General features: G+C 33.6%; 10 protein-coding genes, 2 long non-coding RNA genes and 2 pseudogenes across 12 annotated transcripts; 5 read left to right on the forward strand and 9 right to left on the reverse strand.

Annotated features, from left to right (window-relative positions):
• Positions 1 to 1,116: 1,116 nt before the first annotated feature.
• LOC122608854 (homoserine kinase-like) lies at positions 1,117 to 2,583 on the reverse strand. The gene has a single exon (XM_043781933.1). The coding sequence runs from the start codon at positions 2,517 to 2,519 to the stop codon at positions 1,383 to 1,385; it is 1,137 nt and encodes a 378-aa protein (XP_043637868.1). The 5' UTR covers positions 2,520 to 2,583; the 3' UTR covers positions 1,117 to 1,382.
• A 3,473-nt stretch (positions 2,584 to 6,056) lies between these two features.
• LOC122600025 lies at positions 6,057 to 6,861 on the reverse strand. The gene is made up of 2 exons (XR_006323987.1): positions 6,759 to 6,861; positions 6,057 to 6,409 (listed from the first exon to the last, which is right to left on the reverse strand). It is a non-coding gene; the product is annotated as an uncharacterized LOC122600025 (long non-coding RNA).
• An 8,881-nt stretch (positions 6,862 to 15,742) lies between these two features.
• On the reverse strand, positions 15,743 to 17,397 carry LOC122585862 (F-box/LRR-repeat/kelch-repeat protein At1g09650-like). Its single transcript, XM_043757977.1, is given in 2 exon segments — positions 15,743 to 16,733; positions 16,736 to 17,397. Coding segments are annotated over 2 exon segments (1,233 nt in total). The 5' UTR covers positions 17,165 to 17,397; the 3' UTR covers positions 15,743 to 15,929.
• A 1,123-nt stretch (positions 17,398 to 18,520) lies between these two features.
• On the forward strand, positions 18,521 to 20,196 carry LOC122600805. Its single transcript, XM_043773606.1, has 7 exons — positions 18,521 to 18,640; positions 18,736 to 19,009; positions 19,110 to 19,203; positions 19,514 to 19,641; positions 19,722 to 19,806; positions 19,907 to 20,039; positions 20,110 to 20,196. The coding sequence occupies exons 1-7, from the start codon at positions 18,521 to 18,523 to the stop codon at positions 20,194 to 20,196; spliced, it is 921 nt and encodes a 306-aa protein (XP_043629541.1).
• A 4,663-nt stretch (positions 20,197 to 24,859) lies between these two features.
• Positions 24,860 to 30,162, forward strand: LOC122600899 (annotated as a pseudogene).
• A 9,963-nt stretch (positions 30,163 to 40,125) lies between these two features.
• LOC122601163 lies at positions 40,126 to 42,875 on the reverse strand (annotated as a pseudogene).
• Positions 42,876 to 48,122: 5,247 nt separating this feature from the next.
• On the forward strand, positions 48,123 to 49,802 carry LOC122601226. Its single transcript, XM_043774010.1, has 7 exons — positions 48,123 to 48,239; positions 48,371 to 48,635; positions 48,731 to 48,827; positions 48,931 to 49,058; positions 49,177 to 49,255; positions 49,341 to 49,485; positions 49,575 to 49,802. The coding sequence occupies exons 1-7, from the start codon at positions 48,123 to 48,125 to the stop codon at positions 49,800 to 49,802; spliced, it is 1,059 nt and encodes a 352-aa protein (XP_043629945.1).
• A 396-nt stretch (positions 49,803 to 50,198) lies between these two features.
• Positions 50,199 to 50,530, forward strand: LOC122600417. The gene is made up of 3 exons (XR_006324047.1): positions 50,199 to 50,266; positions 50,348 to 50,416; positions 50,509 to 50,530. It is a non-coding gene; the product is annotated as an uncharacterized LOC122600417 (long non-coding RNA).
• Positions 50,531 to 54,822: 4,292 nt separating this feature from the next.
• LOC122601283 (ATP-dependent DNA helicase PIF1-like) lies at positions 54,823 to 57,111 on the forward strand. Its single transcript, XM_043774067.1, has 3 exons — positions 54,823 to 55,195; positions 55,451 to 55,759; positions 55,808 to 57,111. The coding sequence occupies exons 1-3, from the start codon at positions 54,823 to 54,825 to the stop codon at positions 57,109 to 57,111; spliced, it is 1,986 nt and encodes a 661-aa protein (XP_043630002.1).
• An 11,250-nt stretch (positions 57,112 to 68,361) lies between these two features.
• LOC122609804 (cytochrome P450 CYP736A12-like) lies at positions 68,362 to 79,666 on the reverse strand. The gene is made up of 2 exons (XM_043782747.1): positions 78,949 to 79,666; positions 68,362 to 69,348 (listed from the first exon to the last, which is right to left on the reverse strand). The coding sequence occupies exons 1-2, from the start codon at positions 79,621 to 79,623 to the stop codon at positions 68,536 to 68,538; spliced, it is 1,488 nt and encodes a 495-aa protein (XP_043638682.1). The 5' UTR covers positions 79,624 to 79,666; the 3' UTR covers positions 68,362 to 68,535.
• Positions 79,667 to 88,209: 8,543 nt separating this feature from the next.
• On the reverse strand, positions 88,210 to 92,053 carry LOC122584076 (glutamate receptor 3.1-like). Its single transcript, XM_043756403.1, has 6 exons — positions 91,711 to 92,053; positions 90,184 to 91,529; positions 89,682 to 89,959; positions 89,570 to 89,601; positions 89,084 to 89,478; positions 88,210 to 88,791 (listed from the first exon to the last, which is right to left on the reverse strand). Exons 1-6 carry the CDS (start codon positions 91,985 to 91,987, stop codon positions 88,405 to 88,407), a joined length of 2,715 nt encoding a protein of 904 aa, XP_043612338.1. The 5' UTR covers positions 91,988 to 92,053; the 3' UTR covers positions 88,210 to 88,404.
• A 1,922-nt stretch (positions 92,054 to 93,975) lies between these two features.
• On the reverse strand, positions 93,976 to 101,204 carry LOC122605443 (protein NUCLEOLAR COMPLEX ASSOCIATED 4). Its single transcript, XM_043778397.1, has 16 exons — positions 101,065 to 101,204; positions 99,834 to 100,249; positions 99,615 to 99,707; positions 98,980 to 99,050; positions 98,812 to 98,873; positions 98,640 to 98,691; positions 97,786 to 97,886; positions 97,427 to 97,509; positions 97,165 to 97,266; positions 96,958 to 97,016; positions 96,699 to 96,873; positions 96,317 to 96,490; positions 95,427 to 95,526; positions 94,727 to 94,784; positions 94,541 to 94,646; positions 93,976 to 94,462 (listed from the first exon to the last, which is right to left on the reverse strand). Exons 2-16 carry the CDS (start codon positions 100,221 to 100,223, stop codon positions 94,358 to 94,360), a joined length of 1,731 nt encoding a protein of 576 aa, XP_043634332.1. The 5' UTR covers positions 100,224 to 100,249; positions 101,065 to 101,204; the 3' UTR covers positions 93,976 to 94,357.
• A 23,929-nt stretch (positions 101,205 to 125,133) lies between these two features.
• LOC122601561 lies at positions 125,134 to 127,319 on the reverse strand. The gene is made up of 3 exons (XM_043774342.1): positions 127,200 to 127,319; positions 125,972 to 127,148; positions 125,134 to 125,921 (listed from the first exon to the last, which is right to left on the reverse strand). Exons 1-3 carry the CDS (start codon positions 127,317 to 127,319, stop codon positions 125,134 to 125,136), a joined length of 2,085 nt encoding a protein of 694 aa, XP_043630277.1.
• A 12,498-nt stretch (positions 127,320 to 139,817) lies between these two features.
• Positions 139,818 to 141,225, reverse strand: LOC122609011 (protein EXORDIUM-like 5). The gene has a single exon (XM_043782074.1). The coding sequence runs from the start codon at positions 141,181 to 141,183 to the stop codon at positions 140,137 to 140,139; it is 1,047 nt and encodes a 348-aa protein (XP_043638009.1). The 5' UTR covers positions 141,184 to 141,225; the 3' UTR covers positions 139,818 to 140,136.
• Between the last annotated feature and the right edge of the window lie 2,954 nt (positions 141,226 to 144,179).

Consider the following 144,179-nt stretch of genomic DNA (forward strand, 5'->3'; position numbering starts at 1 on the left):
GACTTAAAAAGTACCAATTTACTCAATAGATCAACTAAAGATGTAAACTGATCTGAGCATAGATATGAAAGTAAAAAGGGACTGAAGAATGGTAAGTGGTAAGTTGAGTATTGGTGATTAGCTTCTATTAACACTCCGAAAAATGAGCATAAATGTATGCGAGGAAATAAAAACCACCTAAAAGTATAGCCAACTACTGAACAACTAATGTGAATGCCATCATCTATTTGCTAAACAAAGATGAATAGAATCATGAGCCATTTAAAAGACTACACATTTCCCTACTAAATAATCAAAAACGAACAAACATAGCAACATCAACTAGGTCTGCTACGAATAGAGTTTTGCATCTGGATTTGTACTCAAGTAACTGCTTAATCTCAAGTTAATATTTCCAAAAGATGAAGTAACTTTGTACCAATTTAACCAATATTGTTGTGCATATTATCCTATACGCAATGCATTATAAATGGAGTAAAAATGCTAAACAAAGTACCTCGATTCTACCTTTTCATGCATAAGTTCTTACCATTCATCAGACATTGATCTCTGTTCATGCATAAGTTCTTATCATTAAAAATGGATGAATCACTGTCTGCGGTTCATCTTTCAGTCTAGGAGATTAACAATAATACGCAATAGACGGGTTTTATATATAAGGCAGCAAGATTTCATCAAAGTAAAGTAATATAATAGGAACCTAAAAGCCCTTGGCATTGTATATAGACGAAATCATTTACCCAGTTAGCAACATCCTGAATTCCTGATGACATGTATATCTCTTTTTCACTCAAAAATAGAAACAATATCACCAACATATAACGGACACTGAACATACTTTCTTAAGTATTTATACCCCAAAAACTTGTTTTAATGCAAGTAAAATCATCAAATCAACAGTGGACTTGACAAGTGTTATATAGCCCAGGAGTATGACAATTAGACCTTGTAGATGATTCAGACCTAGTTCATGGTTTGCAATGGAAGTAACGCGTTTCACTCCAAGTTATTTAATATTTTTGGGTAAATGTACTGAGAGAACCAGAGTTTCTACCCATGGTCTTCTAAACAGAGATTATAAAATAAGTGAAAAAATATATACTACATAAAAGTGGATAACAGGAAGAACCAGATGAATATTTATTAGCCATCATGACAATCATCCAAGAAATCAAATTCTTAAGTATAAAAATGTAACTTAAACATTCGTTTCGTTTCTCACCAATTCATTCATAATATTGTTTTTCACTCTACCACTCTAAACAAGAAACCATAGACCAAAAATCATTAAAAAAAATGGTCAAATATTATTCCACCAAAAACCAAATACAAAAGCTTACCCCCATCATCTCGACAATTTCTTAAAGATGCAATAGATACTCCTATGTGGATATACTGCTAACAAGCCTAGCACCAACTCTATCCAACTTCTGAACCATAGCCGAAGCTTTCAAATTCCCGTGTTTCATAAAAGCTTCAGCCATCCTTTCCCCGATCTCTCTCCCCTTTTCCTCATCATCCGTAACTGCCACAGCAGTTGGTCCAGCTCCACTTATTGTACACCCAAATGCCCCCGCCTCTAATGCAGCCTTTTTCACGCCATCCATACCAGGAATTAAAGGCGCCCTTCTCGGCTCCACTATCTTATCAGACGACAACGCCTTTCCTAATCCAACCAAATCCCCTTGCAACACAGCCGCCACCAACGCCCCGGCTTGACTACTATTCCATATATGATCCTTCATCGTTATCTCACCCGGCAATGCAGCTCTCATCTTTTTAGTAGGTGCTTCAAACTCAGGATTCACCAACACAAAACACAAATTCTTGTCACTCGGAAACTTCAACCTAACGAATTCTAACGGGTCATAACTCCTAACTAAAACAAACCCACCCATTATGGCAGGCGCAATATTATCCGCGTGATACCCAGAAACTTTTGCTTCCGATTCAAGTCCAGCCAGGACTAAATCCGAAAAACCCAACTTCCCACCGAAAAGCTCGTTTACAGCAACGGCCGCGGCTGCAGCGCTCGCAGCGCTGGAGCCGAGGCCGCTGCCAAGAGGGAGACCCTTTTCGAGTGACAACGACAGACCCACAGACTTAACATTAAGCATTTTCATAACAGAAATAGCAGCTATACCAGCACAATTCCATAAAGGGTTTTTACTTAACTTTTTAGAAGAGTTACCTGAGCCTGAAATATCGGAGATAGAGATATCACCAGGGTTGACATTTGGGTCAACTTTGAGAGTGACGTAGTCTCCGATTCCGTCAACGGCACAGCCAAGAAAGTCAAAGCCCGGACCCAGATTGGCTACTGTGGCAGGGGCGAAAGATTTGACTGATGTGTAAATGGGTTCGGGCTCATGATTTGAAGATAATGAAAGATTTATTCGAAATGAAGAGGGGAAATGAAGGTGGGAAAGATTGGTAGTTTTTGGAGATGAAAAACAAGAAGATGATGATGAAGAAGAAGAAGGGATTGTGAGGAATGAATGTTGATGGGAAATCGCCATTGGAAGAGAGTGTGAATGGCGGCGGTGATTATGGATGAAGTAGCAGTGGTTGGATTGCTGGTGTGGTGCAGCAAAGGGACTAAAAAGAAAAGGTAGGTAAATTTTTTTTTTTTTGTAAGTCTCGGTTTAGAATACGAAGGGTCAAAGGGAGTATTTTTTTATTTTATTTTTTATTTAGTAGTCCATCACAAAATCAAAATTAGCCGTTAAATTTGTTGCTATACTAAATACGAGTGTTATTTTTATACCATTAAGCATAGGGCTATAAACGAACCGAACGAACACAAACGGGACTTTGTTTATGTTCGTTGAACGGTTCACGAACACAATCGAACGGACACTAAAAATGAACAAAATATTTATAAATTAAGTATTTTTATTTAAACTTTTTTCTTAAATAACTATGTATTAATAATATATATTATATAAAAGAAATATTTAAATTTAAACTATTTTTTATAGTACAGTTGATTGTGTATGTATATATATATATATATGTAAACGATCATAACGAACTATTCTTCACGAACAAACTATCGAACGCTCATAAACGTAAATAAACGAACGAGAGCTTTTGTTCGTTTATTTAACTAAACGAATGAACACGAACAAACTTTCCGCTCAACAGTTCATGAACTGTTATGTGAATTATTCGGTTTATTTAAAGCCCTAAATAAAGGGTCAAAAGGATAGAATTTGGGCCATTGGGCTAAACTTTTAATTTTATTTTAGGTGTAAGCAAAAAGCTATACTAACCTGTTTGCATTATAAGATTCTTCTATTTGTAGCCTTATAAATTTATTAATTAATAACATATATATATAAGAATTTTCAACTGTTATGTATATCACTTTTCCACGCCTAATCTATAATTTTAAGGGAGCTATGAAGAGCAAGCTTATGTATAGACTAAATTACATCCCGTATAATCCAAAGTGCAGCTTTATGAGACTATTCGAAACCAGTTAATTTCTGAACCATCTCTTATCCCCATATGATTTGTTTATTTTTTTCATAACCATTTCTCCGCAAAAGTATACGCATAAACCATTCTTACATATGTAAAATAGTGTAATATCCTAAATCTTTTTTGATTTACCATTAGTCTTCGTTAATTGTTGTGTATCTAATATATGATTATACATATTTAATGTGCTTAGGCCCCGTTTTTTTTTTTACTTAATAGACTTAATAATTAAGAACATAATGCATCCAGTCAAATTTCATGTTCTTTTTTTGACTTAATAAACAAAAATAACCATCAATTACCTATTTTTTACTTAATATATTCAGACATTATTTATACATTCAGTTACTTAATATAATATATTCAGCACTTAATAACAAAAAAAAAAAAAAACGGCCCCTTAATGTGAAACGTGTTTTATGATAGATACGATGGTTAAAGTGACTAATAAGATGACTAATAATGATGATATGTGTTTCAGTTATAGTTTAAGTAAAGATAAGTGTTTTCGTAAGTGTTAGATAGGCAATAAGTGCAAGATAGATAGTTCAAAGGCCTAGATATCAAGTTTTGAAAGTGAGTCCAAACGTAGGGCTATATTACGGGACTTATATCCGCCATAATAAAATTTTATTCATTATAAACTCTCCTCTCAAAAACCTTTCCTCCTTCATATCTATTAGTTTTTAATCCTACAATTGTTAATATACTTGATATTCAATTCTTTGATCAATGGATGGGAAGCTTATATGAATTTGTCTAGTCAATTCAGGCCATAAACGCTGGGATTGAGTGATGAGGCTTTATGATTGATTAATAAGGTTTTCGGTATAAAAATCGGTGAAGTATTTGATTTATTTGCTTTCCGGATCAATTGGTGGCATGAATGGCATCAAGTCAATGCTTTTTATGGCACAACTATATGAGAATTTTTTATTCAGCTACAAGTTCTTTTTATAAATGTAATCCATTTTTATCTTTAAATTTTCTGTCTTTGAAATACCACAAATACTTTTCTTCTTCGTTCACTAATAAAACATCTGCATCTAATATACCTATAATACCCTTAATTAAATAATTTACAGTATAGATTTTCAACACTTAAAATAACTATAATACCACCTTTAACATAGACTACTTTTATATTCACCACCATCGTCGCCCCCATCACCGTCACGACTGCCATCCCCACTGCTGCCTCCACCACCGTCACCACCACCACCTCCGCCACATTGCGCGGGCCAAAATCTAATACTAATAAATGAGGGTTGAACATGTATATAGTATGAACTATATAGTGATATCAACAAAAGATTAGATGTATACAATTTATACAAATGCGATCCCGATCCAAGCAATTCCGAATCCAAAAACCTTGTTTCCGATCTCAGATGTGTGTGTTTTTAGTGTGTATTTCCGAGTGTGTGTATGTGTGTGCTCGGTGTGTGTTTTTCAGTTGACATTTTGTTTTTCAAAATCTGGGTTTGTATTTGAGTTTGGAAGTAGATAAGAACTGATCATGGTAAAATGACAAATCTGCCCCCACTTAACGAACCTAATAGACGGCTGTTAGTCACAGAGTGAAAAGTGAAAAGATTGACCAACTTCAGGGTTTTTTTGTAACTAATTCAGTTAAGGGTAATAAATGAAAATCCTGCCAACTTAAGGGACCAAATATGTAATTTTCTCATAATAGTATATTTGATTATACTAGCTTGGTGCCCGCGCGTTGCGGCGGCTTAGAAGACAAGGACAATATAAAACATGAGCGATATGAGATGATGACGATAATAGTAAACCATGCACTTGTAGTAATCCGTAAAAATTACCATGATATATCGACAACAAACAAAAGAAACATGAAAGTTGATTAGAATAGTAGTTTCAAAACGAAGTAAATAATCACATAAGACAGATGTAACTATCAACATTGTGCTGTTAATAAAAAGAAACTGTTATTATAACGTAAACACATGACAAAAGAAAAATAAAAATAAAGAGAAACTGTTATTATATTTTATTTCCAAGATTGTGGTGGAATGGATCTTAGCAACACTGTGATACGTATACAATTGTTTAGGCAACAAATGGTGTATACAATTGTTTAGACAACAATTACTAATTATTATTGCTTCTTAAGGATACGCGTTAAATAGTCAAATGGTGTATACACTTATCATTTAGAAAAAATAGTCAAAGCTTCAAAGTTGCTAAAACTACCAATGGTTATTTATAGTTTTTATAATCAATAAACTAAATCCTAACACCATATTTTGGGAAACAAAGTTAGGTAGAAAATTAAAACAACCCGACTCGATTTAAAGGAAATAAGAAAAAAAAATTTCTCACTGCGGGAGGTTTCATGTCCCACTGCGCCGCAGTCACAGCCGAGACAAAAACAAGATTTTCGAAATTTCTCACTGAGCCGCAGTGGGAGTGCACAAGCCCCACTGAGGCGCAGTGAGAGGTCAGATCAGATTTTTTTCAAAACTACATCTTGACACTTAAAATCAACTTGCAACTTCCCAACTCAAAACCAAACTTCATAATACAACATTTCTAAGTTCAAACAAGTGTTAGACACGGAAATATGCATAACAAAAGTATCCGCTTGATCAAGCATTCATTTTACAACCAAATGGGTCGTTTACCCATATTACCCAAGTTGTCAAAGCTCCCATTTGACAGGATGTCCACTACAAACTTACAAATTCAGGATTACAAGACTTAAAATGACGACATTACAACACTTTCATACAAAAGACACAAAATGTACCAAGAGCCATGTGAGGTGGGATGACTAAGTATCTATACCAAAAATTCCATTCTTTAATGAATGGACGAGTACCTTCCAAAATTCCTAAATTAACTTCTTATCAACACTTCAAATCAACAAGGACTTAGTTCCTTCTTCCGGAACTACCTATCAAAAGGGTAAACAACTAAAACATAAGCGAATGCTTAGTGAATAAACTTGCATACAAATATATATACGAAGGAGGGCAAAAACACAAAAGACTATCGCATGTAGGCAATGGTACCGTCATACCATCATTTGCATACTCACTTTTGCGCTAACAAACACATACATGGATCCATATACGCTAACAATAATCAAAGAGGTTCTTAGGCCTCATCTCAATACAACTATGGGGTTCTTAGGCCCCGGCCTCAAAATTAGGCCCTAACGCCGAATTGATTACTACACACGGAATCCACCATCGTAAGGGAATCGACCCAATGCACATATAAGAGTATGCAAATTTACTCACCTCCTCCGCGACTAACAACAATCAAGATTGTCACAACAAATGCAAAGCTTTCAACCTAACAAATCAACACAATACGCATATAAGGCTTTATTCACAATCTTGGCTAACTCACTTAGCCAAACTATCGATTCACTAACATTCCTAACTATACCCAACTCATTCTCTTTGAGTTGACTCATTTCAAAATCTCATTTGACAACACTTTCTATCTTTCATAATCATCATTTTAGTAAAAATCTTTTTTATCACCATCATATGGTCATTTTATCTCATTGTTCAAAATTATCAAATTCTCATTTTGACCATAAGGGTCACTAACAACTCAATTCAGCCCATTCAAGTATCACTATAATCTCATATCAAAAATACAAATAGAATTTGGAGAATTTAATAGCCAAAATATCATTCAACCCAAAACCCCCCAAATTAAAAGTTGCATCAACCCTAATTCTTGAAACTAAAATAAAAAATAGGTTAAATGAGTTCTTACCTTAGAGAAGTAATCTACTATAATAAAATTGAACAGCTAGAACCAAGATCCTTTCTCCCTTCTTTCTTGGTGTGGTTCGACAACCACACACACACCCATACTCAATTCTCCAATTCACTAGTTAACTATTTGTAGTGATTACTATTATTATCATTAAGGATTTAATTAATTAAGATACACACACTTGAAGATAAATGAAATCGCACTCCTAGTCTCCTCCATTTTTCCCTCTTGAAATCGGCCCACACACACCACCACACATTTTCAATTTCAATCTTTCAATTTAGAAGAATAATGGAAGATTTATTTTTATTGTTACTGTTGAATGGTTCTAGAATTGAATTGAATTGAGTTTGATTTAAAGTGGATTTAAAAGAAGAAGAAAAAATGAGAGAATGGAAGGATGACTCACAAAAGTGAGGTTGGATGACACTTGCTTTTTGTGCCACGCCCCAACTCATATTTTGAGGGTAATTTTACCCGCTATCCGCTAAAGTTTCCACTAAATTAACCCCGTATCCAAAAATAAAATACTAGGAAATTATTTTAATGTCAAAACTATAAAAAGGGGTTACTTTATTTATTTTAAAAGTCTTGGGATGTTACAAAAATGGAGGTCAAAGGTTTAATATAATTTTTATTTATAAAACATTAGTCAATGTTATAAAATTGCTAAAATTACTAAGAGAAAAGTGAGTATGGGGTTGTTATGCATTCAACTTGGGTGAAAAACCCTTCGCATACTAATATTTTAATATTTTGATTAAATGTTTGGCCCCCCATGATTTTTATGTTTTAAAAAAAGGTATCTGAGGAGTTTTTCACCCAACTTAGGTGCCAAACAGCCTCATATTCCCTTCCCCCAATTACTAAAAGTTATTTATAGTTTTTATAATCAATTAATAAGTGAAGAATAACCATTTAGGAAAGAATTCATCCATTTGAACAATTGTGTCTAAAGTTTGATTTTAAAAATAGTCAAAAATCACAATTAAATAATTTCATGATTTATAAAAGGATAAATATTGTATCTTAATTTATACTGTCAATTTTAGTAAATAGTCAAAGATCACAATTAACTAATTTCATCCATTTATGAAAAGGATAATTATTGTATTGTAATTGCGTGATGTATTTATATGGCAAATAAACTTTGCATAATAAACTTTGTAACAAATCATAACCAAATCAACCAACTGTTATTTAGTATATACAAAAATATTAATGGGGGTCGAATGTTTTCAGCACTTTGTATCTATCTAAACATCTTGATGTTAAAAGATTAAGAAGATGCACAATTTTCATAGAATCTCCACCAATTTTGAGTTTTGGGTTGTTCCAGGAAACAATACAATATTTTATATTGTACCACTTTTACATTAGATTTTACTCGAGTAACGTTTTAGGCTTTTAGCAATAAGCCAATAATCACTCTTTGATTGCTAGTTAAGTATAATACTAAAACACAATGCTGGACAGCAATTGGCATGGTGAAGGTGGTGGACATAATACTAAAGCAAACAATCGACAACAACAGACATGTTGAAGGTGGTGGACACAATACTAAAGCAAACACTCGACACAATACTAAAACACAATGTTGGACAAAATTCAATTTATTTTTGCCATTATTGATTTGTGAGATTCCGGCGACAGTGGTTGGTGATTCAGGCGGCGGTGGTTAGGGGATATGGCACAGGTGCTTGGGGGGATTTGTGAGATTCCGACGATACAAACTGCGGGGGAGATTGAGATGGTGGTGATGGTGATGGTGGATTTGGTGGTGGTGAAATGGGAAAAGATTGGGGTTGCTGGGACAGTGAGAATGTGAGATTGAAGATCGGGTAATTTGTGGGTTTAATTTTTTTGTAAGGGTAATTTTTCTAGTTAGGAATGAGATATCTAAGATATAATGTAAAAGTGGAGGGTATTATGGAAATGAAAAAGATGCTTAAACTTAATTTTAATTCCCTTTATAAGGGTTAATAGATAGGACGAACGTGTATTTGTTCCAAGTTTAAACCAGTATATCATGCATTATGAGTTGGTTTTAGTCCTCAAACTTACACACATAACACCCACTAATATGTAGGGAATATTTGCAAAGAAAATGGAAAAGTAAATACATACTAATAATGAAAATGGGTATAGAAAAGATAAGAAAATGGAAAAGTAACTACATACTAATAATGAAAATGGATACAGAAAAGATGAGATTGTTTACATCATATTCTCTCTCACACCCAGCTTTTATCCATTTGGGTTCCGTTGTTGTTGTTGGTACAACGAAGGTACAAACAACTACTCATATTTATAACAAAATAAACATCACCGTCAAGAATTTATGAAGGAATGGGCAAACACCTAAACCCATATTCAACTACATTTATGGTTAGCCAAGGCTAAGTTTTCTGCTTGTCTGAGTGTGTTGGGGAGTTTCAAGTTACAACGTTAAGAAATCAATAACCGGATATCTATTTATATCATGATATCACTTTCCGAAAACAACAATTCAATAACCGGGGAGTTTCAAGTTACAAGGTTACACGAATTTTGTTTTGGGATAATACAAAGAGTAATGTTCAAGATTTTGGCAGAAATCAAAAAGCCGTTCGCTAAAGAGTATTTCGTGTTTTGTATATATTTTCTCACGTATCAATTCTCTATAAGAGACACCCAAAAGAGTTGCAGCCATGAGAACTTAAAATCACGTATATGATATATATGATTTGTTACTCTTCTGCATGTATGCATGGAAATATATATAGAGGTGGCTATGATAAGGTTAGGTGGCATATATTTAGAACATGATTTTTACATGTGAGTGAAGACATATTTTGTCAAAACAAAAACAGAGTTGTTCTCTATTTAGTCATAGACACATTCCATGTTTCATGCAAATTTAACTTCTTCATTTCCAAAGTTACTGCTCATAGCCACATATCAAATTTCCTTTTCAAACTTGTGTACAAGTAAATGTAATGCTTTTCAATAACTCACATTGTCAAAAGTAACGTTTTACGTGATCAAATATTATACATCTTTTTGGGTCCGGGATGTCATTCACTTAATGGGCGTACACTCCGTACCTCCAAACCCATTTCCAAGTGTCATAACCATATCCCTTAATTACACTAAATTAATAACAATCCTCCCCAATTTAATGCAATTCTGATACATGAGAAAATAGTCAAAACAAAACTTATGCATAAATGAAAATGTCTTGAATATTGAATTTCCATCTTAGTATATTACACATTCCATATATTCGAGATCGGGGTGTTCTAAGAATTGAACCCTTCAACCCATTTGAATACCTGAAAATAATATACACACAAGCTTTCAAATACTTTAAAGCTATCCTGACGCTATACAAGCCATGCGTCCATATCCATTCATGAATGTATCCAAAGCTAAAAGTCCAAAGCTTTCTTGAAGCGGCAAAACTTCACATTCATATAGGTAGTTCTACTTTATTCATGCACCTACTATTGCACTTTTTCAAATGAACTATTAAGAAGCTATACTTCAACCTAACCATCTGAAGGTCTGAGCACATACCTTGGGATGATATGTAAAAACATGTGCTCCAATTTTTAAGTGTAAGCTTTTCACATTGAATTCAGCTTCTGATTAATATCAAAAGGGAATTGGATATCTCACAATTAGAAATTTAGGTGGACTTTAAACACATCCCTTCAACAGACTTATTAACCAAGTCTCTAGCTAATCCCTTCGTCAAGTGATCAGCTAAAATTTGTTGAGATCTTACAAACTCTATAGAAATCACCCCATTCGTGATAAGTTTACGAATCATGCTATGTCTAACACCTAAGTGTCTAGACTTTCCATTATACATCTGGCTATAAGCCTTTGCCAATGTAGCGACATTATCACAATGGATAGAAATGGGTGCTATAGGTTTAGGCCACAATGGAATCTCATAAATCAAGTTTCTTAGCCATTCTGCTTCTTTACCAGCAACAGCTAATGCAACAAACTCAGCTTCCATTGTTGAGTTGGTAATACAAGTTTGCTTCTTGGAAGCCCATGAGATAGCACCTCCCCGAAGCAAAAATACCCAACCAGATGTTGAAGAATGATCTTCAACATTGGTTATCCAACTCGCATTAGTATACCCTTCTAAAACCGAAGGAAACCCAATGTAAGATAAACTATAATCCATTGTTTTCTTCAAATACTTCAGTACCCACCTAATTGCTTGCCAGTGATGAGTACCATGATTACTAGTATACCTACTCAATTTTCCCATAGCAAATGCAATGTCAGGCCTTGTATAAGTCATAGCATACATCAAGCAGCCAATCACCTTAGAATACTCAAGTTGTGATACAGCTTCACCTTTGTTAGGCATCAGCTTCATACTTGGATCCATAGGTGTACTCATCGGAGTACAGTCAAAACAATTGAATTTCTTTAGCACCTTCTCAATGTAGTGAGATTGAGAAATTGAAATTCCTTTGTTTTCACGTTTGATCTTTATACCAAGGATAACGTCAGCATCCCCCATATCTTTCATGGAGAACTTTGATGACACAAATTATTTTGTTAAGTCAACCTGATTCTGGTCAGTTCCAAATATCAACATGTCATCAACATATAGACAAATGATGACTCCTTTACCGCAATCATCAAATTTGTTATATACACATGTGTCAGCTTGGTTTAAATGATAACAATTTGACAAAACAACTTCGTCAAACTTTTGATGCCATTGTTTAGGTGCTTGTTTTAATCCATATAAGGATTTAACAAGTCTGCAAACCGTGTTTTCATTTCCTGGCATGACGAAGCCTTGAGGTTGGTTCATATAAACCTCCTCATCTAGGTCACCATTGAAGAATGTTGTCTTCACATCAATCTGGTGAATGACCAGATTGTGAATTGCTGACAAAGCAATCAACAGTCTAATGGTAGATATACGAGCCACTGGAGCGTAAGTATCAAAATAGTCAATTCCAGACTTTTGTCTAAAGCCTTGAATGACCAACCTTGCCTTGAACTTTTCAATAGTTCCATCTACCTTCATCTTCTTTTTGAAAATCCATTTGTAGCCCAATGGTTTTCAACCAGGAGGTAGATCAGCCAACACCCAAGTGTTATTGCCCATGATGGATTCCATCTCATCATCAATTGCTTCTTTCCAGAAGGCAACATCCTAAGACTTCATTGCTTCATCAAATGTTTTTGGATCATCCTCAACATTGAAGCAATATGAATATTGGGTAAAAGCATCATCTCTGGAACCAAGTTTTTACGAATTTGTGGTACATGCAAAACATTAAATAAAGAAACAACTTTTCCAGAACTAAAACTCAAATCCACACTTCCACGTCCAAATATTAGGGCTGTTGACTCATTTCCCATATGAAGAACTGATCCGTCAGTCGCTGACTCGTAAGTCTTGAACCAACATCTATCCTTGTACACATTGGTATTAGCGCCCAAGTCAACCCACCACGCAACATCATCATCCTGCACAAAATAAGTCTCAGTTATATATGAAACATAATAATTCTCAAATGAATCATTATATATATACTGACCTTTCGAATTGTGGTTGTTAAAACCATTTCCCGAACTGCTTGTGCCAGATCCATTGGTATTTTTATTACCAATATTAACTCTGCAATCCCGTTTCAAGTGTCCGGATTTGCCACACTTCCAACAAGCCAAGCTAGACTTCTTGTTGGGACCAGCTTTGTTAGCTTCTTGATGTTTACGTTTCCCCTTCTTGTCATTATATCCGGTGGATTTTTTATGTTCCACCATATTGACCGAAGACGTGCTAGCAACATTGTTGCCTTTTGGTTTGTTAATATCATGCGCCCTGAGAGATTCCTCAATACGCAAATGACTACCCAACTCAAAAAGAGTTAACTCCTTCTTATGTTTCAAAGAATGCTTAAATTCTTTTCAAGATGGAGGGAGTTTATCAATGACACTAGAGACTTGAATAGCCTCATCCATGTGCATTTTGTGTTGTGTGAATTGACCAAGTATGCGAATGAGCTCATTGTATTGTTCCATAACCGGGCTAGAATCGACCATCTTGTAATTATTAAAATTACTCACTAAGAACTTTTTACTTGGGGCATCCTCAGACATATACTTGGTCTCCAGAGAGTCCCATAGTTCTTTAGCAGATTCATGGTTTTGGTAAATATCAAAAAGGGAATCAGACATACCATTGAGGATTAATCCTCGAGCAATGTAATCGTCGTTCTCCCATTTGAACCTTCTTCGGATCTTTTTGACAGTTGCATCATCACCATCGTCAGAACAGGGAGTGCTCAGCACATAAACCACACTCATGCTAGTGAGGAAGAAGTGCATCTTCTTCTGCCATCTACGAAAATCCATTCCTTCAAACTTATCGAGCTTGGAGAAATTAGCCATCATATGCTTTATCGTAGTCGCCATTGATTTCACCAAAATTGTTGTTTTCGATTGTTGGGGAATTTCAAGTTACAAGGGTAAGAAATCAATAACTGGATATCTCTTTATATCGTGATATCACTTTCCGAAAACAACAATTTGACCCTATCTGCCTGGGTTACACGAATTTTGTTTTGGGATAATACAAAGAGTAATGTTCAAGATTTTGGCAAAAATCAAGAAGCCGTTTGCTAAAGAGTATTTCGTGTTTTGTATATATTTTCTCACGTATCAATTCTCTATAAGAGACACCCAAAAAAGTTTGCAGCCAAGAGAACTTAAAATCACGTATATGATATATATGATTTGTTACTCTTCTGTATGTATGCATGGAAATATATATAGAGGTGGCTATGATAAGGTTAGGTGGCATATATTTAGAACATGATTTTTACATGTGAGTGAAGACATATTTTGTCAAAACAAAAACAGAGTTGTTTTCTATTTAGTCATAGACACATTCCATGTTTCATGCAAATTTAACTTCTTCATTTTCAAAGTTACTGCTCATAGCCACATATCAAATTTCCTTTTCAAACTTGTGTACATGTAAATGTAATGCTTTTCAATAACTCACGTTGTCAAATTTAACGTTTTACGTGATCAAATATTATACACCTTTTGGGTCCGGGATGTCATTCACTTAATGGGTGTACACTCCGTACCTCCAAACCCATTTCCAAGTGTCATAACCATATCCCTTAATTACACTAAATTAATAATAGTGTACCCATGACACATGATCCACAACCCGTTGACCCTCTAAACAAACCCAATTAACCCAACAATCACCAACATAACTGTGGTTTGTTTACATATTCATCCATTCCAGCGATCTTGTCTCCTTAAACCATCTCAACTTTTCCTGGAGAGCCGGACCATCACCTCGGTCATGTCCAAAGTTCTGAACTTGACATGTCGTGGACACTCGGCCTCCAACTCGCTCACATCGTGATTTCACTACCATGTCAAGATCTTCCTTGATAATCACCCGTGTATCAACCACCAAATAGACACCAGCTACCTCCTTCGACTTCAAGTCACTAAACGAATATCTCAGCCCGCTCTGTTGCTTCGTTTATACCGTGCCACACCTTGGTTTTTCTGCCTTAAAGAATTCAGGGCTTCCTTGCGATTCATCTCCTATGCGAAAAGAGCATCAGAAAAATGAAAGACAGGATCTAATCTCCTCTTCTTTCTTTTATTTTGATAGTTTCAAAGTTGGAACGGAAACTGCTTTAAGTGCAGCAGCAACATCCTGTTACTACTTGAATCAGCAGAAAAAGGACCGCATTTGAACACCTCTAACAGCCACAACACTGATGTTTAACACCTGTCACCGCTGTCTTCCCAAACTGTATTTCCATCAATACAACGATTGGCCCGAAACATGTTACCATCTCCGTTTCCTGCTGTTTTACAGCCCCTGCTGTCCCGAATCTTCTTCCTGGCTAATCACGGCTGTAACTAAAACCCTTTGATTACTCCCATATTATTTCGAGCATAGCTTCCCATTATGTGTGTGCTGCAACAACCCCTGGTTGTGACCAGTATCAATAGCCAAACGAGCTGTCACCGTCGACCCACAATGTTGCCAAAAACCAGTAGACCTGCTCTTCTGCTGCTTTCCCATCCCCTCACCCAAAGGCTACTCTTTCCTTCGAAAGTCGTCTCTCAAGACAGCCCTCTTTCTTAAATGTGCGCTGATACCACATGTTGGTTTTAGACTTTTAGGTCTCATATTAACACACACTAATATGTATGTAATATAAGCAGAGAAGAGAATGGAAAAGTTCCTGTAATGAACAAGGGTACAGCGAAAGAAAAAACAACTACTCCTATTTATAACAAAATAAACATAAAGGCGGCTAAAAAATAGTAGGTGAACACCTAAACACGTTCAACTTCATTTCGGGTCAGCCAAGAAAGTTTTCTGCTGATCCAAGTATACCCAATGACATGATCCACAACCCATTGAGCTGCTCCCCTTGACCCGTTAAACAAACCCAATTATTTAAATGGATTAATTGTGATTTTCAAGTTTTTATTGACAACTAATGAAATTTAGGTACTCATACACATACTTAATGTTGCAACAATCCAATCAGTAACATAACAAAACATGAATGTTATCAACCTAAATATATGTAATAAAAAGTTATTGCAATCTTCATGTAAAGGATAATGCAACAGCAGCTTAATAGTTAATACTATGAATGCACCTAAATCTCCACGCCTTGCCTTCCTGCTCCGAAAGTCAGTAATGTGTCCGTAACTGTATGCTTTGAAAGTTTGCCATTATCTCGATGATCTAGCAATAGTAGTGTCTCGGAGTAGGAACTCACAGAGTCTAAACATCCTTTTTCAGGAATCGGAATATCGTAGAAGCGTTGTGAGCAGGGGTCATAAACAGAATTTACGAACCGGTCATTAATGGGCCCATACATAAGGATCCTCTCAACTATGGGTTCACCACTGTTCCAAAATCCAAAAACCCTTTTTATTGATGCATCTGGTGCCTTAATAGTGAATAGCTTTGTAAATGAATTTGGAACACCATGATCCATTATCCATACGACATGTTCAAGTTTCTCCACCTGGTCATTGGTTTCAAGAACAACAAGAGACTCCCTTAGCTTAGATATGTTCAAACAATCATAGTAGAAGCGTGCTAAATAATCCGGTAAGAATATTTCTGTAAATTCCTCACTTCTCATATCAAATGAAATAATCATACTAAGCACCCGTTTATCGATAATATCACACCAATCGATGCCAATCCAATAAATAAACTCATCTATAACTACATGATGCCATGAAAGGTCAATAGATTTCCGAGGCAGGTTAGTACGCAAACTTCTCCATACCCCTGTGCTTAATGTAAAAACCTCAACATGCCAGGGGATGCAACTCATAAAAAGGGAAATCGACATATCAATATTATTATTATTAATCTTGACAAGCATAGGGTCATTGGTGTGAGGAGAGACCCCAAAACCAATATTAGTTTTATATCTAAAATCATACGGAAAAACATTAGGCACAACGATAGAACCGATTTTCTTATGGCAGGATTCCATAAAAGCACATTCTTTGTTCCGGAATCACTTTGGTTTTCATGAGTATTGTAACAGCAGACCAACCCTTGAGATGTAGTCATACTTATGTCGTGTCTTGGTAACAGTGATTTAACAAACATTGGAACAGTAACAGGAATCTTGTGTTGTGGGAAAACATCATCGTCCACAATCAATTCATATTTTCTGGAGAAACCAACGCACCTTACAAGCAGACGATGATTACGATGACGAGTCTGGTAATCTGCGATAAACTCGGGGCTGTCGATGAGAGACTTCCATAGTTTGGAAACGGATCTGAATTGAATCAATGTTTTCACATCGGGAATCCTTTTGATGATTTCCACTTGGATTTCGAAAGGTGGTATGTTATCGGACATATTAGTTTTGATTTTAACTTTTGAAAGGGATACTTTTTGGGTTTGAAATTTGGTGATTTTCGAGAGGTGGGCGAATTGGGTTTTTGCTGCTATCGAAATTCGAAAGTATTGTTTTGATAAAAATAAAAAATATTGTCCGCCTTTTTGCTTTTGCTATTGTTTATCGAGGAACACAATAGGAAAAATAAGGTGGAAGACTTTAATTGCATATTGTCACATTTATAAATTTTCTTTGTAACCGCCTAAATACTATTATGGTAACAAAATACTTATATTAGTTTTGGGAAGTATATTTTTAGGCTTTTAGCCTTATCTATCATCATGATTGGAATCGACGCGTGCACTTAAAAATGACACGTGTAATTGATAGATTTAGATAATAATTAAAACTAATTTTTTTATTCGAGTGTTATCCCCAGAAATATCTACCAATATACTATAACAAGATTATGTATTTTTTCGATTATACTTGACGCATTCGTTACACGACATGTGTCATTTTTTTTTTGTTGAAAAGTGAAGTATATATTAACAACTCAAGTTATTTACAATGTAGACTTCAAATTGGTAAATGGACATACCCAAATACCACATAAGGAGTCAAAAAATTTACATATTACATTTTATCATTCTCTACAAGATCATATACATTCAGGCAATCTTGCATACTAAAATCCCTCTTTACATACTAAAGGAGGGTTGCTCCGGTATACGCAAAAGCTGAGTTGTCAAGCAAGGAGCTTCACCACATTGGATGTATGACACAATTGCTGATGATTTTGCTGTGTTTTTGACGGTGTATAAGTGTGTGTATATGTATATATATAACTTAAGTGTCTGTATATATGTATATGTATGTATGTATATAACTGGGCGGGAGGCGGGTTGCAGAGTTTGCAGGGGGTGGGTACATGCAGGCCACTAACTAATGTAGGCGCCAAATTTGAATTTTATGTGAGTGTGTCATTTGTTTGTGTTTGAATCAAATATATAAAGTTAATTTAGTTAATTAATTAAAAATTAAAAAGAAATTGGATGGAGGTACGGTTTTCTGATTATGGTGGTTGTCTCTCAAGCATTAAATGTATCTATATATGCTTACATCTTCATATCTTCATATAGACACACATGTATATGTAATGTATATGTATATATATATATACGAAAAGGACATACAGAGCACATACAAAGCATTGTTAATCAAGGAGGAATTTGACACCACTTTTCATAATCTTGAGATCTACAATTGACCTAATCAAGAAAGAGAAAACCATAAACTTGACCACCAAAGCAATTTCCATACACAAAAACATAATCCATATATATTTTTCTCTCTGGTTTTAAATATCACTGTCGATGGCCACCAACAAAATAACTCTTGTGGAGCAACTAGATGCATCAAAGGATTTCATAAACATGAAAGTTAAGATAATCCGCCGATGGATTAATCAAATTCAAAGGCTTGAGATGGTGTTGGTTGATGAAAAGATAAGTTATATTTTTTATGTTTTTTGTTAGGGTGCAAAGATTTACATGTATATCTAAGTCGTATTTTGTTGCTCTTTGGTTAGGGTGCAAAGATTCAATGTACTATCAAGAAGGACTTGGTTCCTATGTTTGATGAATTGATCAAGGAAGATGCTGCTGTGATTATCAAGAGATTTGGTGTTGGAAAAAACGATGACCCCTTCAATGTCGTCCAACATAAGCTAAAGTGTAACTTTTACAAAACTACTGAAGTGCAACATGGTGTGCCTTTTACATACAGTGGCTATGGTTTCTCATTCTTGCCTTTCAATGAGACTACTGTGACTAAGGCTAGAGATAAAGATGTCCTCAACATTGGTTAGTAACCATAATTTGTTAATATATATTTATAACTGAAAGCATACAAATATAGTAGTGTGAACAATTTACTGAAACTTTTTTTATTCGATTTCCATAGATGTCATTGGTTGTGTAAGTTGGTGTGGAAATCTTGAGGTGTTCAAGTCAGCAACTCAAACAAGCAAGAGGTTCAACATGGAGTTGAAAGATTTGTAATAAGTTTAGTTCAATCTGGAGGGATTCTCTACCTTATAGTAGAATTCTTTTTATGGAACTGTTTATGTTAGATTTGGAGTTATTTGCCAGCTGATAAAGTTCAGTACAAGATTAGTACTACATGTGTTTTAGATGCATATACATCTGTTATTCAATGTGTCAGTTGTTATAAATGATGAAAAAATCATAACTTTATTATAATGCAACATAGGGTGTTAGTGAATGTCCCTGTACCTGTCATATACATTTATATACTATCATTGATAATATTTAATGAATTAGTTAATTTAGTTAATATTTTTACAGTGGTAGAACCCAGCATTGCACTTTGTGGAATGATTATGCAGTTCAGTTTAATGCGTTTCTGGAGCAGAACAAATCTGAAGAGCATGTCATTGCCATCATGCAACATGCTCTTATTAATGAATGGAAGGGTAAGCTAAAATTATCTAAGTATACTTTTTCTAATTACATGAATGGAAAGTCATTAATTTTGATGGTGTTGGTCATTCAGAAAACTTGACAGTTCAAACTGATAAATTTGGTACAAGAATTTTTATAAGTGAAGATATCCAAGAGGCTAATGACTTTAGGAGGAGGTATGACAATGTTCCTGCATAAATATTCATATAGATGTTTAAGGAAGGAGTTAAAATACATTTGATAATTTTGTTATTTTTTTTCTTCAAACATGCATAGGTTGATACTTAAGGAAGGAGTTAATGAAGTTTCCCATACAACTTTAGCTTCAGAGACTGTTTACCCAAATCGCTTAGAGTTTATCCTAAATACCGATAAGAAACAGTTGGATGAAGTGAGAGATTCTGAAGAGGTAAGAAACAGTTAGTAATTACATATAACCATATTCCATATTATTGTATAGATAATACTTTACTTCACAGATTGGAGACTTTGTGGTGGTGGCCACAATCGCTATGCTTGAGCAAGAGTTTGGATGGTTTTTTATTGGTTGCCGCAAAGATGGTTAAAAAGTGATTACCAAGATGGAGTACTTGGAAGTTGCAGATGAAAATGAACTCACTGATGAGCTGATTAGTGCTCCAGCTGACAGTCTATGGTGTCGAAAAGCAAAAGCAATTGCAACAGAAGTTCTACCCAAGTAATACTGCTCAAACACTGAGATTGTCATAATTTTATCAAATATTTATTAACAATCTGACATGGAGTTTATATGTGAATTATACCTATTTTAGGTTCAGAGTTACCATGAGAGTCCAAGACAGCACCGGCAGTGCATCCTTTGTTATGTGGGATAGAGATGTCCAAAAGTTGCTTGGGTTAAGTGCAAATGATATTCGTCAAAGGCAATTGAACAACAATGATGATGACTCTTACCCTTATGAACTTGAAGGCCTCTTAAATGTGAAAGTGGCATGTAAGATCAAGATTGACAAATACAATCTGAAACACAAGGGCAGTGCTTATACTGTTATCAAGATGTGTGATGATCCTGATATCATTGCTGAATTAGAAGAACCAGCAGAACCAGAAAACAACAGTGAGGTACTCAAGTTCTAATATCGTAATACAAGTCACATATATAGACCTAAATTTCATTAGTATCATCTTATTAGTATCAGGATATACTAACATACCTTTTTCATGTTTAGGTCCAGGGAGAGCCTTCAATGCCTCAAGTAGCAATTGTTAAGCTTGGTGAGGAGTCACAAGGTGCACCGGATTCAAAGGTAATTTGATATATAGTTCATTTGGTTGGTTGGTTTGTTTCCATATTTTGAATATAATAGGCTAATATGTGGATAGTTCTTATGTGGTGTGTTTGCAGGATGCATTCTCGGTTACTGGCGATTCTTTGGCCACCGAGATTGAGAAAGATAGTGAGACCAGTCCGTTGCAGAAAAGAGCTAATGAAACTCCCGGTGTTGAATCAACAAACAAGGTTGGGAAAAGGATGCGCAGACCCAAAATTTACTAGGAACAAAGAAGAATGATTTGGATATCCGGTAATTGTCTTTTGAACAAACAAGATTGTAAGTCTTTTGAAAGTGTGAATGTAGTTAATTGTCTTTTGAAAAAAGAATCTACTACTATATCAATTTGTTGGTTTTTTTATTCCAAATGTCGGATTGTGAAGTTGTGTTGGTTAAATTATGTAATGTGTTAAACTTATGTCATGTGTTAAACTTATGTTATGTCAAGTCATGATTTGTCTTATGTTGTTTTGCACTTAACTTCAACCATGTATCTGTTTAACCTTTAACAAAAAGGTTAAGTGTTAAATCTAAAAGAACATAAACATTTGTGTTTGGTTGTTGTTTGGCAGTGTTAAATCTATAAGTGTTAAATCCAAATTAAAATTTAGTTTTTTCTTCTCTATATTTGTGTTCACCAAAACATGTATATGTTAAAAGTTTATCAAAAAGATATACTTATAAAATACCTCATCCAAATGATTTTCTGGACTACCATTTGAATTACTTATTAACTGAAAAGAAAAAAACTAAATTCTAATTTGACATGTTGGATCATTATCTACACATACCAAGTACTACATATACAAGTATTTAACTTAGTCGATTCATCACATACCATTCATAACATGAACATACAACCTAATTAAACTGTTGCAGACTATGAAATACCATTCCCTGGTGTACACATGCTATATATATTTATTATACAGTACCAAAATCAGCATGGATTCATACGAAGTTTAGTAGTAACCAAAAGAAAGTCCCCCCTAGGACATTAACGACTTGGATGATACATAAACTGCCTTATCGACGGCTTCAACAAACATGGAATTCCACACTGGGCCCATCAGGTTCATGCACCACATTTAATTCAAATCGGAGTTCATTACCCCCCCACATACCCAGTTTTCTTGGAAACCTTCGACTAGTCTGTGATTAGAACAACATGACTTTGATCTCCATCCTTGCGACAATCATACATGATATCCAACCTAGCTTTGAACTTCAAGCTTCCCACATAAACAGTTGTCTTTGTATAGCTATCCAGTTGATGTCGACGAACAAAATGATTAGGCACCGTCTACAAACCACATTGTATATCTTAATGAGACACACATATATATACCAACAAAGTTTGGGACTTATATATAATATCAATAAATGAAAATATTATATTTTACCAGCAGGTTAGTAGTAAAAGAGTGCTCAGTCAGATTCTTGAAGAAGCATGGCCTGTCCTCCCTGTGTTGGTGCCCAACAATCTGGCAGTGGTGACGTTTACTTTTGACATCTTCGCCGTCGCTCTCAGTCATATAATCTGCTGACAAAGTTGGTTGAACACTCTGTGGTGCGACCCTGGCTGTGTTAATCAAAATCTCTAAACATGTAAAACTTAAACTTTAATAAGTACCAAAAGACAATAAGTAATGTACACTTCATATTACTTACATATTGTAGTAGCTGCAGCTGATCCAACGCCAAGCTCATTAAAGTAATCAAACAAATATCTCCCTGAACCTAGATTGGTTAACATGATGTGACCATCCATGCTAACGTCATGCTCATAGCAAAGATTCATCCACTTCGAACCAGTAAATCCTACCACACGCCAAGTTCTTTGCTCTACTACATCTTCTTCAAGCTTCACATTAGGATCAATATCAACAGGGATACCATTCATGGTATGAATAATTTCATCTTCATATATGACCTCCACGTCTTCAATTTGGTTTGATCCAAAGATAGTAGCAGTCTTGTCAGTATCCCGATGAAAGCGGACATTCAGGTCATCAAGAAAAAACAATGGTGGATACTGGACAGATCACAATTTGCAAGTCATAAACATATAAATAAATCCTATTGATACAAAAATCACAAATGAGTTAAGGAATTACAAAATTAAATTTGCTTACTTCTGTATGTGTAGTTTCACCGGAGACTTCAATGATACATCTATTCACATATTTATCTCCATTGCCATCCCTTAATATCTCCTTTCCAGCAGCATCAAATACAATGACATCAAAAGTATGGTTATTCCTTAATCTCAAACAAACTTTGTCAGTGTCTGGTTGGATACAGGTATGATTGAAATCACGCCAAGCACCACCAGTCAACATTATTTTGTTATTTGCAAACACAACGAGACGCACTATGTATGAACGGTTGTTGCAATCCACCAGTCTAATTGACTTGCATCCAGGTGGCAGTTTGTTCTTAACAACTTTTGGGAGGACCTAAGTTAACAATTAACGCTTTTATACATGTACTTATATATAACTGATGATCGAAATTGAATGTGAAAAAAAAGTATTGTTTAATATGTAAAAAGTGCACTATATTTTTTAATAAAACTTACCAACAATTCTGACAAGGTATCCTTATTGGAAACATCAACTAGAACTTGGAAAAATATCTATCGACAAAGAGTTTGGTTGGGTTCCCACATTCAATAAACCAAAAATATGTTAGTTCAGTATTGTGGGAAGTCTCACTTTCAATAAACAAAAAACAGATTAGTTCATATATTTTATTCCAACCCCAATTGTGGTCCTAAACCTAAAAATTATGTAGCTATCAACACATAACAAACAATATACTCATCTCGAAACTGAAATCAATAAAAACTACCCTACAAGAAACTTAAATTTAACTTAATGCATGTGCAGTATATATATACATATAAATAACCTAACAAAAGACCTCACCGGATCTAATTTAATGTAAACAAAATCATAAACCCTAACTGATTAACTAATTTATAGTATACATATATATATACCTATATATATTTCTATATATATATACATCTTCTGTAACATGCATAAACAGAAATCTTCTCTAAAAACAAATCAAGACAAAGATGTAACATATAGTGTAGTCTATATTACCCACAAAAATAAATGTACACAAACTGAATGAAAGTAAAATAAATCTTTGATTGAGTATATGTATTAGATCTTACTTGATTCGCCATGTTTGACAGTTGTAGAAGACGTTACAAATTAGATAAGAAAATGAGAGGTGAATGTTTGTATAAGTGGTTGTGGTAAATAATTTAGTGGGTGTAGATATTTTTACATTAACTGATTTATATATAATTTAATTTTTTAATTCCTCTAACTAAATAGTAACCATACTTATACATGCAGGAACTAAATAGTGATTCAGTTTCTTCATAGGGACATGCAATTAACTTGACATCCACTTGCATCTTTAGTCAAATATTAAAACAAAAGAAGTACATAAGTACACAAGTAGAAAACATACCTACTCACAAACCAAATTAAAGCTGCGGCAATTTTAAAAATTGTCAAAATTTCAAACACTTTTTATATAACTAAATTTTCCAAACTAAAATAACAACATCAACATTTTGGAAAATTGGAAATTAGAGATGTATGAATCTCAAGCTTCAATAAATCGGAAGAAACGGAAGAATTTATTGGATGATCGTAAAAACAATGTTGTTAATCGTTCTTCTCCTACACAAAACCATCCACTTACAACAACTCCTTTATCCAATATAACCAATAGTATGTTTGAATTCTACACATTCTATTAAAATGTGTTACACCTTTTAGCATTTGAATTTTTTGAATGTCTTTTTAACCCCACTTTTTTTTTGGGAATCTAAGCAGTTCAAAGCAGGTGTATTGCATCTACCAGGAATAAGTACTTAATCTTCAAAAATACAATGAAAGCTCTCGACAATGGTAAGCTATTTTGTTGCAAATTAAATGTCCATTGAAAATGTCATGCATCAGTATTTGAATTTTAATTGTAACTATTTTATAGGTTCAGGAATCACTTCAACTTTTGACATTGGTAGTTCCAGCCATAGCAACGTAACAAGTCGTTCCATCAAACCCATATCATTAAGTAAAAATGGATTATCAATGTGTTATTCCAGAAGTAATTTGCAATCCACAATTGATCCTCTAGGTAAAGTTAATATAGGAACATTACCTCATTATGTGTACACATGAATTGCTATTTGTGATTTACTTGACATTTTTTATTATATATTTGACATGAAAGGAACTTCAACATCAAAAAGAACAAAATCTGCTGTACCTAAATCATGTAATTACACCGGAAAGCAGAATTGTCACGAATCATATAAACGACCCCAGGGAGTTGTAAGAAAAGTAGACAACAGTCATAAACATAAAGCTCAAATTTTGAATAATATTCAGATTCCAAGAATAGATTTGGAGATTAATGATGATATGGTGGATGATTCATATGTCAAAAGGAAAGGTCTTTTATTAGGTAAGTATCATTGTAGTATATCAATCAAATTAATTTTTTCATTCCAATTAATTTCCCTCTAAATAATATCGGAATTTGTCAATATTTATTTCAGCTTACAAAGATCATGGAGATCAAATATATGAATGCTCAAAGTGTCATGCACTGCTTTGGGAAGCAGAAATGTTAAGGGGTAATCCGAAGGGCAAGAATACTGTGTATACTTTCTGTTGCAAAGGTGGTGATGTGGAGCTACCACCAGTTGTCAAACGTCCTCTTGTGTTGTACAATTTGTTTACGAGCAAAAATCCTATTGCCAATAATTTCATGAAACATATACGAGCATATAACATGATGTTTTCATTCACATCTATGGGAGGTAAAGTAAATCAAGGTTCTTTAAACGGAAAAGGACCTTATGTCTTTAGATTACAAGGTCAAAATTTTCACCGAATGGGTAGTCTGCTACCTGCGCAAGGTGATCAACCCAAGTTCTCACAACTTTATATATTTGACTCTGAAAATGAAGAGGCTAATAGAGAAAGAGCTGTCAGGTAAAAACACGTCTACCATTCTTATGCCTTTAACTTATAAATTATTGCACATTAAGTTTGTTAAAATAAATATTCATTTATTTACAGTTCTGGTACTAAAAGTTCAAGACCTGCCAAAAATGAACTGAAACGTGATACAATCAACATACTAAAGATAATGTTAGATGGTTGCAACCCTCTTGTGTTAAAGACAATGAATGGCAAGATGTAAGTCTAAAACTTATTGCCAACAGAAATAAAGATGGTCGAATTTACAACTTGCCAACAACTTCTGAAGTAGCTGGATTAATAATTGGAGACATAGATTCAGTACTTGATTCACGGGACATTATATTGAGAAAGCAGTCTGGTGGTCTTCAAAGGATAAGTGAATTACATCCTTCTTATCTGGCTCTTCAATATCCACTGATCTTTCCATTTGGAGAAGATGGTTATCGGCTAGGAATCAAGCACAGAGGTATTGCACAAGATTCAAAGAAACCAAGAACAAAACTTACTATGAGGGAATTCTTTTGTTACACAATACAAGACAGACCTGGGGGGTATTCACTTTTACTTCATGCACAAAAACTTTTTCATCAGTTTGTTGTTGACGGTTACACAATGGTAGAGGCTGATCGATTGTCATACGTTAAAGGTAACCAGAAAAAGCTCAGAACTGATACTTTCCAGAATTTGACGACAAATGTCGAGAATGGAACCACAGATGCCTCATCAACTGGTAAACGTATATCACTTCCTTCATCTTTTACCGGTGGGAGCGGGTATATGATGCAAAAGTACTTGGATGCAATGGCTATATGCAAGTCAGTGGGCTATCCAGATTTGTTCATTACTGTTACTTGTAATCCCAATTGGCCAGAGATTTACTGTTGTTTGGTTGATAAAAATCTCACTTCCGAAGACAGGCCGGATATAATTGCTAGAATGTTCAAGATAAAATTGGATGAAATCATAAACGATTTTGTGAAGGAGAAATTCTTTGACGAAGTACAAGCAGGTATTAATATAGATATATAACTGTTTGGTATTCTAAATTTAAAGTTAATTTTTTCCAATTACCTATATAAAAGTTTATATTTAATAATGGATTTATCAAAATTTGCAGTTCTTTACACAGTGGAATTTCAAAAAAGGGGTCTTCCTCATGCTCATATTTGTTTGTTCTTAGCTGCTGCAAACAAGTTTCCACGTGCAACCGATGTAGATAAATACATTAGTGCTGAAATACCAAACGAAAAAGAAGACCCAGAATTGTATGCACTTGTCAAACAATTCATGATGCATGGACCTTGCGGAGATGATAATCCCAACTGTCCATGTATGGTTAGAGGAAAATGTACAAAGAATTTCCCAAAGAAATGGAAGGATGAAACTGATGTGGATTCCGAAGGGTATCCTGTATATAGACGTCGAAATACTGGGAATACCATTGAAAAAAATGGGGTCCTTCTTGATAATGACATGGTTGTCCCTTATAATGCTACACTTCTGCGAAGATACCAGTGCCACATTAATGTCGAATGGTGCAACCAATCAGGATCAATTAAGTATTTGTTCAAATATATAAACAATGGTCCTAATCGAGTTACAGCAACTGTGTATCAAACCAATACAGATGAAAGAACAACTGATAACAACAAACCCAAAGATGAGGTTAAGAATTACTTGGATTGCAGGTAATTCTCATCATTTTTATTATGTTTGGCTAACTAAATTGCCTAACCAAATTCTACATAACTGACATTAGTTTCACATAATGTAAATTAAGGTACGTTTCTGCTTCTGAAGCATGTTGGCGAATATTCGCCTTTGATATTCATTATAGACATCCTCCAGTGGAAATCTTGCCATTTCACAAAGAAAATGAACAAAGCATAGTTTATGATGATCAAGCACAATTATGTGATGTGGTTTTGAATCCAACAGTGAAACGTTCAATATTCCTGGAATGGATGAAATTAAATGCAGAGGATAGCTTTGCCAGAACATTGAAATATGTGCAAATACCTGAGTTTTATGTTTGGATACGTAAGACTAGGAAATGGCAACGAAGAACTGTGGAAGGACATGGTACTATAGGGAGGATATCATATGTCCCTCCGTCCCTTGGTGATGTATATTATTTGAGAATCTTGCTGAATCATGTTGTTGGCCCCAAATCTTTTGAGCAACTACTTACAGTGAATGAACGTAAAAATGTAAAAGTTACAAAGAAGCATGTTTCGAGATGGGCCTTTTAGATGATGATAAAGAATATGTTGATGCAATTTTGGAAGCATCTCATTGGGCAACTGCATCGTATCTTAGAACTTTCTTTGTCCAATTACTACTTTCAACCTCTGTAGCCCGGCCCGATGATTTATGGAACAAAACATGCAAAGTTCTAAGTGAAGATATTTTACACATGCAAAGGAGAATCTTAAACTGCCCAGGTAATTACATTAACTCTTTACATACGTGTTTCAAAATATGCATTTCCATTTAATTAAACATAAATAAATGTATTTCTAATACGCATTTCAAAATAAAAGGTTTGGAGCTTCCAGAAGAAGTTATTCTAAATCTGTGCCTTTCATGTATAGAACAATTGTTAACTAACAATGGCAGTTCACTCAGAAACTTCCCAGATATGCCTTTCCCGAATACTAATTATATTTCATCACTCAATAACCGTTTAATTGCCAATGAGATGCTGTATGATAAAAGGGCTCTGACTATTGAACATCAGCAGTTATTATCATGCTTAACTGTTGAACAAAAAGTCCTTTATGATACGGTTATTAATGCGGTTAGTAAAAATGAAGGAGGAGTTTACTTTGTTCATGGATATGGAGGTACGGGCAAAACTTATCTTTGGAAGACTTTGACAGCTGCCTTACGGTCAAAAGGTCAAATTGTGTTGAATGTTGCTTCAAGTGGAATAGCATCACTATTACTAACTGGTGGACGAACGCACACTCAAGGTTTGTTATTCCAATTAACATCACTGAAAGCTCAATTTGTTCCATAGATCCAAGCAGTGAGTTGGCAGCATTAATCAAGATCACTAAACTGATAATTTGGGATGAAGCTCCTATGATACATAAACATTGTTTTGAAGCCCTTGATCGAACAATGAGGGATATTCTAAGATCAACCCAACCCAATAGCGAAGATCAAGTTTTTGGAGGCAAAGTAGTAGTTTTTGGCGGTGACTTTCGACAAATCTTGCCAGTTATACCAAAAGGAACCAGAAGTATGATTGTCAATGCAAGTCTAAATTCCTCATATATATGGCACCACTGTCAAGTTCTTAAATTGACAGTGAATATGGGTTAAAACTTGGAACACAAAAACCGACTTACAAGAGGTTCAAGAATTTGCTGAATGGATTTGAAAAGTCGGAGATGGGGTTCTTGGTGCTGACAATGATGGCGAAGCAGAAATTGAAATACCTAAGGATTTGTTAATCACTGATTCAAATGATCCCCTTCAGTCACTGATTAATTTTACATATCCAAATATGCTTAACAGTTTGCAGGATCCCATGTTTTTTCAACAACGGGCTATTCTTGCACCAACTCATGATGTTGTTGGAACCATAAATGAAAAGCTATTTGATTTGATGCCAGGTGAGGAGATGACATACTTAAGTTCTGATAGCCTATGTGAATCTGAAGATGCTAATGCAATTGATGCCGCTTTGTTCTCACCAGAAGTCATAAACCAACTTAGATTAGCCGGATTACCAAATCATAAGTTGGTGCTGAAAATTGGAGTCCCAATTATGTTACTGCGGAACCTCGATCAACAGAATGGTTTGTGTAATGGCACACATCTACAAGTGGTCAGATTGGGAAAACATGTAATTGAAGCCAAAATCATAACTGGAACAAACATAGGTACTCACACTTTAATCTCAAGGTTAAAGATGACACCATCTGATAAAAGGATTCCAGTTAAGATTTGTCGAAAACAATTTCCTATTTCAGTGTGTTTTGCTATGACAATAAACAAGAGCTAAGGACAATCACTCGATCGTGTTGGTTTATATCTGCCCCGACCAGTTTTTAGTCATGGTCAATTGTATGTTGCAGTATCAAGAGTGAAAAGCAAAAACGGATTGAAAATTCTAATACAAGATGAAGATTTAAAAGTGAAGAACACAACAACAAATGTTGTGTACAAAGAAGTCCTTCAATGTTTGTGAAGATCAAAATTTAGATATGAAATATTGTAGGTTGTTAATTGATGTAAACATGTCATTGCAGAGTTGTGCATGACACCATTTGGCAACATAAATGTAGATTTGGTTGTATAACTTGGTAATGGTAATGGTAAGTGATTTCTTATGTGAATTCCTATTCAATCACTGTTACTATTGATAGTTGTTATTGTGATTTCAAAGACAATGAGAAGGACAATTTAGTTTTGTAAAGAAATGATTATCAAATTCACATGAACTCGAAAATACATAATTAGAGTACTCAAAATACAAAGATCAAATAATTACAGAATACTAACAAAAGCTTAAACAATTCATCATCCTAGACTTAATAAACACTTGAAAGTTAAGAAAACATCATTCTACAATACATGTTTAACAAACATCAAGAACTATAACTTCTCCAGATACACATTTGTCAACATTGACTGCAAACCTCATCAACTCACATGACTTTAACTTGGTTCTTTCTATAAAAGAACGCCAATCCATCACCACAAACAGGTAGCTTTCATCACCATAGAGCTGCCTATCAATACACAATTCCAACAACGCACTGAACACCATTTCACGATAATGCAGAATAACCTGTGGATAAGTGAACAACTTGTGTGTCCTAACAAAGTTTTTGGGTACAGCCTGCAAAAAGAAACCTTAATAATTTAATCCACCACCACCAAAATTTGAAATGAGACAATCACAACTATGCAAACAGGAGTCACTTTAATTATCAAAAAATGAGGGAGAAGCATATAGTGTTTGTATCCAGATGGGTATTTGCACACCATGATATTGAAGCTTTTGGAAAAAATAAGGCTTACAGTCTTCATGATTCAAATGATAAGCCCTACAATGATGGTTACTTATTTCCTTAATTAAGTGATCTTTAGACACCAAAGACAGGTGATCATCTACACCCTCTTCAGTACCTCCATTAAGAAATCAAGTAAAATAACATAACTCATAAGTCGGTTTATGATAAGGGTAAGAAATGATAAAGAAAATGGAAAACTTACTTAAAACAAGCGCATCTACACCAATCCCATCATTATTGAATACATCAACCTTGAAACTCAGATTTTTTAACTTTGTCAACCTCATAAAGTAACCAACTTTAACATTGTTTTTACAACAAAAGTTTGTCCAAGAAAGACCTTCAAAACCACCTGCGACTCTTTCTTCTTCACCCACACCATGAAAAAAATATTTTTACATTATCTTCAAACCTTTTGCCAATAACCTTGGTAAAGGTTTCATCATAATTTGAAACACTTGCATTTAAATCCCACAACAACAATGGATAAAATGCCTAGATGGAAAAAGAGATTGTTAACTAAATACACCATACAATCACATAAAAACACAGACATAAACATAGACTTAATTTCAATATACTTGCTTTAAATATGTAGAATCAGTAACTTCAATAATACAACTCCAAATCCTAGAAGAATCAGGAATTTCCCGGTATTCCCGACCTTCTGGACCGAAAGTATCAACATGAAATGTTTGCTTATGTATCCAAGTGAAACATAAGCGACAGAAATCTTGGTATGGTCGGGATTCCAAAAGAAAGCCCACTAACCACCATGAATCTTTACACACTCATCTTCAACGTATTCAACTGAAACATAGTACCTACGCTTAAGGTAATCGACCAATTTCAATTTCTTGCAGTTTGACGATATGAACCTTGTGAACTCTTTAGGTAAAATCTATATTAAATAATTAAAGACAACAAAAACTATAAACACATAAAGAATCATACAGTATTCTTAATATTAAAATCAATCATAATCACAATATCTACTTACCAAACCTTCAACAAACTTCTTATAATCACCCAACCAAATTAGAAATTGGAAATCCAAATGCTGGTATTTAAATACAGAATCATTAGGAAGACAAACTATTTATCATCAAAGCAAACTAATACGTAAATCCATATGAACTTGAATCTAGAAAGTAACTAAAATTAGGGTTACAGATTTTCCTCCTCCAATTGATATCAATTAGTGCAAATACAAATACTAACAAAAGAAGAATAAAATAGTACATTCTTACCTCAATTGACATCTTCAATCACAAACTAATTAGGCGAAATGTGAATGGATAGGAGTTTGAGGGGGATTGGGGGAGAGCGTCGGCTTTTTTTCTTTTTAAAAATAAACAGTAGTTTTAGTGTATGTAAAGAATAGGAGTTTTAGGGGTGTTTGTGGAATGAAAAAGGGTGGAAATGATATTAGTACCAAACACCCCCATGTGTAGTTAGTGTAGTTAAAGGATTGATGAAGGGGAAATGATATTAGTACCATCTAATTTCACAGTACAATAACTTAATCAAAATCCATGGTACGAATATCAATTCTCTTTATGGAGGAGTGGTAGTATATTTAATAAAAATCATTTTTGCTTATCTAAATAAATATATAAGAGCTATTTAATAATACAAAAGTTAAAATACATTTGTATTATTCGTATGGCTTATTAATTGGTTTTTATTTAATATATTTAACTTCTAAACTAATTATTTTGTTTTCTCAATTATATTTTGGTATCAATTTACTAAAATCGATTTTTAAAAACATACCCGTGTTTTCCGCGGGATAAAACTCTAGTCCTTCACTATTACAACCCTCTCAACTTTGTCTACTAAAACCACATACTCATACCTCATTCCCATTTAATTTTTGATAACCCCAAATCAAATCCACAAAGTTTGGGTTTTATGCCCCATCTTTTGTATTCCTCAACCACTTGATGTGTTGTACACATTTTTAACCCCATAAGTCTTAGCTTGATGCTATTTCTAATGATCTCAATAATTGCAGTCTCATTCCTTTTCTCATAAGCAAATAGCCTCCTACATCTCTCTTGCCAAATATAATACACGGTTGCCCCTAAGAAAAGTCTGCACACCACATTGGCAATAGCATTATTAGTGTAATTAGAAGACATTGTATTAATTATGTCTCTCCAGTTGCCATGGATGTGATGCAAAGTACTCTTCTTGATCATTTCCTGGCAAACATAATTAGAAAACTGACATTGAAAGAAAAGATGTTCATGAGAATCTTTACAAGTGTTGCATAGAGAGCACTTCATAGTAGGGATGTGCAAATGGCCCGACCCGTGAAAACCCGGCCCGGCCCGCGACCCGCAAATACAAGAAAATCGGAACCGTGACCCGGCCCGTGATGGTTCGGGTTGGGTTCGGGCGGGTCATGGGTTTCCTTCACCTTTTTTTGGTTTTTGGCTTGACGCGGCCCGGCCCGACCCGCGCAACCCGTGACCCGAAAATGAAACAAAAGCTTGACCCGTGACCCAGCCCGTTAGCCCTTCGGGCGGGTCGGTTCGGGTCGGTTTTGGGTCGGGTCACGGGTTTCGGTTTTTTTTCTCATTCTTACTTCATAGCATCATCCTTATTCCAGATTTTGATTCTATCCTGTGCTTGCAACCTTATGTGCACAACTAGCCACATTATAAACATGTGACTTGGTATACCTTGAGAGAACCACACAACCTTGTTCCAGTTAACAACCCTTTCATTCCCTCTAAAGTCTTCCCATACCCTATGCACAGCAAAATCACTTTCTGTACCATCATTCATTTTCCAAACAATTTTATCACTTTTGTCACTTTGCGCGGGAACTGGAATTTCTTGCAGGAATGGGTACTCTTCCACCCATACATTAGGCCATCTCCACCTCTGGCTCTCAATCATATCATACACAATCATTAGAGGAGAGAGTCCAGCTTCATAACATTTTCTTCTGCTTATTTAACTACTCAACCACTCATTAGTGCACCACCGGTCATATCTCAAAGATGTATTCCTTCCATTTTCTACTATATGCCAAATATGATACTTTATTTTATCTCTCTAAGTCCAACAAGTTTTTCCACATCCACGAGTCAGAATAATCATGTTCAAGTTCCCAAAAGCTCCTATCCTTACCGTATGTACCCACTTTACCCATAAACTGTCTTTTCTGTTAACAATATTCCAGATGTGTTTAACTAGTAACGCTTCATTCCAAACTCCCAAAATTTTCAATCCTAAACCACCTTGATCTTTAGTTCTACAGAAAACTTTCCAAGGTATTTTGGCTTTCCCTCTAGTAAGTTCCCCTTGACACCAAAGAAATTCCTTGAAAATTCTTTCAATGTCCTTCACAATATGTTTTGGGATGAGGAAAACAGATGCCCAATAGACTTGCAAAGAAGATAGAACAAAAGCAATCAACTGCAATCTTCCGGCAAACGACAAAAACTTATTTTTCCAATTTCCAATTCTAGTCTTAACTTTGTCAACTAGTTGTTTACATTCACTAAGGCTTAATCTTTTAGTAATAAGTGGAACCCCCAAGTATTTGACTGGCAACCTTCCAACTTGGAAGGGTAGAACTTCCAAGATCCTGATTTGTTCTCCACTATCGATATTACCAAAAAATATAGTGCTCTTACTCATATTTGGCAGTAGTCCAGACACTTGACTAAACTCAAACAAAGATTTCTTTATAATCTCAACCGATTCTACATTTCCATAACATAAAACCAGAAGTTCATCAACAAAGCAAATGTGTGTAATCTTAAGCTCGGAGCATCTAACATGATACTTAAACCCACTAGAGTTATGCACATTATTAGCCATAATAAGTGTAAAGACTTCCATAACTAAGGTGAATAAGTATGGTGAAAGAGGGTCACCTTGTCTTAGTCCTCTGCCCCCTTTGAAGTATCCATGGACTCCCCCATTAACGCAAATAGAGAATGCAGAAGTGGTCACACATGTGATAATCAAGTTCACCATCTTCTCATGGAACCCAAACTTAACCAAAATTATCTTGAGAAACTCCCAACTTATTGTATCATAAGCTTTAGCTATGTCAATTTTAACGAACATCTCTTAGGCACCCCTTTCTATTATAACCTTTCAAGAGTTCTTGTGCCACTAAGATATTATCTTGAATCTATCTCCCTTTTATAAAGGCACTTTGATTTATGTTTACCAATTTATCAAGTCCCTTTTTGATCCTGTTTGTCAACACCTTGCTAATGCATTTGTACACGACGTTACAACAAGCAATTGGTCTGTAGTCAGTTACACATTGAGTATTCTGCATTTTCGGTACAAGAGCTATGACTGTTGCATTAATGTCCTTCAACAATTTCCCATTTTGGAAGAATTCCTTGACTGCTCTACACACTTCATTACCTACAATTGCCCAAGCCTTTTTAAAAAACCCCGAGGTGTAGCCATTAGGGTCGGGTGCCTTATTTTCATCTATATCAAACATGGCAGCCTTAATCTCATCATTAGTGACCTCTCCAACCATACTCTCAGCTTCATCATTTGTTAAAGTTCTAGTGAAAACTTCATCCAACCGGTCTATACCCTGGATTGGTTTTGCTTCTCCTAAAAAATCTTTAAAATGTTTCACAAATTCATGAGGTATGAGCTCCCCTTCCATAACTGTTCCATCGGCTTTAGTAATGCTTAAAACTCTATTTCTCTGCCTTTTGCTCTTCACCACTTTATGGAAGTAAGCACTATTTCTATCACCGTCTCTAAGCCAATCAATCTTGGCCTTTTGAAACAAAAATTTTTCTTCATCATCAACTGCTTCATTATATTGTTCCAGCAATGTTGCAGCCACTTCTTTGATTTCATTATTATGGGGATTAGTACTAACATGAGTTTGTACCATAGCAAGTTCTTCTTTGAGTTTCAAAACTCTTTTGAAAACATCTCCATTCTTCCAGCTTAGCCCATTTAGATGCCTTTTCAACTTCTTAAGATTTTTGACCACTCTAAACATCCCACAACCAACAATATTCTCATTCCAAGCCTGTTTGACAATCAGGAGAAACTCTTTCTTATCTGCAACAAAATTAACAAATCTGAAAGACTTGATTGTGTTTGCTATTTCCTTGGGCATAGTTAAAACTATTGGGCTGTGATCTAACACCATAAATGGATGAAACTTAACCGAAGCATAGGGAAATCGGATAGTAAATTCTTCATTTGATAGAACTCTGTCCAGCTTCTTAAGAATACTGGTATGGGGTTTAGATGGTGACTTTATCCAGGTAAAATGTAACCCAGTGTAGCTCACGTCCTCAAGTTCTGCCTTATTGACACAATCAACAAAATCATGCATATCTTGTGTAATGTATGATCCCCCAATTGAATGTTCTTCGGGTTTCATGGTAACATTAAAGTCCCCCATGATCACCCATGGCTTACTAGAGGTAAACTTGCTATATATCTCTAAATCTTTCCTTAAGTCCTTCCTCCCTCTTCCAGAATTATCAGCATAAATGAAGCCACAATATAACTTGTCATTTGTACATCTATTCTCTATCAGACATAACACGACATATGTCACTTTTGATATAATTAAAAATAGATTCCTGATTCATAATTACCTAAATGTAATCAAATACTATTCTTTCTTTAGATTTAATATAAAAAAGATTTTTGATTGAAATTTGGCACATTCCTTGCGTGACATGTGTCACTTGGTGTAACTAAAAAAAGATTTCTAATTCATAACTACCTAATTACCTAATTGTAATCAAATACTAATCTTTAGATATAATATAAGGAAAACGATTAATCAACGTAACTTATGTGCCCAAAAATCAACCTAATACCTTAAGAATTTGACATGTGGATTCCACTGATTTTCTTTCCTAATCTTGCCCCCTGATTTTTCCACTTGTCATCATTCTATAATTAGGTTGATTTTTATGCATACCAATTACGTTGATTTATCATTATCTATAATATAAAAATATATCTAATTATATATTAAGTTTCCATGATTTATAAAAAAAAAATTAATAATGTTAACATCATATATGGAATACAACTATCTTAAAAGTTAAGATGTATGCTAAGTTTTAAACATCTAATTAAACAAATATATTATCCAATTCATATGGGTTTCGTATAATATGTGAAAGTACGGTATCAAAACTTAGATATCTAACAACCACGTATTCACTGTATCATCAAATATTATATAATCCGTACACCGTACGAGTATTAAGAATAGTAGGATATATAAAAGTTACAACTCATGGTTATATAGGTGAAATATTAAAATATAGTTATATAAAATTTACAACTCATGGTAAAATAGGTGAAACATTAAAATATAGTTTTCTTTGTTCTTTTGATTCTTTATTTTTTGATTTTTAACTTTTTGGACTTTTTGTTGGGGAAAAGTCGACATATGAATAGCTTATTATGTTTCACTAAGTTGTGTTTATTAGATTATAGCATGTACTTGTTATGAATAGATTTGCGCGTGGAGAAAGAAGATAGTTGAGTCAAAAGAAAGAAGAATAAATCATCAATAGATGGATTGGTATATGGTAGAGCTTGAGACTGAGAGGATTTGGGTTCAATTTTTGGTGTGAGCAAAATGCTCACAGAAATTGAGACCGGGTTTTTCTCATAATATGTTTCCTCTGGAATTGGACTTGGGTATATAAAAAGGCATGTTGTTGAGCTCAAATTTGCCGTTAAAAAAAAGAAAAAATAATAGTTATGTGACAAAAAACCAACGTACCATAAAAATATACTATTTTTAGAAACTAAAGAAGAGCAAATAAGTCTGTGACAAAAAATACTAAAAGTTGTGTGACAAAAATTGAAAATCCCAAAAATCTTATGTAACAATCATAACATAAGTTTGTGTCAAAAATAAAAATGAAAAAACTTTGTGACGAACGTACGGAAACGTTAAAGTTTCCATAAACTAAAGAATAGAAAGTAAGTTCATGTCAAAAATGAAAACATATAAGATTTGTACCAAAATTTGCAAAACTCAAAAACCTATATAAAATAAGTTTGTAGCAAAATAAAAAATAAAAAAATTGATTTCCTATTATTTTTCAAGCTTGAGCTAGTTCAAATAACTCTATGAATTTTTGAGCTCAGTTTAACTCGATAATCAATATTAATATTTATATAATATAAATCAAAATTATAATGACACAATAACTCTAAGCTTGACTTGATTTGACATTTTGTGGACCGATTTGATCTGGCACGTTTTGATAATACTATATTTCTATTCAAATATTAGTGTTTATGTGGGTTTTCTATTATATTTTAAATTTTCAACTAGTTAAGGTTTAAAATATAAATTTGTAAAGAGTAAACGGCCGAAATCGTCCTTGTGGTTTACCCTAATAATTAAGTTCCGTCCTTAACTATCTCAAATGACACAGGCAGTTCTTTTGGGAAGGATAATGATCACATCCGATCCTTTATACAAACGGACGTTTTCTCTCACCCGTTAACTCCGTCACGTGTTTTACATGTGAGGGTATTTCTGACTTTTGCCACTCCCTTTTTTGTCTGTTTCTTTTCTATATCTATATGTATACATATTTAAAAGAACCCTAATTAAAAAACCCTAACTTCACATGCTAAATCTATACACATATATAAGATTGCAGACATAATTATGACAAGTCATTAACCAATAGCATGAACCTCAGATTCTAGTATCCTTCAATCCAATTGGAATCAAACCCACCATCATCATTTGTCTTTAACATTTCAGATCTAACATCAAGATTTAAGAAACTTAAAGATCCATAATTTATATACATATATATGCATACATTCATTGGGAAAAAACAAAGTAGCCTATCAGACTCAAGAAGTTGCGTGACTACCAGTGGTTGGTAACTCCTTTTAGTCGCATGCATCTTATAAATGTCACTGCGGTGGTGGTTAACAAAGCATGCCAGATCGATCTACACAAACACCTTCTCCACCACCACTGTTAATAAATCCGGTCAATATCACCGGTGGTGGTGGTCAACAAAACAAGATTCATGGTGGTAGCAAGTGATTCCGACAAGATTCCAGTGATGGAGAAATACGTCGGCGGTGGACGACGTTGGTTGTTGACAGAGGTAGTGCCATCACCGCCGCGGCTGCTCCTCTTCCACCACCACCATCATCATCATCATCGATTTCATCTTCTTATTTGTTGGTAACCACTGTTGGCGGTAACAAAATTGGTATGAATAGATGAACAGAAAAAAGGTTTTATGAAACCAAAATTTGAGGTGCTTTGCATTTGTCTCCCAAGTCCCAATGTTACTGTTGTCGTGCTGCTCATCCCCACGTATAAGAAAGAAATGATAGTAAGGATTAGAACTTTTAGGTTTGTAATTGACTGTTTAATTAGTTCCTAGCTAATCCTCTAGCAAACAATTAGGAAATGAAATCCTAAATATTACCAACCAAAAGTAGTGATAGCTATTTGCTTAGATCTATGTTGTGGTTAATTATTCTTTTTCTTCTTCTTTGTTGTTTGGTTTCATAGATCTATATATATATTTGGATTTTAATTGAAAATTCTTGAATTATAAAATATAAATTTTAATTTGATAGAGTTATAAATATACAGATGGCAGATGTTCATAAATATACATAAAGAAATGAAAAAATAAAGGAACAAAACAAAGAGTGTCAAAAGTCAAAAATACCCTCATGTGTAAAACACGTGACGGAGTTAACGGGTGAGAGAAGACGTCCGTTTGTATAAAGGATCGGATGTGATCCTTATCCTTCCCAAAAGGACTGCCAGTGTCATTTCAGATAGTTAAGGACGGAACTTGATTATTAGGGTAAACCACAAGGACGATTTCGGCCGTTCACTCATTTGTAAATTTCTGAAACTATATATTAGAGGAGTAATTGATGACGAATAATTTCTGAAACTATATATTAGAGGAGTAATTGATGACGAATAAAACAGTCATGAATATATGATGTTTACCATATTGTAGTTGATACACAAAGCAAATGCAAATAGACATACAATATCGATAGAGGAATACCAGATTCTAGATTCTAAATTTAAACACATGAGGCAATACATACCACATGAAGCCTATATTTATTTGTGGATATCAAAAAAGAAAAAAAAATAAAAATGGAAGGAACTCTTCCCAATTATCGGACCACACTTTTGGATCACGTCCAAATGCCCAAAAATTTATCAGAACTCTTGTATTCTTTGGTATATTGTAACCGCTAATCACAATATCCTCGACTGATTGATGAGGAAGCAACAATGGAGCAACTGGATAAAGCCGAAAAGTTTCCGTAACTACCATATGTAAGTAAGTTAGTTTTGTCAAATCTGTTTCTTCAACCAACGGCTTATCTCCAACCACGGTCTTTTAACTCTTTTTGGAGCTTGTTCATTACCCTAAGGTATTTGATAAGAAGATATAAGATCCATTCAATAGATGTTTTGGAAGTATCAATTGCACCAACTACCATATCAAGTAAAATGGCTTTCATGGTTGACCTATCAAGTGTGTAAGATAGGTCACCATTGTGTTTTAATTTGTGACAAGATTATGTCAATGAAATCAATTTCATCAGGCTTTTGAGGCCCAACAAGATGCCAGTTTTCATGCTCCATTATAAGTATATCAAACATATCATCAATTTCCTTGCTTAACGAATTATTGTGTTTGCTGAAGCCCTGCACATTTTACTCATAATCATGGATGTATAATTTATCCTAGAGTAAAATCTGGTAGTTCACAATTTAAAGGTTTATTGAAAATCTGGTAGTTCATTATTTAAAGGGTTATTGAAAATCTGGTAGTTCATTATTTAAAGGGTTTATTACTAGGAAATGTAACTAATTATGATCAATGTCTAATTTATGTCTCATAAAATGTTTATTCCATGTATGTTTTTAAATCCAATAATCCGGATTTGAAAGTTCATTACATAACTAGACATTTTAATATTTTTTTACATAGCACAGACATTTGGTTATAGTTATCATTACATGAACAAAAACGGATACAGTGTGAGCAACTGTACCACCCTATTTTGGTACAATCTAAATTTTTTACCCCTAAAAAAATGATGAGTTGATTGCAAGATTGGTCCCTGTGGTTTACACACTTTTGTAACGGGGGTCCCTTTTCAAGTATTGTTGTAATGGGGGTCCCTATTTTGAGAATTTTTTACAAGATTGGTCCCTTTTTAACAGAATGATTAACGAGTATCGTTAAGTCTGCACATGACGGTCACGTGCAAGGACAAGATCATCTTTTCACACAATTCAAATACCATTCTTGAAACTTTTATATATATCTATCTTGATATTTTTATTTTGTTTCTTCATCTACCTTAAAATAAAAAATCATAATCTACCATTAATCTTTATTTTGTGTGTCTTTTTCAACCTGGGACAATGTATATCCATCTATCTCTCATTCACCACACAAAAAAATAAGTGTTTATTTCTTGTCCTTCATCTTCATTATTATTGTGAATATAAATACTGGGTTTGGTGTAGCAAGAACAAAAAATCTCCTCCTAGTAAATGATAGTATATTATTGTTCTGGGTGGATACCATTTTGGAGATTTAAAGAATATTAAAAGAGATGGGGGTGTTGTAATATTGAGCAACAACTACAAAGCTGTCATTTCTTTTTCTTTGACAGAAAGATATAGATATATAAATAGAGAAAGAGAGACAAGAAGATAGTGGGGTAAACATATACTCCTCCTCTTGAAGATTCCGGCCGGCAACCACTACAGCCACCGCTGGACAGCCGACGTTCCTGTCATGTTGCAACATATTAAATTAAAAAGAAGATAGAAACAAATAAAAGTTGTAAGAGTGGTCCTTGTTCTGTGTGAAAAGAAGATCTTGTCCATGCACATGATCACCACATGCAGACTTAACGATACTCGTTAATGAATCACCAATTTTGCAAAATATTCTTAAAATAAGGACGCTTATTGCAACGATAATTGAAAAGGGACCCTCATTGCAAAAGTGTATAAACCACAGGGACCAATCTTGCAATTAACTCAAATATGATAAAAATATAGTGAATGCATGCAAAACATTAGACTAAACATTCTCGCTTCGTCTCTATGTATTACCAACTTAAACATGTACGTCTAGCTAGCTATTTAGGATTTAACTTGAAGTAAGTAACCTGAAGATCAAATGGAGCTAATATGGGCACATAATCGGAGACATTAAACGTTCCTGTTAATTCCATGAATTTATCAACTATAGTCTTGAACGCAAACCTCTCATCATTAAATTTCTTCCCAAAAATCATCCTACACGGCATGCCTTCAATCAAAACCCCAATTGTTTCTCTCAAATTCACCACCTTACCCGTCCTTGATGCAACTTAATTTCAAGTCATCCACCATCAAAGAGATCTCCTCTTTTCTCATCCCAACAAAACCATTAACCTTTTTAGCACTTAGCAACTCCATTGTACAAAACTTCCTTACACTCCGCCAATATGGTCCATATTCTGTAAAAGCCATTCCCTTGTAGCCATAAGATAGGTCCTTTTCAGCTTCCGTTTGTGGACGAGAAGCGAAGATAGCATCATGGGTGGTCCCAAGGAAGAGCTTGGTGGCATTGGGTGAGGACAGTATTACAAATTGGACAGAACAAAGATGGATGGACATGATAGGACCGTACATTTGGGATAGTTTGTGGAGGGCTCGATGGGGAAGGGCTCCTAATAAGTGTAGGCTTCCGATGATTGGCAAAGGCGCCGGGCCAGGTGGTAGGTTTGAATGAGCACCTGAAAACCATCGCCTAAACAAGATAATTGCAATGAGAGGTATGAGTATTGAAAGTGTAATAGAATACATGTTACTAGTTTACCTGTCATTATATATAATGTGAAATTAAGTCACTTGGTTTTCATTGCAAATGATAGAAAAAGAGGCTTGCCATGAAATTACTTAGATAATGACTTTCATACTAAATGAATTGTACATGGGATAGGACCACTTTCCTACTCAACTTATACCATGTTTGGCTTTGTCAAACATATCATTTCCTAAATAATAAAACTTACTATGTTTGGCTTTGTCAAACATATCATTTCCTAAGTAATAAAACTTACTGCCACTATATATATAACACATTGATATATAATTACTAAACTCATTTTAATTAACCTGTTAAGGACATGACATGATAAAATACTTAGACACGTTATAACTTACATACTAGAATTAGACGTACTCTAATTAAAACATAACCATAAAAGACCTATTAATGTCAAGATTATCCAACATGCCGAACTTTTTTCAAATAAGGCATAAACGTACAATTGATGTTGCGGCCTTTTAAAAATATATATATATACCAATCTTTCTGGTACTGTTTTGTTATTTGGCTCCTAAATCGCCATCAGCGTCATTATCTTAAGATTGTAACATATTTAGTAGTATTGAATAGTGATTTTCTTGTTGAATTGAAAAGGAAATATGCAAAATAAACAAAATATATTATTCCACCGATGCACGTCGTTAATACAATGATAGCTACATCTGTACATATATGATTAGTGGTTGATGCACGTTGTTTGTACGATGATAGCTATACATGTATCTGTTGGATTAGGTGTCTAAGCTGTAACTATAATTGATAGAAGTACAGGCATTTTGAGTTGCCCTCGAGACTCAAAATTAGTAGAAGTGATAAAAGAGAAGAAAAATTTCTTTTGAAAAATTTGTCCCACATCGGTGGGATAGGATAACCAAGGAGGCTATCCAAAGCTATGAATAAAGTCTTAGGGATTCATTCTTTTTTGGGAAAATGATTTATGATGTTAACATCATCTTTGTTGGATGATGTTGCTCTCACAAGCTCACTTAAATCAATTTCTACATGTCAAAAAGCCCCCATGATTTTAATGGTTTGTGAGAGCAACATTATCCAACCAAAATAATGTTAACATCATCCAAGTTATCCCCTTCTTTTTTAGCACATTCTTGGGTTGATTATTCGCCTCCTTCTTTCTCCCTCTTGGAAGAACTCTTCTATAGTTCATTCACATTTAGTTAATTTTTTGAGTCGTCGGGTGTGATTCCATTAGTGACACGACATTTGTAGTGCTTGCTTCCAAGAGATCCAGAGGGATAATTTTAGCTGTTTACTATAACAACTAAAAGGTATGTAATCTTATTTATTTATTTTCTTTAGTAAGTTTTGATTATTTACTAGCGTATTATGGCTCTTATTTTATATTCATAGTTATAGGTTCAATTGTGAAAACATAGATCATGTTTTAGGTTGCATGCTGCCTTAAAAGTTTAAGTTAGTTTGTAATATCTAAAAAACATCGGTGTCTATATGATTAGTGGTTGTTGCATGTTTTTCATACAATCATGTTCATATTTATACAACATACAAAACTAAAATGTTCTTAAAGATATTGATCAACATTGCTAAAAGTATGTGAAATTTCGAAAACCCGACTAACTGTCTTTGGATCATTGAGCCTGAATCTTTGAGCCTGTAGAGTCGTACACAATAGAACATCTATAATGTTTAATCATAATGTTACAGAATAATAAATGTGATTATTTACTCTCTTTATGTGTGTCGAACTCATTAAAAGAAAAACACCGAAACCCTAAAACTGTTTTAGGTTAAACCTAAATAGTTTTTGCAAAAGGTTTCTTGTCTTTTGTGTTTTTTAAGTGTTTCGAATACCCTCTTTTAGAAGGGTTTTGAATTCGACTAACCACTTCAAAGGAAGTCGAATTTGACTAGGGTGTTTCTAAAGGGTTTCGGTTGGTTGTGGTCGTAAGCTTAAAAGTGTTTAGCAGATCCTTGGTTGAAACATTGTTCGTGTATTCACCCTTGGAGGATTTCTACACTTGGGATCTTGTTTCTGAATATTCTATCTTAACGAGGAATCTTCACTACCGTAACGAGGTTAGTTTGTATTTATTTAAGTTACTTATATTGCATACATGTGTATCTTGGCAAGGGGTATTAAATTCTAGAAATAATAGTTTATTAACGCACTCTGTTTAAATGGTTATTAATAAAATACAATATTATTAATTTTGTCACTAAAATCGGGTTATTTGACAACTCATTTATGTTATTCCGTAATAAAATCCCAACAAGCATATGTTCACACTTAGTAGATATAATCATTTATACAAAAGTGCAAATCCATAATTGAGCATTTTCACATTTATACTCATTTTTAACAAAAACTAACATGTTCTTAGAGTATAAGGGACATATATTCACTATGATTAGGGTCTGCCCAACTATTGAGTAGAGTCAAGCACATGCTTTGGGCCTACAAAACCGAAAGACCCCAAAATTTTGTAGCAGGTGCCTTTTATATATATCAAAAATATTAAGCGGCTAAAAAAAACTCACCTAAATAAAAAGGGTACGCAGCAGCCTCTGTCTCGAAGTCTTCATGTAACACCCCACTTTTGAACCCAAAAATGAAGTGTCACAATCAAATCTAATTACAAATACAAGAGTGAAAATGAGAGTTTTCTAGTAATGATTATAAATTTAAAGCGATCTTGAACCTTGATCTTCAATAAAATCTTTGCGCGAAAGCCACCAATGAATCTTCTTTATAATTCTTAATAGTGTACTTGCCGCATGGAAAGAAAATGCGGCTGAGCCTAATGCCTAGTATGCAGATAGAACAAAGGCAAATGCGAATATATATAGTATATGTGAACAATAAGGTATAAGATGTGAATCAAATAAGTATTACAATGACATATGAACGAAATGAGAGCGGAACTGAACTAAAAAGTCAAAGGGGTACGAAAGTCGGGTCCAAAATTCCGACGCTTGCATATCAAGTATGTTAGATATGATAAACACCGGCCGAAATTCCAACACTTGCATACGACAAGTATTGGCCGAAAGGTGCACATAGGACTGCAGATCCATATTTACCAAAGGTGAATAAGGAGTTGGCACACACCCCAAACACAATCCAAAACACAAACACAAACTAGGGTCACCCATACGCCCCATAAAACCATTATACGGCCAATGAAGAGGAGACGCCGTAACCGATCACAAACTGCTACGGAAGTGTCGCGCCATTAGTGCCACAATGACGTGCCTATGGTACCCCCATAGGTGGTTAATTGCCCGCATACCTAGAGTAGATAATCAAAGAAGGTCATAACAAAGGAACCAATAATTCATGTTTTCATAATATCAAAGGCACATATAACATGACAACAAATGAGCAAATATAGTGTTATTCTAAGGATACAACAACAAAGAGCACTAACAAAGATGCCATATCAGATAGATCATATCAATGAAGCAAATAATGGATAGAATCAAATAAGGCCATACAAGAAATACTTGTAGGCATAAGATATGACAAGAATCAAAGGGAAACCTTAAAAATAAGGTCAGATACGTACAATTATAGAACGCACAAGGAATTCAAATCAAATTTTGATATTTAAGTAAAATTATAATCCGTACAATTATATAACAAATAAAGTTTTGACATTTTAGTAAAATCAGAATCCGTACAGTTTTATAAGAAATAAAGTTTAAAACAGGAATCCGTACTATTATATAATAAATAAAGTTTAAAACCAGAATCCGTACCTCAATGATCTAAAACTTTAATTTTTTTTTAATGTTTTATTAATGATTAAGTTGTTAGTTAAAAAAAAATATATGATTTTATTATAAAATTCATATTTATGTTATTGCTTCTATATACACTAATGATATATAAAAAATATAGTGAGTTATTTTATATTATTTTACTTATTTCAGAAACGTGTCCCTACTAATTAAAGTATGTATAACGAATAAAAGATTCAAATTTGAAAAGTTATAAATTTTAAAAAATAATTACTCTAAAATTATAATATCACTCTGTTTATTTTAATTTGGTTGGATTTAAAAATATTAAAGTAAATATAGTCATATATTATTATGAGAAATGATAAATCCTTATAAAATAATATCTAAAAATCCTCATAACTATTGAATGAAGACATACAAAAAAAATCAGGGGTTGAGATTAGAAAAGATAATTAATGGAATCCACATGTCACAATTTTATAGTTTTAGTAGGATTAATTATTAAGCTAATTTTTTAAAAGATATACCATTTTTCTTTTTATATATGTTAATCATTGCTTTTAACCAATATTACTTAAACTATAATTATAATCAATTTAATTATATTGTTTTAGCCGTGCGGACATAATCTAGTCATCCTTCCTATTAAAGGAGGAAGGCTTTTTTTCCAATTACTTACGTGGCAACTAATTAGACTACTCTCACAATTGATTTTACCCTTTAATTGTAATTAAGTCCTTGGTTTTTAATTCCTGATTGCATTTTGCTCCTTATCAAAAACATATTCCAATCGTTTTTCCCCCTTTCCTCAAATTAATATTAATATTAACCTTAAATTGCAATCCTCCCCAGCTATCCCCTCATTCTCAATGTAAACCCCCTATCCCCTGCTTAATCTAGGATGTAAGTAAACAAAAATCGACGTCTACTTCGAGGTTATCTACTATGAGGTTAGTTTGATCTGCTTACTTTTGTTAAATATATAGTCCATGTTATGGGTGTGATCTGTATAGTGTTGTTTGTTACAATCTAGATCTTTATAGTGTTGTTTGTTACGATCTACATACATACGAAATATCTAATAATTATCCATATGATACCTAACAATCAGGAATAAAATATTATCGTATTATACCTAACAATCAGGAATTCAATTATTATCGGTTTGTTACGGATCAAATCAAGTATTATGCTATAATGTGTTTCTTAAAGTTCAAATCATGTCACAAGTTTTTATCCTATCATCTTTTTTAAAATTCAAATCCCGTTTTTTTAGATTACATACACTCACCAGATGGAATCATATTATCTTTTTGTTAAATTTTAAATTCAAATCCTGTTTTTTCTGGATTACATAGGCTCACCAGACAGACTATATATATATTCCCTTTCAACTTCTTGAAATTCACAAAGAATTCATCATTTTTTACTGATACCATTCCAACTTTCTGCATCCTATCTAATGGAGAGGGGTTACTCTTTGTTGTCCGATATCAACGATGCTAAAGATACTTGGCGTATCAAAGTTCGTGTCATTCGCATATATATGGACACAACCAGCATGGAATAATGAAAAAGAAGTCGGCAGTCTTGAGATGATACTTATAGATGAGCAGGCAAGCTTATTAAAGCTTCCTAAATTCCTAATATATGATTTGATTATGTCTTTCATTTTTCATTACTCCTAATGATATATGTGTTTTATTGTTTGATATATGTGTTTTATTGTTTGAAATGTAATTCATAGGGAAAAAAGATTCATGCTACCATTAAGAAAGCGATACCTAAATTCAAGAATATGTTGCAAGAGTTTCAATATTATCTGATAACGAATTTCAATGTTGGTGATGCAACATCAAAGTTCATGATGGTGGATAATGAATCCAACATCAACTTCTATCGCAACACAAGTATACGGAGCTGCACCAACCCTGTTGATTATGGGAACGGATTGACCTTCACACCTTTCTCTGACATTGCTAACTTTAAAGTTGTTACAAAGTTCCCTATTGGTATGTATATATTTTAAATTTTCAACAGCAAATAAATGTATAATTTCCATAATAGGATCCTGTAATAATGAATTGTTCACATATTTTTATGCAAGATATCATTGCGGAGATTGCTGCACGTGGAAAAATTGACAACTACACCAAAGATAATAAGGAAACAGTCCGCCTCCAGTTACACCTAACTGATTTAGAGTATGTATACGTTGCAAGGGTTAAATTTTTTTAATCAAATAATCAAAATACATCTTACTCTTCATATAATGCATTTGTACAATATTTTGTTTGCATAATACAGTGGCATTCTTTTGAATTGTACTCTATGGGGTGACTTTGCTACTCAAGTTGATAACTTTCTCAGTGATCCAAAGACTGTCGGTCGTGTTGTCATTATAATCCAACTTGCAAAGTTGCGTATCTGGAATGGTATGTTTATTTTTTATCGTAGCATAGCATTATTTAAAATTGTAGAAATGCTTTATACTTTCATATAATATATAGTATGTGTGTACTCACTCACTCATGGTTGAAAATTTTGCAACAGCTGAACCTCAGTTGGGTTATTGTTTGTATGGTACCCGTATTTTGCTAAACTCTGCAGAAACTGAAGACTTCAAAAATAGGTATTTATCAAAGTTTTACCGATAACCGTCTAGAATAGACCATAGAGAACACTTATTGTTAATTTTATATTTAATTTGTTTGAAGGTTGATTGCAAAGGATGGTGTTCGACCCTGTGACGTTACTTACAAAGTACCTTTCATACTTCAGGAGGAAGCTGTATCCGCACCTGCTGATTGGACTAAGCATATGGATAGGACTGATATTAATGAGCTTCAGGATATTAAGAATGTCAGTTGGATTTGTATTATTATAACTATAACTATTATTTAAACTTAGTTTTTGTGTGATAAAGCATGTCTATTTTGATGTTCTATCAGGATACCGTGTGTTTGGTGTACGCAACAATAAGAGCTTTGCAATCCGAACATAATTGGTATTATCTAGCACACAGGAAATGCAACAGAATTGCTCAAACTGTTGAAGAAGTTGATTTAACAAATGTTGATTACTTTAACACTGAAAACCATCCTTACCATTGTGAGAACTGTAAGGAATTTGTGTCTGATGTTCTGGCCAGATATTACCTGATAATTCATGTTATATGATGAGGTTTTACTTTGTTTCTTTGTACTACTAAAGTTGCATGCTAACTAACCCATATTTAAACTACGGTTAAAGGTTTCGTGTCCAGGTAAGGGTGCAGGACAATACTGGTACTTCATCTTTTCTCCTGTTTGACAGAGATGTCAAAAGCATAATACACACATCTGCCGATGAACTTTTGAGTAAAATGCAGAAGGTAAATTCCAAACTCTAATCAGTAATTCAATGTTTAATTGCTTCCTCTACTTTTAAAGGAACTTACACTTTTTCATAACTATTCATCTAGACCGACGATGTTGACCTCTTCCCTCAAGAATTGGATGCACTACTTAACAAGCATTGCCTCTTCAGGATCGAGATTAGTGACTATAACTTTAGGTATAAGTCCAAAATCTACGTTGTTCGTAAGTTGACAGATGACGATGAGGTTATTTCTTCTTTTCTGAAACGAGTTGAACTGGAGCAGGTACACCTTTCCATCAAGTTCAATTGCATTTTTAAGATTATATAACATATCTAAATATATTGCTCATCCCCTACCTACCAGGTTAGTATGTCTTTTGGAAATGTTACTGGGCGCGATGATGGTATACCTGCACATAATGTCTCAAACAAGGTGACATGCTTTGTAGTCTTTCATGTATACAACCATAGGATTGTGAAACTTTTAAAGTTGAATCTTATAACCTATGGTCTGACATTTTGTAGGATGTTGTGTCAATAACTGGGGAAAATGCTGGTGATTTGGAGAAGAGCACTGCTGATAGCCCCCCTAAGAAACATCCTGTTGAAGTAGTCGATGTTGATGCTCCTGGTGAGTGTTCCACCAGCAAGAAAAAGGCCAAGATCGACAATACTGATTGACTGATGTTCATTCCATCAGCTTTTTTCCAGTTTTAGACAGAATAAATGTTCTTCGTGCTTTGTTGAACACGTTTCCCATTTGTTTGTTTGATCTCGGTTGTGGCATTTTGGCCACTTTATATTTTTGTTTTTGGACAAATTATGTTTTTGTTATTTTACACTTTGTCCTTCAGGGTTTTTAGTTAAGCTGGATTTTATTTGGATGCTTTCAATAATGCAATAATCATTTGCTTCTATGTATTATGGTTTTCAGTTGTTCTTTTGTTTTCAAATGTAAACCATGTATTTTGGTAAACATTTTACTTGATTTTGTTTCTTTAAGACAAATACTTCAAATGTAGATGATGGATTTCTTAAATTTTTTTTTCATTAGCTGAACTGTGATGATTACCTAAATAAAAATTGTCCAGTTTTTTTTTTCATAAATCTAATTGACATTAATATCGATGGTTGCTCATTTATTAAAATAATAAACCCAGTCCAGCACAAAATCACCATGTGCTGTTGAAGTAGTCAGCAGCCCGTTTACCACTTCAGGTACATTGATTTCTAACGAATTAAAAATAATTCAACAATTTTCAAACCTATTTAACAAATTTAGCTATAATTTAGCCTGCTTCACATCTATAGCCTTTACATAGTACTAACAAAGTACATACATGTCATTTTATATAGCTAGACGCTCCATTTGAATGACTTCCATGATCAACAACCATGTGCAGTAGAGTAAACAACACCCAAAATAAAAAACCACTTCATCGGTGTGATAATGTTCATTCAAGGCCATCTTCTATTTCAGATAACCATGGGGAGTTCAACAATCAAAACTACCTGACTGATTTTCAATCTTCCAATCCAAATGCCGCACTTGCAAGAAAGAAGCGTAAACAAATTCTTCAAAAGAAGAGACAAACCAAGAAGATGCGTGTTACAAATCAAGTTATTGGCAGGACTTCAACACCTTCTCTACTCAATGACAATAACGCTATAAAGACATTAACCGATGTATCAAACGGTAAACTACTAATTTTATATCATAAGTAATATGTGTCGCTAATATATATTGTGTCATTACATATTTAATTTTATACACACTTCTTTCTATGTTGGTACTTTTATACATGCATAGTACTTCATGATGAACAACATACAAATTTGCATGACGTGCAAATTGGAATTTCCTTCACATACCCGGCTGCAACGAACGTTCATATCGAACACAATCGCCATTTAACATCTGGTATTTCTGTAAAAATGCTTGCTTTATTGCTTATTATTAACTACGTACAAACATATTATTCCTCACATAGATCATTCATGATCTTATTATGTAGATTTTTGCTCCAACATGGTTGAACCATTATATGAAGTACCAATTCGTCAAGTTACATCATTTATTATGAATCCTACCAACATATCAGGTAATTCACCAGGTAGTTTCATTATTATATTATAATATTCCTTTATTCATAAGATACAAGTTTTTGGCTTGCAGATTATTCCATTAATGCTTCGGTCTCTTCTACCTCGCATCATTCAGCTGTGTCAACTTCAGAAAATTTGGCTCAACAGATACATGCCACAACAGGTAAATTTATATTCTTATGTTAATGTATATATTTTAGAGAATGGTTGTCATTTTAAGTATATATTGCTAACCTATGATTATTGACGTTTTTAGTTTTAAGTACACCATTAAAGATCACATATATCAGCTCAACCAGCAACCCATCAAAAAAAGGAAAACATAAACAAAGATTCAATACCTTCCTTAGAAAATCAAGGACTCCCACAATTCCTAGATTGTCCTTTGATGACGATGAAAGCAATGAACAAGACATTATGTATCCATCATACATTTCTGATGGTATATTAATAAATAACTCATACCATTTATATTTATAAACCATCATTTATATTCCTACAATTTTCAAAATAGATGGAACTTAATTATCTTTAATTTCCATGACACAGAAAACTTTGATATTGGTGACCCTATATATACATGTAAAGCGTGTGGTGCGAAATTGTGGTATGCTGAAAAGATAAGAGGGAAGAGTGAATCCAAAACCGGAGGTTCTTATTCTCTTTGTTGCGGCTATGGGTAGGTCTTGCTACCAAAACCTCCGCAACCACCACAATATCTCCTAGATCTTTATAGCAATAAAGATGCCACAGGCAAATTTTTCCTTGAAAACATACGTCACTTCAATAACATGTTTTGTTTTACATCAATGGGCGGAAAGATTGATCACTCTGTTAATAATGGGCGAGGTCCATATTGCTTTCGCTTAAATGGCCAAAACTGCCATAGCATCAGTAGCTTGCTTCCTTTAGATGGTGCTACACCAAAATTTTCACAACTCTACATTCATGATACAGAGAATGAGCTTGCACACAGATAAGCTGCCAACAGGTCATTAGATACACAATTTATTATGTATTTTTACATGTTATAACTTACAAATCCAACTTTTTAGACTATTGGTTTTTTTTTTCACTTCAGACATCGTCAGAAAAAACCCAACTCACGCGAGGAGAGAATGGAATACGAGATTTGTAGCCAGATTAAGGATATGTTGGATGGTTGTAACCCACTTGTGAAATGGTATAGAATGGTTAGGGATCAAAAGAACACGTTAGAAGAAGAAGACGTAAGACTTAGACTAATTGGAAATAGAACTACTGATGGTCGAACGTATAACCTTCCCACTACTGGTGAGATAGCTGGTCTTATTATTGGTGATATCGATGAAATGCTTGACAACAGGGATATCATAGTTGAAAGACAGAATGGAAGGTTGAAGCGTATAAGTGAGTTACACCCTTCTTACTTAGCATTGCAATATCCGTTGCTATTTCCTCTTGGAGAAGATGGTTTCAGACTTGGAATTCCTCATCGAGACGTCACAGATATAAGCGAAAAGCCCAGATCCACCGTTACCATGAGAGAATTCTTTGCTTATATGATACAACAAAGAGATAACGAATGCTCATTGTATCTTTATGCACGGAAGCTTTTTCAACAGTTTTTGGTTGATGCGTATACGATGACAGAGTCCCAAAGATTGTTTTTCGTACGCAAACATCAAAAAAAATTTAGAATTGCTCCAGCTAAAAAAATAAGTAAAGCAATGAATGAAGGCCAGAAAGATGCTGCTTCAACTGGTAATCGTGTTGTGCTTCCATCTACTTTTACTGGTGGTTCTAGATACATGATGCAAAACTACCTAGATGCAATGACTATATGCAAGTTTCTCGGTTATCCTCATCTATTTATTACTTTTACTGCCAATCCAAAGTGGCCAGAGATTGATAGGTTCTTGGCACTATTCAACCTAAAGCCAGAAGACCGACATGATACAATGGCTAGAGTTTTCAAGATAAAGCTTGATCAGCTTATTCATGATCTGAAGAATAATCGTTTTTTTGGAGAAGTCAAAGCAGGTTTTCAACATATATGTTCATTTTTTTTTATACTGCTACTCACATATTCTAACAACAGTTTTTTTTTATAGTCATATATACTGTGGAGTTTCAGAAGCGTGGTCTCCCGCATGCACATATTTGTTTATTTCTCAAGGCTGATGTACAAATTCCAACCGTTGATCATATCGATTCAATAATATCTGCTGAAATTCCAGATATTAAATAAGATCCCAAGTTGTATCAATATGTGACTGAGTTCATGATGCATGGTCCGTGTGGGAAAGATGCTCCAGATTCACCGTGTATGAAATCCAAAAAATGTTCCAAATTTTCCCCCAAGAAATTTGCTGACCGTACTTCCATTGATGATGACGGATTTCCTGTCTACAGAAGGCGTCATAATGGCATCACAATGCAAAAAGGAAAGCACACACTGGACAATCGACATGAGGTTCCTTACAATAAGTGTCTTTTAAAACGATATAGGGCTCATCTTAATGTTGAATGGTGTAACCAGATGGGATCCATAAAGTATTTGTTCAAGTACATAAACAAGGGTCCAGATAGAATTACTGTCGAGTTATCTACAAACTCAGAAGATAGTAACGACACACATGAGGCGGTTGACGACGACGAAGTCCAAAAATATTATGACTGTAGATACGTCTCTGCATGTGAATCAGCATGGAGAATTTTCAGTTTTGATATACTTTTCGAAATCCTGCGGTTATGAGGTTACATTTGCATTTAGAAGATGAGGAACCTATCATATACGAAGGTGAGGATACTCTGCTTGATGTTATGCACAAACCCTCAATTGGCAGATCAATGTTTTTGGCTTGGTTTAAAGCTAACAAACGTTATAAAAATGCAAGAGATCTATTGTATGTCGAATTTCCCCAAGAGTTTGTGTATAACAGGAAAGACCTTATATGGACTCCAAGAGTAAGACCTAAAGTATTTGGCAGAATTCATTACGTCCCTCCATCAGCCGGTGACGTTTACTATCTACGGATTATGCTAAACAAAGTTCGAGGCCCAACTTCTTATAAAAAATTAAAAACGGTTAACGGTACTATCTATCCTACTTTAAACCTGCCAGGTATTAATCTATTATATGTACTGAAATTCCTCATTTTTTTGACAAAATGCATAACCAAAACATGTTTTTACCAACTAATCAGTCACAAAATTCACATATTTTTCTACCTATATTACGTTGTATCTAATAACCAGTATCATATATTTTTGCATTTTTTACTTTAAAAACCAACTACGTCTAAAATACATTATTAGAGATACATCTGATCATATGGCAATGATATATTTTAACTAATTTACATATCTACAATTTCAGGTTTAACACTACAACCAGAAGATGCCAAAAACATTGTTTTGTCGTATATCGAAGATTTGATGGTACGCGGTGGTTCAACTCTTAAAAGGATACCAAACATGCCTTATCCAAACTATGAACGAGCAAATGAATCTACCAATATGCTTATCCATGACGAGCTCAACTATGAAAGAAAATCTTTGAAAGAAGAACATGACCGCCTATTCACGTTACTAACCGATGAACAAAGAAATGTCTATCAAACCATAATGACATCAGTGAATGATGAAGCAGGTGGAGTTTTCTTTGTTTACGGTTATGGAGGAACTGGTAAGACGTTTATATGGAAGACATTAGCTGCCTCATAGCGATCAACAGGTGACATAGTTATAAACGTTGCATCCAGCGGCATTGCATCATTGTTACTAACTGGCAGAAGAACTGCTTATTCAAGGTTTGGCATTCCTATCAATTTAACTGAGGACTCATTTTGTAACATTAGTCCTGATAGTGACATGGCTGCATTATTAAGAAAAACTAAGTTGATCATCTGGGACGAGGCACCAATGATGCACCGACATTGTTTTGAAGCTTTGGATAGGACAATGAGAGACATAATCCCATCAACCCACTCAAAAGATGCTGAAAAACCATTTGGAGGGAAAGTAGTCGTTTTTGGTGGTGATTTTCGGCAGGTTCTTCCCGTCATTCCAGGAGCAAGTAGAAATGAGGTGGTTAATGCATCTTTAAATTCTTCTTACATATGGGATAGTTGTCAAGTCTTAAGGCTTACTACTAACATGCGGTTGAAAGTTGGATCAAACATAGTGGACAAGAAAGAGATAGAAGTATTTGGAAAATGGATTTTGGACATTGGAGAGGGAAAATTGAGTGGACATAATGATGGAGAAGCACTGATTGAAATTCCACGAGACATTCTACTTGACGACAAAGGTGATGCTATTGCTTCTATATCCTCATGTATTTATCCTTCTCTTTCTGAACATCTAGATGATCCAGAGTACTTCCAAGATAGAGCAATTTTGGTCCCAACAAATGAGGAAGTTGATTCAATAAACTATCACTTATTGTCACTAATTGATGGGGAGGAAAAGATATACTACAGTCCAGATAGCATATGTCCAACCGATGATTGTGATGCTTTTGAAAAGTCATTGTACACTTCGGATATTCTAAATGCAGTCAAATTATCAGGTGTTCCAAATCACATCCTAACTCTTAAGGTAGGAGTCCCAGTCATGTTACTTCGAAACATCGACCAAGCAAATGGGTTGTGCAACGGAACAAGAATGCAAATTAGGAAACTTGGTGAGCATGTTATTGAAGCTAAAGTAATAACGGGAAGTCATAGCGGTGATATTGTCCACATTCCTAGAATGAAGTTGGTACCTTCAGATCGTAAAATTCCATTTAGACTTCAAAGAAGACAATTTCCTGTTGTTGTCTGCTTTGCAATGACTATAAACAAGAGTCAAGGTCAATCACTTTCCCAGGTAGGCTTATTTTTAAAGAAATCAGTTTTTAGTCATGGACAACTATATGTTGCTGTTTCACGTGTGAAAAGCAAAAAAGGATTAAAGGTTTTAGTTTGTGATGAAGACAACAACCCAACCAACATGACTAAAAATGTTGTCTACAAAGAAGTATTACAAAAGATTTAGTTTTTCATTGTTTTAAACGATATGTACTCATTTGGTTGTTGCTCATTTTTGATTGGATGTTATGCTTCTCCTGCTATTTTGATATTTAAATTCTAAACGACTAACATTTTCATTACGGGAATTAACTAACCCATTGCCAATTACATTAAATAGTGTAAATTTCCCTTCAAATACTCAGATCATTGCCTACTATTGAAATAAAAAACTTTTTAAATCCCGTGTGATAACACGGGTCATAATCTAGTATTTAATAAAGTAGCTAGCTTAAATCACATATGCATCCTTTATTTTAAAATTGACTATATCAGATTAATCCAACAATTAGTCATGACATGATATCTTCTGTGTTAATATATATGATTAAGAACACATTTGATTTATAATTTTGAAATCAATTAATCTTTTTCTGTTCTTCTATTTATAGATATATTAAAAACTCTTTTTAAGTTTATCTATAAAATTTAATTAACCACCAAATAATTTTTACTACCATAGTCCCACGTAATTCTTATTTTTATTTTTTTTTTTCTATATCACAATTAACAATGATTATTAATATTAAAATTTGAGGTATTATACTTCATCTTCTATTTTTCTTGAAAATTGAAAACCCCTCTCCCTGTATTATGATGGCAATGTTCGAGATGTAATTATGGTAAAATCAAAGGGCCTGCAACTGTTATTATAATTAAATTTTCGGGTATAAAATTGGGTAACTTTATTCCTCAATGTTTCTATTCTCCAAAAATCATATACTGATGTTCTCACTTCATATGCACAAAACTTTTGTTTTGGTGTAGGCTACAAATGCAAACTAGCGATTAAAAAGAAAGGATTTAATATTCACTAATTCCTGTAAATTATTTCTGTAAATCTGAATCATTGACACTCGATGGCACGACAGTAAACCACCATCAACAAAGGCACATGCACACTCGCACCACCATCCAGTTCGCTGTTACATTGTGTTTTTTTATTAATTTTTATTTTTATTTATGTTAATTAATTTGTGAACCTGAACTTTCTGATTTATTTTCTATTTAACGTCATCTGTGAATCTGTCTTTTTTGTGAATTAGTGACTTTTGACTTTCTAAGTTTCCTTATTGATTGTCAATGTCAAAATGATATCGTAAATATGAATGTGGTAATTCAAAAAGGATTAAAAAGTTAAAAAGAGAAGCTTTTATGAAATTTCAAAAAGGAGTGTTACTAATAAAACTTGATAATCAATATGCTTCTTTTGATGAAAATGATAATAATGTTATTTTTGATGAGAATGCTAATGTTGATGCTAATCTAGATGAAAATGACGTTGAGGCTAATTTTGATGGGAACGCTAATGTTGATGTTAATCTAGATGAAAATGATGTTGAAGCTAAAATTGATGAGAATGCTAATGTTGATGCTAATCTAGATGAAATTGATGTTGAGGGTAATCTTGATGAGAATGTTAATGTTGATGCTAATATATAAGAAAATGATGTTGAGGCTAATATTGATCGATGAGAATGTTGATGTTGATACCAATCTCGATGAAAGTGATATAGAGGTTAATGGTGATGAGAATGTTAATGTTGATACTAATCTTGATGAAAAGGATGTTGAGCCTAATCTTAATGAAAATGCTAATGTTAACGCTAATCTTTATCAAAATGCTACTATATAAGAACCAAGTAATTGGAATAACATAAATAATAATTTAAGAGATTTATTAGTTCAAAAAGATCCTAATATGTTTAAAAGTATTCAAAGTCCAAAGGATGAACACTTAAGATTCTTTAGTTCTAATTATTATGTGCTAGATTTATGTAACACCCCAAAGATTTTAAGGTAAAAGAAATTAACCATTTTCATAGTTTTGACATTAAATTAATTTCCTAGTATTTTATTTTTAGAAATGGGGTTAATTTAGTTGAAACTTTAGCGGATAGCGGATAAAATACCCACAAAATATGGGGTGGGTCGTGGCAGCTCCAAAGAGTGCCAGCCTTCCACCTTGTTGATGAATCACTCTTCCACTACTATTTTCTTTCTTCTTCACCTTCCTTTCATGCATCCCATCTCATTCTTTCAAAAACAAAGATAAATCCTCTCAAGTTCAAGGAAGAATTTATAGTATTAATCATCACCAACATATAATCTTCACCCAAGAATTCAAAAGTTAGGGTTTGTGGGTCTTGGTGGTGGTGGCCGAAAATTGAGAGGAAAAAGGGGAAGGAATTGTGAATTGAAAACCCTAATCTATTGTCTTCCATTGTTGAGGTATTGATTTCCCCTACTTTAGTTCTATCCTTCTTGTGAAATTTAGGGTTCATGGAGTGGACCAATTTGGGGGTTTTGCTAGAAAATGATTTATGATTAATTTTCCCCAATTCCTTAGTTAACCTACTTGTCATTGAGTTATGTGATGTATTTGACTATGAAATAGATGAGTTTAATGTGATAAATTGAGTTTGTAAGAAAAGATGAACTTTGCTAATTATTGAAATGTGGATGAAATGGTAGGATGAACTACCTAATGATGTTGATAAATATGAAAGTAACTCAATGACAAATGGGTTGGGTTTTGGGTTTAGAAAAGGCTAGTGATTTAATATGACTAGGTTGGGCTAGTCAAGTTGTGAATGTAAGCTTATGCATTTTATGATATGATCATAGGTTGAGCTTGTTGAGCATTATCGTTTTAGCATTATTGTCTTTGTTGCGGAGGAGGTGAGTATATTTGCATACATTTATATTTATGTTGGATCAATTGACCACATCATGTTAAAGCCTTTTGCCCATGGTGGTTTTGACCATTTCATGTTGAAGTTTGTAAATCCATGTGTGGTAATTAATGTGGCATAAGCCCATGTGGGGCATTGTGATTATGAGGCCTAAGAACCTCCGGGGCCTAAAAATCCCGATAGTTGATATGATATGAGGCCTAAGAACCTCCAGGGCCTAAGAATCCCGATAGATATGATTGTTTAACTTATATGGATCCATATATGTGTTATTAGTGTGCAAGGTGAATATGTAAATGTGACATGACGATGTCATAGGTTACATGTAAAAGTCCTTGTACTTTGTCCTTCTTCGTATCCGTAAATGTATGCAAGTATATATTCATTAAGCCTTTGCTTATATTTTAGTTGTTTACCCTTTTATAGGTAGTTCCGGAAGAAGGAACTAGTATTGACAGTTGGAATGTGTTGATCTAGAGCTTGAAGTGAAGTTTTTGCAAAACTTGAGGTATTTAGGTCATTTGTGGACGAATGACGACCTTTTGGTTAGAGGCTTAGTTGTCCCTCTTCTCTTGGCTCTTGGTACATAATGTTTTGATATCTTACTACTACTACATTTCTGTAAATGGTCAAGTGCAAGTTATTTTAGAAAGTTGTATATTTGAGTTTGGGCGAAAATTTGTGTCAAAGTGGGTAAATGACTCATTTGATGGTGTTCATGGTTTTTGAAATTAGACGATGTTGTAAACCTGTTTAAAATGTGTCTATGTTGTTCTTAGGCAACTTTTAGAATGTGTTTTATGAAGTTTTTTGTGAAATGTAAAGATTTTAAGTTGATTCAAGTGTCAAAATAGTTTTTGGTTTGCTGATCAGGTGCCCCACTGCGGCGCAGTGGGGGTGGTTTTGCCCACTGCGGCGCAGTGGACTGCCACGGAAATAAAACTGGTTCCTTCCACTGCGACGCAGTGGGTATGTAAAAAAAAAAATTGTATTCTCGGTTTATCGAGTCTGGTTCTTTCAATTTACCTAATGGAGAAAAATATGAAAGAAAGTGGTTGGCTTATTCTAAAGTGTTAGATAGAGCATTTTGTTTTTGTTGTAAGTTATTTGATATTAATCAATGTACAAGTAAACTTGCAAGTGAGGGTTAGAGTAAAATGTTCATTTGCAAACTAACGTTTCTGTGAAAACTAAAAAACAGACTAAAACACACTGTGATCTAAATCTAACACAATGTGTTTTAATTGTGTTTTTTAAAAACACATTGTGTTTTTATTGTGTAATCTAAAAACACAATGTGTTAAGTTTTGAACCACATTGTGTTTTTGATAGTGCATGAAAATCAGAAAATTGTTCAAACACACTGTGATATGAACTTAACACAATGTGTTTACTAAAAAGAAATTAAAAACACATTGTGTTAAATTCAGATCACAGTGTGTTTGGACCAGTTTTTTAGTTTTCACGAAAATTTTAGTTTTCAAATGATCACAACCCGAGGATTATAATGATTGGAAAAACATTAATGTTGATTTAAAAAGACATGAAAAGAGTAGAGCACACATTATAAATATGAAAAAATGGAAATATTTAGAGATAAAATTGATGAAAAATAAAACAATCGATAAACAAATTCAAGATCGTATAAATAAAGAAAAAGAACATTGGAGAGGTGTATTAAAAAGATTATTCGCCCTTGTAAAGAATCTAAGAAGGAATAATTAAGCATTTTGTGGAAAAAAATGAAAAACTATATGAAGAAGGTAATGACATTTTTTTTTTTTTGCTTTATTAAGATGTTTGCTAATTTTGATCAAGTAATTGAAGAACATGTTAGACGTATAAAGAACGAAGAAATTCATAATCATTACCTTACACAAAACAAATTAATTAGCTTACTAGAAAGTTAAATTAAAAATAAAATTGATCAAAAAGTGAAAGAAGCTAGATATTTTTCTATTATACTTGATAAATTAATTGTACTCCAGAGGTAAGCCATAAAGAACAAATGTCAATTATTATTCAAATTTAGATATTTCCTCAACTTTAATAGAAGTAAAAGAATAGTTATTAGATTTTTTAGTAGTATGTGATACAACTGGTAAAGGTCTTTTTGACACTATTATTTTTGAAATTAATAGATTACGATTTGATATAAATAATATTAAAGGGAATGATATTAGATCAAGGATATGATAATAGATCTAATATGAAAGGGAAACATCAAGGATTCCAAAAACATTTGTTAGATATTCCTCCTATAGCCTTTTATACTCCTTGTGGGTGTCATAGTTTAAATCTAGTTCTTTGTGATATTGTTAAGTCGTGTAGAAAAGCACGTGAATTTTTTGGAGGTATACAACGTATATATAATATATTTACTTTTTCAACCCAAAGGTAAAATGTACTACTTGAACATATACCAAAATTGACTCTTAAATCCTTATCACAAACACATTGGGAAAGTCGGGTAGAAAGTGTTCAGGCAATTATATCTCATGCACCACAAACCAAATAAGCGTTGTTGGCAATATGTGATGATTGTGCTCGGAAACGAATTTGGCAATAGTAATGCTAAAGGCTTAGTAGATAACGAATTTGAAGAGTTTGAATGTTTTTAGGATTGATTATTTGGTATAACGTTTTGTTTGCTATTAATTCAGTTAGTAAACTCTTACAAGCATAAAAACATGTGTATTGATGATACTATAAAAGAATTGGTTATGCTTTTGTGTTATTTTAAAGATTATAGAAAAAATGGATTTGAAAAGACTATGGTTGAAGAAAAAATAATTAAGTTTAGATTTGGATGTAGAATCTACGTTTTGTGAGAAACGTACCTCTCGTATAAATAAACGCTTTAATGAAAATGTTGCTAACGATACAATAAAAAGTCCTATCGAATTATTCAAAACTGATTATTTTTTGTACATTGTAGATCAAGCTCTTTTTTCGACTAGAAGTAAATTTGTTCAATTTAAAGAGTATGCAAATACTTTTGGTGTTTTATTTACTATTAAAAAGTTAAGTTCTCTTGACGATATAAGTTTAAAAGAGCATTGTCTTAATCTTGATAAAGTGTTAAAATTTTGTGATATTTTAGATATTGATGGTGTAGATTGATTTCAAGAACTAAATATTTTAAAATATATTATCGGTTTAGAAAGTAACACACCTATTAATATTTTAAATTATATTTAAAAGTTTAATACCTTTCCAAATGAGTATATTGCTAATAGAATTATGTTAACTATTCATGTCACCGTTGCTACTACTGAAAGAAGCTTTTCTATACTAAAATTTATAAAAATTTGTTTAAAGTCTACAATATCACAAGAAAGATTAAATTGGTTAACTATGTTGCCAATTGAAAAAGATTTAACTTATGAACTTGAACTAAAAATTTGATCAAATATGTATAATTATTTGTTATATAATTTTTTTTTAACTCCATCATTTGTAAGTTTTTAAATTTATATTTGCTTGTCCGAAGCCCGGATTAAGGAGGAAGGTATTTATTAATTGTCCAAAATGATATGGACTTGACTTGTAACCTGTTTGATCCATAAGGTACATCTATCCATGTCCTTTTAGTTAATTTTAATTTGTTCCTCTTGATATAAAAACCAATTTGGTTCATTTATGACTCATTTGGTGCAAATTCCTATGCAACCAGCAAGAGTGTAGGAGGTAGCAACAACCCAAAAACAAGCAGACCAGCAACATCAACAACCCAGCACCACTATACTTAATGGTATAAGGATGATTAATTAAATAAGTTATCTATTAGAAAAGACCTACATTGATGTATATTATATGTATTTCAGGTTTAAGCTAAAACAAAAAGATGGCTAAAAATGATGATCGAGTGAAGTAACTTTGTTCAAGTATAGTTTGTGAAAGATCAATAGAAGAATACAGAATGTGTTCTTGACGTTGATCGTACAAAATCTCGTTGTGCACTTGTACTTGTGCAAATGGAAAGCAGGAAGAAGCAAAATTCATATTACAATTTGAAGACTTTAGTAATTGTAATTGTGTTGGTAGATTTAATTGGGCCCTGCATTACACTCACCAGCCCACCACTCTTATTCTTTTATTTTGGGCGAACGAGCTAGACACAAAAAAGAAAGCCCATCTCAATTTGATTTGTGTTGTCGGCTAGACACCGCATATTACTTTGGAGATATTATTCGGTAGAAACCCACTCGACAATACCACATATTATTTGTCGACATTTAATATCTTAAGTCGAAGAAAACAACTAAGGATAGAAGGTCAAGCTGATAGGTTGAAAACAACTTGGTTTTTAAACAGGGCCGGTTCTGAGATTTTTGATGCTCAGGTCGAGACAGTTTAAAATTACCCATATAAAATTTTTTTAAAAAAGCACACACTGTAAATAAAGGTTTGAAAGTTAAGCTATACGAGTCGATTTCTCATTATATAAATAAACTTTACCAACTTTAGCAGATTGATATAAATCATGTGATGTATTCTTTATAGAGAAGCGATATGCAAACCACTAAATTTCTTTAATGATTTTAAAATAGATTATCTATGATCTTATCATAACATTTGCCAATCTAAACTAAAAATGTTTAATCCATTACATTGATTTAGAAATTAGAAGTCTTCTGTAGATTTGGAAGCTATGTTCGAAGATATCTAATATTCTGATAGTATTCTATGATGATTATTAGTCGCGATTCAAATCTACATACTAGTAAAAGTTATTAAATATATAAATCATTCTGATTGATGTTTTGTATCGTTTGTCATAACAATTAACTAGTCAATAATGTCTTATTAACTTAATAAATTTAATAAAAAAGTTCTAATACTTAAATTTATTTTTAGTGTTAGTATATTTATACGTTTATAACTATAGAATACAAAGTTACTTCCAAGCTCAACAATTCTTTTACCTATAAAAAGAGATAATTTGTTAACCATATATCTAAGTAATTTAACTTTATACGTATATTTATTGTCAAATGTAATATTTTAGTTATAAATAAAATCATTATTTAACTATAATTTGGAGTAATTTAATAATAATGTAAGTATATTTAAGTCAAATTCATTATTTACTACTCAAATAATAACAAGGGTAATTCAATAAACTCAAAAAGGGGTCATTTTAGAAGTCTTTATGTAAACAAGGGACTTATTCAAAAATTCATATTAACATGTGATCAAAAACTTTTCATAAAAAAGCTATTGTACTATAAATGATTACTATTTATCTTCTTCCCCATGTAGCCATAACTCTAAACTACATCTAATATCTCTGTTCCGCCATGTCCATTTACACACAGAGCCATAGTCGCTTCTTTTTTTTTTTTTTTTTTACATATCCAACCAATTTCAATAAGATTTCACATTACTTAGCTTAAAAATATGATTAAATGAACATACTCTAATAAAGTATGGACTATAAATTGTATGCCCAACCAAAAAGTGTTGCTCCGGTACGTCGCTCTGCCCACCCGTATGCAGGGTCGGCCCTGTTCTTAAAGAGAGCATGGAATAACTTGGAAGATCAAGATATTACAAGTGCTTTCATGCTTCGACAACAACTCTAGATAACTATCACTGGCAATGGAAGGAATCAAATGGTACGAGGTACACTCATGTGCCATTGTTTGCGGTTGAATTGTTTCAAATTTTATGAGGTGTCCTTTTTTTTATTGGCTGCATAAGAGAACATGGAAGCATCTAGGAGACAAGAAGTACAATGTCACTTTTAGTCATCTATGCAGAACCATTAGATCAAGAACACGTAGAAGTGAATGGACGACACTAAGGCATGGTTTATGATGGTTTATGGCTATATAAACCTGCCTTAGTGTATCATAGAGTGTGTGCATCTTTATCATCTAACTCTCACCACGATTAGAGCTATTTAGCTTGGATCCGTGTTGTGTTCTTATAATCAGCTTAGGATAGCGGAGTTAGATAAAACAAAGTTGTAACTTGTTTCAACCAACTACTTAGGCGCATCTATTCCACAACTGCTTGTAATTAATTCATTTATACTTCAACAAAATGATTAGTTGAAAAAGGTTCAAAAATTTGTTGTTACCAACACTAAACATGCTAAACACCGCAGCGAAGCGCATGTAATTCTTCTAGTTTATTTTATTTAATAAAAAAATAAAATAAACCTATAATAAAAACAATAATATATTTTCAAAAAGGTAGTTTATAAATATATATGATAGTTTAGGGTTAAAAACAAAAATTTAGTTTAAAACATTTCACTTTAATGAGAATAAAAGTAAAAGATAAAAACAAAGAGGTGGGGCTTGGGACTCATCGTCTTCAATACAACAACATATCTAAACGTATATATAGGTGTCCACGCGTGGGTGATTGGATTTGGGTGGAAGTTCCACTCCCGTCGAAGGTATATATATATATATATATATAAGGTATATATATACATTTATATATATTAGTGTTCAGTCCCGTCCATTGGACGGGTAGTCTCAGGATATATAAATCTTATAATAATTGTGAAACAAAAAGTGTATAACAAATACCACAACTTAATGAATACGAAAGTTAAATAAGAAACATATGAAAATTAACTCCATATAAATACTGATTCCAGTTTACCCATTTTTATAGCTTTAGTTAAATTAAAAGAGAAACAAAAAAGTGTATGACCAATATCACAACTTAATTAATACGAAAGATAAAGAAGAAACATATGAAAATTAAATCCATATAAATATTGATTCCAGATTACCTTTTTTTTTCATTTTTAGTTAAATAAAAAGAAAAATAAAAAGTGTATGGCATATAATTTGAAAAATATATAACAATTCATCAACAAAGACCATCTCGAACGTTTTGATTTTCTTCGAGTTGTTCACAACACGGAGTCGTAGATGATAATTAACATGTGTTGGTTTATAAGATTTTTTTTATTAAAGGTCGACCATTTTTTATTAAATAAATATTTAAAAAATAGAGGATTAATAAGGAGAGGGTATTAGGCTAAAGGAGGGGAATTAGAGGTGCCAAATGTACCCTAACCCTCTCTTTTAGTTATATTATGGTATCTGAAGTGTAGTAAAAAAATATTAATAAATTTTTATAAAATTATAATTTATTACTAAATAATAGTCACTAACAATATTAATTTTTATTAAATAATACTAATTGATAAAATATAGTTTTATAAACTAACATATTAATAATAAAGGTAAATTACAAAAATGGTACCTGAAGTATAATGAAAATTACAGATTTCATACATGTACATGGGGGCACTTAACAGCACAACTAACGGACGTTAGGTCCAGGTATGGTCCAAGTGGAAAATGGTAAGTTTGGGTATGACGGGCGTAATTAATAAAGCCTAGGTATGATTTGTGCAATATGGTGGATAGTTGAGGTACCATTTTTGTAAGTAACCCTAGATATGGAAAAGTGAGGGTGGTGCTATCATACACTTAAGTTTGGTGAAATAACCTCACATCTTAGTTTAATGTTTAATTAATAATGAAAATTACCCACTTTTTAGTTAAACTCTAACTCTAGGCTTATAAATACAAAATACATTATAACCTTATTTGATTGATCATTCTTATTAATAAAATTGTTTCTTTTACTTTCTCAATTCTTCAACCCTTGTTACTTATATTACATATAATAAGTTATAAACATGAAGACTTCAAACTTTTGAGTTTACGATCCAAAATCACAAGGATATTTGCCGTCATCCATTATGCTTATAAGTTTTGATTTTGATGGTACATCCAAAACTTTTATAAACATATATTATATTTATCATTATCGTTTATTATAACTTAGTTTCGTTCATCGGTTTACTTTAACCAGAATTTATTTTATTCACACAAATCATGTATGAGGCATATTCGAATTTCTTTATGATACAATTAATATAGCTATTGTACATCGTATGTGTATTAGGAGTAGTATATATATATGCCATCTATATCTATAAATATACATGTTTACATATTAAAAAAAATCCATCCATAAACCTAGACCCCAATAACCTTCGTGACCAAAGCATCACGACAATAGCCAACGGTCACCCACCACTCACCTAATCAAGTGCGGGGTTCTACCACGCAACGCTTCCCCACACCGTAAATTTGAGGGTCGGCGGCGGTGTTGAGTTGTGCCAACACACTCACAACAACTAACGCATGGATAATCCATGCGATGTCATCCCCCTAATGCTACTCATATATACATAAATAATCCCTACGAACCATCATAAATCTATATTACCTAAATAAAGGCTTTTAAATGTAGTACTCCCTGTATGCTTGTCACATCAAAATCGATAGAAGTCACTTTCACCAGACATTAGTTAAACACTCATATTCAAAGAGTATAGATTGATATGAGGCGTATGATATTTTTGTCATTTTATAGTAAAAACTCTAATACAAACATATACCGCAATACGACTTTGTTTTAAGTGTGTATGTCGAATTGGTGGGTGTGTCAATGGATACACCCTTACCATAATGGACTTCAGACAACTACAAATACATATACAACTCATATACAATATATATATCAAATTACAAATTTAGACACATGATGCAGGCAATACATACTATTCTTTTCAAACCTATATAAACAGGCCAATCATTATTTATAAATATCAAGTATCAATGTATCATTAACATTGCCAACGTTTAAGCTCAAATGTGACATGCTGGAATGGCTAATAAGGGCTCATCCCTCGGCATTGATAATCCAAATTTTTCTTTCATACCGAGGTCACTTGGTGACATGTCATTTGGTAACATCCAATCGAAGCAATGTACTATGTTCGAAACCACCAAGTTAACGCTTAGCAATCCCAAATTCATTCCAGGACACCCTCTTCTCCCGACGCCAAATGGTATAAGCTGAAACTCAGATCCACGGTAATCTATATCTTGATTAAGAAACCTCTCTGGAAGGAACTCCTCCCAATTATCCGACCACACTTTTGGATCACGTCCAAATGCCCAAAAATTTACAAGAACTCTTGTATCCTTGGGTATATTGTAACCGCTAATCATAGTATCCTCGACTGATTGATGAGGAACCAAAAGTGGAGCTACTGGATAAAGCCGAAAAGTTTCCTTAACTACCATATGTAAGTAAGTTAGTTTTGTCAAATCTGTTTCTTCAACCAGCGGCTTATTTCCAATCACGGTCTTTAGCTCTTTTTGGAGCTTGTTCATTACTCTAGGGTATTTGATAAGAGCACATAAAGTCCATTCAATTGCTGTCTTTGAAGTATCAATTGAACCAACTATCATATCAAGTAAAATGGCTTTCATGGTTGACCTATCAAGTGTGTAAGATAGGTCACCATTGTGTTTTTGTGACAACAGTATGTCAATGAAATCAACTTCATCTGGCTTTTTAGACCCATCAAGACTTCGGTCTTCATGCTCCTTCATAAGTATTTCAAGCATATGATCGACGTCCTTGCTTAAGGACTTGATGCGTTTTGTCAAGCCCTGCACATTTTATTCGTTATCATAAATGACATAATATACATAATAATCAAGTCTGGTCTCCCGTATCACCTAACCTAACTAACCAGATATTTAAACCAATCGATAAATTATATCCAACATCGATGGTCCGAGATAAAGAAGTGTTATCACTAACACAAGCTCGGAATGACTCAATGACCCTTTCGAAAGAACTACTTAGCTCAAATTCGTTTTGGTCTCCATTTAATTTAGACATCGATCAACAAGAAGCAACTTTATTTTTTGAACATTGAATTAGTAATATATTTTTTTTAACAGTGAATTAGTAATTAGTAGTTAGTAGTAATTAAGCATTTGAAACACCTTAGTGACATCCAATTGGACAGTATGCAGATCTCAAACAACACATGCCTAAGATGAAACCCCAAACTCAGGAAACCCCCCTAATAATCCACTCCACAAATATAGGAAGTGGATTATTACTACACATTGGAGTCACGTTCAAAGAAAATGAAACCATTCATTTGAATATACTTCCAGTTCCTCGACACCAACTTCTTAAAATAATGTCGAAGAACTACTCAAATACTCATGTTCATTCGTTAACTCATATTTCCTAAGAAGTAATAATTGTACCATAAATTTTGATTTATTTATCACATATATCTTTCATTGACTTGCATAGTATATTTTAAAAATTCAGCTGTGTGGTAAAAATGTCAATATTTGTAAAACGAATATTGCTTCTCTTTCTTTATGATTATTCTTGTAGGAAAAAAAAAAGAGAAAATTTATGATGTAATGTCTTGTATTAACTTCTTTTTTCTAAAAAAAGGTATGGGTTACTCGAAGCGGAGGGTAACATACGTTGACTTAATCGGGACCGCGCTATAGAGACCTCTTACATCCAATATTTAGTAGAAGGAGAAACCCCCAGCCAAGCCAAACTGCCTGAAAGCACGACATTTAACTGGGATAAGACCATGTCCACTCTGCAGGACTCAAATCAGTTTGACTGGAGTACTTTATTTGTAAAATTCCTTGAAATGTCTTTCTCGTGTCTCGAGCTCGAGACCTCCGGTGACCTCCGGTATTTAACTGGGGCTCACCCACCGAGCTATAATGATTATTACTTTTATATTAACTAACACCTTTTTTTATTATTAATTGTTATTAGTAAAATGCATTTATTGAAAATAATGTAGTGTTTTTTATTAGAACGAATTGCATTTTTGGTCCCTGTGGTATCACACATTTTGCAAGTTTGATACAAACATGTGCAAAGTCGTGAAACACATCCCTCTCATATCACACCTGTTACACCTTTGGTCCAAAACTAGCTGACCGTTTATTTTCTCAGTTTATGAGGCCATGTGCTACACATGTGATGGACAAGATTGTCTTTTCAATACAAAAAGGACCATTTTTGCAAATCCACTTTTGTTTTATTTATTCTTTTGTCTCTATATTGCTTCTCTCTCCACTCAACCTACCAACCATTTATTCTTTTATCTATGCAGATCTTCAAAAACATCAACCATATCTTCAGAAAAATAGATTTATATACCTACTTCCATACACACACACACACACACACACACACATATATATATGTTAAGAAAGAAAGAAGGGGGAAAAGAGTGACGATGAGTGAGAGCAACGGTGTGGTGGTGGTGTTTTCTAGTGGTCTCCACCGGTGTGGCGGCGGCAATGGCAGTTGGTAATTTTCAAGATGGTTCATTTATCGAAGAAAAGGACGAGATTATTCAGTCTGAAGGAGTTATCCTCAACAAATCGGTGCTTAAATGCATCTTTATGGTGTGTTGTCTTTGGGTGGTTAACCTTGAATTGGCTCATCAGAGATTTTATTACGTCCATTTATATCTTTTGATTTTTTGAACATTACTAATTATGATGTTATTAGTATTATTCAGAATCTGAGATACTGTTTCAACAAAAAAAGAAAAAAGAAATCAGGTAATATACAACCTGTATGATGATGATGGATTGGTGTAAAGGGAATATATTTTATACTGCTGGTAATTTTTATTTTAGTAGTATCTAATAAATCTGTGTTCAAGATTTTCCAGGTATATGATTGACATAGATATGTGTGATGTAATATATATATATATATATATAATATATGTGTGTGTGTTTGATGATGATGAGGATGATGAGATATGTATTTTGGTTAGTTGCAGAAATAGTCCTAATTTTGTATTTAACCTAATTAGATGTTACTCTGGTGTCTCAAAATGTTTTAACTTTGACTAAATGGGAACATAAACAAAGCGACATCATTGTGACGGTGACGACAGCAACCGGTAATGCTGACGGCGACGGTGACGGATGATGACGACGACGAGTAGTGATGACGACGACGACGAGGAGTAGTGATGACGACGACGAGTAGTGATGACGACGACGACGACCGATGGAATTATTGGATTTAAAAAAATGTAGCAACATATCAGCAACTGAACTGAATTGAGTTACCGGGTCACCTGGTTAAGCACATACTATTTAATTATCATTTCCTTTTCTACCTAAGTCCGGGCCATGATTAGTGGCCATCAGCAGTGGCGGATCCAGGATTTCAAGTCATAGGGGTCCTTGAAATTGTCACATATATCTTTCATTGACTTACATAGTATATTTTAAAAATTCAGCTGTGTGGTAAAAATGTCAATATTTGTAGAACGAATATTGCTTCTCTTTCTTTATGATTATTCTTGTAGGAAAAAAAAATTGAGAAAATTTATGATATAATGTCTTGTATTAACTTCTTTTTTAAAAAAAAAAGGTATGGGTTACTCGAAGCGGAGGGTAACATACGTTGACTTAATCGGGACCGCGCTATAGAGACCTCTTACATCCAATATTTAGTAGAAGGAGAAACCCCCAGCCAAGCCAAACTGCCTGAAAGCACGACATTTAACTGGGATAAGACCATGTCCACTCTGCAGGACTCAAATCAGTTTGACTGGAGTACTTTATTTGTAAAATTCCTTGAAATGTCTTTCTCGTGTCTCGAGCTCGAGACCTCCGGTATTTAACTGGGGCTCACCCATCGAGCTATAATGAGAATTACTTTTATATTAACTAACACTTTTTTTTAATTAATTGTTATTAGTAAAATGTATTTATTGAAAATAATGTAGTGTTTTTTATTAGAACGAATTGCATTTTTGGTCCCTGTGGTATCACACATTTTGCAAGTTTGATACAAACATGTGCAAAGTCGTGAAACGCATCCCTGTCATATCACACCTGTTGCATCCTTGGTCCAAAACTAGCTGACCGTTTATTTTCTCAATTTTTGAGGCCATGTGCTACACATGTTATTGACAAGATTGTCTTTCAATACAAAAAGGACCATTTTTGCAAATCCACTTTTGTTTTATTTATTCTTTTGTCTCTATATTGCTTCTCTCTCCACTCAACCTACCAACCATTTATTCTTTTATCTATGCAGATCTTCAAAAACATCAACCATATCTTCAGAAAAATAGATTTATAAATCCATTCATACCTACTTCCATACATACACACACACGTATATATATATATATATAATATATATATATATATATAAAGAAAGAAAGAAGGGGGAAAAGAGTGACGCCGAGTGAGAGCAACGGTGTGGTGGTGGTGTTTTCCGACGGTCTCCACCGGTGTGGCGGCGGCAATGGCAGTTGGTAATTTTCAAGATGGTTCATTTATCGAAGAAAAGGCCGAGATTATTCAGTATGAAGGAGTTATCCTCAACAAATCGGTGCTTAAATGCATCTTTATGGTGTGTTGTCTTTGGGTGGTTAACCGAATTGGCTCATCTGAGATTTTATTACGTCCATTTATGTCTTTTGATTTTTTGAACATTACTAATTATTATGTTATTAGTATTATTCAGAATTTGAGATACTGTTTCAACAAAAAAAGAAAAAGAAGAAATAAAAAATCAGGTAATATATAGGTTGTATGACGATGATGGATTGGTGTAAAGGGAATATATTTTATACTGCTGGTAATTTTTATTTTAGTAGTATCTAATAAATCTGTGCTCAAGATTTTCCACGTATATGATTGATATAGATATGCGTGATGTAATATATATATATATATATATAATATCTGTATGTGTGTTTGATGATGAGGATGATGAGATATGTATTTTGGTTAGTTGCAGAAATAGTCTTAATTTTGTATTTAATCTAATTAGATGTTACTCTGGTGTCTCAAAATGTTTTAACTTTGACTAAATTGGAACATAAACAAAGCGACATCGTTGTGACGGTGACGACAGCAACCGGTAATGCTGACGTCGACGGTGACGATGATGACGACGACGAGTAGTGATGACAACGGTTATGACCGATGGAATTAGTGGATTAAAAAAAATGTAGCAACATATCAACAACTGAATTTAGTTACCGGGTCACCTGGTTAAGCACATACTATTTAATTATCATTTCCTTTTCTACCTAAGTCCGGGCCATGATTAGTGGCCATCAACAGTGGCGGATCCAGGATTTCAAGTCATAGGGGTCAAGTCATAGGGGTCCTTGAAATTGTCACAATAACTTAGTTGAGGTGGAAAAAAAAACTATAATGGGTCGGGTCGACGGGTCAGGTCATAAATGAAAGCTTAGAAACATAGAACAACTTTACTAGTAAAGAGTAATAACTTTTACAATATTACTCTGTAACATCCGTCAAATTTTCACTTTATTAATTTAACCTAATTATATGCAATTAGGGTTCGATTATATTAATTAGGGCATTTTTAGGTTGAGATGGGGCATGATTTAGTGTATGAGTATGTGATAAGCTTTCTTATTTGGTTGTGTGATCAATCGAACTACTAATGAACTACCTTAACAAGTTTAAAAACCTTGATGATGATCAACTAGAAAATAAAAAGTTCAAATCTCAAGAAAATTCGTAAAACGCCTATTTTTCGCATAAGCTTTTCTCGTATGAACTTAAGACTTGGGGAAACATAATTTCTAGTATTTCTACACTCGATTATGATTTTTAATTCATAAAATAACACACTCGAAAAATCGAAAAATTTAAATAATTATAGTGAATAGTAAGGAGGTTTAAAAACTAGTTACTTACTAGATATTTGTTTTACCATAGCTTTTGAACACATCACTCTTTTTCTTTTACCACCACCACTTTTCTACCACATCACCACCCTAGTAAAAAGTTGATGAATCACCTCCCCTAGCCCCCCAAACCCACGGCCAAAACCACCACCATTTTACCTTTCATTTGCAAATTCTTTTACTATAAATAGTATGCTTCATCCTTCATTCCAATTTGCTAATTCACAACATCAAACTTCTTCTTCTTAAATCCCTATCATTCCAAGATCCATACTTGTTCAAGTTCAAGCATATCTCTCACAACCTTTCATCATCCCAAGCTTTCGATTCAACCAAAGTTGTCTTGATTTCGTTGGTTTCGAAGTTGTAAACACGAAGTTGTTATCGAAAATTCTTACAAGATCATCAAAAAGTCTAGTTATAATGGTCAATTGGAGTTAGGATTTATTCATATTCTTCAAGTAAACAAGTCCAAGCTATATTCAATTTTCTCAAGATCTTCTTCGGAGCTCATTCCTATATGAATTTTTAATTCTTCGAACTTGTAAGTGTTTTTACAAAACCTTACTATACTTTTCTCTTTGATTTTAGAACTATATGTTATCTATTAAAATGCTTGTCAACTTATTTATACTCATTTTAATACATACTTGCATTTAAATACGTTGAATATGTCTTTTATACGCATAATAAATTGTTGGTACTTTTATAGAATTGAAGTACATGATATTTACACTTATATAAATCTCCTTATGTACTTCCAATGAAGTATAAATGAATATTCATATAATCGCTATTCACCATCTGTGAATTGTTTTCGTTTTCTCAAATTGTCGGATTTATGGATAGAATATATCCTTGATAGCCTTTTAACCATATTATATTTCTAAACGTGATTGCCATTGACCTTGGCATCTTTGGGGTATACCAACGGAGCGGATTGTATTTCGCAAACGGTTTGCTTTCGCATTCTAAACGCAACTTGGTTCACCGTCAAGATACTACATGACCCACGTCAACCCTAACACAACTTGAAATATAATATTGGTTTTTCTTGCCATTTAAGGTATCTTTTCATCTTATGATTAATACATTTTGTATTAATTATAGTCCTACTATTTAAAGTATCTCTTCGTTATATGTATATAAATATATACACACTCGTATTCGTTTTCGAATATATTTCATATCAATTCAAAGAAATACTTTCAAATGTATTCTTATTCTCATTCATATCTTAAGCTAATTGATAGCTTATAAATTGTATTTTTAACAAAAACTTATGAAAGATTTTTATAAAGATAAAATGAGAAATCATTTATAAATATTTCAAAAATAAATTATAATTAAGTTTAAACCAAGACTATAAATCAAATCATAATTCCATTAGGATAAATTGTTCGTTCATCATCATCGTCATCCTCAACATTTTTACGTTACTAATCAATCACCGATCTAAGGTGAGTTTCATGGATCCCTATTTACTATTTTTGGGACTGAAAATACACAACTGTTTTGTTTTTATGGTCACAATTGCTTAAAATGATCCATGCTTATATTTTTATTATTACAATGTTCTGGCTCGAAATCCCCTATATGAAACTTGGACCGATTAAAATTTACAACACGAATATTATAAATAGTACTATTGGGTTGACACCCCTATCCAGGTTAGTCGCACTAACACTTGCAATGGATAATTAATATTTGAAATATATCGTGATTGTGTTGAGCATTTTAGCATCACAAGAGGGGTATTATTATTATTAGATATACGTGAATCGTATGATGTTAAGGTATTCGGTTTCCAGAGTATAAGCATATGATAAATATTATTGGTTTGAATAACCATGTTATCTTGATATTCGTAATGCATGTGATATCTTATATAAATCTTGTGATCCAAAGGTAAATTCTTATTATAAAAACTATGAACTCACCAACTTTATGTTGACGTAATTTAAATGTGTATTCTCAGGTACTTGAGTTATTTGCTGCATATACGTAATGCATGCTTTTGGAGTCACAACATATATTAGGAGAAAACATTTCGAGATGTCTTTAGCTTGTTAATATTCTCATGTTTTTAAAGAATCTCATTTGTACTTGTCATATGCTCATTTCCATCTTTTGTAAGAACAAATGGTTATTATTAATGAAAGTTTCTAAAACGTCTCATTATAGAGGTCGTTTATTATAATTTGTATTGTGATTTCCTTTATTGTTCGCTCCTTCCGTTTATTAAACTTTGAAATTTCGTCATAAGGTTCTCTTTACTAATACCATCTAATATATCTCTCTCAATGTAAGACACTAAACAATCATTCATAAACTGATCAGTCATTCTGTTGGGCAAATTAGTCTTATACACAAATACAATATACACAAATAATTATTTATCCACATTTTAATTCTAAAATAAATATAGTACAGAATATAACTATATAAGTATAAAGTATATAAATGAGCATGACTCTCTGCCTGACTAGTCACAATACATTCAATAGAGTGCAATATTAAATTAAAGTTGTTGGAGTTTTTGGTCTTTGTTTACCCGTTGTCACTTTCTCCCAATCCCACATTTCGACTAGCAATTAAATATGTCATTATTTGTGTATTTCCAAATCCATGGGTATTACTTTACTTCAGATTTCACACAACCACAAAAAACCCCAAATTCTTATCTACTATTCTCTCTATGTCTCTCGTACTAACACACTCTTAATAAGAAAGGAAAAAGACAACTATGGTTTGTGTGTAGTTTCATTTTTCACTATCAATATTCATTGCTTATCACTCTAATCAATAGATTATCCAAATTAATATAAAAAATAACCTTAAATCATGAAACTCTTACCAATTTGTCAAGGATCAAAGGGGAAAGTTAGAAACGGAGCAACTCAAACAACTAGAGAATTGATGTCGTTGGTGCTGGCCGCTTGGCAGTCACAAGTTTGACAAAATGGTAGATGCGGTTCAATCATTGAGGGTAATGATCATCTTCAACAGAAGTTGGTTAAGGGTTTGTGTTTGGTCCATTTGGAATTGTTATTGAATAGATAGAAATTGTAAGTTTTTTTTTAGTTAAATCTTTGGGCTTATTTTTTCTTAAATATATTGGGCTTTTTTTTATGTAAGGGGGTTCACCCAAAGTTTCTAAGGGATTTTTATATGGGCTTTGTAAGAATTTTTTTTTTTTTTTAAGGAGGGTCCATTGAACCCCATACCACCTATATGGAACCGCCACAGGCCATCACCAACCTTTTATGGCCGAGTGTATTGATGTATCTTAAATCAAATGAAAGTCAGATTTTATTCTTGTTTTAAACCAAATTTAATCTGTAGTTTTAGGAGGACGCTTTCACGTGATTTAAGCGTGCATTATCCCCCATGCAAAGGTAGGGACCTGGGGAGTCTAGCTAAGTATCAATTCAGTACCAAGACATCTAGAGGTTTCTATCACCATAACTTTTTCTTTTTTTGAGATAAGGCCATAGTGGTCCAAGTTTCCTACACTGTGAATTTCATTCACATTTTTTAAAAATGTCTTTTTCTTAAAGGGTCGTTATCAGTCACATGGTGTATCTTTTGATACAAGACAAATCACAAGATTTAGCATACGGATCCTTCCGGCCATTAAAGTCGCATCATCTTTCCATTTGTAGATATTTTTTTTTAGATACATCACTACTAATTCACAATGATATTTTTGTTCTTTTTCTTAATTTTCAAATATTTAATTACTAATTTTGCAACTAATCAGTAAAGTTTATTACATTGATCGTAATTGTTGAGTATGCACTAAACCATAATAGAAATTTTTGAAAAGATTAGTCTGAAAAACAATTACTAATGTTTAGGGACACATCGTGAAAGAATTTCATTTTCATTTAAAGAAATGCTAAATAAACAAACTAATTACAAATAAACATTTACAAATTGATCTGGCAAATTAAGTTGACCGACCAATCAAATGCAAAAAAATGAAATAATAGATATAGGAAAACTTTAGTCGAATATATACATTACTTAAAATTGTTACCATTGTCTATTGAGTTTGGACCAGTAATTTATTTGTGTTTTTTTCCCTCACTGTTATACTTTTATAATACGCCCTCTAAGACAATGAGTCATGTTTCATCACAAGAAGTCTCTTAACGAGCAAAGTGTAACAAGTTAGACTGCCACAATAAGCCAAGTATGTATGACAGATTAACTTAAAGATGTGTATAGACTAAAAAGTAACTAACTGCTCAGTGCCGCTTTCTGCGGGTTTTGAGCCCCAATACCTCGACGGTGTATGGAGGAGGTTAAGATGTAGGCAGACCTTACCTCTACCTAAGCAGAGAGGCTGCTTCCAGTTTCTACCTAACCTTTGCATGGGATGAGGATCGAACACATGACTCCAGAGGCAAAGGTGTTTATCACTGAACCAATCATGCTCCTTTTAAAGATGTGTATAGACTATAGTATGTAAATAACTTGAAGTAAGTAGTTTAATAATTACCTGAAGATCAAACGGGGCTAATATGGGGACATAATCCGCGACATTAAAGCTTCCTGCTAATTCCGTAATTTCATCAACTATAGTCTTGAACACAAATCTATCATCATTTTTCTTTCCAAAAAGCATCCTACACACCATCCCTTCAATCAAAACCCCTACCCTTTCACTCAAATTCACCACTTTACGCGTCTTTGCTGCGTCTTTCAGCTCGTCCACCATCAAAGAAATCTCCTCTTTTCTCATCCCAACAAAACTACTAACCTTTTTAGCACTTAGCAACTCTAATGTACAAAACTTCCTTACACTCCGCCAATACGGTCCATATTCTGAAAAGGCCATTCCCCTGCACCCATAAGATAAGTACTTTGCAGCTTGAATTTTGGGACGTGATGCGAAAATTGCATCATGGGTGGTCCCAAGGAAGAGCTTGGCGGCATCTGGTGAGGAGATTATTACAAATTGGACCGAACCAAGACGGATAGACATAATAGGACCGTACATTTGGGATAGTTTGTGGAGGGCTCGATGAGGCAGGGTTCCTAATAAGTGTAGGCTTCCGATGATTGGCAAAGGCTTCGGGCCAGGTGGCAGGTTTGAATGAGCACCGGAAAACCATCGATAAAACAAGATGATTCCGATGAGGGCTACGAGAACTGAAAGTGCAATAGAATACATACTAGTGTAGTGTTGGTTTATTTCTTGGAGTAATGTAATGTGATGTGGTTGCGTTGAATATTAAATTATAGTAGTCTACCAAAATGTTTCTTGAATACGTACATTGTGTAACTAATAATTTTATAAAACTCAATTTATTAGTAGTATATTTTACATCAAATATAACACAAACAAAAAAATATATATTTAAAACTGTAAAAAAAAAACTTAAAAAGTTAAAATAAAACATTTAAATTGGGACAGAGGATTATAACTTTAATTGCTCACATGTGAACGACTATGTAATATTCGTATGTGAACATCAATTTATAATTTACGGGTTTGATGCGTTTAATGTTCTCATGTGACATTTTATTGATTTAATAATGGGGAAATAATAGGTATTTTGAAGACACTGCCCATATAAGTACAGCAAAAACGAAAAAGTAAAAAATAGTTACAAATTTAACCCGTAAGTATTATAAATATTTAAAAATGCCCCCTGATAATATACTTGGCATTGCCCAAATATATGTATAGTTGTAGTACATATGTTAACCTCTTTAATAATTAACCAATTGTAATTGATTTTTGTTAAATTGAACTCCTAGGATTATAATTAATGTCCCAAAAAGTAAAAAAAAAATATATATGCACAAGTGTAAATTGTGTGTTATAAACTATAAATAAATATTTGTTGTAAGTGACAATAACTGCTTTATTAGATGAAATGGAAAAGATATTACCATTACAATGAATAAAAGTTAAGTTACTTATAACAATTATCAATAATTCAAGTGGTGAGAGAACCATATTTTATTTATATGGTGGATGTTTCAATCTTATCAAATGTAAATTCATACTCTATTAATCTCTAGTTGTTAAGGAGCGCCTAGTGTGGTCTTCTCTTTGGCACTGTTACTCGGGTCGTAGTATCGGGATCGGTTTTGGGACAACGTTTGTGACGACTTTGTTGTCCCCAAAACTTTTTTTTTTTTGACTTTTTTTTAATCAAAGCGTTGAATTTTTTGTCGTTTAACCGGCTTTTGGGGACGACTTTTGCGTCGTCCCTATAGCCTTTGTCGCAAAAAACTAACTTTCTTGTAGTGTGAAGTCATAATTTGATAATAGCAAATAAAAAAAAAATCAAAAAAGTGATTTTAAAAAATAATATGAAGTATAGGAATTACTTTCCATAGTTATATTATTAAATTAATTAATTAATATAATTAAAAAAATGTAAGAAATTCTTTTCCATAACTAATGGTCATATTTAAATTTATTATATTAAATTTAATTCTAAAAAAGTTATTTAGTTAAAAGTTGAGTTTTATATAAGAATCTAAATTTTTTCATTTTAAAATTAACGTTTACAAAAGCAGGCGGTTGCTAGCATATATCAGTTCATAACTTCATACTTTAATAAACAGTTGTAGGGTCGACTTGTAATAATGACATGTCTAACATCAACGAAATGAATTAAGTCACCTTGGTTTTTATATTGGCAAGTGATAAATTTATAACAATAATACATGTTTTACTTAGTTATAAATTATACAGTAAACTGTATATATTGGTTATAGATTGGTAATAATTGTTGTAAATTTATATCTATCTCCTTTTTATAATATGATGGATGCAACTTGGGGTTTTTCGTAGATTCTATAAAGCTAAGATGTAACAAAATTTAATTAAAATGATCGACTATCTTAATTTAATGGGACTTTTTAGGTGGGTGAAAGAACTTACTATATTGTTTTAAAAAGTATTAAATGCACTCTTAGGACTACACGTATAAAATAGTTATATTTTTTTTTTTTTATGAAAAGTTCTGTCTTTTGAATTTTTAATAAATGTAAAATTATTTAATGCATCTTAATTACATCTTTTATTTTTATTTTTAAAGTATTTTTAGAAAGCTTTTGATGTGGTAAATTCATATTTCACTTTAAATTTTTTTTTTATTTAAATATGATGTCATATATAAATAAAATAGAAATAACTCTTTACATGTTTAACAAAAATATTAATTATTTATTTAAAGAAAATAAATTCTCTCTTATATAATAAATAAAAGAGAATTGTCTTTTAAAAGTATTTTTAGAAAAATTAAGATGTGGCAAAGCCACATATTTTTTTTAAAAATGTTTTTCTTTAATTTATGATGTCATATATATCAAATAAAAAACCCCACTAAATATTTATTTGAAATTCCTAATATTTTATGGGAGACAAAAAAAATTAATTGAAAATTAATTTTGTTAATATAATTTTATGAAATGTCTTTTTATTTTAATGCAAATAAAACAAGATTGTTTTCTATAAGTATTTTTAGAAAGCTTTTGATGTGGCAAATTCATATTTCACTTTAAAATTTTTTTATTTAATTATGATGTCATATATAAATAAAATAGAAATAGCCCTTTACATGTTTAACAAAAATATTAATTATTTATTTAAAGAAAATAAATTCTCTCTTATATAATATTACAAATAAATAAAAAATTCTCTCTTATATAAGATTACAAATAAAATGTCTTTTCTTATTGACTTAATGCGGTAGTCATATTTATTTTAAAAATTATTATTGTGTTAGTTGATCTATTAACTATATATTTATTGTGTTAGTTGAATTATTACATTTATATCAGGTTATAATGTTTTAATGACAAATGTTACATATATATTTTTTTAATATATTTTATAATTTTAAAATTTTAATTAACATGTCCGGGTAGAACCCGGGTTGATTAACTAGTTGAGTAGCCAAACTCCTTTGTTTTGAAAAATAAAAATTTCTACTTTCAAATTTTATATGGTTTCGTGGTGGCGGTTTCAAACTTTGAATACATTGTCCAACTATATATTCCAACAATCCAACTTGCAATAACTATATAATATTTAGTGGTCTGCTAGTGATGAATTTACGCTTGTAACGGTTTGAAACTTTGAATACGTAGCCCAACTATACATTCCAACGATCCAACTTGCAATAACTATATTTAATGGTCTGCTAGTGATGAATTAATTACGTTTGTAACAGCATTCCCAATTGGGAGCATATGAGGTTTGTATTCCATAATATTTAACACTACACCATTGAGGGTGTAATGTATTGAACTTTGTATTGGAAGAGAAATGTGGTGGTGACCACGGTTTGTTTAGCTTCATATTGGGGTTTTTTTTATTCCTTTCTTTCACAAATAGTATTTATTAATTTAAGAGTAAATTACACTTTTCGTCCTTAAAGTTGACACATTTTTCATTTTTGATCCTTAAACTTTAAAAATTATAATTTTGACTCTAAAGTTGGCCAATTATTTCAATAATCATCCTTTGGCCTTACGGCGTTAAAAAATAACCGTTAACGTACGCACGTGCTAGACACGTGAGGGCAGTAATGTCATTTTACCTTACACCAAGGGACGAAAAGTGAAAAAATAGCTACTTGAGGGACGAAAAGTGAAAAAATAGCTACTTGAGGGACGTAAAGTGAAAAAATAGCTACTTGAGGGACGAAAAATGAAAATTATACAAATAAATTTATTCTTTCATTCTTTCTTTTCTGGTCATCTTTCCGATCGTCTTTTCCAATAGAATTTTCCGATTAGACATTTATTTCCCCTTTACCCCCAAGCCTCTCCAATCACCACCACTTAATAACCACCAACAACAGTCGCCGCTACCAGCCACCGCCGTCTGTAACCAACATCAGCTACCGCCGCCTATAATTACCAACAGCCACCGCCACTACAAGCAACAACAGCCACCACCGCCTACAATCACCACCAGTCACCGCTGCCTACAATTACCACCAAACACCGCCATCTACAGTCACCTCCAACCACTGCCGTCTACATTCACCACCAACCAACCGCCGCCGTCTAGAATCACCACCAACCACCGCCAACACCTAAAATCACCACCATCCACCGTCCCCCTTTCAATTAAAATCAAAATTTAGAAAAGAAAAAAAAAAGATGACTAACATGTTTGAACTATAATTTGTTTTGTTGGTTGTGTTTTGTGTCATGAATTTGAGTAAATGATTTTGTTTGTGGTTTATATTTGGATTCAAAGTCGAGTTTTTATTAGGTATAATCGAAAAATAAATGTCTAGTCGGAAAATTCAATCGGTAAAAATGATCGGAGAAGATGATTGAAAAAGAAAGTATGGAAGAATAAATTTATTTGTATGATTGTCATTTTTCGTTCCTCAAGTAGCTATTTTTTCACTTTTCGTCCCTCTGTGTAAGGTGAAATGACATTAGTGCCCTCACGTGTCTAGCACGTGCGTACGTTAACGGCTATTTTTTAACGCCGTAAGACCAAAGGACGATTATTGAAAAAATTGGCCAACTTTAGGGTCAAAATTGTAATTTTTAAAGTTTAGGGATCAAAAGTGAAAAACGTGCCAACTTTAGGGACGAAAAGTGTAATTTACTCTTAATTTAAATAATGAGTATTGAAATATATTGCATGATGTAAATTGAGTATTACGAAAAAGTATATTAGAAGTTTGAAACAACCCATTGGGAGTGTTCTAATCCGTTTTCTATACTTTTCATCATTTTGAACTTCGAAATTAGTACCTAACGACATTACGAGTATTAAACATGTAAATGTCCTGAATATATTTTAAATTAACAATTACAATGTAGGCTATTTTATTTTAACATATTACAACGTAAATAATACTATACAACTTTATAACACAACCCAAAATCAAAAAGTAATACTGTATAAAAATTCTCCAGCATTGCCATTACTAGCTCCATGTATGTGATGGAACTCAAGTTTTCATCTGATGAAGAACGACTTAGTTCCATTACAAGAAAAACAAATAGGTACAATCGAACAGACCCAAATCACAAAAATCGCCTGAATCACTACAGAAGTTACTATCGCAGTCAACATGAACCAACCGTTGAAACCACAAGTCCATAACACATTGTTGCATTAACAATCTTTGTGAGCTTATGAAGAACTGAAGGATTTTCAAACGGACACAACAATTTAAGCTTTTGCCACAAGGTCCATAATCAAGATATCAAGTATGACTACAACAAATTTGGTAATTCTTTGGGGTTTTTTCTTTGCATTTTATGAAATGCAAAGTTTTATTTTCAATGGTTTGAAATTATAATTGTTATAAGAGCATTGGGTATGGAATGAACATACCAAACCCCGAATAATATATATTTGCAGTCGACACTGGATTTTTTCAATTCCCTATGTTCTTTATCGAACTGGCCATATATATGCCCGTGTGATGCGACGGTATGTGGTGGCGTAGACGGCGGGTGGTGGTGGTGGCCGGGACGGTGTCGGTAACGGTGTGGTTATTAATGTAAAAATAATTGATTAAAAAGAAGGTAGTGAAGTTATTTTAAGAGTTAGAGGGATATATGTTGTAAATAATTTTATTAACGGTATTATGGATATGTTAGGTGGAGAAATTCAAATTATTAAATAAAAGAGATGAGTAGTTCGGATAGATTAAGGTTTTTTTGAAAAAAATGAAAGGGGTTAAATACTTTATAAGATAATATAAATATAGATTTTGAGAATACATCAAGAAATTTATGGTTTTGTTTGGCGATGTCCGGCATGTTACGTTTATTTCTATATTTGGTAAAAAGAAATTATGTAGACCCACCTATAATTTAATGAGCTAAAAGCAATCTTCGTCTAATATATTTAATAAGCCCATCTAATCTAAAATATTAATATTTTTAGAAGAATAAATGTAGTTTTTGTTATTAATTTAGCCTAATTGAAGGATATGGCTATGTACTTATGTCACTTTGAAAATAGATTTAAAGGTATGTAGTGTATAACCATTAAGTTAATGACATCTCGGATCCAAAGGATTTGTAACAATTTTTTGATTACATAAGCGTTTGCGTATGATGACATGATATCTACAAATTAAAAATGACATAATATTTTGAAATTTGTATGCCGACACATTTGTAAAATGAATTGCATGAACATGGAAAAGTGTATTTACATAATGACATGCTACTAATTTTGAAAAAAAGAAACAGACTTATTTTGACATGTACAATTTTACTTCTTCAAATTCATAGAAAAGTCATTCTTCAAATTCATAAAAAAGTCATTTTTATGTTGCCAATTTGATTCCTCAATTCATATGAAGAAAAGTCATTCTTCAAATTCATAAAAAAGTCATTTTTATGTTGCCAATTTGATTCCTCAATTCATATGAAAAAGTCAATTATGATACATGCTATCTACGTTTCTTTTTATTTTTATATTGTTGGGTAGTTTTAAAGTTATCAAAATAAAAAAATAAGAAAAGGGCAAAAAAAAGGACGAAAAGTGAACAAAAAAATTAACGAACATGGACAACCTTAACAGAGAAAAGCTAACGGCGTTAGTTGTTGGGACGAATATTGAAAAAGTTTCAAGTTTAAGGACAAAAAATGTAATTTTCTCAATATAACTAATCATATTATATAATCTGATATTTTTATATAAAACAATAAGTTTCTCTTAACTGAAAATCACCATGCATAATGAAAATTATCATGCATCATTATAATACTTGTGTTTCGTGAATTTTCGTGCATCAATTTTATCACGTTCTAAGGGTCAAGATTTAGTCTTATTTGTTTTACTTTAATACCTGTTTTACACAATACCTAAAATAACTATATGGAAAAATAAATATGCTTCTAGTAGCATGTATCATACATGCTTCCTCATCACAATCTTTTAAAAATTTAAACATTATTTTCAATCACATGGCTTAATGTTTAAGATTTTTTAAATGATTTGTGAGAGTGGAAGTATATATGATATATATATATATAGTTTTAGTGCGTGTTTTTGCGTGTCACCTCATTTTTTTGGCAATAATAGTCCATGTCGTTTAATTTCTTACAACAATAGTCCTCATCATTAAAAAGTTTTTAAACACTCTAATGAAAACTAGCGGTGGTTAAATTATATTTGTGTGTTTAACGGTACTAACAATAATGGCTGCAAATCATGCCATTTTCTCAAACGTGAGTTAATGATCATTAAATGCTATTTTGTGTCTAACAAGACTTACAAAAGCCACTGTAAATCTAATTTTATAATCGGACGTTGTAGTATCTAATATTTGTGTCAAGTTAATATTGTCTATCGGTCGTCCAATTTAACACAAAAAAAAACGTGAGTTAGTTTTTTTATTTTACGTTTATTATTTTTCACTAAAGTTGTCGTACCTTTCAATTGTTTATGATTTTTATAACTTATTGTACAAAGTTAATATAGTATTAAGGTTTATCAGTCTTTTATTTTCTACAATGATTTATATAATAGTTTTCATTTTTTTGTATTTCACATATAATAGTATAATTTTAGTATTTTTTTTATTTTTTTTGTCAAACTTTTTCCAATTAATCATATATAGTTGATATAACATTCGTTTTCTCCCTTCAGATTATGTAAATGAAAACTATATCTTATATTTGTAAATGACAATACATTTTCATACACACATTTAAATAACAAACAAATAAATATATCTTTGTATAAAGTTTTTGAAAGGAACATTATGTCTTTCGGGACAACGCCCGGATAACATAACTAGTTTCTCAAAAGTATTGTTTATGTTAAAAAAAAAAAAGTTTAGATCGATTATTTAAATTTAAATAATATAATAAAAATAAAACATCACGCTTTTTTGTAATACATATGAAAAATTGAAATGAAAGGAAAAAGAATTTAGATTGAACGCTTTTTTATATGGAGATGAAAATTTGAAATGGAAGGAAAAAGGAATTCAGATGCAACGCTTTTTTGGGTGAGGCCATCAACCGACGATCATCTACTTTTTATCGTTAACATTAATAAAAAGAAATTTAATCGTAATTGCTAGCTTAAGTGACCTGTTTGGCTGAAATAGTTACTTCATTGTTATGTTATTTGACTAGTTTCAAATTTGAAGTTCAGATTGCACAGTTTGACAAATATCCTGAATGAAAAAAAAGAAATTACATGTTCTTTTGTTGACTAGTTTGCTCGGTTTAGGTGCTGATTTTAGTGATTTTATAAAACTTATTTATGGCAAAAAAAAAAAAAAAAAAAAAAAAGAGTTATGGATTGTATAGACAAAAGTTGGATGAAAACTCACGTAGCAAGCAAAATTTTTATAGATGGACTCAAGTCTTTTATGGATTTTGCTCACATAAAAGTTCTACTTCAAAAAAGTCCATAATAAAAATGAAGGATTCATTATGTAAAATTCTTTTAATACCTTTCACCATCATTTTAGTTTTGATTTGAAGGTATTCGGTCAGCTCATCGTTTCAAGCTTTGCGATTTTACAATTAGTATTAGAAAGCTCTAGCCCTCGGCGTGTAGTGGGTGCAAAACTCATGTATCTCTGCAGGTAGTGTGTCGGGTATGTGGCATGACACGTACGTTAGTATCAGTGGACGAGTTGATTCTCCGTACGCACATTCTGAGTATGAATTGAAGTTTTACTTTAGGATGTTACAAAGATGGAGAGGTTATCTGAGAGGCTTTCAGATATATCGAATTGCATCGCTTGATTGCTTGATACTTCATATAAAGACATAATCTGAAGAGTTGACTATGCATATACACACTACTCATAGCAGATAGGAGAGTTCTTACAACATACCAAACATTAACCAACAACTAATTACTACTCATGACTTTCAAGCTAGTATAGAAAAGTTCCAGAACTTTAACATATTTGCAAATAAATGCTGTCGATCCATGGGTTTGTATTCACTTGACTCTCTTCTTAACTTCCGCCATTCATGCCAGAGCTGTCCTCTTTCTCTTAAACTTGTTCGTGGATACCTCTTGTTTCTCATCCACAAACATCAAAAACGTTTGCAAATATTGTTTCCAACAGTGCCATTTTTGCAATGGCTTCTTGACTTCAGGATGATGTCTTCTGAATTTGTAAAGTGTTAAACATAAGTGTGCAAAAAGCGCGACACTACAAACTAGTCCAAACATGGGAATCAGTCCCCAGAAGGTTCCTATATTAAGTTGGCCAGATGCCACTGATATGCTCTGCGGGCCACAAGCTGTTTTGTTGAGCCAATGGTCGTAAATCTTTTGAAGCTCTCCGTTTTCTGCCAATTTCAGTATGGCAGTCGATATATCAACAGCCAAAAGGGAGTCCTTCGGAAATGCCTGACAAATGTATCACAAACCACACCTGTTATTTTCTACTTTCGAGAGTCCTGGACTCCTGGGTTCCATCCCAGACATTTGTGTAATTTAGGAGTAGGAGCATGATAGTTTGCGGTTCTAAAAAAGAAATTATGAAGAAACACAAGTAAATTTATTCGGACTTTGAACATTATATTATTACTTGTTCTAACTCAAATTATGAGAATTTTCATGATGTCACCTCATACTTCAAATGCACAATTAGTTGGTTGAACTACTACATATAGTCAAAGAATTGAATAGAAAGACTTACAAATCCCAGCCCACTCTTTTCAAACTCGTGGCCAACAATCTGGAAACTGCAGTATTGTGAAAGGAAAAGATCCACATATGGCCTTTCATCAACAATGGCGGCAACTGTTCCTGCCAATATTTTCTCAGCATATTCTTCCGGGGAACCAAGGGCAACGAGTCTTGATTTTGGAATTTCAAGTTCTTTTGCCAGATAATCACCAATAAAGGATCCCTTGGGATATCCAATAAGCTCATTTTGTGTGATCAATGATTCAATTCCGTTGATGGGAGTTTGTAGTTTTTGCACGGTTAGGATTGATGTCAGGCTTGCCGTGTAGCTTGAGTTAACAAAATAAACTATGAAAAGCCAAATGACTACGACCACACGACCAAGGGTGCTCACCGTGTTTTCTCCTGATACATTTAACACAATCGTTAAGTGACCTAGCTAGATTGACCCGCTTGATAGAATATATATAAACGGGTTCATAAGTTTGGTACTCACTGTGCACATAAAACATAGTTGAGTAGGTAAACCTGTTAAAAAAAACAATCTTAAAAGGTTATTACTCAATCTTAAAACTTAAAGAGAAGAATAAGGTAGTGTAAATGCTCACCACAATACAGTACCAATTTGTTTCTTAGGCGTACCCCTAAATTCGTCGTTGTATCTGTGTTCTAGTATCCACACGACTGCTCCAAAAAAGAAGAAGAGAAGAACAAAGACGCCCCATAAGGGCAGACTAAATGCTTGCAAGTAAGCCCAAGAACTCGAATGTGGTTTATGTACGTGGACAACTACAACCAAAGCTGACTCCATATATGGCTCTGTAAAATCCACTGTCTTTGTACGATTAGTTAATATTGTAATATCACCCACAGCAGCATCAATCATCTGTGAAAACATATAGGTTGGTGACCAACTTGCAGACAATAGAAATAATACATATAAGCACCAATGAGACACAGATCAACTGGCAAATGCCTGGAAACAAATGAGGTGGCTTCCTTGGTTTTTACCCATAGGTCTTGGGTTCGACTTTTTTGAGTGACAAGTCTATGGGGTTCTGTATGTTTTTAAAAACTAAAAATATGTACAGTATAAGAATTTTTACTCACATTAGACGCAACCTGATTTACAAGCTCCGAGTAGCTTGGGTTCTCCTGGCCATCCCCAAACATGATAAACTCGTAAGGAAGTTGGTACTTCAGCAAATTTATGGCAGCCAAAAAGACATCTATGCTAAAACCACCAACTCGTTCCGAACCATTGACTTGCATTGTCATTTCTTTAAAACTAGCTCTTAACGGAACTCCAATTCTCAAAGGTTTCCCATTGTTGGAAAACTCCCATCCACGGGGTTTATCTTTTGTGTTTCCGGGCCATATCACACTTCCCAATTGTTGGTTTGCAGAAGACATGTTTGGTGGTATCAAGTCAAAAGAACTCTTTGGAGTCTGAACTGATAGCCCGGAATAGTTAGACCAGTGCCCAACTAGACGGCCATCCGTTTTTAAAATGTTGATAACATCAAACGCAGGGTTTATCAAGGATCTGTCGGAATTGAACAAAAGTGGTCCAGTCAGACCTGTCATATTTGTATGTAGCATGATGCTAAGCAACTGTTTTCCCCCATCAGAAGTACTAAGTGATTTAAGATTCAATCTGGTGGTTCCCAATAGCTTTCTTAGATTCGGATAATTGGAGAAAGAAATCTTGCCACCTTGTTTAAGAAACTTGTCAATTGCATAAGCAATTACCCAGACAGTATCATATGCATATAAACCATAGGGGTTTAGTCTAATAGAGCTGTTACTTAAATTCTTCCACCGTCTAGTGAAATCTCTTTTCCTGTGGGAATATGGGACATGGGGTCGAAGAGTTAGAACACCATGTAAAGAGGCAGCATCCGCAGAAGAAATGCTAATAGAATCCACAACAGTCGATAGCCATGTAGTCGCAATCCATACATATCCTTTTCTCATCATGCCGAGACTCTTTACAACCTCAAAGATGGTTAAGCCCACGTCGAAGTAAGTGTGTACAAGAATGACACGGGATTCCATAGACATGACCTTAAGCAATTCATCTTTAATAATATCTCGACTTAGATTTAAGTAAGGTGGAAGTGGTACTTTACTTGAGAGCCTGCATTTTTTCTTTGTCAGTTCATAACCCAACACACCTATACTATTACGAAACTGGTCATCATCAGTGAAGATTGCGATTACCTCTCTATAACCAAAGTAATTTACTATAGCAGCAACTGCTTTCATCTGGTAAAGATCATTTGGGGCTGTTTGGAGAAAATAGGGGTATTGGAGTGGTGAAAGCGTGGGATCTAAAGCAGTGAATGATAATAATGGGACATGGAGTTCACTGGCAAGTTGTGAAAGCACATTAGCCATCACAGAACTTTGTGGACCGATAATAGCTACATTATTGATCTCCATGTACTTCAATGCTGAAAATATCAAATATACAAACACATAAGGAACTGACTGAATACAATACAGGGCACATATATATGAAAAAGAAAATGATAAATTATCTTAAAAGAATAGCTTAAAAATCCTCCTAGCAGTATAATATAAACTCCTAGTCTAAATTTTTCTTTTAACTTGAATAGGCAAAGTTAATCTCACCACCAGCAATGCTTGTGAAACCACTAAAGTTTGCATCAAAAATAGAAAGTCTCAATTCTCTTCCTGGTAGAATTGTTGGGTCTGAATTAATATCATCAACAGCAGCCTTCATGGCAATGGTGGAGACTTTTCCGAGGATGCTTTGCATTGAAACGATGGAACCAATATTTACAATATCACTTTTTGAAGTTACTACTAACGAAGCGTCAAGAATCAAAGAAACACATAATAACAAGCACAGCACTAAATTGTTAAAATGTTTCAGTGAACGCGACATCAGCCTGTTCTCAAAATCAAACCAAAGTTACTGTATGAATATAAAATGGGCTAGATTGATAGAAATTGAAAATCATGTTAAACCTCTCAAAAATGCAAGGAATCAAACAAACATATACTACAGTACATAATAGTAAAAAGCCTCTCTTCCATTATATTTGTGCTTTTCTCTTTTGCTTTACATAACTTAATTTTGGTTGGGAGGATAATGCTTTTGCCTCCTTTGGTGTACATCCTTCATTCTCTCATCTTTTCTATTACAAATAACATATTGCCCCACCACTAGGAAAAAGGAAGAATTTCTCATTATTAAAAGAATGCATGAGTCATGTTGTAGATAATCAAAATTATTAGTTCTTATGTAAAATCAGGGGTTCAAATATAAGTTTTTATGAAATTGAAGCTAAATTTCGCTAGAGTAATGGAGATAATATTTGTTCACCTGCCTCAAGTCACCTTCTCGAGCGTATGTAGCTCAGTATACTTCCGCCCAAAAATGTGGAAAAAGAAAAAGTTGAGATTCAATATCTAGGGAATGAAATAGTAAAGTTTTACAAGGCAGTATCCTTCAGGAGAGGATTAAGAATCAAATGTGTATAAATCAACTTGAATACCCAACATATATATAGCCTATAAGAAAAAGGCCACCAACATCACGAGCTTTTCTGTCCAAGAAAGACTAATAGTCACATTTGAATCCATGATATCTATACTACTATATGAAACATTTGATTCTATAAGAATGTTGAGCAATTAATAAGTTAATTTTTTTGAATTTAACCAATAATCCCCGGTTTTAAAGAACAGAGATGAAGACATAATACTTTATACCAGCGAACAACCATATAAATATTAAGTGCTGAGCTAGCAAACATGTAAACTTGGTGATCTTCATAGGTCCAAGACAAGGTATAAAAAACGTCAAAGGGAAAAAGAAAAAAATGCCTCAGATATGAATGGTAAGGTTTACATTTAAAACTTGTGCACAAGTTTGGTTGTTGAAAAAAATGAATGTTCGCTGGAGGTCTACATCTTCGACACATTTAAAATGTATATGTCCCCAATGGCAAATCAATATCGTAAAACTTGTGCACACTTATTGAAAAAAATGCCTCATTGATTGTTGATGACGGCATCCTCCATATTAACAAGTGTGCACAAGTTTTACGATATTGATTTGCCATTGGGGACATATACATTTTAAATGTGTCGAAACAAATGCAAATCGCTACGCCGAATATCCTGTTTAGTCAAATTCATATCAACCTCTTCTTAAAACTGTCACCAACACGGGCAATTTCAATTCCAATTGCATTTTCCACAAGAAAACCTGGTAGCATTATCAAGTTTCCCTTTTGCAGTCACAATAAAACAACGAAATCAATTGTAAAAACAATTCTCAGATACTCTTCCATAAATATCACAATTTTCCACAAAAATAATGCATCACTTGCATATTGCATCCTATATCTATACAAGGGGAAGGCTTTACCTTCAAACCCAATTTCAGTGCAATCAATCATATCTCCACCATCTCTGATTTCAAGTCTGCGGTCTGCCTAAAGCAAATCTCCCTGAACACATCAGTATAGAAGTTGTAGACCGACATATTTGTCCATAATTGGTACGACCTTGTAGAAAAGGCTTGATAGTTAGCATGCAAATAATATAAGAGAAACATAAAAATATATCGAGACCACATATAGCAAGTGTTGGCTTAACCTACTTATTAGATGCTCTTGCTTCATTGGTGAAGTCAGTAATTTAGGTGTAGAATAGATTTACCGTTAAAAAATTAGGGTTTTGCTAACCAAAGCCATAAAGACTTTTGTTAAGGTGCATTAAATAGTTATATAGTGGCTTTTGATTTGAAAAGATATAAATTTTTTATGCATTCAATTAACATTTTTCTTAAAAAATATAATAACAATAATAGAAGAAAAATATATGAGCAAGCATGTGCACCTTTTGTGCTTTTAATCAAAGATCTCCAATCAAATTTATGATAACATAAATCAAGCACCAATTTATACAGTCACATATCCTCAGAAAGGGAAACAACAGCATATATATATATATATATATACACACACACATATTTAATTTCCGTTTAGCGAAAGATACATGAAAGTATGATATTGGCAAAAAAAACTCTTCTAAACAATTGAAATGTAGAGTTGGTACACATGTAAACAATTTTTCTGCACGCCAGGTCCTCTTTGCTCGGCCAACCATCCTCATTTCCTCATCAGACCAGCAATCACTAGGAACAAAAGAGCACTTGATTATAAAAAAATCATGGAGGAGCGAGTGTGGTCTCTTGTCATTGTCTTATGCAGAAAAGGTGGTTTATTCACTGCTTCTTTTGTTATCAGTCTGTTTGGAAAGACCAGCCGCCAAAATCACCGTCTGAAAATAATGAAGTAGGTACGGCCTTGTAGAAAGCCAATGGAACTTGTTTAACTCTCCGTCGGATCTGCATTCACAATTCCAAAGATTATGACGTGCAATAATTCATTTATCAAGTCGGATTTCCAATAGAAATATTTGATACCTCCTCTCTGAATATTGTTGCATATGAACCAGAACTGAAATCTTTTACGGCTACTTCCATCGTCTTGGATCTGACTGTCAAATCATTTTCCAGTGACAAAACAAACCTACACCAATATGAAAATACATAGACATTCAGACAAAAACCCAACCCAATGATACATACACATAAAAAAGCATACCATACCTAGACACTGGAGGGCAGTAGTGATGGCGCAGGGTATCAATTTCCCACAGAGAACTCCCTGCAAAAATTAACTTCAACAATAAGGTTGCAACACACATGCACCATGAGTGACCCTAATCGCATAGGTGAAACTTGATCGTCTAACAGTCTAAGCAATTGAGCCCCCACAATCAAAACTTCGAAGAAACATATGTAATTCATATTACCAGTTAACGATGAATGACTTATAATTCACTTTTAATTTGATTTGAGCACCAGAGATGCAAACCAAATGAAAAACACCAAGACACATTGGTTGAATACTAAATGATTGAACTTTGAAGAGTTTTAAAGTTGAAATAGGGGGCTTATGATGGCGATATGAATTGACAGATGGAGCAACTCACATTTCCCTGACAAGGTGTACGATATGCAAAAACTTCTTACATTTGTATTGTAAGAAAGTTTGATTAGATGTTAAAGGCCGAGTGCCCTGACAAGGATAGATGACTTAAAGTACAGAGGTGATAATAATTCCACATTAATACGGAAATGGGTGTCTTTTTTTGCTGATTTTATATGTATCAGATAAGTAAAAGACCAACGCTAAGCCTATACTAAAACTAATACGAGGGGAGTCATTATATGATCTATGTGAACTTAAAAATAAGTCAATAAGTTAAGAACTGAAATGCAACAGCGATATTGCGCATAAACTTACTAATGGCATTAGTTTTCAGAAGATCGGTTTCCTCATTGTTAAACTGATCGATGCCTAATTTGATGTTGGCCTCATCCTTGGCCGATTCAGCATTGTCGTCCTGCAAAAAATATAAGATGTCAATATGTTTGGAAGAAATAATTAAAGGCTGGTCAAACAGTAATAAGGCCTCAAAATTTTATCGAGCATCGACTAATACCCAAAACAAAAAGATACTAAAATCTAGACACAAATTCATTTAACTGGATTTCTAGATTTCTACTACAACGAATTAAGAAAAAGGATATTGATTACTGGAAAATATCGGTGATGTCAAACAAAGGAATAAGACTTTCAGAAATTGCCAACCAGCGCAATATTCTTTGTTTTGACAACCAGCACAATTTTCTTTCTCTAACTTTATAGTATGGACATTAAAGAAATCCTCGATTTCAAGTGAAGTTTAAACGATGCAAGCAATCAACAGAAAGAGCCAATATATATATATATATATATATATATGAGAAAAGTGAGTATGGGGCTGTTATGCACCCAACTTGGGTGAAAAACCCCTCACATACCAATATTTTAATATTTTGAATAAATGTTTGGCCCCCCATGATTTTTATGGTTTAAAAAAAGGTCTGTGAGGGGTTTTTCACCCAACTTATGTGCCTAACAGCCTCATATTCCCTTCCTATATATATATATATATATATATATATAACAGAATTTATATATTAAGCACTAACAAAAGATAATACATGTCATTAAAGCAACATGCCAATCTCCCCACCCCCAACCCTCAATGATCAGAGCGGGTTAATATGAAATCCTATTGAATTGAGAATTTCTAACTTGTGAAAGTAAAACTAAATATTTTACAAAAAGAAGAGATATTGATTTGTAACCTGGTGCACTAAACAGTTGATTGAAGGATGTCTTCGCAAAAGATTATGAATTAGAGCAATAATAACAAGACTCCCAGAAGGAGGGACTGTTAGAGCTAGCCTACTTAGTTTCTTAGCAAATGAAGCAGCCAGATAAGCCGGAAGAAGTGGTGATTTCAGGCACGAATCAAGAAGCTGCAAATACATTATGGGCGTTAGCATGATATAGCTATTGCAAGTTACCAACTACAGAGGGGCCAAGAAACGATAAGAGGAAGTATCCATTGTACAATTAGGCTGCCTATAACATACCCAAATAGATACTATACAAGTAGCTTACGTTATAAAACGATAAAATTCAAAGGCAAGTTGTAAACAAACCGCATAGTGATTTGCATCTGACCTGGAAGAACTTGGCTCTATGTTTTGCAATGAATATAGAAGGTTCAAGAAGTGCATAAAGCTTCTCATAAAGCTTGGGATACTCTATACCATGCTCTGTCATAAGAATGAACAGACTGCTAAGAGCCATAACACTTATAACGCCTCCAATGTCATAAGACTTTGTCAAAAAGTCACTGCACATGTAAACCCATATTTGTCAATATATTACATACGTTTTTACAGTAGACAAATAGAATGCACCATCAGATATGACTCACCATAACAACTTCGGTTCAGACAAATAAGGGATGACCACCTGATGAAGGGTAACAAGAACCTAAACAACCAAAAAAAAGAATTCAGGTAAAATATTAGTCAGTCAGGTACTGAAGGAAAGTTGTGAGCTTGGGCTATTACCTTCTGTTTTATTTTACATAAATTGAACATAAAATAATGAACAAAGATGTCTAGATAAGTGGAGTTACCTCCTTGTACACATCAATAGGAAGTGCTAACGTAAGGAATGACATCCATGCTTTAGAGAACTTCCTCTTCATTTTTTTGGAAATAGTAGCTGAAGATGGAGCCTGGAATTAATAAACAAAACAAGCATGATGCATCATATATTACATAGTAACACCTAGTCAAGAAAGTAAAGCATGTGTGGCATAATATGATAATATAAAAGGATTTTACTAGGGATAAAGATTAGAAAAGAATCTACAAGTAATAAAAGCAAAGACTTACGTCATTACTAGACTTCTTCACCTTGCCATGTTTGTCTTCTATCAATTTCTTGGACTCTGCTTTACCTTTTTTGGTGAAAACCCCTAATACATAGAAAAGATTAGAAGTCTATTGTAAATAGAAAATCACTAAACAAAAAAAATAATGATGGGATAACTTCACCAAAATACTAAATTTTAGTAAGAACTTGATGGTGATCTTTAAAATAAAAAGAGACAAAAATCGGCTGACAAAACCCAAATGCATGGCATAGTTTCAAAAACTCTCTACAGTGCAAGTGGCAGGATCTTTAAATTAGCTCAAAACTATGTGAAGCTGGGAGTCGAATAAAATGAACCAGATACTATAAAAATTCTAACCTGATGCATTCCACATTTCAAACTCAGAGGTTTCACCAGCTTGCTCAAGGCAAGGAATCTTAGATATTAAACGATGTACATTGCGAATTAATAACTCCCCACTACATTTAAACACACAAATTGTTAGATTGATGTCATATAACGGTAAAGCCAATCAAAGAAATAGAAAACTACGATTCACATTTTTAATTTGAAGACATAATGCGGTTCTAAGAAGAGATAAAAAAAAACAAGTTAATATATAGAAGAAAAATGTATTACTGTATCATGCTCGTAATTGAGTACATGACTGATATGTATGGCCATCAAGATATAAGTGTCAACAGATAGCAATATATGTTCCACTTATATGTCTGAACATATAGCACACAGGGGTCACTTGTACGCAGCATGTAGAAAGACCAGAACACTAACAACGGATATTCATAGTTCACACAACATATAAACTCATAGACCCATATGGTACATCTAATAAGCGTAAATTCAACAGCAAATATCTACATGATAAAATATATCAGCTAGTGTATTGTAGCTAATATAACAAGTGTATGGACATCACTAAGTAAACTTAAAGTACATATTACTTATTGCACAATACGCATGAAAGATATTTATGAGATGACACAAATTATCGAAGGGCTGGGGTATTTTGAAAGGCACACTTAATTTGGATCTTGCAAGACAATCAATTCTTGACATTTAACTTCTATTATGGGTCTATCATCGTAATAATAACTACCGCAGAGGTAGCATCATAACCATTAGTGTATGACTAGTATTGCAATCACACATAAAATGATGCTAAAGTAAAAGATAGTTCCCTTGACCCCACATCAACCACGACAAACACTAACCTGGCTTTTGGCGGACTCTGCTTTTCAGAATCGGCACTTTCAGATCTGACATCTGAAAAAAAACATCATTAGACTCACTAATTTCATCAGATGAAAGAAGGAAAAACACATCAACTGACTACATTATTCATCTTTATTAAGAAAACCACAAAAATCCTAGAGCAAAAACTACCAGAGTCTTTTTTGACATCGAGTGTCCGAATTATCTTATCCAAGCTTATGTATGTAAAATACCTGGCACATAAGAAAGAGCACTGATGGGTCATTATAATGAATACTAGCATAAATAATAGAAGAGAAAACATGATCAAATTTTCTTGAAATAATCAGATCTTTTTACCGGATATCAATGAAATTGAAATATTTTGACACAAGCAAACTTAACAAAGTGTCGGCCTCAATAGAATAAACCTGAAAATCATAAAAATGTCAAATAAATAAAATCTGAATTAGATGAACCAAAAAATTTGACCAAAGCGAAGCATCTAAACGTAACCATTCAACATAAAAGCCCCTCCACTAAAAAAAAGAATAAAGAAGTAGTTTTCTTGTTTTAGTGCTTTATAACTTGGTGTGTGGTATCTCTTAATGATCGAAGTTGGTAGCGTGCCGCCTTAAACATTTGGTAGAGACTAGAGACAACATGAGATGTAAAGACAACTGCATCGTTTATCATATATATATTGACTGTGTATATGAAGTATACATTCTCTCTTCTAGCCTATCAACAAGCTTAAATAAAATCAGTCTAATTAAAGGATCGACGGAATGTTGTTTAGAATAGCTTATTTATTTGGAAGACAAAGATTTGCACACCGACAACCACATAAAACTTGCACCAACAATTAATAACTTTTCTAGAACTAAGAGACTATACGTCATTGACTAGTTAATTAGTAATTACTGCTGTAAAAGGGTTGTGTTTGTTACAAATCTCAAATTATATGAACAAATCAAAAGAAAGTAGCAACTCACCACGCTCTTGATGAGCTTATGGTATATAGAAGTATGAAATTTGCCCGCATTTCCAACCTTGACGCACTCCATCAGAGCATCCATCGCCACTTGCTGAAATTTTCACATCATTCAACAACCGTTGGACGAGGCCACAAGTAAGATAGTTTTTCAATAACGTAATTCTCTAATAGCAAAACATAGAAGGACCAAAAACAAGAAAACTAATAATGTACTTACTCTGAGAGCTTCTTCAGGAAGCGTTGAAGAAAGTGATAGCTGAATCAGGATCTGAGCAAACTCATCAAATTTAGAACGAACCCATGTCTGGTAAATGGATTCAGGATCTTCTGTAGGTTTAGCAGAAGAAGAAGGGAGTCGCGGAAGGAGTGGAGTGAAGAAGGACTGCAGTGAGAGAAGGGACTCAAGGATTATTTCAGGAGGATGGGATGACGTTGGATCGAGAAAATTGAGTAACAGAGGTATGTTATTGATATGAGCTCGGGATGAGAGCAGCTGCTGACCGAGTACTCTAACATCAGAAAGATCCTGATGCTTCTTTTTCCTTTTATTGTTTTCTCCTAGTCCTTTGCTCTTTCGCTTCTTTGATGATGATTGAATTGTCGCCATTGATATGCTGGACCGGAGTGAGAAACCTACATGGGAACTACTATAAGTAACAAACCAAATATACTGTACATCATATAGCCGAAAACAATGACTTGTTTATCCAATACATATGAATAAAATGAACAACAAAAGTAACAACGTTTAAAACAGTACTGAAGTTATATTTACAAATTCTATCGTCGAGTCTAGGTACATATAGTACACATAAGAAGGTGTTTAAGATCATATTCCCTGTTCACAATGAAGACATGTATCTATATCGTAGAGCTGGAAAAATGTACCGGCGAGCGGGTCAATACGGGCAATGTTCCATGTCACACTAGTTTTCAATTGACTCAAATTTGTCCCAACTTGTTTTATTTTTATTTTTTTCATTGTGGCATTTCCTCAAACAGATGGTGCGCGTGAACATTAACTAAAAGTAAATAATGAGGTCAAGGAATCAGAAGCAAAGATTCAAGTAAAAGGTTTGAGAACGGCTGATTGAAATATTTACTTATGTTATAATATTTTACTTGCAGCTAAAAGTAGAAAACGATATACTAGAAATCAGCAACGCATCTATACATACATCACAAGTTGTATATAGACGATTCGTATAATTAAAAAAAAATGAATTATAAAATCAACGATATCATCATCATATCTTTCATAATAATTATAACAAGAATCATACGGAATTAGATTAAATCGTAGATGATGTTGTCACTTTCTGAAAATGCCGTGCCACTTGATTGCTTTTCATTTTACAATCCTAACCCCGCGTAAACATTTACTTATGTTATAATATTCATAAGTATATATATACATATAGATACAGCAAACGGATTGATTGAAATACCTGAATCGGTAAACCGAGATTGAAGCTTTCAGAGAACGGCTGAAAGAGGAACGTTGGTGACAAATTGAGCAATTAATTAATTTTAGCCAGCAGCTGGAGGAAGAAGAGAGACTGAAATAGATTTTAGGGGTTTAGAGACTTTAGAAAGACCAGGTTGTTTTGTTGGGTTGGGGTTTAAGCATGTTGAGTACTTGAGCTTAAGAAAAACAAGCCCATATCGATATTTATTTACTTTTGCATTTCAATTTTGAGATGGGCCATTTTTTTAAATCTCGTACGAGTATACGACTTTTCAAACTAAAATAAAAAAGTATGGAGTAGTAATCTATCCTAGAAAAATTGTGTAATATTTTTATCTAATATTTTTAAAAAAAATCTTTCACATACACTACTCCAACATTAATAATTAAATTATACAATTAATTTTATATCTTTTAAAATATCACATTAAACATTTTATATCAATTATATACATTGTTTGACGCCACAATCCACCACCAACAGTCGTCCCCACCACCATTCTGTCGCCGCCACAACCATTGCCACATTGTGCGGGTATTGTACTAATACACATTATTTTCTTGGTCTGTATGACAGTTTGAAGCATATTTGATAGACGATTAAAAAGTTGATAGTGAAAGAATCGTTATCATAGTTATTTATGTATCTATTAATTTTAAGAAAATATGATTGATAAGATATTCATGTATTACCTGTCATAACTTTAGATCATATTATTCATAATAATAAAATAATATTACATCTTAATTAACTTTTATATTAGATGCTTTTTATTACTCAACTATCATTGCACCGCAAAGTTCATGTAATGAATTACGTTCAAATTTATTTTAGATTTATAAAAAGGAAATCATACATGCAGTAAATGTTAACATTGTACATGTAGGACTCCAAGTCTGGCTGTTTGTTTATTTGGGCCGAGTTGTACAGCAACTGGGCTTAATTTTAGTTATCTACTAGGCCAACTATTTTTGTTTAATAAACATGTGGGCCAAATTTTAATATCACTTGGGCCAAGTTTTATTAAAAGATTCGGCTGGGTTCATAATCGAAAGAGTTCTACATTCAGTATCTATATTCTTATATTATAATAAAAAAATAACACTTTATTTTTTAAAGTGTTGAAAACATGTTTGACTTAGTACCTCTTTAAAATACTTTCACTTACAATGTCCCTTTAACATTAATGATTAAATTTCACTATTAATCCTTTATCTTTTAAAATATCTCCATTAACCATTTACATCAATTATTTTACATCAATTAGCTACACCACTCGACGCCTCATCTACCAGCAACAGTCGCCGCCGCCACCACATCGTCATCATTACACAAGTAACGTGTGAGTATATATTGATTTCCATTCTTCTTTGCGTCAGCCGACTTTTTACCCCTATAAACACATACGACAAAGTTTTTTTTGTTCACATCACGTCGAGTTTGTGATTACTGGTTAACGTCAAGACACATCTTTGATTTACTGATTAATCTTTTCAAGTAAGTGATTCTCTACCCAATTTCATATCGAATACTTACTAGTGATATTTAAATTCGTTTTTATGTGTTAATATCGGATATGAGAACTTTACTTACACAAAATTTATATGTTTCGATTTTGAAATTGAATAATGTATTTGTGTATTTAACTAACGGGTTTTGATAAACGAAGCCCTAAGGGCTTTCGTTAAGATGCATTAATTAGTTGTACACTTACCATAAAATTTAGGAGTTAGGCTTTTAATATGGAAATGTACAATCTTTTTATGCACTTTAAATGGAGCCCTATGGACTTTGTTTAGCATTTTCTTTAACTAATAAATTGCTCGGTTTGGATTTTATTTTTGTCACACTAGTTTTTGACCATGTGTTTGTGTCACGCGAGTTTTGACCACGGTTTGACCAGACCCAAGGTTTGACCTATATGCTTTATGTCCTTCGATGCCTTATTACTTCTTATGATTTAAATTCTGGCTTGTCTTATTTGGATTTTTCTAATTATTTGAATTATGGCTTTGCCTTATTTGAATTCTTTGAATTATTGTGATTTGGTTTAAGGATTTTTCATAAAGTCAAGCTCGACCACGACCATAATGGTCTAACTCAACTTGTAATGGCTTGACATAATTATGCATTATAGTTCGACAAGTCAAACTCGACGAGTTTGACCTCTATGGTTTGACATGTTTCATAATTTTGTGTTTTGTCTAGCTTGACTTATCTGGAACATGTTAATTTTGGGTTCAATTAAACATAACTATACGATGCATTGATCAAGTGTTTTGCCATTTGTCTAAATTTTGGTTCATAACTTGCTGTTAAGTTTGACCATATGTTTCTTGCAGGAATTCTTGTAATTTGTTTGATGAGTAACTTGACAAGTTGAACTCGACTTATTTGAGGTCGAGTTCGACTAACTCTGGGTCGATATGGTTCTTTAACAAGAACGTTTATGGTTATGTTGAGGGTAAGGAGTCCCCTAAGGATAACCATTTGCTATATGATTATCTAAGTCCTTTCATCAAATACGGAGTAAGTAATCAGCCTAAGGCTATAACATGAGTATGTAGCTCGTGTACGTGTTTATCGAACAATAGTTAGTCTAGTAATTCGAAGTGTCAGCATCTAATTTCATATCATAGGTGTATTTATACTAATTAAAATAACTTCGTGAATCATGGCCTTTGCACGAAGTTAATCAAATTTGGTCCATAACCAGAAGACATATTCATTCGTATTGACGTCAGCACGAACTTAAAACAACGTGCTGCTGACGTCAGCACGAGGTACTAGTTCGCACGAGGTACTAGTTCGCATGAACTACAAAGCTCGTGTTAACATCGAGTTAACATTGAGTTAACACGAGCTTTGTAGTTCGTGCGAACTAGTACCTCGTGCTGACGTCAGCAGCACGTTGTTTTAAGTTCGTGCTGACATTAGCACGAACTAATATGTGTTTTGGTTATGGACTGGATTAGATTAACTTCGTGCAAAGGCCATGATTCATGAAGTTATTTTAATTAGTATAAATACACCTCTGATATGAAATTAGATTTTGACACTTCGAATTACTAGACTAATTTTTGATCGATAAACACGTATACGAACAACAAAATCGTGTTATAGCCTTAGGTTGATTACTTACTTCATAATTGACGAAAGAATTTAGATAATCATATAGCAAACGGTTAACTTGAGAGAATTCTGGACTCTCACATAACTATAAACGTTCTCGATCAGGTTACCGGGACATACAAGTGGCATCAATTTAGGAGGGATGATTTAGTCCTAAATCAATGACGGAAATTGAGGTCTTTTTGATAAATACGTGAAGATGAACAAATTCGTGTTGACATCATCACGAGTTCCTGTTAAGTTCACGTTGACATCATCACGAGTTTGTGTTAAATTCGTGCTTACGTCATTGGTTAAGATCATGCTTACGCAATCACGACTTTGTATTAAAGTCTTGCTGGCATCATCATGAAGATAATCACGAGATTATGGTCAAATTCGTGCTGACATCATGCTAAAGTATTCATAACTTCCCGCTGATGTCATGCTGAAGATGATTTTCGATCCGAAACAAGTTTTTGCTTATGTCATCATGAGCTTATACTACATCATCACGAAGATGTTCCACTTCTTTGTTCCAAGCTTACATTTTCATTTATTAAAGATAACAAGAGTCAAATCGAGTAGAGAGGTTCCAAGCTATGTTCATTACACATTCAGATTTAATGAAGCACACAAGAGTGGGTATTAGAAAAAGAAAAAAAAAATATTTACGAGAGAATAATATTTTTTTTCCGATGGTCTTATATGTTTATCTTACTACATAAACTTCATATTAATATAATAATATCAGTATTAGTGTGAGGAGTCCTAATCATTCTCTAATTGTCAAAAAGTTTGTGTTAAACTGGCTTTCAGATTTTTTTCACGGGTTAGCCTGGCCTGGCCCTTGGACCGCACTTTCATGGAAATCAAGCCCATGGACCAGACCATAATATAACAGGTTACGTCGGTTTTGGTTTTTTCCCGGACTGGTTCAACGGGTTTTGCGGGTCAGCCCCCATTTTGATCACCCCTAAGATTCATGATAGTATTCTAGATTTGTTGTGTACAAGATGTGTTCCTTATTAACACATTGGTACTATGCTAGTTTGTCAGAAGATGGACTATTTGTTAAATTGGTTGGAAAAAAAAAATTGGTATTTTGAAAAAGCACGTTTAATTATTATTTTTCTAATAGCAGAAGGATTAATTCAAGTGATATTTAATCGGTAAATATAAAGCTTATATAGATTTTTTTCTATATAGTAGGGAAAAAACCCGTCCTTCAGACCCTCTTACGGATGTCTTTGATATATGTACGCTATTTATCATGGTGTTGATTTTTTGGATATCGCATTACGTGTTTGTTTAGCTTGATGAATACTTTAGAAATGTCATTGGCAATATATTCAATATTATTGACAAAGAGTATGAAAATAAAGTTTTAATGATAAGAGCAAAACACAAGCAATATTATTTAAACGATTCGGTTTGAAAACCAAATAAGATGATAGCATAAAGAAAACATTAGTAGGAGATACGATAACTCCCATTTATGTATGTGCGAGTCACATTATTTTTTTTAGTTTCTTTCACTGATGCACCAGGTCGTCTTGATTCTCCAACTTGTTAACATCTTCATTAGCTTTTATGTTTAGACAATCAAATGTTTCATAGTCGTGATGGTTTGATTAAGTGTTGGAAATGAGTTCCAACATGTGTTTTGTCCCCACAAGAGAAGCCAAACATTTTGGGAGAGTAGTAAAGCCACCTCCAACAATATTGACCGCATATCTCCAAAGTAGTCGTTGTAACAATTTACCAAATTCATTACTCAACCGGAACTACTATACGTCTACACAAGTATTTATTTTATATCCAAAAATATATATAAATATGTCGTTCATCAAGGAAAAAAAAGTTCTCCTTTATTTCCTCTTACAAGATCGTAGTCAGGCTTTGTATCCCAAATTTGCAGGTTTGAGAAGGGTATATGTGTTATTATATATAGAGTTTCCTTGATTTAAGAATCATTTTTTTTTAAGAACCATAAGAACTCTTAAATAATATATTTGTTTCTATGTTTTTTTTTTATTCATTCACATGTGAAATGATATAAAAAAGTATGTTATAGAAGAAACTTTTTTAAAAAACCTTCAAAATAGCCTTTTGTGAACTTGTGAATCAATATGTTCACGTTTTCGTTCGCATGTTAACAAATGTGTATATATAAGGTTTTGAAAAAAACTTTCTTCTACAACATATATTTTTATAACATTTCACATGTGAATGAACAAAAAACCATGTGAACCAATACATAATTTAAGAGTTTTCAAGGTTCTTACAAAAAAATGAGTTTTCAAAATAAGGTTCTCATATATATATATATATAAGGGGGAAGGGAATATGAGGCTGTTAGGCACCTAAGTTGGGTGAAAAACGTCTCGCATACCTTTTTAAAACCATAAAAATCATGGGTGGCCAAGTATTTATTCAAAATATTAAAATTTTGGTATGTGAGGGGTTTTTCACCAAAGTTGGATGCATAACAGCCCCATATTCACTTTTCTCTATATATAAACATGATATATATAAATAGACTAAATACATAAACTAAACATTAAATCATTAATTACCCATATTTATTTATAGAAGTTGTTATGAAAAGTTGCATAGTTGAAAAAATGCTTATACCATGTATAAAATATTAAACCAAAAGGGTGAAACTCAATGATACCATAAGTATGTGACCACATGGGTCCACAAATAAAACCTCACAGTTTTAAAATTTGTCCAAAGTAAATGGAGAAATTATAAGTTTGTGATCCATTTGTGATGATGATGTTTCATCAGATGTGAGTTCTATGTATTGTGTGATCATAAGCCGTTACATGAGATGAGAGTGTCCCACCAAGTTAACTATTTATCAATTTTTATTAGAAGTTCCCCAATACCCTCTGCCCCTCTCTCGTTCGCTTAGGAGGGACGAGTCCACACTATTGGGTGGGACTCGTCCTTTGCTCGTTCGCTAGATTCGTCCCTCCCTTTCATTCCTCTAAGGACAAGCTTGATAGCTTGTTTCTCTTTTTTTTTTTGTGAATGGAACGGCTAGAATTTGGGGAAGAAGACAAAAAAAAATTAAGTTTCAAAAGATGGCAAAACAGGTCCATGTAGCGGCCGTTTTGACCAAAACAAGTTCAAAAAAGTGACACTTTTAGTCTTTGACCACTCTTTTATTATTCAGTTATATTAACACATACCAATCCATTTTAACTACAAATCATGTCAAACTTCAACAACCAAAGAGCCGACGATTTCTTTAAAGCTTTGAACGATTTGAATCAATCGTTCTCGAACCAACCACCACCTCAACCGTTCATTTCACATCCAAATTACCCCCGTTTTTAACAATTCATGTAAGCTTATTACGCTCAACTTTCCTTTGCACAACCCCCAAATTTCTACCATGAGGGTCATCGTCGGCAGGAGGTTTTCAACAACCCAATCAATAATCCTTTCCCATACCACCATCTTTCCCCACACCTGAATCTGTTCCTACACCCCAATTTGTTCCCACGCCTCAATCCATTCTCGAAACACAACCAAAGGGTAGAAGGGTCAAAACCATGGCCAAAAGCACAAAGAAGACAAACAACCAAAAGAACCTGCTCCAAACTCATCACATTAGACCGAGTTGGAAATGAAAGTTCTCACAGAGTGTTGGGTTGATGCTTCAGAGGATCCAGTATACGGAAAACACCAATCGGGCGATTCTTTTTAGGGGAGAATCATAGATAACTACAATGCAAGATTCCCCAACAGCCAAAGAAGAGCCAATCAGATTACTAACAAATGGAGAAAGATCGAAAGAAATGTTGCAAAGTTCAATGCAATTTGGGCAGGCTATGATGGGAATCGGTGTAGTGGGGAGAACGATGCCTAAGTCATGGAAGAAGCGTTCAGAATACTCTTCTCAAACCCGCACTCAGTTTAGCATGTATGAGTGTTGGTTGCTTGTGAAAGATAGGCCAAAGTTCTTCGCTCCATCCGCTCATGATGTTATGGGGCGAAGCATGCATAAAAGGAAAACCATTGTTAATGTTTTTGATAGTGAAGAGGAGGAGGAGACCCAATTCGAGCTTGTAGACCTTGGAGAGAACGACCTTGTCGGTCCGGATACGTATACGCGCCCCCTACTAAGCCAAAGGCTTCGCGAACCTCTGCATCTTCCAATGCGGGTCAGCTTCCGACCTAGCCTCCCGGCTCGACAGGCTTGGGTGTTAAAAGGAAGCAGCTTTGTATGAACAACAACAATCTTTGGCGGTCAGTCGTGAGGAGGAAAGGAAGCGTACCGTGTATTCGGCTCTTTCGTTCATGGGCCAAACAGAGTGTGATGAGGAAGAAAAGAGGTTCATCAAGGAAGCCAAGAAGAAACCGATAGCGGAGTACAAAGGCTTCCTTTTCGGAGACAACGACAATTAGTTTAGCTTTAGTTTAGTTTTTTAAAATAAAAATGTTGTTTTTCTATTTTTTTTTTTCCATTTTTAGGTTGTGTTTTTTTTTTCAATTGTACTTTTTTTTTATGTTCTAAATGTATTTTTATTTTTAATAAAATTATGTCTTTTATTTAAAATTTGTGTTAATGGAGTAAAATGTGTTTTATTTATATTTTAGAGGGTTAAAATTGTAAAGTTTAGATAAAATGGTAGAATTAAATAATTGATGGGTCCAAGACTAGTCATTAAGGGATGAGTGTATTGGGTATGTTTTGCGGAGATTAGTCATTTGAGTGTTTTTTTGCTAATGTGGTGCTGATTAAGACTAGTCCTTGAGGGATGAGTCTCTAACATTAGGTACCCTCTTAGAGTTTTGAGATGAGGATTAAACTTCTATTTTTTTTTTTGAAGGAACTATGATATCAAATATTACAAAAATAATAACAAACTAAGTTTTAAGAAATCAAAATTTATGGAAAAGTCAAATGATATAATTGACTAACTTGATAGAACGTTGTTTAAAAAGTTTTTGAAAGTTACGACATTTTAAAATAATAAATGAAAAGGAAATAATACTTGAGAATTGATAAAGTATCAAATAAACAAATTATTTTTATATTATAAGATTGAGAGAGAATAGTATGAAGAGAATGAGATTCTATCAATGAGGGATACATAGAGTTACATTAATATAGCTTGGTATTTTTAGGCTTCAAGACAACATTCTAGAATACAATTACATAAATATGGAAGTGAATATCCATATATAATAAATATTATAATACTACTCCTTGGATATTCACATTATAGATTATACGCAAAGATGATATTTGTTACCTCATTAAAAACCTAGTGGGATAGAAACTCGGTGAACGAAAAAAGAATGCAACGCGTATAATGCTCCCTGTCAATTCAACATATATTCTTCAGTTGTTGCATTCCAATCTTGTATGTAAGTTGCTCAAAACTTTTGGTGCTAAAGATTTTGTGAACAAGTCCGCCACGTTCTCGCTGGATCTAATTTGACAAATATCAATCACGCCATCCTTTTGAAGATCATGTGTTGAGAAAAACTTCGGTGAAATGTGCTTTGTTCTATCTCCTTTAATATATCCATCTTTGATTTGAGCAATACATGTACCATTATCTTCATAAAAAACAGTTGGAATATCCTTGATTAACTGGAGTCCGCATTCTTCTTGAATATGTTGAATCATTGACCTTAACACATTCTCGACCGGCTTCATAAAGTGCAATAAGTTCAGCATGGTTTGATGATGTAGTTGTAAGTGTTTGCTTGGTCGATCTCCATGAAATTGTCGTATCACCATATGTGAAAACATAACCTGTTTGTGACTTTGCTTTGTATGGGTCTGACAAATATCCAGCATCAGCATATTCGACCAACTTTGACTTTGAATTCTTCTGATAAAATAATCCCATACGTGTGCCACGAATATAAAAAAATATATGCTTGATTCCATTCCAGTGTGTTCGTGTTAGCATCGAATATGTCTTGCCAATTAATTTTCAGAAAATGCAATATCCGGACGTGTATTATTAGCAAGATACATCAAAGCTCCAATTGCGCTTAGATACGGTATTCCTGAACCAAGAACTTCTTCATCATTTTCTTTGGGACGAAATGGATCATCTTCCCGATTAAGTGATCTATCGACCATTGGCGACATTAATGGATGAGCTTTGTCCATATTAAATTTTGTCAACATTTTTTCTACATAGTTTGATTGATGGACAAAAATTCAATTCTGAAGATGCTCAATTTGCAATCCAAGACAAAATTTGGTTATACCAAGGTCTTTCATTTCAACTTCATTTTCCAACAACTTTGCAGTATTTTCAATCTCTTCTAGATTTCCAATAATGTTTAGATCATTAACATATACTGCAATAAGAGAAAAATCATTGTTTTTGCACGATCTTGCAAAGAAGTCGTGTTACCCTTTTTGAAGGTATCTCCAATATTATTAGCAGTGAGATGGATCTTAGCATGAAGAGTCCAGGGAAGATAGTTTTTCCCGATATATCAAGAGCATTGAATTCCAATTTTGTAAGATTTGCCATAACTACAAAATAAGACAATATTTAGTTAAATGTATGAAAGGACTAGACTCGATAAACCAAAAAAACACAAAAAAAATTTATTTATTTTTTTTTTTTTACAGCAACCCAAGAATTTTTTTTTTTACAGCAACCACGGTCCTGCGGAAACAAAACCCCCACTGCGCCGCAGTGGGTTGGGACAATTCCCACTGCGCCGCAGTGGGATATTTTTGGTCCAGAATTTGGAAGAAATCAACAAGTTAACACTTTGATCAAACTTCAAACTATACAATTCACTTGACCAACTTTCATAAACTCATTTCCAGAAGTTCCAACAACTAAATAGACCCATTTTAAACATAATTACAACATCAACTTGTTTAAAATCTCATGAACATCAACAATGGGTCATTTACCCATTTTGATACCATTTTCGTCCAAAATGCAACTACACAAACTTCCCAATAGCTTTGCACTTGATCAGTTACAGAAATTTAACGAAAGTATGACCTTCAAAACTAAATGTACCAAGAGCCATGAGGGGTGAGATTTATAAGCCTCTAACCAAAATATTTTTCATTCATCCATGAATGACCTAAATACCTCCAAGTCTTGCAAAAATCTTTACTTCTAACACTTGAAGCTTTACTCAACAACTAGTTTTCTTCCGGAACTACCTATAAAAGATAAACAACTAAAATATAAGCAAAGGCTTAGTGAATATACTTGCATACATTTATGAACACGAAGGAGGACAATGTACAAGGACTATTACATGTAACCTATGACACCGTCATGCCACATTTACATGCTCACCTTGCACGCTAAACGCTATACATGGATCCATATAAGCTTAACAATCATAACAATAACTACTATCAGGATTTTTAGGTCCCGGAGGTTCTTGGGCCTCATAAACACTATGCCCCAAAATGGGCCTACGCCAAATCAATTACCACACATAGACAAACAAACTTCAACATAATGTGGTAAATTGACCCAACGTAAACATAAAGGTATGCAAATATACTCACCTCCTCCGCAAATTGGACAATGACTTGATAAAAAGATAAAGCACACAACAAGCTTCAACCTATGATCATAACATACAATGTTTAAGCTTACATTCACAACTTGACTAGCTCAACCTAGTCATACTCAATCACTAGCCTTTCTAAACCCAAACCCAACCCATTTGTCATTGAGTTTCTTTTATTCTCAACAATAACACTAGGTAGTAAAAACTCATCTTTTCTCATAAACTAGAATTATCACATTAGCTTATCAATTTCTTAGCCAAACTCAATACATAACTCAATGGCAAACTAGGTTAGCTAAGGAATTGGGGAAAAATCATTCATAAATCAATTTCTAGCAAAACCCCCCAAATTTAGGTTACTCCAAGAACCCTAATTTCAAAAGAAGGTGAAAACTAAGTTAGGGAAATCAATACCTCAACAATAATAAGCTAATTCAATATTTTAATTTAGAAATTCTTCTTCCCTCTTTTCTCTTTGAAATTCGGCCACCACCACCTTCCACCACAACCCTAACTTTTAATTTGCTTGATAAAGATTGTTGGTGGTGATTGTTATTGTAACTTCTATCCTTGAACTTGAGAGATTAAGCTTTGATTTTTGAAAGAAATAAGAATGAGATGCATGAAAATGGTGGAGAGATAGAGAATGGAAGAGTGAGTCACAAAGAAAAGATGGCTGGCACTCCATGGGCTTGCCACACCCTCTTCAAATTTTGGGGGTATTTTTACCCACTATCCGCTAAAGTTCCAACTAAATTAACCCCATATCTAAAAATAAAATACTAGAAAATTAATTTAATGTCAAAAACTATAAAAAAGGGTTAATTTCTTTTACCTTACAATCTTTGGGGTGTTACAACTCTCCCCCACTTGAAATGGATCACGGCCTCGTGATCCAAGCCATATGCAAAGACGGATAATAGACAAGAACATCATGCTCGGATTCCCACGTACAATCGGACATCTTACCATGCTTCCACAAAATCTTATAAGTCCTTACCGTCTTATTTTGTACTCTTCTAAGCTCTTCTTCTACTATGACAATGGGTTCCTCGATATAGTTCAACTTGTTATCGACCTCAATCTCGTTCAATGGCACATAAGAAGACTCATCGGCAAGGCATTTTCTAAGATGTGACACTTGAAAAGTTGGATGAATTCCCGAAAGTTCATCCGGTAACTCCAAACGGTAAGCAACCTTGCCAACCTTAGCCAAAATTTTGAACGGGCCGATAAAACGAGGACTTAATTTTCCATGCTTTCTAAATCGTAGAACGCCTTTCCATGGTGAGACTTTCAACAAAACCCGATCATCTACATGAAATTCAATCGGCCTTCTCCTTTTATCCGCATAAGACTTTTCCCGATCATGAGTCGCCTTTAATCTTTCCTTGATCACATCGATCTTCTCAATGGTTTTCAACACTATCTCCATGCCCCCTATCTCGCGTTGACTCACTTCTCCCCAACAAATTGGAGATCGACACTTCCTCCCACACAACATTTCATATGGTGGCATTTGAATACTAGAATGGTAGCTATTGTTGTAAGAGAATTCTACCAAAGGCAAGTGGATATCCCAAGTACCTCCAAAATCGATAATACATGCCCGTAGCATGTCTTCAAGCGTTTGAATGGTTCTCTCACTTTGACCATCTGTTTGAGGGTAATAAGCGGTTGTAACACCTCAATGTTTTAAGGTAATAGAAAATTAACCCTTTTTATAGTTTTGACATTAAATTAAATTCCTTGTATTTTGTTTTGAGTTAAGGGGTTAATTTAGTTGGAACTCTAGTGGCTAGCGGGTATTATACCCACAAAATTAGTTATGGGACGTGGCTAGCAGGGAGAAAAGCTAGCCATCTAGTCTTATGACTCATATTTTCCCACTCACTCAATTCAACCTACTTCTCCACTCTTCTTGAATCTTCAATCCAACTTCAACCCATGTAATTGAAACTTCAAAACTCAAATTAAAGAATTTTAATCCTTGAACAATAACAATAATCATCTCCAATTGTATTAGAAATTGAAATTGAGGGTTTGAGTGAAGGTGGTGGCCGAAATTTTTAGGAAGAAAAGGGGAAGATTTGTGATTTGAAAACCCTAATCCTTTGTCTTTCACTTTTGAGGTATTGATTTCCATACCCCTAGTTTTATTTATTATTGAAAATTAGGGTTCTTAATCTTAGAAATTGGGGTTTTTTGTTATTTGAGATTTCCAAGTAAAACCCTAATAAATTTGATTGAGAAACAGATAGTTTGATTTAAAGGGAATGTTGATAATGAAAATCCCCCATAGTAAGAACTTCATATTTTGTGGTGTTTGACTAGTAATTATGAAATAAAGTTCTATTATGAGAACTTGGAATTTTTGGAAAAGTTTTGAGTAGCCAAACAACATAATGTTAGAATTGATGAATGCAAATACATGTTTGTAAGGAAGTTGAGTCATGGAACTCATAGATGTTTATGTGTTGATATATGTATAGGTGTTGAAGATAATTTGTTGAGCTTGTTAGCCTTATAGTGTCAAGTAGCCAAGTTGAGGTAAGTGTATATGCATATAATCATGTTCTTGTTAATAGAGGTCATAGGTGGGTAAATTCCTATGACCCATTTGTTTGTTAATGGTTAGAACTAGTAGGTGGGTAAATTCCTACTAGACGAATTGTTTGTAAGAGCTAGTAGGTGGGTAAATTCCTACTAGCCAAATTGTCCATGGCCATGTTAAAAATGATTGTGTGATGTTTGTTATGAATGCAATGGCTAGCTTGCTAGGCTTTATGTGGTGCTTGATGCACATAGTTACGGTAACATGATTATGATTATATGTGTATGCATTCACTAAGCGTTGCTTATAATTTAGTTGTTTAACTCTTTTATAGGAGTTGGTAGTAGCAAGGGCAAGGAAGTGAACGAGTGAAGTTCAAGTTGGAGGTTTTAGCCATCTCAAAGGTTGGCAATTTGGGTAAATTCGGTAAAAAAAATCCCTTTTGTACATCTTGGCAATTTGGGTAAATTATGTTTTGGTAAATTCTGGAAAACGGTGGTTGTGGTGAAATGTAAGTTTTTGAAAGAATGTATGAACAATTTGTTAATTATCCAAGTTGGGTAATTGACCCACTTGTTGGACAAGGAAGTTGTAAATTATGTTTAGATGGTAAATTTTCTTGAAATGGTGTTTTATATGTCTTGAAGGCTATGGTTTAGTTTCTGGAAGATTTGGAAGTGAAATGATATTTTGGATGAATCTATTATGAGTCAAAGTGCAGGAAAAGTTGCTTTTGATTAAGAATTTTCGTGCAGAAACTTCCCACTGGGCCGCAGTGGGAGTCTTCTATACTCACTGCGCCGCAGTGAGGCTATTAGTCATTCTGGTACGTAGACTTCTACTGCGCCGCAATGGGGTCCCAAAAAAAAAATTTCGGTTTTTGATTAAATGAGTTTGGTTGTTACATTTTTGGTATCAGAGCCATGGTTCAAGGAATTTAGGTATTTGATCTTTAGGTTAAGATGCCTAGATTTGAACCATAGGAAATTGACGTTGACCTTAGGATTTGGATTGTTCATGTTTGAGAGTTGAAGTATTTTGTAATATTGATTTAAAATCAAATGGTTTATGATTATAATAGAGCTGGCCTATTATCGGTCATAAGCTATTACGTTTTAAATTGAACTTACTAAATACGGAAATGATCGAATATGAAGGTTTGGGGGTATTAGAGACTATATAGGAATGAATTACGTTATTGATAAAACCCTCGAATTTTGTAGTATGGATTCGTCTCAAGATGAAGATGGATCGAGTCGGGATAGGAATAAGAGTGTGTTGAATGAAGAACTAAGTCGGGACTTCATTAGCGAGCAAATAGGGAAAGCATTAGAGAATTTCTCTCCGTTCATAGTCAAGAAGTTAAACGAGACCCTAGAAGGAGCGATGAGTGATATTATCGCCATCAAGATAAGGGAAGAAGTTGCCTCCGCGGTACAAGAAGAGTTTGATAAACGATTTCCAAAAGAAAAAGTACCGGAAACACAAGATGTTGAGGAACGGCTGAAGCCAAAGAATGAGAAGCCTTATGACCTTAAGAGCTTCACCATTGCTAACCCTCCCAAATAGAATAGGGATCGTGACCCGATTGTGAGCACAAGATGGATTAATGAGATTAAGGAAGCTTTTCGCATCACAAAAACTCCTTCAGAAGACAAGACCTTGTATGGGTCGAGTATGTTGAGTGATTGGGCTAAGTTGTGGTGGGATGGCGAGTGAAAGGACTAGACTCGATAAACCGAAAACGCAAAACAATTTTTTTTTTTACACCCCACTGCGCCGCAGTGGGTTGAGCACTCCCCACTACGTCGCAGTGGAAAGTCTCAGCACCGAAAGGGAAAAATGCCCCACTGCGCCGTAGTGGGTTTGACACACCCCCACTGCGCCGCAGTGGGAGAAAAACAAAACTTTTACGTGGGATTCCACTACGCCGCAATGGGCAAAACCACCCCCACTGCGCCGCAGTGAGCCACAGTTTAACAACCCTAAAACCATTCCAACACTTGATCAAACTTGTAACCAACAACAATATAGACACGTTTTAAACATATTTACAACATCAACTAGTTTCAAAACCCATGAACACCATCAATGGGCCATTTACCCATTTTGACGTTATTTTCGTCCAAAATGCAACTTCATAATTTGCTAAAAACTTTACACCTGATCATTTACACAATTTTAACAAAAGTATGACCATCAAATCAAAATGTACCAAGAGCCATGAGGAGAGGGATTTCTAAGCCTCTAAACCAAAAGTTAGTCATTCATCCAAGAATGAACTAATACCTTCAAGTCTTGCAAAACCAACTTCAAGCTCTAATCAACCCTTTCAATTCAATCACACTAGTTCCTTCTTCCGAAACTACCTATAAAAATGGTAAACAACTAAAACATAAGCAAAGACTTAGTGAATATACTTGCATACATTTATGAATACGAAGGATGGCAAGTGCAAAGACTTTCACATGTAACCTATGACACCGTCATGCCACATTTACATGCTCACCTTGCACACTATCAACACATATATGGATCCATATAAGCTAAAAAAAATCATAACAATCATATCTATCGGGATTCTTAGGCCCCGAAGGTTCTTAGGCCTCATATCATATCAACTATCGGGATTCTTAGGCCCCGGAGGTTCTTAGGCCTCATAATCACAATGCCCCACATGGGCTTATGCCGCATCAATTACCACACATGGATAGATAAACTTCAACATGATGAGGTCAACACCACACATGGACAAAAGGCTTTAACATGATGTGGTCAATTGATCCAACATATACATAAAGGTATGCAAATATACTCACCTCCTTCGTAACTTGGAAAATAAAGCTAAAACTATATTGCACAACAAGCTTCAACCTATGGTCATATCATAAAATGCATAAGCTTACATTCACAACTTGACTAGCTCAACCTAGCCATTCTCAATCACTAGCCTTTTCTAAACCCAAAACCCAACCCATTTGTCATTGAGTTACTTCATCTTTAACATTAACATTAGGTAGTTTAACCTACCATTTTCCTCCACATTTCTATAACTAGTAAAAATTCATCTTTTCTCATCAACTAAAATTTTCACATGAACTTATCAGTTTCATAATCAAAAACATCACATAGCTCAATGACAACTAGGTTAACTAAGGAATTGGAGAAAATTAACCATAATTCATTTTCTAGCAAAACCCCCCAATTTGGTTCATCCATGAACCCTAAAGATAAAAACTAAATTAGGGGAATTCAATACCTCAACAAACAATAAGTTAATGCTAGACTTAAGTTGGAAATTCTTCTTCTTTTCTTTTCTCTAGAAATTTTGGCCACCACCACAAAACCCACAAACCCTAGCTTTTCAATTCTTGAATGGAGATTATTTGATGGTTATGATTATTATTATGATTTCTATTCTTGGATTGAAGGAATTAGTCTTTAATTTTGGAAGAAAAGAGAAGAAGATTGCATGAAGGGATGATGAATAACAAGAGTGGAAGTGTGAATAATGGAAAAGGAAAAATGGCTGGCACTTCTTATGAGTGCCACGCCCCTTGTCTATTTTTGTAGGTATTTTTACCCGCTATCCATTAAAGTTCCAACTAAATTAACCCCATATCTAAAAATAAAATGCTAGGAAATTAATTTAATGCCAAAACTATAAAAAGGGTTAATTTCTTTTACCTTAAAATCTTTGGGGTGTTATAGCGAAATAGTAAAGAGAGGAGAGGATGCGATGGTAAAGATGGAGTGGGCGGATTTTAAGGTGGCATTCTTCAAAGAATTTTGATCCGAAGCCGATGTGACTAGGCTTAGAAGCGAGTTCATGAATGATTCGCAAGGCACCTTGAATGTAAATGAATTTCAGGTACAATTTCTGGATAAAGCTCAATTTTATCCAGAATATTTGAAAGATGACAAGTTGTTGAAGGAGCATTTTTATCGAAAGCTTCGTAAGAGTATTCGAGAAAAGATTACCTTGCTTCAAATTGAATCGTTCACTCAATTGGTTGATGTGGCTAGGTGGCACGAGGTCGAACAAGGCATGTCGGATGATGAATCCTCAAAAAGAAAGGCGGAACAAAGCAATTCCCCTAACAAGAAGTTTCGGCCAAGTGGAAGCCCGGGGGTAGTTCAAATAGGAGAAACATTCCCATTTGCAATAATTGTGGGAAACATCATTCCGGTATTTGTCTTTCACCTTCCAAGAAAGGATGTTTCAATTGTGGCCAACCGGGTCACATTAGTCGTAATTGTAAATTCTCCCCAAACAAGCCTACTGTGTGCTTTAAGTGCTTCAATGAAGGGCATATGAAGAGTGTCTGCCCATTATTGACGGAGGAAGAGAGGCAAGCTGAAGCAAGGAAGGCAAATGAGAGAAAGTTGGCGAAACAAGTGGGAAATCCTAGGGGAAGATCCTTTCAAATTTCGGTAGCTCAAGCTAAAGAATCCCCCAATGTTGTGTCAAGTACCTTTCTAGTTCATGACACCCCCACTAAGATTTTATTTGATTCCGGAGCAAATCGTTCCTTTGTTGCTACTCGATTCACTAACTGCATTCCTTTACAATTATCTTTTCTTGAATCCCCTTTGTTGGTGGAAGTAGCGGGTGATCAAACATATGTGATTAAAAGTGTATATTTAGGTTGTAGCTTAACCATAAATTGTGAAAATTTCAAAGCAAACCTTATTCCTATGGGTTTGGGAGAATTTGATGTGATTTTGGGTATGGATTGGCTTGGCCAACATAAGGCAAATATTTGTTGTACCAACAAGAGTGTTTATCTCAGGGCTCCTAACGGTAGGGATATGGTCATTTACGGTGAAAGAAATCAAGACTCATTACCTTTGTGCACCTATGCTCGAGCTCGCTGACTTATCTCTCGAGGTGCAAAGCTTTTCTGGCTCATGTTGTTGATTCTGATACGGGGTCTAAATCGATATCTGAAATTCTTGTCGTAAACGAATTTGTTGATGTATTTCCTGATGACCTACCTGGTCTTCCTCCCGATAGGCAAATTGATTTTAAAATTGATCTCATTCCGAGTGCTACACCTATTTCCAAGGCTCCTTATCGTCTCGCTCCAACTGAAATGCGAGAAATGATGGATCAACTCCAAGAACTACTTGATAAGGGTTTTATTCGCCCAAGTAGTTCACCATGGGGTGCTCCCGTCTTGTTTGTTAAGAAGAATGACGGTAGTTTACGGATGTGCATTGATTACCGTGAGCTCAATAAGGTTACTATCAAAAACAAGTATCATTTGCCTCGTATTGATGACCTTTTTGATCAACTCCAAAGAGCATCGTATTTCTCAAAGATTGATCTTCGATCGGGATATCATCAACTTAAAATTTGTGAAGAAGACATTATGAATTCATGGTCATGCCTTTTGGGTTGACAAATGCTCCTGCGGCCTTCATGGATCTTATGAATCGTGTATGTCGTCCTTTTCTTGATAAATCTGTTATCGTTTTCATTGACGACATTTTGATCTATTCAAAGTGTCCATCCGATCATGAGAAACATCTTTGTGAAGTTCTTGAAACCCTTCGCCGAGAGAAATTATATGCCAAGTTCTCGAAATGTGAATTCTGGTTGCAAGAAGTCCAATTTCTAGGTCATGTTGTCAATTAAGACGGAATTAAAGTTGATCCAGCGAAAATAAGTGCAATCATGAAGTGGGAATCTCCCAAGTCCCCGACGAAAATTCGTAGCTTTCTTGGTTTGGTGGGTTATTAACGTCGATTCATTCAAGATTTTTCTAAGTTGGCCTCACCTCTTACAAAATTGACTCAAAAGAGCGAGAAATTTGATTGGAAAAGTGAGCAAGGAGGTGCATTTCAAACTCTAAAAGAAAAGTTGAGCCAAGCGACTATTCTTACCTTGCCGGATAGGATTGAAGACTTCTCGGTATATTGTGACGCCTCGTTTAATGGTCTTGGATGTGTCCTTATGCACAAGGGGCGAGTTATCGCTTATGCATCAAGGCAACTAAAAACTCATGAGATGTCCTATCCTGTCCATGATTTGGAGCTTGCGGCAGTTGTTTTTGCATTGAAGATTTGGCGTCATTATTTGTACGGCGTTAAATTCTCCATTTATTCCGATCATAAGAGCCTTAAGTATTTCTTTGAGCAACGTGATCTTAATAATCGTCAGCGGAGGTGGTTAGACTTATTGAAAGATTATGATTGTGAAATCTTGTATCACTCCGGTAAGGCCAATGTGGTAGCCGACGCCTTGAGTAGAAAGAGTTCTCATTTTACAATTCGTGTTTCACCTTTATGGGTAATGATTACAAATGACTTCTTAGAGCGAATAAAGGAAGCTCAAGAAGAAGCTTTGCAACGTGACCCTAAACGAGAGAGAATTAAAGGGCAAATGAAATATTTCTCTAAGGACTCTCGTGGTATCACGGTTCGGTGTGGAAGGATTTGGATTCCATTCTCGTGCACTTTGAAAGAAACTCTTCTTGATGAAGCACATAAATCCAAATATTCTATTCACCCCGGCGCAACGAAAATGTATCACGACTTGAAGGTTGATTATTGGTGGTTGGGCATGAAACGTGACATAGTCAAGTATGTGGAAAAGTGTTTGACTTGTTTACAAGTTAAGGCGGAACATCAAAAGTCATACGGGAAGCTCCAACCGTTGGATATACCTCAATGGAAGTGGGAGCACTTGACTATGAACTTTATTACCAAACTTCCTAAAACACCCAAGAATCAATTTGACTCTATTTGGGTGATTGTAGATCGATTAACGAAAAGTTCTTTGTTTTTACCCATTCGGGAGTCATCATTTTCTGAGGTGTTAGCCGATATTTATGTGAAAGGAGTTGTAGCTCGGCATGGCATACCCGTCTCTATTGTTTCGGATAGAGATACACGATTTACTTCCCATTTTCGGAGGAAGTTCCATGAAGATATGGGTACTAAGTTACATTTTAGTACCGCCTATCACCCACAAACGGACGGTCAAAGTGAAAGAACCATCCAAACCTTAGAAGATATGTTACGTGCATGCATTATTGATTTTGGAGGACCATGGGATGCATACTTTCCTTTGGCGGAATTTTCGTACAATAATAGCTACCATACTAGTATTAAGATGCCTCCGCACGAAATGATTTATGGTAGAAGATGTCGAACTCCCATTTGTTGGGGAGAAGTGGGACAACGAGAATTAGGAGGAACCGATATTGTTCTTGAGACTACACAAAAGATAGATGAAATTCGTGAAAGGCTTAAAGCGGCTCAAGATAGACAAAAGTCGTATGCCGATATTAGAAGAAGGCCCATTGAGTTTATGGTTGGTGATCGAGTTATGTTAAATGTATCTCCATGGAAGGGTTTGTTACGATTTCTCAAACGTGGAAAGTTGAGTCCACGGTTCATTGGCCCGTTTCGGATTTTAGCCCAAGTTGGCAAAGTGGCATACCAATTGGAGTTACCTGAAGAGTTATCTCGTATTCATCACACTTTTCATGTATCTCAACTCCGGAAATGTCTTGTTGATGATGCAACGTGTGTTCCATTAAACGAAATTGAACTAGACAAGAAGTTAACTTATGTGGAGGAACCGGTCGCTATCATTGAAGAGGAGTTGAGAAGGATAAACAACAAGACGGTACGAACTTTCAAGGTACAATGGAAGCATCAAAGGAGCTCGGAATATACTTGGGAAACCGAGCATGACATGTTAGTGTACTATCCATCTTTGCACATGGCATGGATCACGGGGACATGATCGATTCTAAGTGGGTGAGATTTGTAACACCCCAATGTTTTAAAGTAATAGAAAATTAACCCTTTATATAGTTTTGACATTAAATTAAATTCCTTGTATTTTGTTTTGAGTTAAGGGGTTAATTTAGTTGGAACTCTAGTGGCTAGCGGGTATTATACCCATAAAATTAGTTATGGGACGTGGCTAGCAGGGAGAAAAGCCAGCCATCTAGTCTTATGACTCATATTTTCCCACTCACTCAATTCAACCTACTTCTCCACTCTTCTTGAATCTTCAATCCAACTTCAACCCATGCAATTGAAACTTCAAAACTCAAATTAAAGAATTTTAATCCTCGAACAATAACAATAATCATCTCCAGTTGTATTAGAAATTGAAATCGAGGGTTTGAGTGGAGGTGGTGGTGGCCAAAATTTTTAGGAAGAAAAGGGGAAAAATTGTGATTTAAAAACCCTAATCCTTTGTCTTTCACTTTTGAGGTATTAATTTCCATAACCCTAGTTTTATTTGTTATTGAAAATTAGGGTTCTTAATCTTAGAATTTAGGGGTTTTTGTTATTTGAGATTTCCAAGTAAAACCCTAATAAATTTGATTGAGAAATGGATAGTTTGATTTAAAGGGAATGTTGATAATGAAAATCTCTCATAGTAAGAACCTCATATTTTGTGGTGTTTGGCTAGTAATTATGAAATAAAGTTCTATTATGAGAACTTGGAATTGTGGGAAAAGTTTTGAGTAGCCAAACACCATAATGTTAGAATTGATGAATGCAAATAGATGTTTATAAGGAAGTTGAGTCATGGAACTCATAGATGTTTATGTGTTGATTTATGTATAGGTGTTGAAGACTAATTTGTTGAGCTTGTTAGCCTTATAGTGTCAAGTAGCCAAGTTGAGGTAAGTGTATATGCATATAATCATGTTCTTGTTAATAGAGGTCATAGGTGGGTAAATTCCTATGACCCATTTGTTTGTTAATGGTAAGAACTAGTAGGTGGATAAATTTCTACTAGACGACCTAGTAGGTGGGTAAATTCCTACTAGCCAAATTGTCCATGGCCATGTTGAAAATGATTGTGTGATGTTTGTTATGAATGCAATGGCTAGCTTGCTAGGCTTTATGTGGTGCTTGATGCACATAGTTACGGTAACATGATTATGATTATATGTTTATGCATTCACTAAGCGTTGCTTATATTTTAGTTGTTTAACTCTTTTATTGGAGTTGGTAGTAGCAAGGGCAAGGAAGTGAACGAGTGAAGTTCAAGTTGGAGGTTTTAGCCATCTCAAGGGTTGGCAATTTGGGTAAATTGGGTAAAAAATCTCTTTTGTACATCTTGGCTCTTGATACAAATCTTTTTGGTTAAATTATGTTTTGGTAAATGCTGAAAAACGGTGGTTGTGGTGAAATGTAAGTTTTTTAAAGAATGTATGAACAATTTGTTAATTATCCAAGTTGGGTAATTGACCCACTTGTTGGACAAGGAAGTTGTAAATTATGTTTAGATGGTAAATTTTCTTGAAATGGTGTTTTATATGTCTTGAAGGCTATGGTTTAATTTCTGGAAGATTTGGAAGTGAAATGATATTTTGGATGAATCTATTATGAGTCAAAGTGCAGGAAAAGTTGGTTTTGATTAAAAATTTTCCGTGTAGAAACTTCCCACTGCGCCACAGTGAGGCTATTAGTCATTCTGGTACGTGGACTTCCACTGCGCCGCAGTGGGTGTGTTTTACCTCACTGTGCCGTAGTGGGGTCCTGAAAAAAAATTTAGTTTTTGATTAAATGAGTTTGGTCGTTACAGCGGTGCTAAACTTGAGCTTAGTGCCCATATCATCATGAAATTTTCGCCAAAAGTGAGAAGTGAAATGAGTGTCTCTATAGGAAACAATGGAGATGGGAACTCCATGTCTTGCCACTACTTCTTTTACATAGATCTTCGCCAATACATCGGATGAAGATGCCTCACGAATTGGAAGAAATAAGGCACTCTTGGTTAATGTATCAACTATCACCCAAATTGTATCAAATTGATTTCTAGGCGTTTTGGGCAACTTGGTGACAAAATATATGGTAATATCTTCCCACTTCCATTTGGGAATTTTCAATGGTTGCATCATACCATAAGGCTTTTGATGCTTCGCCTTCACTTGTGCACAAGTCAAACACTTCTCGACATACTTCACCACATCATGCTTCATTCCGGGCCACCAATACTCTACTTTTAAGTCATGATACATCTTTGTAGCACCGAGGTGAATGGAGTACTTGGATTTGTGAGCCTCATCGAGTAGAACTTGCTTCAACTCACAAGAGAATGGAATCCAAATCCTTCCAAAATGTACGGTAAGGCCACGAGAGTCCTTAGTAAAATATTGAATTTGACCTTGTATTCTTGCCTTCTTAAGGTCTCGTTGCAAAGCCCTCTCTTGAGCTTCTCTAATTTGGTCAAAGAAGTCATTGGTGATCAAAACCCATAGGGGAGAAACAACTAGGGAATGATGACAACTCTTCCGAATCAAGGCATCCGCCACAACATTAGCCTTCCCGGGATGATACAAGATCTTGCAATCGTAATCTTTCAAAAGATCTAACCATCTTCTTTGACGATTGTTGAGATCTCTTCGCTCAAAGAAGTACTTGAGGCTTTTATGATCGGAATATATAGTAAACTTGACTCCGTAAAGGTAATGGTACCAAATCTTTAAAGCAAAGACCACCGCCGCTAGCTCCAAATCATGTGTAGGATACCGTTTTTCATGCTCTTTTAATTGCCTTGAAGCATGGGCAATGACTTTACCCCGTTGCATAAGAACACAACCTAGGCCATTAGATGATGCATCACAATACACCACCATATCTTCAAGACCATCGGGTAAATCAAGAACCGGTGCTTGACTTAGCCTTTCTCGAAGTTTTTGGAAAGCCATCTCTTGCTCGCTTTTCCATTCAAACTTGACATTCTTTAGAGTCAACTTGGTCAATGGGGAAGCTATTTTAGAAAAGTCTTGGATGAAACGACGGTAATACCCCACTAGACCAAGAAAACTTATAATCTCCGACGGATTCTTAGGTTGCTCTTACTTCATCACCGCATTAATCTTAGTCGGATCCACCATAATTCCTTCACTATTAACAACGTGACCGAGAAATTGCACTTCTCTTAACCAAAACTCACATTTGGAGAATTTGGCGTAAAGTTTCTCTCTACGTAAAGTTTCCAACACCTCCCTTAAATGAACTTCATGATCGGATGAACTTTTAGAATAAATGAGGATATCATCAATAAATACGATCACTGACTTACCAAGCATAGGGCGGCAAACACGGTTCATAAGGTCCATGAAAGCCGCGGGAGCGTTTGTGAGACCAAAAGGCATGACAACAAACTCAAAATGACCATAACGAGTCCGAAAGGCGGTTTTAGGAATATCTTCATCACGTACTTTGAGTTGATGGTAACCCGATCGAAGATCTATTTTAGAGAAATATGAAGCTCCTTGAAGTTGATCGAATAAATCGTCGATTCTAGGCAAAGGATACTTGTTCTTTATGGTGACTTTGTTGAGCTCGCGATAGTCGATACACATACGCATACTTCCATCTTTCTTCTTGACAAAAAGTACCGGTGCACCCCTAGAAGAGTTACTAGGTCGAATAAAACCCTTGTCAAGTAATTCTTGTAATTGCTTCATCATCTCTTGCATTTCCGTTGGAGCCAACCGGTAAGGAGCTTTAGCAATGGGGTTAGCCCCCGGAATGAGATCAATTGAAAACTCAACTTGCCATTCGGGAGGAATACCCGGAAAGCCTTCGGGAATAACACCGGCGAATTCATTAACAATAGGAATGTCTTCAAATATATCGCCTTTTCATCACACACGATTTTGGCGTTACAAGAGCTCAACCAATCCATACCCAAAATTATATCAAACTCCCCCATGGGGAACGGAATTAAATTAGCTTGAAAGAGTTCCGAAAAAATCTTGATTTCACAACCTCTATACACATCCTTCACTAACTCCATTCTACCATTACCAACCTCAACTTGTAAAGTATTATCTAGACTTGACTTAGATACAGGAATAACATGACTTACTCTAGTTGCAACAAAAGATCTATTCGCCCCCGAATCAAAGAGAATTCGCATAGGCACATTATACACAAGAAATGTACCTGTAACAACGTCATCCGTATTCCTAGCCTGCTCCACTATGAGTTGAAAGGATCTTCCTCGCTGATTCCCATGAGCTTGGGCATTCTTCCTTTCCGCCTCCCTCCTCCTTTCTTCGAGTCTTTCTTCTTCAGTCAACTTAGGCCATGAACTTCTCATATGACCCTCCTCGAAACACTTGAAACATATGACCGGTTTTTGAGACCTTGACTTGCACTTTCGGCTTGTGTGCCCCGGTTTTCCGCAAGTAAAACAACCCTTCTCCGATGCCTTGCACACACCCGAGTGATTTCTCTTGCATTGACGGCAAAAGGGGATGTTTCTTCTATGTGAGTTGTTACCGGAATTACCCTCTTGTCTGAACCGTTTATTCGGGGAGTTGGTGTCCTCATGCTTCCTTTTTAAATCACCTTCCTCCACTCTTGCTTGTTCGATTTCATGATCTCTAGCCACATCCGCTAACATGGAAAAAGACTCCATTTGGCGTAGGCTTATCTTCTCCCTCAAGTTTTTCTTCAACTTCAAATAAAATTGCTCTTTTAGCAATTGGTCATTTTCAAGGAATTCCGGACAAAATTGAGCCTTGTCCAAGAATTGAGCTTGGAATTCATTCAAGCTCATATTGCCTTGACAGTCGTTTAGAAACTCACTTCTCAACTTGGTCACTTCAGCTTCTGACCTAAACTCTTTGAAGAACATGGTTTTAAACTCGGGCCATTCAACATTATCCAAGGCCTCCTTCTTAATTGTCAACAATCCGTCCCACCATCTCTTCTCACTGTTTCTAAGCATACCCACCGCAAATACAACTTTCAAATGTGAGGGGCATTGGCTAGTACGGAAAGCCCCTTCAATTTCCGATATCCATCTTGTACAAACGATGGGATCACGGTCACCGTGGTACTCCGGTGGGTGGCATACCTCAAAGTCTCAGAAAGTGAACTTTTTCTTATAAACTCTTTCTCCGGTTACCTCCACTTCCTTCTCTTCCTCATTCTTCTTGCCTTTATCTTTGGCATCTCTTTTCTCAAAATCCCGTTGCACATTGACCGCAACCTTTTCTCTAATCATTTGAGCAATGTGATCGTTCATTGCCCTTTCCAACGTTTGATTTAACCTCTTGAGTAAAAGAGGGGTGTACTTTTCCAACGCTCTCCCTGTTTGATCGAAAATGCCATGCTATTCTCGGGAAAGAGGACTTCCTCAACAATACCTCAACAATAATAATCTAATTCAAGATTTTAATTTAGAAATTCTTTTTCCACCTTTTCTCTTTGAAATTCGGCCACCACCACCTTCCACCACAACCCTAACTTTTAATTTGCTTGATAAAGATTGTTGATGGTGATTGTTATTGTAATTTCTAGCCTTGAACTTGAGGGATTAAGCTTTGATTTTTGAAAGAAATAAGAATGAGATGCATGAAAATGGTGGAGAGATAGAGAGTGGAAGAGTGAGTCACAAAGAAAAGATGGCTGACACTCCATGGGCTTGCCACGCCCTCTTCTAATTTTGGGGGTATTTTTAACCACTATCCGCTAAAGTTCCAACTAAATTAACCCCATATCTAAAAATAAAATATTAGGAAATTAATTTAATATCAAAACTATAAAAAGAGGTTAATTTTTTTTACCTTAAAATCTTTAGGGTGTTACACTGTAGTTCTTGCATAATAAACCTCATTTTATTAGTTAATAATGTTTTCAAGCTACAATTATTTATACTTTGAATTTTTATTCAAAGAGTAGTAAAATATTAATATAGAAAATTCATGCTCTTCAAAACATAACTCTAGTTATGTAATTATTGATTCAATCCAAAAGAGGAAACCTTTAAGTTTCTTATTGCATAACGACAATTATGATTCACGTTAATGAATAACGAAAAAAACAATTAGTTATGAAACCTTGAAGTTTCTTATGCATAACGGTAGTTATGATTCACCTTAGTGAATAACGAAAAAATCAATTAGTGATAAAACCTTGAAGTTTCTTTTGTATACGAAAAAACAATTAGTTCTTTTTATTGCATAACTAATGTTATGAAAAATATAAATTGCTTAAAGCAATCTTAATAATTGAAGAACTATAAGTTCTTTAAACATAATTATAAACATGATAACATATATATTATAGACATTGAATGATGATATAGAAAAGGGGAAAAAAAAAAAAGAGACAAGAACAGTGTTTATAAAAGTAATGTACCATCAAACGTTATCTCTTTTCATGTTTAATTAATATGAATTTAAAGTAGAGGTAAAAATCTGGTTAAGTTATATCTAAAAAACAAAACTTGGTTTAATTAATTAATAAAAATAAATAGTTTGAAAGAATCATGAAAAGTTGTCAACATATGTTTTAAATTAAATCATGAGAAGAGTTGTCTGACAAGAAGAAGAAAAAAAATGATACCTTCAAAGTATACTTCGTCCGAAAGTTTTATTATTATTAGGGTTTAGAGGTAATCGTGATAAGGTATTATAAGATTGAGAGAGAATACAATATAGTCTGGTATTTATAGGGTTCAAGAGAACATTCTAGAATATAATTACATAAATATGAAAGTGAATATTCATATATAATAAATATTATAATATTTTATAAAATGTTAGATATTATCACAAAACTATTTTTTTTAATTCATTATAAGGATAAAGATACTATCAAGGTTATTTATAACCCCTTATAAAACAAATTGACATCTTCTATTTTAAGAAATTTAGTATTTTTTTATACCCACCTTTATTTTTTAATCTAACTTTTGGTTACAAACAACCCCTTTTTTATACTTGACGCCGCTTCCATCACAAACAGTCGTCCCACTACCACATCGGCACTGCCATGACCACCTCCGCATTGCATCAGTACCATGCTAATATAGACAATGTCTTAGATTTTAATAAATTTATAATTTTGATTGATCAATTAATTATAAATGGCTTAACACTATGAGGTCTGATTTTAAATTTTAATTTAAACAAGATGTTTTCAAAATTTGAGACAAAGGTTATCTCATAATGAGTTTTCGCTTTCGCTGTAGTTAAGGTTGAATATATTTTAAAAAAATTGTGTTAAGTTCAAAATTACCATTGAAAGATGTTAATTTATTAATAGAAAAGATGTTTTCTTAAAGTTATTGCATACTTTTTTTCACGTAGTATTTTCTTATCTAACTAAAATCAATACGAAAAAATACATGAAAATGTTAAATGAAGCTCTCGACAGTTCATTTAGGGTGCATAAAAAATATGCACATTTACATATATAAGACTACTAGCTAAGTATCCCGGGTTTAACCCGGGAATAGTAATAAAAGTTTTATAAAAACATATATTTGATACTTAAGTTGTGACAGTCCAGCGGTACTCATAACCTCGTAATACTATATCTTATGTTTCAAATAAATTTAATTAGTTTATTAACTTGTATGATATGCCAAAAGTTTAAAATTATGTTATCATAAAATTACTTATATGATGAAAATATAAAAGTTCCATGTATAAAATATTAGAGTGTTCAAAAGAAAATAATAAAAAAAAGACATCAAAAATAACAAAATAAAAATGAAATAAACTTTAATTAGGAATGTTTTTGACATCATAAATAAATTAAATAAAAAAGAACTAATTTTAAGAAAAAATTTGGAGGTGACAAATTAGTTATTTTTGTAAAATATGATGTCATAACAATTTTATTTTATTTAATATAAAGATCCTCTTGAGTTTATGTTATTTAATGCACTTCAACGAAAATCTTTAGGATTTTGTTTAATAAAACATAAAAATAAATATTTGGAAACATAATATATTAAATAGCTAGTATTTTGTATAATTGAGTATCAAGAGAAATGATTAATCCTTTTAATCAGGGACAAAATTAAGAAAAAATATTAGTAAATATCACATCACTTTTTTTTAATATATTAAGAAGATTAGGCTAATTGATTGGGAGGAGTTATCATTTTCCGAGTATCAATTAAAACATTTGATGAGCAATCTATTATTCCATATGCATACTTTTGTATTTTGTCAATGAATGTTACAAATGCAGTAAATTATGGTGATCAATTCTGTGATTATGATCCAGTTGGATTTTTTTCTTGAAAGGATGATCTAGTTGGATTTAATATTGGTCCCTATAGTTTACGTGTCAAAGCACCAGAGTAGGGATAGTATCCCAAGTTTCATGGCTGCATATTATACATAACATGTGGAAACAATTAATTTTTGTTAAATGCACCTTTCTATGAAGGTCCAATGTTTTGAAATACAGGAATTACATTGGTAATGAAGCACTTTTTAACTTTCAATGAATGATGATCAACCATAAACTGGTTGCGTTTGAGACTTTGAGTGCAAGAGGCCGGGTAAATGAAAGTGGTTTGTATGGAAAGTGTATTAGCTAGTGGTTCTCGTATGATAACGAAGCTTGAGTTGGTTTTACTTTTACACCGACTAATATAAGATAAAGATGTATTTGGTTAACATTCATGTGCCATTGGTTAACACACCGGCTTCCAAATGAGTAGTCGTCACAAAATACTGGCGGAACATCGGTGATGAACTTAATATAGTGATAATGTCAACCAAATATTGTTCTTTCAAGAAGAGTGACACTACTGGTATGTATTAATTAACTTAAATCATATGTTTAAAAATCAACCTAAAACTTTAAAAATTTAACACATGGATTCTACTCTTTCATAATCTTATCTCTTAATCTTTTCACGTATGATTAGGTGATTTTTAAGTATATAAATTAAATTGATATATAATTTTCCTAAAACAATACTTGAAGTAGGATGGGCAGTTACTAAAATGTGTCGCCAAAAATATCAATCTAGCATATATAACTATATAAAATATGAAGAACTTGATCAAAAGAAACGTTTTGTCATGACTTCATTTATTAGTAGCTTTGGTTAAAAACTAAGAACACTATTCATAACATTTAATCAATATCAAAATAAAGTTAAACAAATACAAATATACAATGACATTGACTTTGACTCAATCACTCAATACCCTGAACTATATATGATATTTGTTAGAGTGAATATATATACTTAGATAAGTTAGTATGAGGTTGTCAGACATTAAAGTTTAGATGTAGAATTAATTACATGCCAATTTTTAATATTTATTCTGTAATATATAAATGATTGGTCCATACGTCGACTTTTATAAATTAAAAAATCAATATGTGAAAGTATATACACCAAGCTTGCTTATGGGTTAATGAATCATTGAAAAGGTTTTAGATTTTGAGAAAATTTATCAAGATTTAAATATCTATAATGAATAAACAAATTAAGCATAACGTACATTCTCTCACCCTCTTGAGATTACATTCATCAAAGAACTGAAGAATTGTTGTCTATCATTTGTACTTTTCACATTGCTTGATGTTACTGGATAAAATTTAAGGGAAAAGTATCTGTGTGTATGTAATTTGTGATCGGCTACTATTGTATAAAAGAAACTTTAGTTGGGTTCATTGTATGTAAGTAACCTGCTAAAACTAAACGAATCATGTAAGAAATAAATGTGGCACTACCAGGCATCTGATACATGGCCCAATGAGAGATCTCCATATCAGCTTGTTTACACAATTCTTTCAATTTTAACAGGTTACTTACACATAATGAACCGGACTAAAATTTCTTTCATACAATAGTAATTGGTCACAAGTTACACACATAAATACTTTTCTGAAAATTCAATTAGACATTCAACCTCACAATATATATCGAGAAAAGAAGCAACGAGGCATGCATCGAGAGAATTCAGACATACTTTTTTTTGTTGGGAGTATGTTATTTTCAAAAATCCACAAAACATAGTTATTTTCAATGACGGGCAATTCATTAGAATTTTCCCATATTATTATTATTCAATTTTGTCATATTATATTATATATATATTGTTGGTAGAGCATGAAGAAAATATTATAAATTCTCTTGATTTTTATTGGTTAAAAAGATGATTTCTTTGTGTTATGATTAGTTGACAGTTTTGGAAAGTATTTAAGGCCTCTTTAAATATAAACAACATTACCATAGTAATTGGAAAGATATGGTTTTTTTCAAATAAGTAATTTTTAAACTGAATTCAAATTCTCCTCTGTATTTTTCTATGTCGCTAGCCACGTAATTTAGAATGCACATATTTTACTTTAATTTTAATTTGTATAAAAATAAGGAAGAATTTTAAGATGAGATATGATATAATTACACGTAAACAATAAAACAACAAAGCTCATCTTGATAACTTATTCATTATAAATGAAACGGACTAAATGTGTGTAATCACGAATGAATGTTAGAGGTCTATTAACCGCGATGACTAATAATACAAAATTATATATCGTCATATCAACAAAAATATATACCTTTTGATTTATATATACATTCATCTTGTAAATAAATAAACAATCACAACACTTAATTTTAATAATACACACATTAAATTAGACAAATTTAACCACATGGTCTTTGGGGCCCTCTTTGATGTTCTGGTAGAGGGAATGTTGGCTTGAAGACCAGGGACCGAATCTCAATTCCTATGGTTCAGGCATTTACCTCTTCAAACGCGTGTGGGCCGTGTTATCGCACCCTTGGTCTCCAGGGGTGCCTTCGGGTTCCCACCATTACCTTACTGCCTACTTGGATGTCAGTGTTAGGGTTGAACCATTAACCAACTAATATGTCGTTTTTTGGAAAGAAAAAAAATTAAACAAATTTGACTTTGCATATTAAGGTGGAATAATGGAGTTTTAAAAAGACTTGGTTCCAATCCATACAAACCTAAAATGTAAGTGAGTAAAATATTATGGCGTCGTAAAAAACTTGAGTAACAAAAAATGTTAATCAATATCCGTTTACGATAATGCACAGGTAAATAGTTATATATATATATAACAATATTTAAAATAAATATAAATATAATATTATTATAACGGGTTTAGGTTAACGGGTTCGAGTTGGCAAGTTGAAAATTTCCAACCTAAACCCGACTTGATATCAAAATCGACTTGGAAATCACAATCAAAACCGTCAAACCCGTCAACCCGAACCTAACCACTAACACACAAAAAAAGAACGGGTTGGCACTAGGTTGGTGGGTTGATTTCAGGTCACATGGGTTGATGGGTTGGTAGGTGGGTGCGTCAAATGGGTTGATCTCAAGTAATATAGGTTGGTGGGTTGACGGGTTGATTTCAATTCAAATGGGTCTTCGGATTAAATGAGTTGGTAAGTCGACCTATTAAAAAATATTACATAAATTTAAATATTTTTGGGCTGACAGGTTGCCTTATTAACCCAAAAGGTCAACTGGACCCCGACAAAAAAAAGTGTACGGATTAAGATTTTATTTTAACATTAAGATGGATTTCATAATAAACTTTATTTTTGATTAAAAACTTTTAAACATACCTGGTTACCCGGTCACCGACCGGGTATTAATCTAGTTATCTATTTGATATGGGTTCATAATTAGTTTTAAATGTAGTTCTATTAATAGGAAAGTGCTAATTGCACTTAACGTGCATAAAAAGTTGTATTTTTCATATCAAAAGTCCACTCCTGAATTTTATGATAAATATACAATATTTAATGGACCTAAACTACAATCTTTAAAGCTTTATTTAGCAAAATTCATATTAATACACAACATTTTATTACGCTTGTTGATGACATACACTTACAATATTAGTTATTTTTCTCATACAAGTAAATGTATACTAAAAATCAAAGTTAAACAGATTACGAAGGAGAATTGACGTAGATCGTTTATGGAATATGCGATTTAGTCTCGCAAAAGTAAAGGCCTTTCAAAGTTTTAGTAGATCTCGACTACTACGGCCCTGTACTTTCTAATTTCTATACTACGGCCCTGTACTTTCTAATTTCTATATATCACATAAGGAAAATGATTAATCAACCTAACTTATGTGTCTAAAAATTAACCTAAAACCTTCGAATTTGACGTGTGGATTCCACTAATTCTCTTTTCTAATCTTGTCCCTGATTTTTCACATGTCATCATCTTAAGATTATGTTGATTTTTAGGCATACAATGGTTAATTTATCATTATCCCATAACATAAACCACATATATACTTAGTATGTAATTAACTCTATATAGAAAGTTTAAACATCATAAACATTTTCTTAAGTTATTTCAATTTTGAATAAAATTTATTAGTATGGTGACTGACTGGTCAGATAGTACATTCGATTTAAAGGCAGTTTGCCAATTTGCATTGATCGTTGATGACTCAATCCCGTGAGTGACTCTGTTTTTGCAATTGATTTTAGGGTCCACATTGTGAGCTGTTTTCATCTAAAGTTTGGGCAACTTGACTCATTTTTTCTTGTGCACAAAATGTTGTAAATTTTGCACAAAGTGTTTGTAAATTAAGCATAATATGGTTTATACATGTCAAAGGACAACCTCCACTATGAATCTTGTTGCATTGCAATGAGTGAAAAGGGTTAGGGCCGACATCATGATAATTCTGGTACCATTTATGAAGCACAATATACATATTGAATTTTCGATAAAGACAAAAGTATTGTCAAGTATGATGTTTCATTTGTATATAACAAGATTATATATAGAATTCCAACAAGGTATTGGAGGGAAAATGGGAAATTTACACCTAAAATGTAGGATACAATATTATGGAGACTAGTCATGTGAATTGATTTTACCAATTATAATAATCAAGTTATAAAATCTATTAGATTGATTTTAAAATAAGATATATCGTATTTTAGTTTTATTTTGACTAAATGCATGAATATACATTATATCCCCATATATCATAATGTCTCAGTATGTGCATAATTGTCCTATTTCGAAAATAAAGGTCCAATTCCAAATATGCTTTAGGTAACACATCAAAGGTAAATCAAGCCTTTTCCTTTCGATAAGCCTAACTTTATGTTTTGCGAAAGATTACTTTTTGTTTCAATTTATTGATATTATTTTCATGCATGCGATGATGCTTAGTTAATTATTTATTTTAGATGGTAGATACGGTGTAATTTCTTCTTTTTCTAAACTAAAAAAAAAAACTAATATCACGAGTCTAATGGATACATTAATAAACCCTAATAATACATATTAGTTCTTCTATTTAAGTTACTCAATTGGGTCGTGCACGTTTGATTTTGAATATATTTTAAAATACTTTCTAATTTGCTTCCTTAACTCACTTTAAAAATTATTAAAAATATTTGTTTAAGTGTACCCGTTTGACTTACTCTTGCAGTGTTCACATTTCACATGCTTAATTTTAAGTCAAATTGAAAAGAAGAAAAAGTGTTAACTTTCATAAATATCTTAGGTGAAAATTAATACTCGTACTCAAACTTTTTCTTTTTAATTACATTTTATTTATTAACGATGAGTTGGTGAAATGCTTTGTAGTTTCCTTTTTGACTTATAAGTCTTAGGTTCGAATCCCTATTTCACCAACTTTGAGATATAGATAGTCCTTCTATGAGAATTTGGTTTGGTTATACCAGGTTCAAGTATGAGGGAGCAGAGTTTACCCCTATTAATCGTCGTGCTTTCAGACGGATTAGTAGGGGGTTTCCCCCATTGGGTATTTGAAATAGGCATTTCTATTTCGAGAGAGCTATCTAGCGCGGACCCGGTTAAAACAACGTATGCTAGACCTCCCGCTGTCGAATCGCAACACGGAATTCAAGCGAAATTCACCTTTTAAAACAAAATTACATTTTATTTTTTTCTCTTTATTTTTACTCCTTTATAAAACGAATTACCTTTCTCTTTTTTTCAACTTTTTATCTTTAAAAAGTTAAAGGGGTATTTGGTACGATAGTATGAAAAGGGAAAAAAGAGAATGAGAAAGACTTCTCTTGTTTAGTTACACTGGAGAGTGAAAATCGATAATAAATAACTGAGAATGCTTTTCATTCTCTCAATTCCCTACAAATTGTAGAGAATGGTAAAAAAAATTGTTTTTGTTTTAATGCTATATGTGTTAATTTTAATTATTAATTAAAAGTTATATTTTTTTTATATTCATTCTCTGTTTGTACCAAACAACATAATTTATTCTCTTTTCAAATATCTATTATTTTTCCAACTATTTTCATTCTCTGTTACATTTACATTTCTATTCCTTTTGATTTCCTCCTACCAAACACCATCAAAATAACCTTAACTTTCAACACATTTTAAACTCATACTGTCACATACTACATCTACCTAAAATATATTTAGACCATTCTCAGTGGTCATGGTAAATACACCTCAATACACTGTCACATAAGTAAAACTTCTTTCCAATATATTCCTCATATTCACACCCACATTCAATACATTCCAATACACTCTAACATATTTATTTTCACACTTTTAATAGCCACCACATTTCTCACCCAATACGACGGAATACAGCCCACACCCAATGGTGTGTACCGTATTGGAAGGGCAATATGGAGCAATACGTTTCCCATTGGGGATGCTCTTAAAATATTTTTCAACTTTATCTATCTTAACTATCTCTCTTATTTATTTACTAATTCAAAAAGTTTCATTTAATATGCCTATCATAGTCTTAATGAAATTATTTACAACATACACTCCTTTACTTTAAAATAACTCCAATATCTATTTTACATCAATTACTTTTGAATTAATAACCACACCGTTACCGTCACCACCACCACCACCACTACCCCTCATCATCATTATAGCTGCATTGGGTGAGTACCCCACTTAGATTTATAAATTTAATTCTGTTACAATATCAAGTGAATGGTTAAAGATAGGTATGATACTAACCAAATATAGTTATTTTATAAGTTATCAGAATTTATGACTTTTGATGAATATAAAATGTCGGTATACATACTCTACAGTGAAGTATTCGAATAATAGTGTACTTAAGCTTTTTTTTAATTTATATTTTTGTTTATTAACTAAAAATTAAGGTTAGAAAAGAACATCATGTTTTCGTAATAACATCGAATCTCCATCCTTTTACCTCGTAAAGATTATGATGTTGCTAAATTCATTCAGTTAATACCCACATTGTTTTGGGTATCTACACAACTCGAACTCGCATTTCTCAATTTCATATATAGGTCTAAAAAACGAATATCACCATCTATTGATGGATTGCTTTTTATTTTAACTTTTAACTTCTTAAAAAATAGAAATAAAGTATTTATGAGTCTTCAGTTATCTTGTCAAGTTGTCAACAACTAGAGAAAAAATCTTTGAACACTTATGGGAGAAGGTGATCACTGTTATTAAACAGTCGGTTGAATCAATCGGATCAATAAGAAAAAAGTACCAATTCGATAACTACTGATTGGTTCATTGTGACTGAACCGTATTGAATTGCATGAATTAGTATGGTCGGACCTAACTAGATTGGGTTAAAACATTATAACCAACAGTCAAAGCTTTCTTTTGGTTAAAATTTTCTGTGCTACAATTGGTACTATATTTGTACAATATCAATTAACTCATACTCGTATTATGTTTCATTTAAAATTCTTTTGTTTTATTTCATCCTCTGATTTCTACTCTTATATTAGCTTCTCGCTAGTTGTTTAATCTATAATGTTTAATGTTCTAAAACAAAAGTATTACATTTTGATTTTTTTTTTAAAAACTATTTCTTTAAATATTTTTATCGTGTAATATAATACTTAATAAAAATTATATGAATTTATTGAGTTTAAATGTGTTTTTTTTATATAGATTTAAGCAAGTATTAATAATTGGTTTTACGTAAAATAAAACAAGTATTAAAGTAAAACAAATAAAACAATAAGTTTCTCTTCATTGAAAATCATTGTGCATCATGAAAACCATCGTGCATCATCTGTTTCGTGAATCTTCGTGAATCAATTTAACCATGATATAAGGGTCAAAATATTATCCTATTTGTTTTACTTTAATACTTGTTTTAAAATACCCAACCCCATTATCTATATCTATACTTCTATCTATACTATATTATAAAGTAAATAGAGTTTTCAACTTTCAACATTCAACATTCAACTTTTAACTATATACATATGCTAATGCATGATGTACAATACGTCTAAACCACATTACATCAATAATATACACTAATCGCTAGCACCACCACCGACGTCGTACTCCCCACCACCACCTGTCACCGCCGCCGCCATCACATCACCACCACCGGTGCCACTTCCACCACTGCTGCAACCCGCGGGTACCATTTTTGTATAACATAAAATAATATATCTATGGTCAAAGTCAAAATGAAAAAAAATTTAAAAATTTAAAACAAAACATTTTTAATAAGATAAAATGAGTAGTATTTATTTTGGTATTTGGTTAGGCCTCTCCCCACCTTTTACATACAAAAATTATTCAATAAATGGTTTCTTCATTAGTGTTGTTGTACTATGTGCTTCAAAATTGGTACATAAAGTGATGTTGATTGAGATGGTTTGTTGAAGACAAGCTTAAAAGTTAACGGAATTGATGAGAGTTGGAGAACCAGGGGATAATTTTTATTTTCCGTAATTTTTCATAGGTTTTATTTTTTGGGAAAGGGTTCCCTTAAATTAATTTTTCAACTTGAGTCAAATTGGAATAATATTGACCCTTGATTGAAAATCTAGGACCAAGATTCAAAGATTATGTTTTAATCTTGTTTTTTGATTTTCATCTAAGGGTCAAAAATACCCTAACATAATTAGTCATGTTAAGATAACTTTAAAAAATTCATTCCTTTTTTTTTATTGAATAACTTTTTGTATGTAAAATGGAACTAAGGAAGGGGCATGTGATTTTTATATAACCAGTTTTTTTATTCATTTTCTCGTCATTTATTTGAGAACACCATTGGTAAAACAACTTTCTCATAGCATTTTTTTTTGGATAAAGCACATAAGTTTTTCTATTGAGAAAAAAAGAAGAAAACAATTTTAATGGCCATGTTTCAATTCTCAACGAATAAACTTTTTATAAAACGATTTCTTTTTTTTGAAGTTATAATATTTGGAAAAAAATAAGCAAATATATGGTTGATAGTAATACTTTTTTGAATATAAAATAAGAAAAAAGATAGATATGCAGTGATAGTAAAAATGAAGTGAAAAAACAATAAAGGTTGGAAAAGGCATTAGATTTTAGGAGGAAGATCACCTCAAGTTAAATAACAACTTGAGGGTAAAGTTATAAACATTTTAGACTTTAGATTAAAATTAAAAATTAAGATTTAAAAATGATCTTTTAATCTTAACTTTTGATTTTTATTCAACGACCAAAACGTTTCCAAAATTAACTCTTTTTGTTTTGAACATTAGACTTTTTTTAACTATTTAAATATTATCGGTTCCCATCGAACTTTCAATGCAAAAGATATTTTCCAGCACAGTTTTGTTGTGATAATAAATTCATTTTTTAGTACAGCATCAGAATAAATTCGTTAGTTTATTCTATAAATTTTTGAAGAATTGTATAGCAAAATGTTGTTTTTCCTATATCGATGACCTTTTTTTAGTAGAATCTTATACTCGTGTAATGTGTATATAATAATAATAATAAAAGGATGGTCATTTATCAACATCAGCGTAAAACTATAACTCTTTTGTTTGTTACCTACATAAAGAGACTAGCGAAAAAAAACCACAAAGATTATATAAAAATCCCATGCCCCTTCCTTTTTACATAAAAAAAAATTATTCAATCTAAAAAATAAACCCTATAAAAAATTTAAAAAAATAAAAATTGTCCCCTGGTTCTCCAACTCTCATCAATTCCGTTGATGCCCCTTAACTTTTAAGTTTGTCTTCAACAAACCATCTCAATCAACATCACTTTATGTACCAATTTTGAAGCACATAGTACAACAAAACTAATGCAGAAACCATTTAATCACTCTTTAGCATTTGGGCCAGCACATGCTTTCAAAACGGGGCTCCATATCCATTGTACTAAAAACTTTCTACCTCTTCTACCATTCATATTAAAAGTCCGACCCGACCCATCTTTCATAACTTCACCAATATACCCACCACCACCACCCGACCCATATAACCCTTCACACAAGTCCCCGATTTCCGTGGGCGCAGTTGGGTCCTCGCCCGCGTACCACGCGTTAACCAACGGGTTAGACGATAGCTCCGCGAGCTCGTGCCCGATCACACTAATCATTCCATCAATACCAACATCTCCATTTGGCGGTTTAAGTGGACCCGGCCCACCACCACGCATATAACTCGGAACAGCAAATGGGTAAGCGCAAACTTCGGGGCATTGTTGGCCCGAATTACCAACCCATGCGTACGGTAAAGTGTAGCCCACTTTTGATGGAAAAGTAAAATAGTGGAACCCACAAACAGCTCTACAGAAATCCTCTACTGTCACGTCTACAGAAGTTAATATAAGATAGATTCCATTTTTATGATCCACTGGAAATGGTGCTGATTGGACTGCCGACCCAATTACTTCTTGGATCGTTAACCGGGTCAAGTGGGTCCCATGGGAATATTTTTGATCATGGTATTCCCCAGAAATAACCATGGACCGCGAAATGTTTGCATTTGTTTGGTCCGTGTAAAGCGAGACCGTCTCCCACCAGTCTGATACAGACGGGTGGGGGGCGGCCCGTCGATTAGTTGTGGAAATAGATAATAAAAAATCTTTGATAATCAAAGTTTGGGTTGGCTTCCATTTTCCATACCAAATAATGTAAATGTTAATTGGTGATGAAAGAACCGGACCCATATGGTACTTAAGGTTCACAAGTTCAGATGAACCTTCATATTTTTTAGATGATGTCAATGTTTTTGGTGGAAGTAAATTTGGGTTAACAAATGTGTAACCTGAATTCAGGGTTTGTACGTTGGAGGATGCAAAACAAACAATTGTACTAAAGAAACATAAGTAAAAAAAGAATGTCATGAAATATAATTGAGACATTTTTGCAATGTAGTTTTTGTGCAAGGATTTGAAAGAGAGGGGTGGAAGGAAAGAACCAAAATGGATGGATATTTAAAGGGAGTGAGTGAGTGAGTGAGTGTGAAGTGTTGTTTTGAAAGGGGAATGGGCTGGAGACAGCTTTCAATAATGTTATTACTAAGAGAGTATGTTGTGACCACTCTTTTTCTTTCTTTTAAGAATCATGTGTCTTCAATGCAATACATACAACATAGTCCTTTTGAATTGATTTTTACTGTTTGAAGATATTTTTGAAATTTAGATTTTTTACTGTTTTATAATATCTTTGAAATCAGTCACATGCACAATTTAATACTATTTACTTTGTACTTAATTATAAAGAACCTAACATGCATGTAAATAAATCAAAAGAGAAATGATTAATCCTTCTAACAAATTAGCTTAAAATTCTCTTAACTAATGTATTATGACATGTGGAAAAATCAGAGGACAAAATTAGAAAAGAGAATTGATGAAAACCACATGTCACCTTTTTAGAGTATTAGAAGGATTTTTATGCTATTTTGTAAGAAGAATTAGTCATTTTCCAAATCAAAATGTAGATAATAAACATGATACAGTAAATCGATGAGCACAAAGTGACAAGCAACTGATGTCGTGCAATTGTGCAAACTGCAAAACGCCGAGGCTATTGGAAGCCTTCTAAGCAAATAAGCCAACATGATATACAAAGTTTTGGCATAGTTGTGCATTCATATGTAAAGTTTAAAATCTAAAATGCTCTTTTTCAAAATTTGGTTATAGGCTCTCAATAAATTTTTTAAAACACTCATGGATAAATAATTTTAATGATGATATTACATGAAGAATGCCTACTTTTTTATGTATTCTCCGAAGCTTTTTAACTCATGGTATGGGGTTTCAAATAAAAGTGATTGATTCGGGAATAGAGAGTGGGGAAACAGGGAATCGGCTTTTAGCGAGTTAAGTTACTTGTAGCCCCATCCCTTCTTTTGGATACTGCTGCTACACCATCCCATAACCTACAAATTTCTAGAGAGTAAATTACAATTTTGGTCCTTGTCGTGTTTTATCCATAACTTATATAAATTATCGTTTTAGTCTAAAGTCCAAATAAATTTGTCTAGTCAACAATTTTGGTCCAAAATTAAAACGGACGTTAACTTATCATCACATGACATGCATTTGATGGAATATATTATTATTTTCATTACCACAAGAACCAAAGTCGTAAATAACTATGTAACAATAAACCTTTTTATAAATAATATTAATAAATAGTCCATTACAATCATAATTAACATCATATGCTCAATCTTCAATACTATAACTATTTATTCATCCATGGATACAATATATTGGAATAAACATGATTCGATTCGAATGAAAATTGTCCTGTGGAACCTGTAAGAGCATAAAGCATAATTGCTATTAATTTCGGGTTCCCATAACAAGGTGATTGAGTAATAATGGATGATAAATTCGGCTGGAACATGATGCACGGATTAGAGAGAAACACACACACGAAAATTAGGGTATTATGTGTGTAGGGATTAACATTAACTTAGGGTTAATTACCCTCTATTTATAATGAGAGTAATTACACATTCAACCATTTAGTATTTACACATTAGTCCTCTTAGTTACAATCACCTAATGGGAAACCCTATACTACGTCTCTAAAATTAAATACGTCCATCATATATATACTTAGACATAGGGATTTCAGTTATCGTCAATTATCATATCAGGAATGATACATGATCAGTGACGGTCACACTAACATGGTTCCAACATTCTCCCACTTGACCAAGCGATCATTTATCTATGAGTATTCAAATAAGCTCCGGAATAATACTCATTTTGTTTTAAACCGAAATCATAGCCAATAAGTACAGTCGTAGAGAAGAACATCAACTCAGGACCCTATTAATTAAAACTAATAGACTAAGCAACAAACAAGATCAAGATCAAAAGGAAAATGATGAATGCATAAAATGTAAAGGAAAAAGGGAATGAAATGCGGCTGAAATGTTATGTAGTAATAGGGTGAAAATGAGGCAAAAGGTCATTAGATTATTAATCCGGGCTTAAATACCCAAGAACCAACTTACACAAAAAGTCCCTCTAGTCTAGTAAAATGCAATTCAACACAAATATAATTATCCTAACAATCTCCCCCTTTTGTGTGAATTGTCGCCGGTCTTCAAAGCGGTTGAGTCTTCGGGTTCCTTGAATCATCGGGAAGAAAAGGAGTATTTGGTGCATAGTTCTTTGGAAAGGTGATCGAGCTTGGTCTTGTGAGCCATGGATAGAATTCTCTCACTTATCTTAAGCCCTCTGAGAGTGATCTCTTTCTTATTCCCTGAATAACTTCAAAGTGTCGCATTCTGACCCGGAACCTCAATCTTCCTTTTATCAACACCATCATATTCTTGATCAGCAAGGTACTCTCTTTTGCAGCTTTCATTTGTTTGAACATATCTTCAAAAGCTTCAATTGCATGTCGTAGTGTACCATCAGAATATTTGTGAAATTCTTTTGCTTTTATGAAGATTGGTTTTTCTGCACCATTATAAAAAACAAATCCAAAATCTGGTTCAGAAAAATGGTTAGAAAATTCAGCGACTCGATGTCTATGGAAGGTATTGATTGGTTAGGTATTGACAGGTTGACATTTCTTTGGACAGATTCTATTCCCAGCTGAAATTCTTCCCGTGATGCCGCTTGAACCGAATATTTGATGAAGCGTTTTATAGCATTCAAAGCAAGAGTCATCGGACCTTTTCTGATAACTTCACCCCTAAAGAAATCATACAAATCCATAATATCATTAACATGAAGCAGGTGAAACTGTGCTTCATTGAAATGATACTTTCATTGTTGGAGCGAACAACATGGATGAAGGTATGTTGATTCTGCATATGCATTTTTCTTCGACATGTGTAATCCTTTTTATCCTATATCGAAGTTGTGCGCCCACAAGAGGTGGATCA

Source organism: Erigeron canadensis, chromosome 1 (genome assembly GCF_010389155.1).
Source record: "Erigeron canadensis isolate Cc75 chromosome 1, C_canadensis_v1, whole genome shotgun sequence".
Lineage (NCBI taxonomy): Eukaryota > Viridiplantae > Streptophyta > Magnoliopsida > Asterales > Asteraceae > Erigeron > Erigeron canadensis.

Bases quoted from the DNA above. Each gene is read 5' to 3' on its own strand.
- LOC122601226 (XM_043774010.1), top strand. From the start codon at position 48,123: ATGCTAAAGATACTTGGCGTATCAAAGTTCGTGTCATTCGCATATATA. The intron at 48,240-48,370 runs GCAAGCTTATTA...TGTAATTCATAG, and splicing joins TGATACTTATAGATGAGCAG to GGAAAAAAGATTCATGCTAC. The intron at 49,256-49,340 runs GTATTTATCAAA...ATTTGTTTGAAG, and splicing joins ACTGAAGACTTCAAAAATAG to GTTGATTGCAAAGGATGGTG.
- LOC122601283 (XM_043774067.1), top strand. From the start codon at position 54,823: ATGAGGTTACATTTGCATTTAGAAGATGAGGAACCTATCATATACGAA. The intron at 55,196-55,450 runs GTATTAATCTAT...CTACAATTTCAG, and splicing joins TCCTACTTTAAACCTGCCAG to GTTTAACACTACAACCAGAA. The intron at 55,760-55,807 runs GTAAGACGTTTA...AGCGATCAACAG, and splicing joins TTACGGTTATGGAGGAACTG to GTGACATAGTTATAAACGTT.
- LOC122609804 (XM_043782747.1), bottom strand. From the start codon at position 79,623: ATGTATTCTATTGCACTTTCAGTTCTCGTAGCCCTCATCGGAATCATC. The intron at 69,349-78,948 runs GTAATTATTAAA...TAAAATGTGCAG, and splicing joins TAGCCCCGTTTGATCTTCAG to GGCTTGACAAAACGCATCAA.
- LOC122584076 (XM_043756403.1), bottom strand. From the start codon at position 91,987: ATGTCGCGTTCACTGAAACATTTTAACAATTTAGTGCTGTGCTTGTTA. The intron at 91,530-91,710 runs GTGAGATTAACT...TGATATTTTCAG, and splicing joins TTTCACAAGCATTGCTGGTG to CATTGAAGTACATGGAGATC. The intron at 88,792-89,083 runs GTAAGTCTTTCT...TACATTTGTCAG, and splicing joins AAAAGAGTGGGCTGGGATTT to GCATTTCCGAAGGACTCCCT.
- LOC122605443 (XM_043778397.1), bottom strand. From the start codon at position 100,223: ATGGCGACAATTCAATCATCATCAAAGAAGCGAAAGAGCAAAGGACTA. The intron at 96,874-96,957 runs GTGAGTCATATC...TTACATGTGCAG, and splicing joins TCTGAACCGAAGTTGTTATG to TGACTTTTTGACAAAGTCTT. The intron at 94,463-94,540 runs GTATCAAATATT...TTGTGAATGCAG, and splicing joins CAACAATATTCAGAGAGGAG to ATCCGACGGAGAGTTAAACA.
- LOC122609011 (XM_043782074.1), bottom strand. From the start codon at position 141,183: ATGTCTCAATTATATTTCATGACATTCTTTTTTTACTTATGTTTCTTT.
- LOC122608854 (XM_043781933.1), bottom strand. From the start codon at position 2,519: ATGGCGATTTCCCATCAACATTCATTCCTCACAATCCCTTCTTCTTCT.
- LOC122601561 (XM_043774342.1), bottom strand. From the start codon at position 127,319: ATGAACGATCACATTGCTCAAATGATTAGAGAAAAGGTTGCGGTCAAT. The intron at 127,149-127,199 runs GTAACCGGAGAA...TGAGACTTTGAG, and splicing joins AGGAAGAGAAGGAAGTGGAG to GTATGCCACCCACCGGAGTA. The intron at 125,922-125,971 runs GTATGGATTGGT...TGTGATGAAAAG, and splicing joins GGAGTTTGATATAATTTTGG to GCGATATATTTGAAGACATT.
- LOC122600805 (XM_043773606.1), top strand. From the start codon at position 18,521: ATGGCCACCAACAAAATAACTCTTGTGGAGCAACTAGATGCATCAAAG. The intron at 19,204-19,513 runs GTAATAAGTTTA...ATATTTTTACAG, and splicing joins AACATGGAGTTGAAAGATTT to TGGTAGAACCCAGCATTGCA. The intron at 20,040-20,109 runs GTAAGAAACAGT...TTTACTTCACAG, and splicing joins AAGTGAGAGATTCTGAAGAG to ATTGGAGACTTTGTGGTGGT.